At 39.7% G+C, this 143,611-nt stretch overlaps 1 protein-coding gene across 11 annotated transcripts; it reads left to right on the top strand.

Moving 5' to 3' along the window:
• The first annotated feature begins 28,760 nt into the window (after nt 1–28,760).
• WAC (WW domain containing adaptor with coiled-coil) lies at nt 28,761–118,126 on the top strand. 11 transcript variants are annotated; one of them, XM_086714665.1, is made up of 14 exons: nt 28,761–29,021; nt 30,440–30,476; nt 32,057–32,252; nt 79,350–79,456; nt 85,363–85,478; nt 86,044–86,156; nt 90,488–90,796; nt 103,399–103,668; nt 105,032–105,154; nt 106,078–106,226; nt 108,944–109,062; nt 110,555–110,741; nt 112,306–112,433; nt 114,945–118,126. In XM_086714665.1, the coding sequence occupies exons 3-14, from the start codon at nt 32,114–32,116 to the stop codon at nt 115,012–115,014; spliced, it is 1,830 nt and encodes a 609-aa protein (XP_086570791.1). In that variant the 5' UTR covers nt 28,761–29,021; nt 30,440–30,476; nt 32,057–32,113; the 3' UTR covers nt 115,015–118,126. The 11 variants fall into 11 exon arrangements, with proteins under 11 accessions (XP_086570791.1, XP_086570790.1, XP_086570793.1 ...); XM_086714664.1 differs by lacking the exon at nt 28,761–29,021 and adding an exon at nt 29,121–29,430; XM_086714667.1 differs by lacking the exon at nt 28,761–29,021 and adding an exon at nt 29,121–29,430 and having other exon boundaries at nt 30,440–30,477; nt 32,040–32,252.
• Nucleotides 118,127–143,611: the final 25,485 nt, after the last annotated feature.

Genomic DNA, 143,611 nt, shown 5'->3' with positions numbered 1-143,611 from the left:
ACATTCACGTTGTAGCTAGAGGAAGGGGAAACGAGTAACAGCCCTTTCCCTTTAAGGACATTTCCTGAAAGCTCCTTGTGCGGCATCTGCTTGTATCATATGGGACAGAATCTAGTCACATGACTACATCAAGCTACAGGAAAGTGGGGAAATACAGTCTTCTTCTGGACAGAGATAGGGCCCCTCAAAAACTAGGGATTCCGCTGAGAAAAAAAAGGAGAAAAATTATTAGAAGAAAACCTCTCTGTCATGGAGGGCTTTTAGATTTGTAATGTTCCATAGGTAAATTAAACACATTTTTTTTTTAATGTTTATTTATTTTGGGAAGAGAGAGACTCACAGAGTGCAAGTGGTGGGAAGGGCAGAGAGAAAGGGAGACACAGAATCTGAAGCAGGCTCCAGGCTCCAGGCTCCAAGCTGTCAGCACAGAGCCTGACATGGGGCTAGAACTCACGAGTTGTGAGATCATGACCTGAGCTGAAGTCAGACGCTCAACCGACCGAGCCACTCAGGCACCCCATGTTCCCATAGATACATTAATTTATTATGTAAACAGGTCAGTAGCTCTTCGAACAGCAAAATAACTCCCACAGAGTAAACATCAAAAATCTATTTTAGAATTTTGCAAACTAAATTTAACTTTCCAAATGATGATTTAAGATGGCCTTTTTTGATAGAACCGATGAATATTCCTTTTTCTAGAAGCATCCTTCATGATGAAGAAAGAATGAAAGCCAGTTGGAAAACAACATCTTTTTTTTTTTTTTTTTTTACTGTTTATGTATTTCTTTTGAGAGAGAAAGCATGAGCGGGGAGGGGCAGAGAGAGAGAGGAAGAAGGACAGAATCCCAAGCAGGCTGAACACCGTCAGTGCAGAGCCCAATGTGGGGCTCGAACGCATGAACCGTGAGATCGTGACGTGAGCTGAAATCAAGAGCCGGACACTCAACTCACTGAGCCACCCAGGCACCCTGGAAAACATCTTAAAAGGAAGGAATTTGGTGCCACCACCCAGTTGCGTTCCGCTTTGCAAGCAGACAACACTGATACAAGTTTGGAGCCCTGCTGATGGAGTCATATGTCCCTGCTAGGCTGGAAGGACCACATGGCCACACACCTGCTCGCATGGGCCAAGGGTGCTCCCTGTCGCAATGTGTTTATTGCAGTGGCCCAAAAGCGTATAACATGGGCCAATGGTGAGCTTAAAATAATGTCCCTACAGAAGTCATATCATCTCAATATGATAATGAAGCTTGATTAATTAGGAAGTATTGGGCATTTACATGAGCGAAATTATCATAGCATGTCCTGAAACACTGCAAGAAAAACTGGGTCCTAATTATTCAATCCTAAATTGGATTCAACTATACTCCTCATGACTCCTTTGATCTATCTCCCAGGAATTCAAGTTATGAATAAATACCTGAATATACATGTTAGAAAGGTTTTGCAGAAGTGGATCCTATGATGTTTTGCTGGAGCGTTAGAGTCTGTCAGGAGAGTGTTGACAGAGGTAACGATTGCTAGCTGCACAGCCCAGAGAAACCCTGCTTTTACGGGAAATAATTGTAGAACGAATCGGAAACCTCTAGTGTTCTACACCACACTGTACCTATAAGCAAATTTTGCTTTATCAAAGATCCCTCAGATGGGCTTAATTTCTCTAAATTTTCAGAGAATAAAAGGGTCTGAAAGAAACCACTTGTAGGATTTCCCTTTGCATTCATTCAAACACAGATAATAATAGCTAATGGATGATACAGAAGCCTTTGAAGGCAGTGATAAACTCTTTGGGGGGGGGAATGTTGCTAGAGGATGAACTTCCTACACTATAAAAAATAAAACCACTTATTCTTTTCATTCACAAAGTAGCTTGGTATAAGTAGATAAAATTATGAACATTTTTTGAAATAAAAATTGGCTTTCCTATTTTAAAAAAGTGCTTACCACTTTCTTCAGATTTTATACTGTTTTGCAAAAAGAGGTTTGCAAAGGGAAGTTTGCATTGCAAAACAATCTGGATAAACCAGGGATCTGAATAGTAAGACCTGAGCAACTGTTATTACAGCACTTGAACTCGCTGGCCAAGGGGAGTTGCCTCACAGTTGGATAACTGGTGCTTCTGTTTTGGGGTAACTTCCTGGCACAACTGAGTGCTTCCTTTTTGGACACAGCTGCTCTATTGTAATACTACCAATGTTACAAGAGAAAAGTAAGGCCTAAAATGGGGATCCGGAAGCAATGTCTCATCAGTTTAAAATTTTAATCTGTGAGTAAATGAGCATACGTACAAGTGGACAACACCGTGCAAATTACATTGAGTATTGTGGTTTTGTGAGCAGGGATCGGTTAGTATCTTGGGGTCATCTGTGCTATCTGTCTGATTAGCCATTTCGTATAAGACATGTGGTATCATTTTTTTATACATTTTTAAAAATTATTTTAGAGAGCGAGGGAGAGAGCACGTGAGTGGGGAGAGGGGCAGAGGGAGAAAGAGTCTTAAGCAGGTTCTGTGCTTAGTATGGACCCCGACATGGGGCTCAGTCCCATGACCCTGGGATCATGACCTGAACCAAAATCAAGAGTCAGATGCTCAACTGACTGAGGCACCCAGGCGCCCCGGGTTATGTAATGTTATCATTCAGATTGGACTCTAAGTTAAGTAGATAATAATTCCCCACACAGTGCTTTATTTTAATTGTGGTAACATTTTTTTTTAGTTTATTTATTTATTTATTTATTTATTTAGAGAGAAAAGTGTGAGTGGGGAGGGGCAGAGAGAGAAGGAGAAAGAATCCTAAGCAGGCACCGCACTGTCCGCACAGGCCCCAACTCGGGGCTCGATCTCATGATTGGGAGATCATGACCTGAACCGAAATCAAGAGCCACTTGCTTAACCGAGTCACCCAGGTGTCCCTAATTGTGGTAACACTTGTAAGTGTTCTGTGACATTAAGTACATTCACATTGTCGTGCCCCCATCACTACCATCCACATCCTGTTTTCCATCATATCATACTGAAACTCTGTACCAATTAAACACAGCTCTCAATTACTCCCTCCCTCAGCCCCTGCTAACCTCTATTCTACTTTCTGTTTCTATGAACTTGACTAAAATCGGTACCTCCTATAAATGGAATCATACAATATTTGTCCTTTTGTGACTGTTTATTTCACTTCGCATAATGACTTCAATATTCATTTGTGTTGTAGCATGTGTCAGAATTTCTTCCTTTTTTAAAAAAAATGTTTATTTATTTTTGAGAGAGAGAGACAGAGCTCGAGTAGGAGACGGGCAGAGAGAGGGGGAAACAGAATTCGAAGCAGCTCCAGGCTCTGAGCTGTCAGCACAGAGCCCGACATGGGGCTCGAATTCATAGACTATGAGATCATGACCTGAGCTGAAGTCAAACGCTCAACCGACTGAGCCATCCAGGTGCCCCAGAATTTCTTCGTTTTTAAAGCTGAATAATATTCCAGTGTATGCGTGTACCATATTTTATCCATTTATCTGTCAATAGACACTAGTTTGCTTCCATCTTTTGGCTATTGTGAATAATGCTTTTATGAATATTGGTGTATAAGTACCTGTTCATGGGACGCCTGGGTGGCTCATTCGGTTGAGCATCTGACTTGATTTCGGCTCACAGTTTGTGAGTTAGAGCCCCACGTCGGGCTCGTCGGGCTCTGTGCTAACAGCTCAGGGCCTGGAGCCTGTTTCAGATTCTGTGTCTCCCTCTCTCTGTCCCTTCCCCTCTCACGCTCTCTCCCTCTCTCTCTCTCTCTCTCTCTCTCCCTCTCAAAAATAAATTAACATTAAAAAAATTTAAATATCTGTTCAATTCCCTGCTTTCTTTTGGGTATATATCCAGAAGTGGAATTGCTGGATGATATGGTAATTCTGTTTTTAACTTAAAAATAATATATATGTATTTATTTTTGGGAAAGTGCAAGCAGGGGAGGGGCAGAGAGAGTGGGACAGAGGATTCGAAGAGGCCTTTTCACTGACAGGCTGACAGCAGTGAGCCTGATGTGGGGCTCGAACTCACGAACCATGAGATCACGGCCTGAGCCAAAGTCAGATGCTTAACCGACTGAGCCACCCAGGCGCTCCAACTATTTTTAACTTTTTGAGGAATCTCCAGACTGTTCTCCACAGTGGCTACACCATTTTACATTCCCATCAGCAGTGCACAAGTGTTGCAGTTTCTCATATCCTCATCTACGCTTATTATTTTCCGGTTTTTTTTTTTTAATAATAGACATTTTAATGGGTATGAGGTAGTATATCACTGTGGTTTTGGGTTTTTTTTTAACGTTTATTTATTTTTGAGACAGAGACAGAGCATGAACGGGGGAGGGGCAGAGAGAGAGGGAGACACAGAATCAGAAGCAGGCTCCAGGCTCTGAGCCATCAGCCCAGAGCCCGACGTGGGGCTTGAACTCACGGACCACGAGATTGTGACCTGAGCTGAAGTCGGGCGCTCAACTGACTGAGCCACCCAGGAGCCCCTCACTGTGGTTTTGATTTGCAATTCCTTAATGATTAATGATATTGAGCACTTTTCCATGTGCTTATTAGACATTTGTTTATCTTCCTTGGAGAAATGTCTATTCAAGTTCTTTGTCCATTTTTAATCAGGTTTGTTGTTGTTGTTGTTGTTGTTGTTGTTGCTGTTGTTGCTGCTGTTGCTCTTTAGATATCCTGGAAACCAATCCCTTATCAGATATATGATTTCACATAGTGTTTTAAGGAGTAATTAAGTCCACAGTTATGGCTAAGTAGTGGAGGACTCATGGGATGAACACAAGTTTTGTGTAAATGAATGAAACATACTGATAAGCAGGTCTCATGGGGGAAAGAAGAAGTAGTCCAGAAATCCCCCACAAATGCCAAAGTGAAAGAGTTTGATCTTTCAGTCTTAGGCAGAGTCTGTTTTTTATCCTCCTTGGTTGTGTGGGTGTGGCATTACCTGAAGTTTCTTCCTCCTTTTCTCAACCCCAACAACCCTATCAAAGACCCACCCCAGACAGATTTGCTTTAGGGCAGTGTTTCTGAAACTTTCCTCACTTAATAATTTTTTCCATATTCACATAATATGTAACATTTCTTCTAACACTTTTCTTTAAGTCAACTCAATTATTTATACATATATTTTATTTATTTATTATATTTATTCATATATATTATATGTGTGTGTATATATATATATATATATATATATTTTTTTTTTTTTTTTTTTTTAAGTAGGCTTCATACCCTGCGTGGACCCAACACAGGGCTTGAACTCATGACCCTGAGATCAAGACCTGAGCTGAGTTCAAGAGCTGGATGCTTAACTGACTGCGCCACCTAGGTGCCCCTAAATCAACTCAATTTTCAGAATTGAATTTATCTTAAAAGAAAACTTTAAAATCAATATTGTAAATGGAAAACCAGAATCAGGTGCCCTTCCAGCCGCAGCAGATTATAAACATCAGTTACTCCTTTGTCATCCAGGATATCCCTTGCTGCTGGCCCTAGAGAAGCATGGCTTCTCACTAACAGTGGGCCCAATTACATCTGCCAGCATTTTGGGGTGGGACTATTTATTGGACAGAAGGTGCCATTCAATGGACATTCTGTACTTGTGCACAGGTTTGTGCCTAGGGAGTAGAAATGGTCTGATGGTGGCATAGTACCATCACAAATGGTTTTCTTTTCCCTTTTTTTTTTTTTTTTTTTTTGAGAAAGAGAGAGGGCTCAAGTGAGTGAGGGGCAGAGAGAGAGAGAGAGAGAGAGAGAGAGGGAGATGGAGAGAGAAAGAGAGGCCGGGCTCACCTGAAGCAGGGCTTGTGCTCACCTGATATGGGACTCCAACTCATGAACCATGAGATCATGACCTGAGCCAAAGTCAGATGCATAACTGACTGAGCCACCCAGGCTCCCACAAATGGCTTGTATTTTTTTTTTACTTAAAAAAAATTTTTTTTAACTTTTATTTATTATTGAGAGACAGAGAGACACAGAGCATGAGCAGGCGAGGGGCGAGAGATGGAGAGACACAGAACCTGAAGCAGGCTACTGACTCTGAGCTATCAACGCAGAGCCTGGCTCTGGGCTTGAACTCACAAACCACAAGATCATGACCTGAGCCGAAGTTGGATGCTTAACCAACTGAGGCACACAGGTGCCCCAGAAATGTTTTTTTTTTTTTTTGTTTTGTTTTGTTTTTTTTTATAACCATACTACGTGAAACACTACTCTAGCTTAGAGAATAGTTCTTAAGATTTTCTTCTTGGTTGGGGAAAGCCACAGATTCCCACAGGGTATGATTTGTATACGTGAGAAAAATGTCAGTTGTCTGAAGGTAATTCTTTAATTTGGTGGTCCTCAAACTTAGTAGTCTCAAGACCTCTTTACATCCTTAAAATTAGTGAGCTTTTGTTTATGTAGGTTTTATCTACTGATATTTAACATATTAGAAATTAAACCTGAGAAAATATGAAAATTTTTACTAATTCATTTTCTTTTTTTTCTTTTTTTAACTTGTTTATTTTTTATTTTTTTAAATTTACATCCAAATTAGTTAGGATATAGTGCAACAATGATTTCAGGAGTAGATTCCTTAATGCCCCTTACCCATTTAGCCTATCCCCCCTCCCACAACCCCTCCCGTAACCCTCAGTTTGTTCTCCATATTTATGAGTCTCTTCTGTTTTGTCCCCCTCCCTGTTTTTATACTATTTTTGTTTCCCTTCCCTTATGTTCATCTGTTTTGTCTCTTAAAGTCCTCATATGAGTGAAGTCATATGATTTTTGTCTTTCTCTGACTAATTTCACTTAGCATAATACCTTCCAGTTCCATCCACGTAGTTGCAAATGGCAAGATTTCATTCTTTTTGATTGCAGAGTAATACTCCATTGTATATATATACCACATCTTCTTTATCCATTCATCCATCAATGGACAGTTGGGCTCTTTCCATACTTTGGTTATTGTCTATAGTGCTCCTATAGACATGGGGGTACACGTGTCCCTTCGAAACAGTATACCTGTCTGTATCCCTTGGATAAATGCCTAGTAGTGCAATTGTTGGGTCGTAGGGTAGTTCTATTTTTAGTTTTTGAGGAACCTCCACACTGTTTTCCAGAGTGGCTGCCCCAGCTTGCATTCCCATTTGCTAACTCATTTTAAATAATAATAAAGTACATGTTAACATTTTTATGAAACATCACCATATTTTTCAAAACAAAAGAGAGTAGCTTCGTTCACATTTTTTAAAATCACTTTAATATCTAGCTTAGTGGAACTCATGTCTCATATCTACTTCTGCATTCAGTCTTTTGCAACATCACACATCATGAAGCCTTAGTAAACACTGCACTGTACATTCATGAAAAAGAGTGAAAAAGTCAAAAAATGCTTTATTATTATGAAAAGTTTTGAGGTTCCTGGGTAGTTCGGTCGGTTGAGTGTGTGACTCTTGATTTCAGCTCAGGTCATGATCTCACAGCTTGTGAGTTCGAGCCCTGCATTGGGCTCTGCACTGACAGTGCTGAGCCTGCTTGATATTCTCTCTCTCTCCCTCTCTCTCTGCCCCTCCTGCAGTCTTTCTCAAAATAAGTAAATAAACTTGAAAAAAGAAGCTAAACTGTCCCAGGTTTGCCTGCCACTTTAAAAATTTCTTTTAATGTTTGTTTATTTTTGACAGAGAGAGAGAGAGACACACACACAGAGCATGAGCAGGGAAGGGGCAGAGAGAGAGGGAGACACAGAATCTGAAGCAGGCTCCAGGCTCTGAGCTCTCAGCACAGAGCCTGACACAGGGTTTGAACCCACGGACTGTGAGATCGTGACCTGAGCTGAAGTTGGACGCTTAACCGACTGAGCCACCCAGGCGCCCCTGCCTGCCACTTTTATTATCCATTTGACTTCGGTCAACTAATTTAACTACTTTGTGCCTTAAATAAAATAAAGATGATAATGAGGTGGTAAACATAAGGGTATATATCTATGACATTAGTAAAATAAAATAGAACCTTGAAAGGGAGGTGTATGCAGGTGCTCAGTTTAATCTTGAACTGGAAGTTCGTTTTTACTTGTATTTCCTAGTTTATATGTGAAGTTGGACATTTTTGGTATGTTTATCAGCCATTCGTATTTCTGTTTTTGACTCATTTATTAGTTTACTTTATCTCCCTTTTTGTAGAAGTAGTCTTTTTACTCTTTCATGACCTCTTTATACACCATATATATATTCTCAATTCTTATATGGATTGCAATTATTTTCTCCAAATCCATAATTTATTTTGTAACTTTATTTGTGGTGCATTTTTTATCATGAAGAAGTCTTAAATTTGTATGTCAGATCTATCAGTCTTTTTCTTCCTGGCTTCTGGTTTTCATATCTTGTTACACCTAGATCGAAAGTATTCCACATTTTATTTCAGTAGTTTATATTTTAATTTTCAATATTTGGAAATGTAATACACTAAGAATTGACTTTGGAGTATTATGTGAAGAGGGGATCTAATTTTTTTCTTCAGAATGGGTAGCCAATTGTTTCAACATCATTTCTTAAATATTCTATTAATTTGCTGCCGATTAGAATGTTTTCTTTATAATACACTGATTTGTTATAACCATGTGGACCTATTTTTGGATTCTCTGTTTTGTTCCATGTGGTATTAGTCTCATCAAATATCCATAACATACATTTTAAATTACTTTAGCTTTATAGTAAATTGTAACATATGGTATGAAAAGCTCCCCTTCATTATTCTGTCTCATAATTTTGAATTTTTTCTGAATTTTAGAATGAACTTGTCAAATACAACCCTAACTCCCCCCAAATTGTGACTGTGATTGGAACTGTATCACATTTATATGTTAATTTGGAAGCACCGTCCTCCTTTACAATATTAAGTTATCCCGGGTGCCTAGCTGGCTCAGAGAGTGGAGCATGAGACTTGGGGTTGTGACTTTAAGCCCCATGTTGGACTGTAGTTTAATTAAAAAACAAAACAAAACAAAACAAAACAAAAACCAGATTAAGTTATGCCATCCAGGATTTTAAATGGCTTTTAATTTAGTCCAATTGTTTTATGTCCTTCAGCAAATTCTTAAGATGTTCTCAACATAGGTCTTGCTACTTTTTAAAAAACTTATTCTTGGGTATCAAATGGGCTCTTCTGTAGAGATCTGTCTGTGATTATTACCCTCAATCAGGATAAAAACTGTAGATAAAAGTCTACAACTGTGAATTTTCTTATGCACCATATTTTTGTTTTGCCTCATCTTGAAAAATAGAAGTTAAGGCATTCAAAGTTTATAGGATGAACAAAATACATCAAGAATTAAAGATGATTTTTTACTGGCTAAGATGGGTGAACTGTTTGTCTACTAAACTTGTCTGATCCATTAAATTTGTCTCCTCAAGCAAGATAAAATGTTTGAGTTAAAAGTAGATTCCATGCCTCTCCCTGGGTCTTGAAAAGAGAAAAGTTAGGAGTAAAATCCTTACTTTTAATGTGTAGAATCTCAAACAATCATGTGCATCAGAATCACTTGAAGGGATTATTAAAACAGAATTTGCATTGTAGCAAGTTTCCAGGTGATGCTGATGGTGTTAGTCCAATGATTACACTTGACCTCCGCTGATGTAGTGAAATAATGCTGGGAGAGAAATTCCAGTAGCCTTGTTGAGATAGATGCAAAAGGAGATGGTAGAGAGAGCATTAAAAGTTAGATCTTGGGGCACCTGGGTGGCTCAGTCGGTTGAGCGTCCGACTTTGCCTCAGGTCATGATCTCACAGTTTGTGGGTTCGAGCCCCGCATCAGGCTCTGTGATGACCACTTGCTCAAAGCCTGGAGCCTGCTTCGGATTCTGTGTCTCCGTCTCTCTCTGCCCCTCCCCCATTCACCCTTTGTCTCACTCTGTTTCTCAAAAATAAATAAATGTAAAAAAAAAAAAAATTTTAAGTTAGATCTCTTTCCACAGTAAGGATTATTATGTTTGGCATTATACTCCTTTAAATTTATGATTTTTTCCTCTGGGTTTAGGTTTTATTCATATCTCATATATTTTTGTATGAAATGTTCTGGTTTTCTGGTTTTTCAATTTGCATACAATTGGTAATCTCAACTTTGAATTCTGCTGTGACCCAAACATTATGTGGTAGAGTGCTTTAAAAATTAGTAAGGTTTTAAGTCTTTTTGTCTCATTTGTTCATTCATCCATCAAATATTTATTGAGCATCATCTGAGTCACATGCTTGGGATATATCAATGAGTAAAAGAGACAAAGATTTCTACCTTGTGGAGCTTACATTAGTGGGCAGGAGATAAGCAATCCACAATAAACATAGTAAGTAAGTTATATAGCATGCCAGAAAGTGTTCAGTGTTATGGGTAAAACAAGCAAACAAATAAAAAAGAAAACACATACACACACAAAAATAGAAAAACAAAACAGAGACAGGGGAATCATGGATGCAGGTGGAGGGGGCTGCAATTTTAAATATGCTAATCAAATTAAGCCTCAGTGAGAAGGTGAAATTTGAGCAAGGACTTAAAGGAGATGAAGGAGTTAGCCAAGTGGACATGTAACAGAAGAATGCACAGTTTATAGCTTGTGCAAAAGCCCTCAAGTAGTAGCATGTCTAGAGTATCTGAAGAACAAGGAGGCCATGGGAACAAGCAAGGGTAGAGAACTGGAGATGGGTCAAAAACGTGGAAGGGTGAGTTCTTTATAGATTTTGGATACTAGCCCTTTGTCCGATATGTCATTTGCAAACATGTTTTCCAATTCTGTCGGTTGCCTTTTAGTTTTGTTGATTGTTTCCTTTCCAGTGCAGAAGCTTCTTATCTTCATGAGGTCCCAATAGTTTATTTTTGCTTTTAATTCCCTTGCCTTTGGAGATGTGTCAAGTAAGAAATTGCTGCGGCTGAGGTCAGAGAGGTTTTTTCCTGCTTTCTCCTCTAGGGGTTTGATGGCTTCCTGTCTCACATTCACATCCTTTATCCATTTTGAGTTTATTTTTGTGAATGGTGTAAGAAAGTGGTCTAGTTTCATTCTTCTGCATGTTGCTGTCCAGTTCTCCCAGCACCATTTGTTAAAGAGACTGTTTTTTTCCATTGGATATTCTTTCCTGCTTTGTTAAAGATTAGTTGGCCATACTTTTATGGGTCCAATTCTGGAGTGTCTATTCTATTCCATTAGTCTATGTGTCTGTTTTGTGCCACTACCATGCTGTTTTGATGATTACAGCTTTGTTGTAGAGGCTAAAGTCTGGAAAGCAAAATCTATAAAGAATTCACCAAACTCCACACCTGAAAAACAAATAATCCAGTGAAGAAATGGGCAGAAAGCATGAATAGACACTTCTCTAAAGAAGTCATCCAGATGGCCAACAGGCACATGAAAAGATGCTCTAAGTCACTCCTCATCAGGGAAATACAAATGAAAACCACACTGAGATACCACCTCATGCCAGTCAGAGTGGCTAAAATGAACAAATCAGGAGACTATAGATGATGGCGAGGATGTGGAGAAACGGGAACCCTCTTGCACTATTGGTGGGAATGGAAACTGGTGCAGCCACTCTGGAAAACAGTGTGGAGGTCCCCCCAAAATTAAAAATAGATCTACCCTATGACCCAGCAATAGCACTGCTAGGAATTTACTCAAGGAATACAGGAGTGCTGATGCATAGGGGCACTTGTACCCCAATGTTTATAGCAGCACTTTCAACAATAGCCAAATTATGGAAAGAGCCTAAATGTCCATCAACCGACAAATGGATAAGAAATTGTGGTTTATATACACAATGGAATACTACTTGGCCATGAGAATGAAATATGGCCTTTTGTAGCAATGTGGATGGAACTGGAGAGTGTTATGCTAAATGAAATAAGTCATACAGAGAAAGATACCATCTGTTTTCACTCTTCTGTGGATCCTGAGAAACTTAACAGAAGACCATGGGGGAGGGGAAGGAAAAAAAAGTTAGAGAGGGAGAGAGTCAAACCATAAGAGACTCAAAAACTGAGAATAAACTGAGGGTTAATGGGGGACGGGAGGGAGGGGAGGGTGGGTGATGGACATTGAGGAGAGCACCTGTTGGGATGAGCACTGGGTGTTGTATGGAAACCAATTTGACAATAATTTCATATTAAAAAAAAAAACACAAAAGGGGCCAATTCGTATATGGTTTTTGTAAGCCACTGTTATGACTTTAGGTTTTATTTTGAGTGAAATAGGGAGTGATTGAGGGATTCTGAGCAGATGAATGGCACAATATAATTTATATTTTAAAAGTATCACAGGCTGTTATGTTCTGCATAGACTATAGGGAGCAAAAGTAGAACCAGAGAGATCAACTAATAGGCAATGGAGCAGTAATCCAGATGAGGGATGATCGGTTCCTCAAAAAATTAAAAATAGATCTACCCTATGACTCAGCAATAGCTGGGTCAATAGTGGAATCAGAGTGCGGGCAGTGGAAGAACTGAGAAGTGGTCAGACTCTGGTTCCATTTCACAGAATTTCTTGATAAAATGAATGTGTGGTGTAAAAGAGGGAAATCAAGGATGACTCTAAAGTTCTTAGCCTCAGCAACATGAAAGATGGAGCTAACGACAGTGAAATGAGAATAACAACTTAACAGGTTCAGGGTTGAAGATCAGGAAATTAGTTTCAGATGTCCTCTTGACATCTAAATGGAGATATGGAGTAGACAGTTAGATATAAGAAATTGGGTATCAGGAGAAAAGTCAAGGTAAGATATACATTCAGGAATTATCAGCAAATGTTTTGAAAGCCATAAAACTAGATATCATCACTGAGACGTATAAAGGACAAAATCCTGGGACACTCCAATGTCAAGAGACCAGAAAGAAGCATCAGACCAGTGGAGGATACACCAGTACTATAGGGAGAAAACAGAATTTGGCATTCTGGAAATTAAGTGAAGAAAATATATCCAGAAGTAAGGAGTGACCCACTGTGTCAAATATTGCTGTTAGGTCAAATAAGATTAGGATTGAGGATCAGTCATTGGGAGATGGGGGGTATAAGTGACCTTAACAAGAGTGGTTTCAGTGATTGGGTGAAAGCCTGACTGAAATAGGCTAAGGTGAGAACTGGAAAGGAGGAATAGTATAGACAAATAAAGACTAGTATTTCAAGAAGCTGTGTTACAAAGGGGAGCAAAGAAATGGAACATAACTGTCAAGGGAGGTGGAGTCAAGAGTTTTGTACTTTTTTTTAATATAGAAGAAATAACAGAATGCTTGAATGATAGTGGAGATAATCTAATATGGAGGCAAAAATTTGTTAACAGAAGAGAGAGAAGGGAGAATTGTTGAATTAATTATCATTGAGCAGCTGAGCGGATACGATCTAGCAAACTTAAAGGGCCAAATAATGACTATTTTAGGCCTTGCGGGTCACAAATATTCTCTGTTGTATGTTCTCCTCTCATACCCAGCCATATATAAAAATGCAGAAATCATTCTTGGCTCATGGACTATGTGAAAACAAATAGTAGGATTTGGCCCACAGGTAGTTTGCCAATCCCCGAGCTAGTACACAGGCAGAAAGGCTGATTTTAATAAGAGCATGGAGAATATGCATAGCTTTTGTATAGTCATAGGCTGAAAAGCATAGTACACGAATTCAGCTACTGGTAGGTAGACACTTAGAGTAGCAGAAGCTCTCCTGATTTCTTCAATTTTCTCCAGGAAATGGGAAACGTTATCACTAAGGGTAAGATTGAGAGCAGAAAGTGCTGAATATCTGAGGAGGAGAACTGTATAAAATAGTTGTCTATGAAAAGGAGAACATGGATAAACTTGGAGCCAACATAATTGGATTGCCTGCCAGCATTGTGAGATCACTTGAGGATTGTGTTCATAAATTTAAAGTGAGACCTCTTCACACTGTCATTTTTCTTCCAGTCATGGTCAGCTTCCTGGGAGCAAGAGTGGAATAAACAAACACCGATTAGAGTTACAGTTTTGCCGGGTGAGTATGATGAATCAAGAGAGAATATTAAGGAAATGTCCAAAGGAGTGATCAATAATAGACCATGAAATTTAAACAGAGGGAAAAAAGGGTGAGAGGCAGTGAAACAGTGATAGGATCAAATATATTGGAATTCCCAATGAGTTGGAAGAATTGTTGGGAAGCAGGTATTTAGATGAGGTGAGCTGGAAAGATAGAAGAAGGTGGTCATAGAGGGGGATGCATGAAACTCGGATACTGGTGAGTTTGTAGTTACTGGTAATAAGTAGGGAATGACCAAGGGAGTGGCTTAAGTGCCATGGAAAGGAAAGCTAGTCAAGATGAAATCAAAACATTAGAAAAATCATTGAGGAGCGCCTGGGTGGCTCAGTCGGTTAAGCATCCGACTTCAGCTCAGGTCATAATCTCACAGTCCGTGAGTTTGAGCCCCAAGTCGGGCTCTGTGCTGACAGCTCAGAGCCTGGAGCCTGCTTCTGATTCTGTGTCTCCCTCTCTCTGCTCCTCCTCTGCTCATGCTCTGTCTCTCTCTCACTCTCTGTCTCAAAAATAAATAAAAACATTTAAAAAAAAACTTAAAAAAAAATCATTGATATGCATATTAAGATCACCCAGAATGGAGGCAAGAATGTTGGAGAGACTGACAAAGATAAATCATCAAGAAATAAAGGTAACTTTTGTTGACTTGAGGTTTTATTGTTTTGAGCTTAAGAGTAGGTTTTAAGATTTGTACCTTTGGAAGTTTCACTAAGGTTTTCTATGCAGCCAAACTTGATTAATAGTTGGAAATGCTCCATAGACATAAGACAATATGAATTTCCTACTTGTAAGATAGAAAATTATGTTCATAATTATTTTTCATTAGGTTTTTCTCAGTAAATATGGAGAGATGAGTTGGGAGGACATTGTATAGATAAAAGAATGATGGTTTAGATGAGGCTGGTGGTAGTAGTGATGAAAGGAAACAGATGGGGGGACAGAAATTAATGAAGTCAAATCATCAAGACCTAATGATGAATTGGATATGGCATATAAGGGATGGAAGCAACAAGGATGTCTTCTAGGTTTCTATAAAAAGGTGAATGATGGTCTAGCATTATCATTAAGAACAGAGATTCAGGATACCTTTGTTCAAAGTTAGCCTTACTTACAAGGTGTGTGATAGCAACAGGTTATTTTGCTCCTCAGTTTCCTCACTAGAGAGAGCAGGTAATAATATATGAGATTTTTGTGAGGATTAAATGAATTAATGGATGTAAAACACTTATTTCAGCCCTAACACATAGTGAGCCTTCAGTGAGTATGAGCTATTTTTAGCCTTTACTGAAACATTCAAAGGTCATCCATTTTGAAAGGCAAGGAATGATCTCAGCTTTGTATGTTTCAAAGCATATACTGGAAGCATACATGTGGAGGTGTTAAGTAAGCAGTTGGATAGTCAGGCCTGGAATGTAGAAAAAAAAAGAAAGATCTGGGCTGGAGATACAAATTAGTGTCATGTGTGTTCAGATGGTACCTATCCACAGAAACCGTTGGGGTGGGTAAGACTGCCTGGAAAAAAAAACAAAACAGTGAGGAGAAAGACTGATTTTTTAAAATTATTTTTTTAATGTTTATTTATTTGAGAGAAAGTGGGAGTGTAGGAAGGGCAGAGAAAGAGGGAGACAGAGAATCCCAAGCAGGCTCCACACTCAGTGTGGGGCTCAATCTCACAACCATGATATCATGACGGGAGCCAAAATCAAAAGTCACTTAACATACTGAGCCACCCAGGCACCCCTGATTTTTTTTTAATTGAGGTAAAACTCAATTTTAATATGACATAAAATTCACCATTTTAACCATTTTAGTACAGAATTCAGTGACTTCCTAGTACATTCACAATGTTTGCAACCACCACCACTGAATTTGAACATCATTCAACAAAGGCAGTATTACTACCATTAGGCAGTAACTCCCAATCCAACCTCTTGCTAGCCCCTTGCAAATACTAATACTGCTTTTTATATCTATGGATTTGGCTGCTCCTGATGTGTAAGTGGAATCATACCATATGTGGCTTTTTGTGCCCGGCTTCTTTCACTTAGCATGTTTTTCAAGGTTGATCCATACGCATTGGTACTTCATTTCTGTTTATGGCTGGATAAAATTCCATCACATCAATATACCACAGTTTGTTTATCCACTCATCAGTTGATGGACTTTGGGATTGTTTCTACTTTTTGGTTATTATTTGGCTATACGCATTCCTGTACAAGTTTTGAACACTTATTCTCAGTTCTCTTGAGTGTGTATTTAGTAGTATTGCTGGGTCATACAGTAATTCAATGTTTAAACTTTGAGGGCCCCAGAAACTGTTTTCCATAGTGGCTGCATGATTCTACATTCCCACCAGCAATTTATGAGGGTTCCAATTTCTCCACATCACTGCTAATACTTGTTTTCAAATTATAGCCATCCCAGTGGGTGTGAAGTGGTATTTTACTGTGGTTTTGATTTGTATTTTCTTAATGGCTTACATTGTTGGGCATCTTTTCATATACTTCTTGGCCATTAGAATATCTTCCTGAGAGGAATATAGTCAAATCCTTGCCTATTTTTAAATTGGGTTGTCTTTTTATTGATGACTCACAAGAGTTATTATATACTTCAGGTTACAGACCCTTAACAGATATATGACTTGCAAATATTTTCTCACATTCAGTGGGTTCTTTTTCTTGATAATGTCATTTGACGCATAGAAGTTTTAAATTTTGATAAAGTCCAATTTATCTATTTTTCATTTTGTCACTTGTGCTCTTGATGTCATATCTAAGAATCCACTGCTAAATCCAAAGTCATGAAGATTTACCCAAATATTTTCTGAGATTTGTACAGTTTTGCTATTACACTTAGGTCTGTAATTCATTTTGAGTTAATGTTTTTACATGGTGTGAGAAAAGGGTTCAAATTCAGTCCTTTCATGTTGATATCCAGTTTTCTCAGCAGCATTCATTGAAAATACTATTCTTCCCTCAGTGATCTGTCTTGGCATCTTTACCAAAAATCAGCTGATCATATGTGGTGCCTGGGGGGGCCAGTTGGTTAAGCATCTGACTCTTGATTTCAGCTCAGATCATGATTTCATGGTTTGTGAGATTGAGCCATGTTGGGCTTTTTGCTGACTGCACAGAGCCTGCTTGGGATTCTCACTCTCCCTCACTCTCTACCCCTCCCCTGCTCATCTGTCTCTCTCTGTCTCTCAAAATAAATCAATAAACCTAAAAAAAAATCAATTGACCATAGATGTATGGGTTTACTTTTGAGCTTTCAATTCTGTTACATTTACATATCTATTCTTCTGCCAGGACCACACTGTTTTCATTACTATAGATTTGTAGTAAGTTTTAAAATCAGGAAGTTGAGGTGCCTGGGTGGCTCAGTCAGTTAAGTGTCCAACTTGGTTTTGGCTCAGGTCATGATCTCATGGTTCATGGATTTGAGCCCCACATTGGGCTCCATGCTGGCAGCATGCTTAGGATTCTGTCTCCCTCTCTCACTGTCCCTCCTCTGATCTCTCTCTCTCAAAATAAATAGACATTTAAAAACACTACAAAAAATAAAAATGAAAAAAAAAAAGTCAGGAAGTATGAATACTTCAACTTTGTTCTTTTTCAAGATTATTTGGGGATCCTTTGTTATTCCATATGAATTTTAGGATCAACTTGTCAGTTTCTGCAAAAAAAAAAAAAAAGATGTTGGGATTTTGGTAAGTATTACAATGAATCTGCAGATCAATTTAGGGAGTATTGTCATTCTAACAATATTTGGTCTTCCAATATACAAACATAGAACTGTCTTTCCATTCATTAGGTCTTCTTGAATTTCTTTCAAAAATGTTTTGTAGTTTTCAGTGTACATTTTTTACACCTCACTTAGACTGAGTTCTTGGTATTTTATTCTTTTTGATGCTGTCAATGAAATTGTGTTCCTAATTTCATTTTTGTAATATTCATTGCAAATGTAGAAAGGCAACTGATTTTTATGGGTTGATCTTGTGATTTTGCCCAATTTGCTTATTAGCTCTAATAATATATTTTGTGGAAGGGCGCCTGGGTGGCTCAGTCGGTTAAGCGTCCAACTTTGGCTCAGGTCATGATCTTGTGGCTCGTGGATTCTAGCCCTGCATAGGGCTCTGTGTTGACAGCTCAGAGCCTGGAGCCTGCTGTGGATTCTGTGTCTCCCTCTCTCTCTGCCCCTCCCCCCACTTATGCTCTTTCTCTCTCTCTCTCAAAATTAAACCTTAAAAAAATTCTTTTTTTCAATTAAAAAATATTTTTTGTGGATTCCAGTTAGTCATGGAATAGAATCCTTTTACTATGCTGCTAAATTCACTCTTGTTGAGATCTTTGTATCTATATTCATTAGAGACATTGGTCTGTAGTTTTATTTTCTCATGGTGTCATTGTCTGGGTTCAGTATCAGGGTAATGCTGACCTCATAGAATGAGTTAGTGTCTCCTCTTCATCTGCTTTTTTTTTTTTTTTGGTAAGACTTTGAGTCTTCAAAGAAGACTTTGAGAAGGTGTTGTTTTTTTAAATGTTTGATAGAAGACACCAAGGAAGCCATATGGTTCTTGGCTTTTCTTGTTGAAAGTCTTTTTGATTACTGATTCAGTCTTGTTACTTGTGGTATTATAGGTCCATTCTATTTCTAACTGAGTCAGTTCTGGTAGTTTGTTTTCAGGAATTTGTTCCATTTACATCATCTAATTTGTTGGCATATAATTGTTAATTCCATTTATTTCAAGGTTGGTACTAGTAGTAGTAGTAATAGTAGTAATATCCCACGTTATTTCTAATTGCAGTAATTTGAATCTTCTTTTTTTCTGGTTTATTCTATTTAAAAGTTTGTTAATTTTATTGATCTTTTTAAAGAACCAACTTTTGGTTTGATTGATTCTTCTGTTTTCTATTGTTTATTTCATTTATGTCTGTTCTAATATTTATTATTTCTTTCCTTCTGCTTGCTTTGGATTTTATTTATTTTCCTTTTTCCAATTCCTTAAGGTGGAAGGTTAGGTTACGGATTCTAGATCTTCTTTTTAAATTTAGGCATTTACAACTATAAATTTCCTTCTTAGCTCTGGTTTTGCCGCATCCATGTTTTAGTGTGCTCTGTTTTCTTTTTCATTCCTCTTATTTTAAAATTTCTGTTGTAGTTTCATCCCATTGTGGTAAAAGAAGATAATTGATATGATTTCAATCTTTTTAAATTTATTGAGACTTGTTTTATGGACCAACCTATATTCTATACCGGAGACTGTTCTGCATGCATCTGAGGTATCTTGGAATATCTCCTTCCATCCTTTCAACTCATTGGTTCTTTGGTTCTAGAGTGAGTCCCTTGTAGAGAGGATATAATTAGAACATTAAAAACATCCATTCTAAAAAAAAAAAAATCCATTCTGCCTGTTAATTGGAGTTTAATGCATTTATATTCAATGTGATTAGTGATAAAGACTTACTTTGCCATTTGCTTTCTCATATGTTGTATGTCTTTTATGTTGCTCAGTGCCTCCACTACTGACTTCTTTTGTGCTAGCTATTTTCTAGAGTATCTTTTACTTCTCTCGTCATTTCTTTTACTACATAATTTTTAGTCTTAATAGTTGCCCTGGGGACTATAATTAGCAACTAATAACAATATTGTTCAAATAAAAATCAACTTAGCTTCAAGGGTATAAAAAAAATCTTTGCTCTTAGGCTTCATCCTATGTTATTGCCAATTACATCTTTATACACCATGTGCCCAATCATATAGATTTATAATTACTGTTTTTTTTTTGTTGTTGTTGTATTTTAAGTCATACAGAAAAAAAGCTACAAACCAAAAATACATTAACTCTGACTTTTACATTACCTATATAGTCACCTTCAACAGTGCTTACTCATGTGGATTCAAGTTATTGCCTAGTGTCCTTTCATTTCCGGTTGAAAAACTCCCTTTAATATTTCTTGTAGGGAAGGTCTACTAACGACAAATTCTCTCAGTGTTTGCTTTTCCGAGACTGTCTTAACTTCTCCTTCATTTTTGAAGGATAGTTTTGCTGGATATAGAATTCTTGACTGACAGTTGTTTTTTTTCTTTCAGCACTTTGGATGTCATTCCACTGCCCCCTGGTTTCCATAGTTTCTGTTGAGAAATCAACTGTTAATTTTATTGAGGATCCTTGTATGTGAGGACTTGCTTCTCTCTTGTTGCTTTCAGGATTCTCTCTTTGTCACTGGCTTGTGACAGTTTGATTACAATGTGTCTTGGTGTGAGTCTCTGAGTTTATCCTACTTGGAATTCATTGAGCTTCTTGGATATTTAAGTTCATGTCTTTCTTCAAATCTGTGAAGTTTTTGGCCATTATTTCTTCCCTTTCTCTCTCTCCTCTCCTTCTGGGATGCCCGTTATGCATATATTGGTATGCCTGATATTGTGCCACAGGTCTCCTATATTCATTTTTCTTCGTTCTTTTTCTTTTCTGCTCCTCACGTTAGGTAGTCTTAGCTGACCTATCTTGAAGTCTGCTGAGTTCCTTAACTGACAGCTCACATATATTGTTGAATTCCTCTAGTGAATTTTTAGTTTCAGTTATTATATTTTTCAACTCCAGAAGTTCTATTTAGTTCCTTTCTGTAATTTCAACCTCTTTATCAATATTCTCTATTTGGTGAGACTTCCACCTCTTTATCAATATTCTCTATTTGGTGAGACATTGCTGTCCTGGTTTCATTTAGTTCTTTGTTCATGGTTTCCTTTAGCTATTCCAGCATATTTAAAAGAGTTGGTGGAAGGTCTTTGTCCAGTAAGTCCAGTGTCTGTGCTTCCTTGGGGACAGTTTCTATTAGCTTCTTCTTTTTTTTTTTTTTTTCCTGTATATTGGTCACACTTTTTTTCTTTCTTTTCTTTCCTTTTTTTTTTTTTTTTTTTTTTTTTCTGCCTGGTTATTTTGTGTTGAAAACTGGACACTTTGATTTTTACAATGTGGCAAGTCCGGAAATCAGATTCTTCTTCCTCCCTGGAATGTTTTCGCTGCTTACTGTGGTTGCTTTTGTTTGTTTAATGAGTTTTCTGAACTAACTTTATGAAGTCTGTATTCCTTATTTGTGACCACTGAAATTTCTGTTCTGTTGGCTTAGTGGTCAGCTAGTGATTCAACAGAGATTTCCTTAAGTGCCTAGAGTCAAAAAATGAAGAAAACAATTTCCAGGCTTTATCAGAGGGCTCTTTGCGTGTGTTGGAGCATGACTTTATCACCCAAATGGGCAATTTATAAATCTATCTTAGATTTCATTAAGCAAATCTGAGCAGATCCTGAACATTAGCCAGAGGTGAGACTTTAGGAAATTTGCAGGGTTTTTTCTGACCATTTGCCCCAGGGAGTCTTTTAGATTCCAAGGAATATGTAGGAGCTTTTCAAAGATTTTATTCTCCAAAGTATTTCACTCTTCAGCCTTTCCTCCCAGGCCTTCTGTTGTGTCTATTGTTTGCCCCAACTGTTACTCCTTTCCCCAACTAGCAGCAGCTAATAAACTTGCCTTTAAATGTTGACAAACATCCCCTCGGTAGTCACCTTTGACTCAGGACAGTTCCACATCAGGCAAAATAAGGGCAAGCCCTTGCCCCAGTCCTTCAGGGAGCCACCAGACAGGTCAAAGTAAACTACTACAATTCTCCAATAACAAGGTCCATTTTGCTACCTCTGGCACCAGAAACCTACACCAGAAATGCAGGCTGTTGTCTTCAAAACTGCCACTGAACTGGGGATGAAGAAATGGGGCTAGGGTTAGTTTAAATAACACAAAACTCTCCTAATGCGATTCTACCACTTTGTTCTTGATTAAATGTTTGCCTGGTTACTGTAACCTTTTACTAATTTCCAGTTCACATAAACTTGCTTTTGACAATTACTGCCAAATTATTTGCTGTTTATGTGGAGGGACAGGTCCCTGGAGTTCCATAATGGACATTTTTGTTGACATAACCCACAAGAGACTGATTCACGGAGAACTTCAACATTTGGTAGTGGAGTAGAAGAGGATGAATCTGCAAAAAGGAATGAGAGGGGCTGTCAGAGAAGTAGAAAGAAAACAAAGAATGTGATGCATTATAGAAGCTAAGAGAGAATGTAATGCAAACAGTAGCTATTCCTGCCAAATATTCTAAGACCAAGTAGGAAAAAGATTGGAATATGTTCAGTGAAAACAGGTACATAGAAATCATTTGTGACCTTAAGACTGTTTTTCAAGAAGTCTTCTTCCTTACCCCCTTCCTTCCTTCCTTCCTTCCTTCCTTCCTTCCTTCCTTCCTTCCTTCCATCTCTATGCCCAATGTGGTGCTTGAACTTACGACTCCAAGATCAAGAGTTGCATGCTCTACCAACTGAGCCAGCCAGGCACCCAAGACTATTTTTCAACATGATACTGGTATTTTGAGAAGGGTAATTCTTTTTTTCTTTCTTTAAAAAAAATTTTTTTTTTTACATTAATTTATTTTTGAGACACAGAGCACAAATGGGGGAGGGGCAGAGAATGAGACACCGAATCCAAAGCAGGCTCCAGGCCCCAAGCTGTCAGCACAGAGCCCAATGTGGGGTTTGAACCCACAAACCGTGAGATCATGAGCTGAGCCGAAGTCAGATGCCCAACCGACTGAGCCACCCAGGTGCCCCTCTTTTTTTCTTTTAATAATTCTTTTAAAGTTTATTTATTTATTATTGAGAGCACAAGCTGGGGAGAGGCAGAGGGACAGAGAGCTATCAGCACAGAGCCCGAGGGGGGGCTTGAACCCACAGACTGTGAAATCATGACCTGAGCCAAAGTCAGATACTTAACTGACTGAGCCACCCAGGCACTCCAAGGAGGATAATGCTTAAAGGTGAGGGACTGTCCTACACATTGCAGTATGTTAGGTATACTTGATCCCTGATAACTAAACAGCAGTGGCATTCTTCAGCCTTAAGTCATAACCAAGAATATACAAATCAAAACCAAGAAGTACTGCCACATAGCTCCAAATGCCCCCTAGAGAATAATTAGCACTACCTCTTCAAGAACCACTGCATTAGAAAACTGTATTTTGGTGATATTATCGGGGCAGATGACAGTAACCTGGAATGAAACCAGTGAGGTGGAAGAGACAAGGCTTACTGGAAGTTTAGCTGAACTGAGGAATGGGACAGTGTAGCAACTGGGATCAAGGAGGGGATGGGGTTTTTTGACATAGGATTCAGGCATGTTTTTAAAAAAATGGATACAATCCAAATAAAAGGGAGAGTTTAAACACACAAAGAAAGGGGTAATTATTAGTGTAAAGTAACTTAAGAGGTGGAAGGAAAGCATGGGGGAAGGAAATAACCTTAGAGAAGCTTAATTCCTGTTTTGAAACAGGGACCTTGGGACGATGCAGTAGCATCCCAGCTAATTTCTCTGGCTTCTTCCTTGCCATATAGACAATTCTTAACACAGTAGGTAGCATTACTTTTCTTTTAACTCTCCAATGGCTTCCCATCTCACTCAATAAAAGCCAACCTTCTCACAATGGCCTGTTAGATCCTTCATGATCTGCCCCTTAATCCCCCTCCTTTAACCTATTTGACTGCATTTCCTAAAACTTTTCCCTTCTGCAAAAAGGAATGAGAGGAGCTGTCAGAAGTAGAAAGAAGTAATCACTCTCCCTCCACCACCACCGCCCCCCCCCCCCCCCCCCCCCCCGGCTTCCTTATTGTTCTTACACACCAAACTCCTGCCTCTAGACGTTTGCTTTTGCTCTTCCTCCTGCCAGGAATACTCCTCTCCAAACCGCCAAACAGCTTGCTCTCTCACCACCTTCGAGCCTTTGCTCAAATGTCATCTGCTCAATGACTACTCTGTTGATTACTTCTTAATCAAGTCCCTCTTATAACCTTCCGCTCTTCTCCATAGTACTTACTACTTTCTAAATTGCCATACCACGCATTTGTTTTATTCCCATCTTCCCCCACTAAAAGGTAAGCTGGTGAGGGGAAAGTACAGATTTTTCTTTGTATGGCTCATTGATGTATCCCCAGCACATAGTGGGTACTCAGTAAGTTGTTAAGTAGGGAGAATGAGTGTAGGTAGATTTGCAAATTTGGAAAGATAAAATTTCTATTTGATGGCTTCAGTTTGGGAGGAAAGTGATGATGTGATCTTCTGAGAGTGTCGGGGAGGTAGTAAAGTGAGGGGGGTAGATTTGAGGAGAGTGGAAGTTTGAAAACCTGGTTAAAAGTTGAAGAGATATATAAATAGAAGATTGTCTAGATGTACTTAGGGTTCATTTGATTTTAGTGATTATGAAATTTTAGTGGAATCAGACTGCTGTATTTTCCAATAGCCTTTGGCAGTGTGCAATTGCTCAGATGTTTGGTCTAATTCAGGCCGCAGTTCTGCCAGACAGAGTCAAAGGGTTTAGGGTACAGTTCTCAGTCTTGGCTGTATTTTACCATCTATCACTTGGAAGGACTTTAAAAAGTGGCTAGTTTGTAAATTCAGACCTCACGTGAGTAAATAAGGCCCTCTGGACCTGTTAACTATTTACACTATTATCTCTGCTTAAAAAGATACACCATTTACTAATATGGTGCTGTCCTGGAGATTTTTACTCCCCTTTTCTAAATACTGATTTTGGTTACAGCTTTCCTAGTTTTCCACATATTTGAATGAAAGCCTTACATCACAACTCTGAGAACTCAAACGGTTTCTTTTTAGTTACGTATTGCATTTAAAATACAAACTCTCTTGGGGGCACCTGGGTGGCTCAGTTGATTAAGCATCTGACTTCAGCTCAGGTCATGATCTTGCAGTCCGTGAGTTCGGGCCCCACATTGGGCTCTATGCAGACAGCTCAGAGCCTGGAGCCTGTTTCAGATTCTGTGTCTCCCTCTCTCTCTGCCCCTCCCCTGCTCATACTCTGTCTCTGAAAAATGACTGAAACCTTAAAAAAAATTAAAATATATATATATCTAAACTCTGTAAGATAAGAAACTAAGTTAATTTTCTTAATACTGTGTTCCCAAGACACGATACACAGGTCAATGTTTTCGTTTTTTTTTAATGAATGAATAACAACCACCAGCAGTAGGGCATGTATATGCCAGGTGCTGCTAAAGTATTTATGTAATTTCATTTACTTCTGACAAACAGCCTTATACCCTATCAAGCCAATTTTAGAGACAAGGAAGCATAATCACTGAAATTTTAGTAATTTACCTGACGTCACACTGCTTGCTAGTCAGTGAATAATGTAGCCAGAGCTTTACATTATGTCATTCTGATTCCAAAAGCCATGCTTTTAACCACTATACTATGCTGTATGACAGGAAGGCAAGGACAGAGAAAATAGGTAAAAATTTCAGGGAATACATTCTTATTTTGTGATCCTTTAGAAATTCTACCAAACTGGGGCACCTGGGTGGCTAAGTTGGTTGAGCACCTGACCGTTGATTTTGGCTCAGGTCATGGTCTCACAAGTTGTGAGACTGAACCCTGTGTCAGGCTCTGTGCTGGGTGTAGAGCCTGCTGAAGATTTTCTCTTCCTCTCCCTCTGCCCCTTCCCGGCTCTCTCCCTGTCTCTCTCAAATACTCCCGCCCCTTCAAAAAACAAAACTAAAAAAATAAATTCTAGCAAAACCTTTTTAAGTCACTTTTACAACTAGAGGCTTGACGACTTCACTTTTTGACTCTCCTCCATGAATAGGATCACATTAAAATCATGGTCACCTACAGCCTAATGGGCCAATAGTTCTTCCTCTCTATTGGCTGATACGTTAATCTGTTGGTTGAAATATGGATCTTTTGTGCACATACAAACTTGCAATCTCTCAATAGAGAGGAATGTAAATAGTTTAAGATTTGTTATACATGTAAATTTTCAAATGTTATCTAACACAATATTTTATCCGCATTAGGAATAAGCCAGCTTTTCTCTATTTTATTTGTGACAGCCAGACTGGATCTTATAGCCACATGTCTTTTCTTCTTAAGATTACAATACTTTGCTAGTTTCCTTTTTTAGTGTTTATTTATTTTGAGAAACAGTGAGCCCAAGCAGGGGAGGAGCAGAGAGAAAGGGAGAATCCCAAGCGGGCTCTATGCTGTCAGCACGGAGACCAATGTAGGGCTTGATTTCATGACCATGAGATCATGACCCGAGCCGGTATCAAGAGTCAGATGCTCAACCAACTGAGCCACCCAGGCACCCCTTCTATTTCTTTTAGCAATTTTGTAGGTAAATATCCTTTCATTCAACATATTTTTCTGATGTCACAGAGATATCATTATAGTGGGGGACAACCAATAAACAAAATATGTATTATATGGCAAATAGTTAAAAAAAAAAAAAAGAGGATGACAGAGAGAGAATGGTGGGGTGCCATAAACAGAGTCTTCAGAGGAAAGACCTTTCTAAAAGTGAAATAGTGTGAACCACTCAGGCGGCCCAAGTTTTTTTTTAATGATGGCAGCCATTAAAACATGTTTTTAAGTTGACAGGAATGAATCACTTAAGAGTGAAAAAATCGTAAAGTAGACGATTCCAAGAGTTAAACAGAATTCAAGGCAAAGGTGGCCAAGTTTGCTCTTAGTAATTTTGACAGTTTATCCATAGTTACTGGAGTATAGCAGCATATTCAGATATAGAAAGGTTGGTAGTTGCAATGGTGAGTAGCAGACAGCTGTTATTGATTTCTGTTTTTTTTTTTTTCTATTTCCTTGGAGAGATTAGAAGCATGATAAGGATCTACTCAGGAGGAGTGGGATTAAGAAGTTAAACACAGCTGTTTAAGAGAACGGGCGTAAACGTATTAGGGAAATTAGACTAAGGGTATGGGGAGAACACAAGGAGCTCAATCCGAAGTTAGCAGGGCTGTGTTTTTCTCCAGCCAAGTTCAACTGCTCCGCAGCAAGCATACAGTGAATTAACCAGGACTGTGGATTAGAAAGATAAAATGGAAGAGAGAAGGAAAGGATTGAAGGTATTCACAAAGGATTTATAACAATGGATAATGGAATCTACAAATAGGCAAGGAATTTTTTAAAACATGGGTATAACATTTAGATGTACCTTTTGGTAAATAACTGATTCTTATTTTGTGAGGTAGTTCTATGAAGTCACTGTGAACACTGATCTGTTCCTAGGGGAAAACAGGGTTAGGTTCCAGAAACACTCTGGTCACAACATTTTCATCAGTTTCTATTTAAACATCTTATATTCATTATTGATTCCTTAACACTGAACTCATCACAGTCAAGAGCACAAATAAGAAGCCTGAAAGTTTATCTAGAGCCTGTGTTTTCTCCACAAGGCACATCACATTTTGTGCTTAGGGGTACTAGACAGCACTTTAGCACTACGCTTGGAAGGGCATTTAAAACAGCAAAACCAATAAAAAGCATGAAAAGTGCAAAAACCACAAAAGTATATATATTATGAAAAGTACATTTATTTACAATATGAGAGCTGAATTAATAAGGGAGTGCTATCTTGTTCAACACAGCTGGGAATGTTACATTTTTTGCCACTGTGTGCATGCCCATGAATGCTATGCACACTGATTTGGTGGTCACAAATTTTTAGTGAGTAGGCAAATTTGCAAATATGGAATCTATGAATAATGAAAACTGTACATTGCCTTGTAGTTTCCTCCAGTTCGCGGCTTTTGATCAAACGGTGTATGTCAAAGTTTCAGCACATGATTACCATCAAGAAATTAGTAATAATTTTTGCTGCCGGTTTTCAAAAAGATTCTGCAAAGGATTTATATATTTGTGTGTACTCTGCTAACCTGTATCTTCAGTGCATCTGTTACAAACGTGTTAGAAATTGCACGTAAGACTCTAGGTTTTTAATTTTTTCCCCATTTCAGTCACTAGCAGTTTTGTTTTAGTTACCAATAGCTCACAAGGGGTATTAAGCTTTTACTGGTCCTCACAAAAAGCAATAATCTTAACATCTGGCAGGGGGACTTGACAAATGAGGGTATGTAAGCATTTTTTCTTCAATCAATTGTGATTTCAGGGCCTCTTCCCCACTTCATTCCTTCTCTTTATTAGGCCGAGCAATAAGGATAATTGTTGGAAACCAAGTCAGCTACTTTTGGATACTGGTTTTTGGTGGGGTCTTGTTTTTTTCTGGTTTCCCGTTTTACCTTTCTCTTTTACGCAAATAAGTATATGCTTCTTTTATGTTTATTACAATCTAGTCGTTAAGTTAATGCTGCCTTATAAGAAATTCAGCGCAGGGGAAAAAAAACCCCACCTGAATATCAGCCACTAACCACCCCACGCTTAATTTTGGGGGGTACACCTGACTTTTCCCCTCCCAATACGCCAATGTTGGCATTTCGCCGGTAGCGTTTATAAAATTCAATTTGTAGCAACTCCATTTAGCACCCCCTATGCCTTTATTCACATGCAGAACGTTCGAATGAATTTTCTTTCACCAAAGGACTTCAAGGACAAAGAGGAACTAGAAGAGAAAAATGGGAAATAAAGGTGAGGGTGGGGAGGACACTGCCGCGGACGGAAAATACTCCTCAAGATGAGGCGGGTCAACCCTTTTCCCCTGGAACCCATCCCGCTCCAGATCAGTTTCGGTTTTAATTCACTGCCCCGAGCCGCGCGCGCGCGCGCGCGCTCCCTCCTCGAACCGGGCACCTTCGCCTTACAGCCGCTGGGGCGCCCGGTCCTCCCGCATTCTGTACGACACCCCGTAACGCCTGCGTCTTTCCTCGCCCGACAAGCTCGCTTTCCTGCACGCCTCCGGGGGTGACACTTACTTCTAGCGCGTCGACGGGCGAGCTCCGCGCAGCCCCTGCCCACCGAAGGCCGGCCGCGCGCCCGGCTTCCGGTCTGAGGCAGGTGCCCAGGCCCGGGTTCCGGCTCCCGGGAGCGGGCCAAAGGGAGCAGCGGCACGCTCCCCACCTCCCCGAGGGCGGCTGCTGTCGTTGCCAACCGAGGAAGCTCCTTGGTAACCGTCCGCCCGCCGCCTAACCGGGGAGTGGGGGGGGGGGGGGGGCGTCCGACCACCCCGCCGGAGCCCGAAGGGGCGGGGGCCGGCGGCCGAAGAGCTCACTCAAGGGCACCCGCCCACCCCCGCGCCTCTGGGCGCACGCGCAGCAGCCGCAGACTCCTTTATTTAGTCCGCGATGGCTTCTCTCGCGCCCCACCGTCCTCCTCCCGAAGGCGGCTCCCTCCCCGCGCATCCCGGAGCCCCCGGGAACAGCCTCGAGCGGGTCCCCGAGCGGGACTATCCCTAAGCTGGAACGGCAACGGCCAGATTTGCGTGTGAGGAAAAGAAGCGGCAACCGGAAAGACCTGCCGGGTAGCGAGGAGGCGAGCCAGGCCTCAGAGGAAGAGGAAGGCCGGGGCGGGCCGAGGTTTGCCGAAGGCGGCGTTCCGGAGCCGCGCGGGGCGGGGAGGCAGGCAGAGGGTGGGAGAGGAGGGGCGCGGCGGAAACTGCCGAGGTTTTCCGAAGGCCGCGGCGTCCGAGTTGCCCGGATGTAGTTGGTGGAGCGGCAGCGGCGGCACCAGCGGCGGCGGCGGCGGCGGCAGCAGGAGGCGGAGGAGAAGGACCAGGCAGCGGCGGCGACGGGGGGAGGAGGGGAGGAGGCGGCGGAGCAGGAGGAGGAGAAGGCGGAGGAGGCGGTAGCTCTCCGCGGGGCTGAGCCGGACGCGTCTTCTTGCCCCCTCCCCCCGGTTCGCCGCTGCCGCCGTGTAGTTGGCGCCGCTGCCCGGGCTGAGAGTGAGCGTGGTGTCGGCGGAGGGAGATGGCCCGGGAACGCCGGCGCCACTAACGGGGAGGTGCTGAGAGTCGCCGAGGGCGCGCCGGGCCCTGGTGCCGGTGCTGCCGCCCGCCCGCCGCCTGCGCGCCCGCCCGCCCGCCTCTCGCGGCCGCTCTCCCCCTCCCCCGACACACACTCACAGGCCGGGCATTGATGGTAATGTATGCGAGGAAACAGCAGAGACTCAGTGATGGGTAAATTGTCTTTTCGTTTCGGGCCGGGCCGCAGCGCGGGCGGGGGGCGGTGGCGGCGGCGGCGGCGCGGGGAGGGGGGGGCTGTTCCTCCTTATCTGGTGCTGGCCGAGCCGCCATTTTTGTTGTTAACCCTGATCCGGATCGGGCTGGGGAGGAGGAGCAGCCGCGCGAGCAGGCGAGGACTGAGTGAGTGTGGAGGCAGCGGAGGGCCGGGTTCGCGGCGTTTCGCCCTCGTTACCGCCTTTGAGTCGTGTGTGTGTGTGTGTGTGTGTGTGTGTGTGTGTGTGTGTGTGTGTTCGTTGCCGGTACGTTTGGTAGGTCTCCCGCGGGGAGGGGCGCTGGGGGGGCACCCGTTTTCTTCCTCCCCGCCCGAGGTGTCTCATATCGCCGTCTCTCTTCCTGTTTTTCAGCTGTCACGACCGGAGGGGGGACTCGCAGCCTTACCAGGTACCAGCCGAGGCCGGGGTGGAGGGGTGGGTGGGGGGACGGAGGGGGAAGGGAGGAACTGCTACTCGAGCGCAGGCTTCAGAAGTCGCTACAGGCCCTTCGGTGCAACAAATCTGAAACTAGCACCGCGGGTCCCCTTAAAATTCGTGTTTGGTGCCATTAGCGCTCTCCAGCAACGTTGAGTGACTTATTTTGACAGGTGACTGGAGGAAGTTCAGGGTTTGTTTTTTCTTTTTCTTTCTTTTTTTCTTTTTTTTTTTTTTTTTGGAAAAATATTCCTAGCCAGGAAGGACCTGACTCGATTATTTCAGTGTGAAGGAATCGATGGGATGAGGTGATAGGTGACTTCTAAGCAGTATTTATTTATTGTATTTGGGCACTAAAAATAACGTAATGATATTTAAATTAGGAGGGCCTAGGAAGAAATGATTAATTGATCTGCAGCTCTTAGTATGTCCTAAACTATCTCCTCCCCGTTTGAATGGTTTTGGCGCAAGGAATTGCCTTACTAGTGAGAGATAGTGCTTTTCTCTTTGTATGAATTGAGATCTTTGGATACTTGGATAATTCATTCTAATATAGATGGCTGTAGGTATGTAAGGTTCCTTTTTGTTACTGCGGTTTCTGCATATCAAGTTTTTAAAAATTATAGAAGTGGGCCCTGTTTTGAGGGGGAAGACTCTCATAAACGGTAACTATCAGATGACACCAGAAGTAAATACATTCTACTTAGTACATTTAATCGCTTAAAGGGGTTTCTAAGCTGATAGTTCTGTTACTGGCTAGCCGGAGTTGTTAAAGCTCAAGTTAAAAGCCTTAGGTCCCTTGAAGTGTAAAATCGTTGTTCATTACCTTTGGATAGTCAAGAGATTAAACTCTCTTGAATCTGCTCCTCTGAAACATTGTAATTACACACTGTGAAAGACTGGTCTATTATGGTTGTCTTAAATGTGTGTTAGAATAAAACTGAACCATTTTTCTGAGGGCATTCCATTAAGTTATGTTAGGAAATAGGAAGTATTGACCAATGTTTTTATACCTTAAAATTATTTTTCCATACCTGCAAGAGTAGGTAAGTTAGGCCTGAAATGTTTTATTTGAATCAGAAAGCAGGAGAACCTGATGCTTTCTTTTTTTGTAGGTTTTCAGAAACCTGCTTCTGCTTATTTATGCCTATCAGTTGTAGAACACAAGATTACACTAGTATACAAGATCACAGACGATGGAACTAGTACATGAGTTTCTACTTTGGGCTAAACTTTGTAATTTGCAGAAAAACTTACTATGGAATTAATGTGCCAAGGTGTTTGGTTTCTGGTATTTACAGTATATTTAATGAAGTGTTTTTGTGTTTCCTTTATTGAACATGATTTGTATGAGGAGCCTTATCATAACTCTGGGGCATTTAAGTCTTGTCTGAATAACTTAGAGGCAGAATTGAAAATGGAAATTTTAATTTTATTGATAAAAGTTCATGAAACTGAAGTTAATACGCCGTATGCTAAAATTGATTTGGTTTATTGTTAAGTTTAAAGTTTCAATTCTTTCTCTCTTTTTTTGGGGGGGGTGATGTTTTACAGGCACTTAAGTATTCATCGAAGAGTCACCCCAGTAGTGGTGATCACAGACATGAAAAAATGCGAGACGCCGCAGATCCTTCACCACCAAATAAAATGTTGCGGAGATCTGATAGTCCTGAAAACAAATATAGTGACAGCACAGGTCACAGTAAGGCCAAAAATGTGCATATTCACAGAGTTAGAGAGAGGGATGGTGGTGAGTAGCTTTTTTAATGAAACTTCCACATATATTTAACAATAGCTCTGTGTAAAACAATAGGTAGCAGTGATATTTCCAGCCTGTGGACATGACCATATGGTTGTGTCATCAAAATATTTTATTTCCATCAATTAATCCCTAAACAAATCACTATAGAAGTAAGGTGCTGATCTGAGGAGCATCTTAAAATGGATACCAATGGCATGTAATAAGAGAATGCCTTTATGAATATAACCTATCAAATGCTTTATTAATGATGAGAGAAATGCAGAACATTTTTCCAAGGAAGGAATTTTCACCTTTTCAAGTAAAGATTTCAGTTTATTTGGCTCAGTTTAAAATTTTTATTGCTGCTTCATTTACTTTTATAAGGAGTTCAGATGTATTTCCTACTGATACATTATGAATTTAAAAGTTCAGTAGGGTTTTTGAGATAGTTTACAGGTTTAAAAAACCACTTGTGATTATAAAATTCTTATGGGTTTTTGTTGTAAGGATTTAAAATGTTACTTTCTGTATTCTCCAGGGTTTTATGAATGTAATTTCTATGCTGTGTTCATACAAATATTCAACTTCTTAAAAGTATGCCTCATTTCTTTTGTATAGTGCTGTTACCCTTAAGTTACTACCTTACCTCATCTTAAGTTCGTTGTGGTGGGAGGCTAAGAAAAAGTAAATTCAATAACTTCAGATTTAATTTGCCCAGAATTTATCAAAAAATGCAATTGCATGTCTAAAGCATGTATTGAGCAACAAACCGATTTCACTAAGGTGATTAAAACATGGTTTTTTCCCCACTATAAAATTTCTCAACAGGTAACATGTTTGATATACAAATATTCAACAGTGATTGTGCTTTTAGAAGCTACTAAGGAAACTCGAGTGCCATGTGGCTTTCTGCCTCTGACTGCCAACTACCTTCTCAATACTTCCTTTTAAAAAATATCCTGCATCTTCTGGTCTTTTTTGCCTCTTGGGATGGAGAACTGCTTTGTTCAGTGTGCTCAGATACTCGGAAACATGGGTCTCCTCTGTACATAGTTACTGGGTTGAGGAAATTAGCAATGGTCAGAAGATGGTCAGATTGTGTTGAGATGGAAGAATTTAGATGGTTATTGGATGGGAGGTGAATATAGTTCTGATGAACATAGCTGTAGTTCTGTGCTACTTACGCAGATAACTATATTTTTGTTTGTAAGTAACCAGTAGCAGGTGGGTTTGGTTATTAAGTGTTAGAAGTTCTTTGATGGCAAAATTACTTAAACTATTAATATTTTTAATTTTGTGGATAAAGTTTCCCTAGTGTTATGTACAGTCTGAGATGATACCATTCTCAATCACTCTTATGTAGTGGATTTCATCTTAAACGTTAGCTCTTGGAAGGCAGGTACTGTTTGCATTGTACTGTGCTTTATTTTTCAAGTTTTGGTGATTGTGACAAAATAGGATGTGGCACTTCATCTCCTTATGGATAAGTATCTTGTGTTCTCTTTTAGTGATTGTGATCTGGTTTAATGTATCATCAATTTCTAAATCCAGGAAGAAGTCAGTTTAGGTACTCTAGGAAAGTTCTGTAAATGCTTTCAAACATTTATAGTTAACTGTACCTGATAATTCCTTTATAGGTGAAATAATCCCAAGACCATTCTGTTACTTATTCAACAAACATGGGGCAACAATTGTGTTGTATTCCTGGAAGTAAAGATAAAATGTGATCCTGTCCTGGAAACAAGTTTGGAAGACTGACTCTTGTCAGCTAGTGGTGGTTTTAGCTTAACTGCTTACTTTCTCTGTACTCCTTTTTTCTTCATTTTTATTTTAATTTTATTTCTTATATGAATTCCAGATACCTTTTCTAGGCTTTTAGTTTTCTTTCTTTGCATCTGTTTGCTGATTCTTCCATTTGTAAGAAACTTCCTTGTTTTTCTGATAGTCATTTGCCGAGTTGGGCCCCACTTTCTGATTTGCTTTTTAGCTGCTTATCTGTCTTCCTCTGGAGACTTTAACTAATAGAAGCTCTGTTCTGAAGTTTGGAGTGCAGATTTGGTGTCCATTCTTTTAAAGATATGAAGTCATTTTCTCATTTTAATACTTATTTTGTCATTATACATTGACTCCAGGTGTTTGCCTTGATTGCTGATACGTGTTTGAAATGGAGTTTTTCAAAGTGTATAAGTATCATCTTATTACAAACATTTGTATCTTTTTAGATTTTAATTTTTAAATATACATTTATGTATAGATATCTGTACATAGATAGGTATTTGTCTATTGAAACACAAAGCCATTACCCAAAGTCAGATGGAAGTGAGTTGGGTTCTCTGCCCATGTGTTAAGAAACAACTTGATGTAAGAATGGGTTACCACATTGTTTATTGATTTAATATCAGATGTGTTTTCATTTTAGTGTTTTTAAAAGATCTAATGAGTTTAGTAAATACCTAATAACGTAAAAGCCTATGTGCTATGCTTTGTAACTTGCATCTTACAAAACAAACGGATGTGAAACTTACAAAATGTGTTTTTTTTTTCCGAGATTGGATTTTACTGGCATCTATCCACATCGCAACATATTTTTTACAGTAATTACTAGATGTCTTCTATAGCACCTTGGATTTCCTTGAAAAGTGCCAGTTCAGATGTATAAAATGACTTTAAGTAATTTACCATGAAAAGTAAAAAAGCAATTACTGAGAAGGATTGTCTATCGGATTGTTTGTCCTAGAAATCCTTAGCTAAAAGACTGATTGCAACATAATATGTGCAGTTAAGAGTTAAATTTTGTCCTTTAGGATTTATTAAAGGGAATGTGGTTTATTGTAAGTAAAGGGAAGTTCTGTGAGAGTATAATATTTTAACTTCGTGAATCAAGCTATTTTTTATGTATTCTGTGATTTATTTGCAGTCTTTTGTTTAAAATGTTTTGTTTAAAAATAACCAAAAACAAGAATCTTAAGGGTTTTTGTTTTTTTTTTATAGCTTAGACATGTTTTAAAAGTGCAGCTGACATCCAGACCTTAGAAGTATGAGCATACAATTCAGGTTGAATTTGTATTTTCGTGGAATTTTAAAAACACTTTCTGTTTGGTTATGAAAGTATTTTTTCTGGAGAACGAGTTTCAAATGATTATTTTACCAAGTAACTAAATTTAAGAATGATGATAGTACAGATGAGTTTAGGAGGGAAAGGTATCTTTACAAGGATTCTGGAAAGCTGTTCCACAAAACTTCAGCCTCGTGGGAGTTGTTCCATTTTTCATACTATTCCTCTCAGAATTAACTGTTAAGAAACTTACAAGATACATTTGGAATACTTTTTAGAAACCTCTTTTCTGGGGAGACAGCTCAATTGACTGATAGCAGAATAATCTTTATTGGTTTTCTGATTTGTTGGACTTCATTGAATTTGCATAGCTTTTTAGTTAGCATTCAAGTATCTTTTGAGTACAAAGTAAAGTACCCTTAGTGGTTTAGTAATTATTGTTCTAAAGATTTTAAAGTTTTTAGCTGCATAGTGAAAGCTTTTATCTTGTTTTGTCATTTAGCTATATATTTGGAGATATTCAGAAATGTATTTTCATCTAATTTTCAAATGAAGGATACTTTAACATTTGAAATTGTTCAGTAGAAACTATTTGGGGATAATGGGTACTTTTATAGTTTTTAAAATATACTTTAGTAACGTTTGAAGCTTTTCATGTTGGATGATAGACTGGTACTTGTGTAACATGGCCTTATAGTTACTCAGATAACTTTGTTTTGAATAGAAAGGAAGTATGCTTTGCATTTATAATGCTAGAAAGTATTATAAAAATAAACAGTTTAATTTGATCCTCATGTTGCTCTTGGGAGGTAGAACAGATAGCATCCCTGTTTTACAGTTCTACAAATGAGGGAAAATTTACTTGTATAAAATTGAATAGTGGACTCTAGAAATTGGTCCTCTATACTCTGGTAGATTGTTCACACTCTCAGATGAAACATTTAAGCATATTGAAAGCTTATTTGGTGGGTGTTTACTATAGCACAAATTAATTTAAAGTCAGTTTGCTTGTATCCTCTTAATGCTTTCACCCAGCATCCACTGTGGTTACATCATACCTAATTTAGTACATTATTAAAACCATGACATTGACATTGGTACAATATGTGTGTAGTTCTAGACCAAGTTATCAAGTCAGTGTTTTAGTTTTAGAAAGAGTTTTAATGTGAAAGTTGACCAGAGTTTTTGCTTTGATATTTAAAGGCTGTCTTGATTGAACAAAATGTTTTTTAGTTGTGTAAGATATATTTAAAGTTTTTGGTGTAACATATTTAGGATTTTTGGTCCATAATTCACAGGAAACTTATTCTAGATTGTCTCTGTTAAGCATCTGCTTCTTGTCTTCTGTTGTGCAGGATGGTTGTGGTGTATGTAGTTTATCATGTTATGCTTGAAAGAGTAAAGATAACAATGAGCTGGGGCATCTTTACAGGGTTTCTGTAAGTGGGACTCACATTCTATAAGTGGGACTACTCCGCTTCTGGGATTCTGTCCTAAGAACTGAAGATAACTCTTTGTTAATCATTTCAAAACCAGTTACTTAGGTCTTGCAAATGTATCCTAAGAAGAGTCTCCTTTCCATTTATGATTTATATGATAAATCATAATTTTGAAAGCTCTTTTACATTGTTTCTCATCTCATTCTTTAACAACTCTTTGTGAAACAGGCTGATGAGGATTATTCCTGTTTAAGTGGTTGTTCTTAGAAATATAATTTGAAGATCAAGCTAAGGTTTCATATAGTGCTAAAAACTTGCTTTCCAGTTTCAATAATTAATAGTAGCCTAAATACTTCACTTGGATTGCACTTATAACCACTTTTTAGTAGTTAAAATGCAACCATTATACTCCTAGCTACTATCTTCTCTTACCGGGACTGTGTAAGAGCCTGCTGAATGGTGTTCTTTTTGCTTCACACAATCATTTCCCCCCACAGTCCAGAGTGGTCCACTAAAATACTGGTCAGTTCACATCACTCTTGCTCAGAACCCCCCAGTGACTCTCTGTTACTTACAAGGCCTATATGAAAATACTCTGTGTAATCTGGTGTCTGAGTTTCTTCAGCCTCTTCACCTACCACTCTTTCCCCTTGTTTGTGCTTCTCCTTTCTGGCCTTACAGGAAGAAGTTCCTTCTTATCTCAAGGATACTGCATGTTATGCTCCTCCTCTCTGGGACGTTCATCTTTCTGTATGTCCTCCTGGTGCGCTTTCACTGAATAATGTGCTTAAATGGCACCCTCTCCCAGAGGCCTTCCCTAGTGTTTGTTCCTGGTCGCTCTGAAACAGCCATCCCCAGCAATGTTTATCCTTTTCATTGCTTTGTTCCTTGCTCGTATTTAACATGACTTGATGTTATTTATTTATAGTCATTCTGCTATAACATGACATGTGTTCCTGAAAGGTTTCATGCTATGCAAAATAGCACCACAGGACCTATGGGAAAAATGTGGTTAGGGGCGCATTAAAAAGATAGAAATCTAACAAATTTCCCTCAGATAATAACGTTAAATGGTTAAGGAGTCCATTAATAGTGCAGTACATGTGGTACTTTGACAAAGACCTGGAGTTAGCTTGTGGAAGTGGGCATCTTTTGAAAGGGTTGCAGATTGTGAGTTATTGTGAATTGATGGGAAGAGGGTTACCTGAAATAACCCTCGTAAAGTTGTAACACAAATTGTGGATGGATAAGAAAGACTCCTACTGGCAGGATGAACCGAGGTAGCTGGCAGATGTTTGGGGTGTGCTTGTGAATTCCTGTGTAGCTTGGTTCAGCTGGATGCAGTTAGTGTTTTTCATAGGTGAAACCACTCAGAAGTGGTAAATTTGTTATGCTCAAATAATTTCCTGATTTATCAATAGTGCTGGGACAAATTTGTGTTTTCAAAATAAGTGTTAATAGCAGAACTAACTGTATTTTAGTTTATTTTTGCTTATCTTCTGTGGAATACGCTCCAGAACAGAGAGTGAGTTTGTTTTGTTAACTTGTATTCCTATTGCTTAGAACAGTGCCTGACACCTTATAACATTTCAGTAAATGGGTAGATAGAATAGTAGTGGGATTGTCAGTATAATTTAAGGGAAATGAATTTTCCAGTTTTCTGAAACAGTGCTTCTCAAACTTCAATGTGTATAGTAATCACCTTGGGATCTTGCTAAAATGCATATTCTAGTTAAGTAGTGCTGGGGTTGGTTCCAAGGCTCTGTCTTTTTAACAAGATCCCACATGGTGCCCCTGTTGCTGGCTGCGTGTGAGTAATGGATCTACAGCAGCTCTGTCCAGTGGAAGAAGATTGTGAGCCACAAATGCAAATTCCACGTATAGTTTTCTAATAGTCATAATGAAGTAAAAGTAAAGTACGATTAATTTTAGTATATTTTATAAACTAATTTGTCCAGAATATTACTATTTCAACATGTACTTGATATTTTAAAAACACTTAAGATTCTTTACATTCCTATTTTTGTGTGAAGTCTTTGAAATCCAGTATTTTACACCTGTAGCACATTTCAGTCTGGACTAGCCACATTTCATGTGCTTACTTGCCACATGTGATTATTGGCTACTGAATTGGACAACACATATTCTCCATATTCTGCGGAGTATGATCATTCTGTTGAATGATATAGCTTCACACATACTCCTATTTCTCTAAAGAAATTTTTCTTTTTTCTTAATTTTTTTTTTTTAACGTTTATTTATTTTTGAGACCGAGAGAGACAGCATGAACAGGGGAGGGGCAGAGAGAGAGGGAGACACAGAATCTGAAACAGGCTCCAGGCTCTGAGCTGTCAGCACAGAGCCCGACGCGGGGCTCAAACTCACGGACCGTGAGATCATGACCTGAGCCGAAGTCGGCCGCTTAACCGACCAAGCCACCCAGGTGCCCCACTAAAGAAATTTTTCATATGCCTGATGATTGAAATACCATGTAAAATGCAAGGTATGGTTAGAGTTGATGAATCCTTGAGCCATAGAGTGCTCCTGTACTAAAATTTTTCTCTGTTAGGACCCGTTTGTGATAGAAGAATTAGGAAATATGGAGAATGGGGGAAAATAAAATTACCTTAAATGCTGTCACTTGGAGTTAATCAGTTTTCACAGTATACATTTTTATGTCGTAAAATATCAGTAGGGTTCCACAGGTAGCTTTTCCAGAATTTTTATGAAAATGGTTTCATATTCCGTATTCTGTTATGCCCTTTTTGGGGGCTTGTATTTAAGATTTGTGTAGTGGATTCAGTGGACACTTGGTGTTGATGGTATCAGTCTCAGAGGACTGATCAGGAATACTTTTAGTTCTTAGAGAATATGCATATTTATCTTTTATTCTTACCTAATAGATTGAAGTCTTCTTTCAGTTAGATTAGTGTTTTAAGTCTAGGCTCTGATACTTGTAGCTAGGTGATGTTAGGCACACTACATACTCTGAATTTTTGTGTCCTGTTCCCCTAGGATTGTTGTGCCTATTAGGTATCTAAAACACTTCCAAGCAGTTAGGTGAGTGCCTTGACTGTGGCACCCTAAATGATTAGGTTTACTCGTATTCCTGTCACTAAGTTAGTGGTAGATCAGCAGGTGTAGGTCTCAGGCTACTGCTTTCTTTAGAGTCAGGAAGGAAAATACTAGATATTTTAGTTGCCGACTGAGGAGCCTGGCAAGTGAGAGCCGTGTCGGGGGCGGGGCGACACGACACGGCAATTCTAACTTGGTACCTGCTCCTACCCAGGACTTCGCAGTTTAAGGTTTTTAGGATAGATGTAAGGATAATTTCCCTCAGATGTGGCTGCTTATTAGAATCACCTGAGAAACTTAAAGCTACAAGTTCCTTGACTGCCTCTGAATTACTATAAATCAGCAGTTTCTAGGATGTAGCCTAGAAAACTGAATTTTTAAATAAACATGAATTTAATTTATTTATAAAATGCAGGTCTAGAGAGAGTACATGTAAGAGGAGGAGGAACTCTGAGCGAGATTCAGGAATCTAGAAGTTAGAGTGGTTATTTGCCAAATCATAACGTTAACGTGTTACCTTGAGTTTTATTTTTTTAAATTTTTTTTTTTTCAACGTTTATTTATTTTTGGGACAGAGAGAGACAGAGCATGAACGGGGGAGGGGCAGAGAGAGAGGGAGACACAGAATCGGAAACAGGCTCCAGGCTCTGAGCCATCAGCCCAGAGCCTGACACGGGGCTCGAAGTCACGGACCGCGAGATCGTGACCTGGCTTAAGTCGGACGCTTAACCGACTGCGCCACCCAGGCGCCCCATTGAGTTTTAAAGAATTTTCTTCTCTTTAATCTTTCCTAATTTATAAATAGTACAATTTCTTTGTAGTTATACGTTAAATACCTAACCTAGTGTTCTGTGGCACATACATTTGATGCCCTATTGTAGAATTCGTGCTGGACGATAGACAAGTTTCTAACCAGTATCAGTGACTGGGCAGGCTGCTAAGCTACTGGGGTGGTACCAGGAGCCACTATCACTGCGTGAGGTAAAACTGTCCTTGATGCTCCATGTCCTCTGCTGCCACCCACCCACACCGTCCCTGTGCGTTCACATTGTCGTGAGACTGTTGAATGGTGAACTTCGTTTAGTTTTTGAGAAACAGGTTTCGCCTGTTGGCGTACTCTGGCTGACTTCAGGTGTTCATAAACCGTTTTCTTAAAATTGACTTTTGGGAATAAGTGCATTTTAAAAGAAACTTAGGATCTGAGTGTGGCTGGTATATTTACTTAGTGTTAGTCTTTTGTTTAATCTTTCGTTACTTTTGAATCGTGTGACAGTATACCAGAAGAGCGTGACATATGTTGGCTTCTTCTGAAAGATTCTGACCTGTGCTGTCTGAATAGAGTTAGTTGTTTTTGGTAGCCAAAACGCAATGCTAGCAAAATGCGGTATTTTGAAATATTTTGGCTCATATGAGGGAGAGGATCATGGTAAAGTTTCTTCACCTAATATACTGCCTGTTGCCTTTTCTGTGGTGGTTTGGTCCAATTTCTTTTATGCCGTTTTTTTGGTTTCCTCTCAGGGTTTTAAAGCATTTGTATATATAGTATTGTATGCATAAATATCCGAGTCTCATTTATCATGGGACGTTTAAACTATTAAAAATGTTAAAGTCACAAAGCAGAGCTATACTTTGTAAACCTTAATTTTATATTTTTGTATAATTATGATAGTTCCTCTTTTATATAACTGCTAAATGTCAATGTTGATTATTTTGGAGTAAGAGGAAAAAGTGCTTAGCCCCTCAGAGTCTCCCCTTTGATTTGGGCCAGTTTTATTACTACCTTGAAAAGGAGTGGGTGAGTCCCTGACACTGACTCATAATTTTGGGATGTTCTTGATGTCTTGGGAAGAACAGGTTTCAGAATGCAGCAGTCATTTTAGTATTTCTGTGTTTAAATCCATTAGTTGATTTTCATTTCCATAGTTCGTGGAAAGACTTAAGTATGGTCAGTCTAGAGCAGAACTACTGGAGCTGTGACTCCTAACTGTTCAAAACTTGACTTTGTCAGCACATGTTATTAGCACAGTGAGGGGATTATATACCGTTCACTAGTTTGTCCCCCCCATGCCCTTGTACATTTGGCACATTATACATTTAGGATTTGAAATTGTCCTTTGCTGAGTTGGGGGCACATTAGCTAAGTTTTGGTTATATAAAGCCTTATGTTACTAGCATTGCTTGTCGTACTGTAGATTTGAGGTAATTAGGATTTGGGTTAAGATAGTGGAAGTAGAATTTAAAGAGAATTGCGGTCCCTATGAACACTTTTGACATCAAAATGGTTAGAAATGCTAAAGAACAGCTCAAGCTTGAACCTGATAGTCTGGGTGAATCCAAGAAACAACTAGTTTTATTCATATAGGAGTGAGGCCTAGAAAGTTAGATTTTGGACATGTGTTATTGGGTTACTTTGGTTGCTTTTATGGCCTTTCTGGAATTTTACTAATATGGGAAACATCAAAATGTCAGTCACGTGGACACTTCTCATTTCTCTTTTGATAATGTAGAATGGGTTGAGTTAAAAACATCTTAAATTTCCTAATTTATTTTTTAAATGTTTGTTTGAGAGAGAGCATGTGTGCACGAGTTGGGGAGGGGCAGAGCAGGAGAGCCAGAATTCCAAGTAGTACAGAGCCTGTCTTGGACCCACGGACTGTGAGATCATGAGCAGAGCCGTGATCAAGAAGAGTTGGCGCTTAAGTGAGCCACCCAGGTCCCCCCACATTTTCTATTTTAAAACAGGTTTACTTAATTTTTACAAAATCAGTAGGACTGTATCCAAAGAGAAAGGCCTGTGCAAGGTAGCCATTATATGTAGTTTGTGCTAATTATATGTGTTTCTTCATTAAAATTAGTAGAACAGCAGTGTTGATGAAATGATGTACATTTCAGCTGCTTCCCCTCACTGTAGTTTTATATTAGGTTAATTTGTATGATGTTGCTATTTCTGTAAGTAAAAAAAAGAATCCTCAATTTCATGTGGTTCCACTTAAGTTATTATAGATTTATAGCATATTTTACTGCTTATTAGGGCAGTCCTCATGTTTTCAAAAATATCTAGGATATACTTAAATATGTTTTCCTGCCTGGATAATCTTTTTATTTTTTGTTTTTATTTTTTAATTTTATATTTATTGCCAAAGATGGGTATCCAGATAATACTCATTGTGTTGATACAGCATCTGGGTGGCTCTGTTGGTTAAGCATCTGACTCTTGATTTTGGTTCAGATCATGATCTCACAGTTCTGAGGTCGAGCCCTGCATCTGGCTGCATGCTGATCATGGAGCCTGCTTGGGATTCTCTTTCTCTCTCTCTCTCTCTCTCTCTCTCTCTCTCTCTCTCTCTCTGCCCTTTTCCCACCCACCCACCCCCCAAATAAATAAATGAACTTAAAGACCAAAAAAACCCAAAAAACAAATAATGTTTATTGAGTTGACAATGAACATCTTTGTTCATGACTTTAATGGGCATACTTCTATAGTTTCACCTGTAAGAGTACTTTTAGTTTTTTTGTGGGTATTTTACCAAATAAGATGGTTTCTTTTTCCTAGTTTGCCAAAGTATTTGTCAGGAATGGACCTTGAATCTCGTGCTTTTCTACAGCCGTTAAGAGAGATGATTTTGTTTTTTTCTTCAGTTCATTAATATAATAAACTACAGTATGTTTCTTCATGTTGAAGCACCTTTTCTTGGTCATGGTGTTCATGGTTTTGACGTGCTGGTGTTTTTTTCCCCCCCCTAATGTTTGTTTATTTTTGAGAGAGAGAGAGAGAGACAGAGCACAAGCAGGGGAGGGGCAGAGAGAGAGGGAGACACAGAATCTGAAGCAGGCTCCAGGCTCCCAGGTGTCAGCACAGAACCTGACACGGAGCTCGAACTCTGGAACTGTGAGATCGTGACCTGAGCAGAAGTCAGATGTGTAACCAACTGAGCCACCCAGCCGCCCTGACGTGCTAGTTTTTATTTTATTTTTTAATTTTGTGTCCCATTTCTTTATGTCCAGAAGTGAGAGGAGAAGCACTGTTTAAAATAGGTGAGAAATATTTTTTTTCTGTGTCTTGAAGCAGCTTAAATAATAATTGGAATTACCTGTTTATGAAAGTTGTAGTTGAATTCTGCTATAAAATTCTGCTCTTAATGCCTTAATGAGTGGTAGAACTTTGGCTCTTCTCACGTTTTTTGTGCGGTTATTGATTTCCTTTTCCCTGCTTCCTTTAATATTTTATTAGAAAATGTATTGATACAAAGTTTAAAATTTATATCTAACAACAGTTTCTCTTTTTTTTGTATTAACATTGTATCCTGTACTTTTCAAGAATCAGACTTAACCAAAGACTCTTTTCTTATATTGGTATTTTTAAACAAGCTACAGAGAAAGAACTCTTGTTTTCTATTTTTATTTCGTTTTTTATTGGATTCTTCTTTGGCCTTAATTTCTTCAGTTGAATCAGTTGGATAGTTTATTTTGATGTTTTGTTTATTGAAAACATTTAAACTTGTAAATTTTCTAAACTTGACTGCTTTGTTCATACTGCATAGGTTTTGATGCAGAGTGATTGCATTTTTATTCATATCTTGATGTGATTCCAGTTTTGTCTTTTTTCTGTTTTTTAGCCTGAGTATTTGGGAGTGTGTTTTAAAAACGTTTAATGCTGGGGCACCTGGACGGCTCAGTTGGTTGAGTTTTTGGCTCAGGTCATGATCCTGGAGTCGTAGGATGGAACCCTGTGTCATGCTCTGGGCTGAGCATGGAGCCTGCTTGAGATTCTCTCTCCCCCTCTCTCCCTTGGCCCTTCTCCTGAGGGCATGTTTGCCCTTGCTCTCTCTCCCTCTCTCTCTTCCTCTCTCTCTCTCAAATCAAATGTTTAATGAATTTTATAAACCAGTATTTTAAAAATTACTATTTAACTTTCTGCTAAATTCTAATTTTCTTGGCCTGTTAGAATTATTTTTTCCTTACCTCAGGATAATTATTTTAAGTATTTTGTGGATGTTTGAAAATAATCTTCTTTTTGGTAGAAAGAACTGTCAGATCAAGTTCTTTAGTTGTGTAACCCCTAACTATGTAATATCAGTCCTTAGTAATTTTAATTTTGATCTGTTTTCTGACTGATGAGAAAGTTTTCTATTATGATAGTTGATTTCACTTCTCATTTTTTAAAAACATTTTTTGCCTTACATGTTCTATATGTTTGCATGGAGATTTATAACTGATATTTTTTATGAGTGGTAATGTGAAGCTTTGCATGTCTTCATTTTGTCTTTATACAAGAAGAATGATCTTTTGGCTAGATTAAATACAAATCTTTTTTTTTTTTTTCTTTTCTGAAGATACTTCTAAATTGGCGATTACCATTCATTGTTGCAGGTGAGAAGTCTGATCTCAAATCTGGTTGTTATCTATAGGTAGTTTTCCATTATGATGTGTGTCTTTTACTTTAATTCTCCTACCCCCCAGCTTGGGAGCCTTTAAGATTTTTCTTTTTCTTCATCCTGAAATGTAAAACTTCACCAGTCTTCTCTTGTAAGTGGGGTCTTTTTTCATACTTCTGCTTATGGCTCTTTTAGTCTAAAGAGAGCCCTTAGAGTTGTTCCTTACTCCTACTGCTACTTTCCCCCTCTTTTAAAATTGTTTCTGACTCCTCACCTTTCGGAATTCTTGTTATATGTTTTTTGGTTATATTCTACTTCCCTCTTTTCTGATAAACAGTATACATTTGGATACTTTTTTTTTCAAATGTCTATTTTTACTTTTTTGAGAGAGAGTGAGTGGGGCCGTAGCAGAGAGAGAGGGAGACAAAGAATCAGAAGTGGGCTCCAGGCTTCAAGGTGTCAGCACAGAGTCTGACCCAGGACTCGAGCTTACAAACCACAAGATCATGACCTGGGCCGAAGCTGGATGCTTAACCAGCTAAGCCACCCAGGCATGCCAATTATTCAGATGCTTTTTGAGTGAGAATACATTGCACTCCCGTGGCATATTTCAGCACACTAATTATATTTAAAGATGTGTTCATATCATCTACCTATTGAAAGTTCTATTTTGCACAATCTACTTTTTTTTATAGCTTTTAATTTTATGAATCTGATTCAATAGAAATAGTCTGGGAATTTAAATTATATTTTCGTTTTTTTTCCATGTCAAATGTTTCCTCATAAGGTTTTCTGTTTGAGTTTAGTGCGTCTCTTCCACATTATTGGGCTCCATGAATTTTTTTTTTCTTTTTTTAATTTTTTTTTTTTTTAATGTTTATACTTGAGAGAGAGAGAGAGAGAGACAGACAGAGCATAAGCGGGGGAAGGGCAGAGAGAGATAGGCAGACAACAGAATCTGAAGCTGGCTCCAGGCTCCAAGCTGTCAGCACAGAGCCTGATGCGGGGCTTGAACTCATGGACCACAAGACCATGACCTGAGCCGAAGTCAGACTAAGCTTAACTGACTGAGCCACCCAGGCGTGCCCCGAATTCCATGGATGTTTGCTGTTTATAGTTGAGTGTTCACATTTGGAAATGAGAATCTAGGTTAGCCACTGTTCAATAGAATATATGGTTGAAATGTTTGATGTTTGAGCTATCTGTATGGTAGCCACTAGCCACATGTGCTCGTGGAACATTTGAAATGTGACTAGTGCCACTGTGAACTTCAGGTTTTAGTGTTACTTAAATTTAGATTTAGCCCATTGCCCTTATGCTGTTTCTCTCTCACTTGAGGTTTTTTAAAAAATTTTTTTGCAACTGCTTATGATCTCTTTGTTTAACAAGTCCACCGAAAACCTTTCAGTCCATTAGTTTTTTGAAGTTTTCTCTTTCTTTATAATATTTCTTACGGTGTTGGTTTTCCTTTCTCTGTTGCTGTTTTCATCTTATTGCCTGCACTGAAGTTATTATTCCCTGACATGTTCTGTCCTTGCTGCTTCTCATTCTGTAAATCCTACCCTTTGGTGTCCAGGCCCACATGTCTTTTTTGCTTATTAGGCATGTTTCAATATTTTCCGTAGTTACTTTCCTAAAATCTCTTCTTAAATTGATTATTCCCCGGTTAATGCTTAGGAATGCATCCTTGATTTCCTTTTCCTTTTTTTTCCTCCTGTGGGGAATTCTAGACCTCATTATCCTCTTTAAGTATTGCAGCATCCTTTTAACAGATCTTTTGTCTCATTCCTATGCATTGCTATCTGAGTAAAAATTTTAGACTATAATTTTAAACATATTCCCTTCATTAACCCTTAGAAGTCTTCATTAATATTGTATTGCCAACACGATTGCCTGTGTATATGGCTTTCCTCCTTTGTCATGTACTTATCTGGGAAATCTGTCTGGTGTACATAGGGGACACTGAAACGAAAAGGGAACAGTTATGTTCATGCCAGAAATCTAACTAGCATCTCAGAGTAGATGTTTTGCTTGTAAATATAGCTTGAAAATTTGAAGAATTTAAAATCTAAGTCATCCTTGCCAAGAGTCCAAATTTCTGTCTCTTCTCAACCTACTGCCTCTCTCTGTACTACTGTCATGTAAATTTATTTAGCCAGTCCTAGAACATCAAATGCTGTTGTCTTTCTGTACATTTTCACAGCTAAAACTGTCCTCTCCTATCCCATTTTTTTTTTCTCTTGGTAATCCTTCAAGATTCCAGCTCTTTATTGTATGGAGACTTGCCTGAACCTTTTTATATTACAGTTGTTTTTTTTTTTATGGGGAGGTTAATTGTTTGCATATGTGGTTTGCCTGCTATACCGTAAGCTCCTAGAAGGCAGAAACCGTTTTAATTTTTATTGTATCAAGGCCTGGCATATAAATGTATATGCTCAGTAATGTTAAATCAATGTCTGGTATGACATTTGACATGTCTAACACATGTCAGAAATAGGTAAGTGGTAGTAATCTTCAGGGAATTACTTGGGTTCAAGTGAGTTAATTTTTCAAGTGCAGTTGAGTAAAATAGTAAGAATTTACTATTTTAGAATTCCTAAAGTGGTTGAACTTGCTTTTGTACTATTCGTGAAGAAAGCAAATAGTTTATTCAGATCTTGAGGAAAATATATAAAGTTTTAGTTACAAATTTAAAAACAAATTGTAATTGATGTGCTAATTCCATCACAGTACTACCAGTCCCTTAAGTAGCCCTGATTTTTAGACTGGTACCAGTAGCTTTATTATAATTCTATAAATACATATATATAATTAGAATAAAATGACATTTAAAGCACTTTTTAAGTTTATTTTTTTTAACTTTTTAAAAAGTTATTTTGAGAGAGAGAGCGTGCACGTGTGCAAGTGAGCAGGGAGGGTCAGGGAGCGAGGGAGAGAGAATCCCAAGCAGGTTCTACACTGTCAACACAGAGCCCGATGCAGGGATCGATGCCATGAACTGTGAGATCATGATCTGAGCTGAAATCAAGAGTCAGATGCTTAACGTACTGAGCCACCAATGTGCCCTGACATTTTAAATGCTACAGACTTTTTACTAATTTTTAACTGTTCTTTTCCTAAAGCATAGTGTCTTTTCCAAATATAACCCTATATTTGAATATTCAGTTTTACGAGCTTTATTGAAATTAAGAATTTCCCCAGAAATTCTCATATGTGGTGCTCCATTTCTCAAGGGTAAACCCATGAGAATTACTGCTCTAGTTATTTTTAATTAGTGATTCATTGTGTTGTGATTTTTATTCCTAAAATGATTAAAATGTTAAGATCATTTTGGATCAGGAAAAAAAGAGTGCAGCTATAATGTGGCATATTTGGGTTCATGAATTTGTGCCTCTTGACAATAAAACTATGACTTTTAAAAAGTAAACTCTTTGAAAGAATATAAGCTATTCTAGTCCAGCAGTGGCTCAGTTGAAGTCTTTTGGGGTTGAATACATATTTTGTTGAAAATCCAAGAGCCACAGTAGCAGATCATTCTTAATATCTCTTTAATAACTCATTTTGTTTTTGATATGAAACATTAGCCAGTATTCCTTCTACCATATTTACCAGTATTTTAATTGAATTACTCACTATTTTTTTAAATTTTTTTTTATTAAATTTTTTTTTAACGTTTATTTATTTTTGAGACAGAGAGAGACACAGCATGAACGGGGGAGGGGCAGAGAGAGAGGGAGACACAGAATCGGAAGCAGGCTCCAGGCTCTGAGCCATCAGCCCAGAGTCCGACGTGGGGCTCGAACCCGCGGACCGCGAGATCTTGACCTGAGCTGAAGTTGGACGCTTAACCAACTGAGCCACCCAGGCGCCCCATATTACTCACTATTTTTAACCCATCTCCAATGTTTGAAGAATTAGCTTAAGATATTTGAGTGAATATATTATAGGCTTTGAAATGGTTTCTCGAGGAGGAGTGATAAATGGTTTGAGAAGTGACACTGGAGAGTCTTAAGGTGAATACTTTGAAGGTTTCTACTTTTTTTGTGAGTATTCTAATTTTTTTTTTAATCACATATTTGTCCCTTTTCCAATTTTTTCTTTGTCTTTAGTCTTAAGGATGTGTGTGGTTTTTAAAAGCTGTCTTGCTTTGAGGAGCACCTGGGTTACTCAGTGGATTCAGTGTCCAACTTGGGCTCAGGTCATGCATGATCTCACGGTTCATGAGTTCAAGCCCCGTTTCAGGGTCTGTACTGATGCCTCAGAGCCTGGAGCCTGCTTCAGATTCTGTGTTTCCCTCTCTCTCTTTGCCCCTCCCCTGCTCATGCTCTGTCTCTGTCTCTCAAAAATAAATAATCATTAAAAAATATAAAAGCTATTTTGCTTTGAAAAGCGCTGATTTATTTTTGTAGATGTTGGAATGGTGTATCATAAGATTTTTCCTCTAGGCTCAGAATTGATCAAATTAAGTGGAGAAACTCCATTTGTTGGGCAGAGTGGTACTTAAGTTTTGGTTTGTTAGCCCTGTTTTGTTTTATTTTGTTTTTTTGTAAACATTGTAATGCTTTCAGTATCACTAAGATTAGTATCAATGGAGGAAGGCAGGGAGGCATATAGAGAACTTGCATTATGTGCAGTGTTATTTCCAAAGACTCTTTATTGGTTAGCCTTTGAATATACATGTCAAAAGCATCATGTTAAGGAATTACTACCAAATAAAATTTACAACGTAAAGTTGTCGGATCACAGAGCCAGAACTCTGAATATTGACTGGATTCTAATTGTCTTATAAGAAAAGTACCTTTTAGGGACACCTGGGTGGTTCAGTCAGCTAAGCGTTCAACTGTGGCTCAAGTCATGATCTCGTGGTCTGTGAGTTCGAACTCTGCATAGGGCTCTGTGCTGACAGCTCAGAGCCTAGAACCTGCTTTGATTCTTTGTGTCTCTCTCTCTGTACCTCCTGCGCACTTTATCTCTCTCACTCTCTCAAAAATGTTTAAAAAAATTTTTTTTAAAGAAAAGTTCCTCTTGGGGTTTGGATATATTTTCGGAATGCTGTGCTGCTAGAGATAGATCATTGTTAACTTGATAACAAGAATTAAGGTGGAAACGTGTAAAGCGGAAGGAGATATCCATATCTTGAGATATGGGTTGTAGTTGTGTTTTTTGTTTTTTTTGTTTTTTACTGGTTATTAGCTTTTTTAACCATGGGCAAATCATGTTCATATAACTTCTTGGCTACTGCTTTTTTTTTTTTTCCTTCCCCTTTTTATAACAAGGTTGGATTGATAATCTCCAAGGTCCTTTCCAAATAAGTGGCTTGAGATGTGTGCATGAGAATTTTCTGATTTTTGTGCTTTAATTTGTTTATTTATTTATTTATTTTGAGAGAGAACTCAGGTGCACACACACACAGGAGAGGGGCAGAGAGAGAGAAGCCCAAGCAGGCTCTGCACTTTTAGTGCAGAGGCTGATGCAGGGTGCAAACTCAAGAACCATGAGATTATGACCTGAGTTGAAGTCAGGTGCTTAACTGACTGAGCTACCCAGGTGCCCCTGCATTTACTAAGTTTAAATTGAGAAACAAGATTGACATTTTTGCAGACTAGTATAAACAGAAGTCCTAGAGTTTTTACTGTATATGCTATATATAATATAGAAATAGATTTTGTTTATATAAAAAGTGGTTTAGTTTTTAACCTTGTCAATATAAGCTTCTAGTTTATTAAGTCTTAAGTTGCCCACCAAATTCAGAATTCATTTTTTACTTTATTTACTTATTTTGACTTTCCAGAGTATTAAACATTTTAAACTTAATCTACTGGTCTAACACCAGTTTCTTGTGGGTTTACTTTTAAAAAAAAGTGAAAGATATTATTTGCATATTCTAGAAGTTCTTTTGTAGTCTTTGTATTTTAAAAGTGGAGCCTTTCTGGTTTTTATTTAATGGGTGAGAAATGGGTATTATAAAACAGGCATTATATAGTTATATAATGCCATTTAACATTGTGGGAAGAGTCCTTACAGATTTAAAATATAAAATTTAAATTTTTACATTTAAAATTTTACATTTAAAATCTGTAAGTGATGGGCCCCCGAGTGGCTCAGTTGGTTAAGTATCTGACTCCCGATCTCAGCTCAGGTCTTCATCTCAAGGTTTTGAGTTCAGGCCCCTGTTCTGGGCTCTTTACTGGTCCTGAAGCCTACTTAAAAATATATAAAGTTTGTAAGTGAAGCGTAAATGTTAATTCCTAAATTTGGCAATTTATTTCCAGTGAAAATTGAGAGTCAATATTCATAATGTTGTGTATGTTTCTGTAGCTGGGGAATGGAATGAGCACTGAGGCTTGGGTGAAACATCCTGGATGTGCATTTATATGGTTGTATGAGCTTCAGTTCTCTTTGCATCTTGGTTTCCTTTCCTTTCCTTTCCTTTCCTTTCCTTTCCTTTCCTTTCCTTTCCTTTCCTTTCCTTAGCCCTTGATTTTCTGAATGCCCTTATCCTCCCTTATCCCCAATATCCAGTTTTTGAGTCTCTTAGATCGTGCCTCTGAGATAGCTTTTGAATCTATTCATTTTTTTCTCGGACCCTGATCCTCTTTTGCCTGAACTAAAGACGTGGGATACTGCCCCTTCCTTCCCTGCTAGTTCATTCTCCCCAGCACAGCCAGAATCCCCTTTTAAGGAAAGTACATTTGCTCTTTCTTGATGTAAAAAATCTTTCAGTGTCTTCCACCCCCTTAAGATAAGGTACAAATGTTTCACTGAACAGCTTGCTATATCTCTTTCTCATTTTCTTGCTTTCTTACATGCTTCAGTTCTTTGAGGATAATGAGTTCTGTCACACATGGGTACTTCACACATGCCGTTTCCTTCTAGGATATTGTCTCTCCTCCACCTCCTTTAGCCTAGTTAATTCCTTCCTGTTTTTTAGGGTTCAACTTAGCAGTTACTTCCTCTAACCTTCAGTCCTCAGTCTCGGTTAGTTAGCACATCTGTTACCACACGTAACACCTTATTTCTGGTGATTGTATGGTAGTGTCCAAAACTTGGCCTCTCATTTTCCCCTCCCAAGCCTGCTTTTCCCACAGTCTGCTGTATATTGTTAAATAGAAAATACAGCCTCTCAGTTGCTCAGGCCAATAATCTTGAGCCTCCTAAACCAGTCTTTCTGCTTTCCTACTTTCTAGCTCTTCAGTTTATTCTCCACGCAGCAATCATATCAAGTTACCCCTTTGCTCAAAACCTTCTCACATGTCCTTACAATGGCCTACAGGCCCGGTGTGATTTGTTACTCTCTCCATTGTTACCTCTGATTTTATATGTCTCTAGATTTTACTTTTCATTTGTTTGGCTTTAACCACAATGACCTTGTAGTTCCTTGAGCGTTCTATGCACATTCCTGCCTCACAGTCTGTCTTTGCTTTCTTTTTTATTGGATATCTCAGATGTCTTCTGTCATTTAGGTAGTTTGAAAATGACATACAAAATGTGGATTAAGAATACGTATCCGAGTAATAACACTGAATTGAATGGAATTATCAAAAGGATTACAGTGACATCTGTGGTACCATGGTTCTTACCCAGGCCAGCAACAGACTGTTCAAATGCTGGGTTTCTCATGAATCTTTTTTTCTCCTGCCAGAGGAGTAAATCTCTAATCTTAAAGACTAAATTCAGTGTGGTAATTTAGAGTCTATAGTTTTTTTTCTTTTTAACAAAAAGTGAACATACACTATCAAATATATTCCCAGTAACCTTAACAAGCCTTTGGTATTCTTCAGAATACTTCAGTGTGTTTTGGAGAAACCTATATTCATTATATTTTTAGAGCAACATTATGGCTTTTTTTCCCTTCCAAAGAATCACTTGGAGTGTTTAAAAATGCCACTCATTCCCACTCAACGACTACCTGAATCAGAACTTCTAGGTGATGAAACCTGGATGTCTGCATGTTGGGGCACGTAAAAAATTGACAACCAGTACTTCGTGCTATAGGAATGGTAGAGTTATAATGGAATAGAGGAATCAAGGATTCCAGGGCATGATCAGTGGCAGAAAGTTTGGGGTAGACTTTTAATTTACAACTTGTCGGTGTTCCTGTGCCTTCTGATTCTGAATGACATTTTGTTACTTGAGGGTTACACTAGAGAACCTTGAGGAATACTCTTTGATTCAAATCATAGAAACATCATGAACAGTTTGGTAAAGAGAGTTTATACAACTCCTTCTTTCTAGGAAAATGCCTGTTTCGTCTTAGTGCTTTGGTTGCATCAACAAATTTTAGGTGTGTGTTATAGGAATTGGGAACTTTTTATATTGGCACTCAGTTTTTAGCCTGAATGTGAATGGGTTATTTTGGGTTGAGGATGGCTATTTTTTCCTATGTGCTAGCAGTAGTTTTGTTATGTGAAAACTTTGTTGCTTTAATCCTTTTAGTGTATAACAGTGTTAAGTTGGAGATTCTCCTAAACATTTGGGACTGGCAGTTGCATACTTTGGTTATATTTCTGTGAATGCTGCTTAAGTCAAAATTATTTAACTTGAAACAGTCTTTTTCTAGTAAAAACAGGTGGTTATACCCTAAGGTGTTTGGAAATTAGCTTTGAGTATCTGCGTAATTGACTTATAGGCATAATTTAAAGCATTTTCAATGCTGGTGTAAATCCTATTGAGGCAATATAACAACAGCATTATAAAATTGTATTAATGTCATTTAGTATTATTGTTACCTATATGAAGGATACGAAATTTAGAAAGCTCAGTCTTTAGAGAGAAAACTTTACCTCTGTGAAATTACTCATTTTTTTCCCTGCTGCCACTTTAACTTTCTTCTCCAATGTTATGTGCAGCAGTCTACTTTTATAAAAATAAATTGTAAAAAATTTTTTGTGAGTGGACCAACCTATGTAAGTTAGGAATTTTTATTTTTCTTGGTCTTCATTATTGCACTCCATTGTGTTAAAGACTGTAGTTATATTAATGAAAGCACATAAAAAATAAGTGAATTTGCTTCAGAATCGATAAAACCTGGCAAATTCAAGAACTTCACGGAATCCCAAGGTAGGACCGTCCCAAGGATTAAAAGGACGCTGCCAAGAGTGGAGCATAATATTTATACATTGCAGGCTTCTTAGTTGATGAAATTGGTAGGCACCTAGAAGTCAAAGGTTGACCAGAAAAGAAGTTAGAAGATTTCAGGGAATTGTAGATTGAATCTGTAGTAGTGCTTGGTACATATCAACGAACATGAATTTGTTACTGTAACAAATGGAATATGTAATTGTAAGAAATTACTGGGGAAAGTGATATTTTCTATAAGATACTGATATAGCAGGTAGAAATAAATTGGACGTCTACCATATTAGAGAGTTCGAGAAAAGTGCTGCCTCATAGAAAAAGCTGAAGAAGAGGAAATAAAAATAATCTAGGGAAGTGTAGGGGTTGTTAATAAAGAAATGTTGAAAGTAAGGGTTGCTGTATAGAAATGAGGAAGGTAGGATGCCTGGGTGGCTGAGTAGGTTAAATGTCCGTCTTCAGCTCAGGTCACAATCTCGCAGTTCAGGAGTTCGAGCCCTGCTTTGGGCTCTGCTTACAGCCTGGAGCCTGCTTCGGATTCTGTGTCTCCCTCTTCTGCGCGTCTCCATTCATGCTCTGCCTCTCTCCTTTAAAAACAAATATTAAAGGGACGCCTGGGTGGCTCAGTTGGTTAAGCCTCTGACTTCAGCTCAGGTCATGATCTTGCAGTTTGTGAATTCGAGCCCCACGTCCGGGCTCTGTGCTGACAGCTCAGAGCCTGGAGCCTGCTTCAGATTCTGTGTCTCCCTCTCTCTCTGCCCCTTCCCCGTTCATGCTCTGTCTTTCTCTGTCTCAAAAATAAGTAAACGTTAAAAAAATACATATATTTTACATATATAGGCATATGACTGTGAGGGGAAGAAGTAGGTTCCAGGCAGAGAATAGTAAATGGCAAGGGCTTCACATGAGAATGTGTGTTGGAATATTTGTTTGAACAAGATAGCTACAGATGTTTTTAGGGTGAGGGTGATAGAAGCTCAAGAGAGGTGAGGCAAGGGCCAGATCAAGCAGGGTCTTGTAGGCTTTTGAAAGGATTTGGGGTTTTACTCAGATGAACCATTGGAGGATATTGAGTGACTTAAATCTGTAGGAACAAGACAGGTAGGTCACTTAGGACACTTGCATTAGTGGAAAGAGACCATAGTGGCTTTGGATTCGGATGAAACAGTAAAAGTGGTGTGATTCTGGATGTATTTTGAAAGAATCAACAGATAAACTAGAAGTTAAGAATGACTCCCAAGAGTTTTCGCCTAAGCATTTGGAAGCTGGAATTGTCCTTTATTGCGCTGAAGAAGACTATAGAACAAAAGGTTTGGGGTTGGATAGAATTGCGAGTTTTGTGGTTTTGGGTTGTCTTAAATCGGAGAATCTTGTTCAGACATCAAAGGAGTAGGCAGATGGCTGGGTCGGAATTTAAGGAGGAGTTTGGGTTTGAGTCCTCTGCATATAGAGTGAATTTAAAAACTAGGAGACTAGATTTCACCCAGACTAGAAAATGAGTAATGATGAGGGTTCTGCAGCCTTTCTTTTCCGTAAAGGACCTAGATAAGTAAATATTTTTGACTTTGCAACCATATGGTCTCTTACAAATACTCTGCTCTACCAGTGTAGTGCAGTGGAACTATGATATTGTACAAAGGAATGAGTGTGGTCAGATGGCCAGATTTGATTAGCAAAAAGTTTGCACACCTCTGCCATCAACAAATTAAGATATAGCTGCAAATTTATCTGGTGGTGCCACCGTGTTTAGAAGTCCGGGACTTCTCCATGTTTAGAAATCAGAGAGTGACTAGGAAAGGAGGTGGGGAAGGAACAGCCAGTGGAGTAAAAGAGAACCTTAGAGTATCTCCTGGAAGCCAAGTGAAGAAAGTGTTACATGATGTTTGTGATGACTTCTGTCTAGGTCTGTCAGTAGGTTGGGTAATGTGAGAACTGGTGTCCTAGAGGGTATTGACCTTCAGCAGTTTCAGTGGGCTTGGGGGAATAAAGACCTGATTGGAGTGTGTTTAAGAGCATAGAAGAGGTGAAGACATTGATGAACACAGGAGTTTTGCTATAAAAGAGTAGAGAACAGAGGTATGGCTAGAGTAGGATGTGTGGGTTAAAGGAAAGGGTTTTCCTTCCTTCTTCCTCCCACCGCCCCCCCCCCACTTCCTGCCTCCTCCTCTTCTCTGCTCCGTCCCTCTCTCTTTTTTTGAAGAGTCATTAAAATATACTGATAGGCTGATGGAACCGATCTAGTAGTGGAAGAACTTGCAGAGGGACTATTGCTGGAGCAGTGTTGAGATTTAGTTTACAAAATAAATGTTTGACCTGAGATAGGAGCATTAACAATTCATTGATAATAAGTAAAGAGGACAGCCTATTAGTATTTGAGTGTATATACTGATTGTTCTTTGTCATTTAATTATAGCTGGAGAGATCACTATAGCACCATTTTTTAAGTAAATCATAGGAAGATTTATTTGAAACTATAGTTGCTAAATTGGTGTTCTTAATGCTTTCAAACTGCATCCTTTGGTGCCATTGGTGTTCTGCAAAAGTACCTTGCCAGGTCACTGTTAGCAAGGGAAGAGAGACCAATTCTATTTGTATCTGTTTTATATATCTCTTCTGGGTAAGATTTGTTTTTGGAAAAAGATTCTTCTTTAAAGGTTTTGAAAACCATTTGTCAAAATATTTTATATTTTGTTCATATGAAGTGATAAATGTCAGAGTTAAAAGAGGGCCGCCTGGGTGGCTCAGTCGGTTAAGCGTCCGACTTCAGCTCAGGTCCATTATCTCAGGGTTCGAGCCCTGTGTCAGACTCTGTGCTGACGGCTCGGAGCCTGGAGGCTGCTTCAGATTGTGTCTTCCCCCACCCCTCTCTCTGCCCCTCCTCCACTCACAATCTGTCTCTCTCAAAACTAAATAAATGTTTAAAAATATTTTTAAAAAAGTAATGGAAGGTGATCATCTACTGCACCTCTTCATAACTCTATGCTCCCCACTTAATTGAAGAAATACATCATTAAAAATAAAGGAAGCCTCTTGTGTAACTGCCCTTTTTCAATCATAGTATCCTCTGGATGTCACACTCTCAACCTTGTCCTGCTCCTTTCCTAGAATTACCCTGATTTTGGTATTTGTTGTTCCAAGAATTTGTCTTCTTTTGATTTTGTGTCACCTAAAATGTATTTTTACAAATTTTCTTTTGACAGAAATGAAGAGTTTACCTTTATCTTATTTTTTAAATTAAAAAAAATTTTTTAATGTTTATTTTTGAGAGAGAGGACAGATAGTGCAAGCAGGGAACAGGCAGAGAAGGAGACCGAATCCGAAGCAGGCTGCAGGCTCCAGGTTCTGAGCTCAGCACAGATCCTGATGCAGGGCTCAAACTCTGGAGTTGTGAGATCAGAACCTGAGCTGAAGTTGGATGCTTAAAGGACTGAGCCCCCCAGGCGCCACTAAACTACTGTTTTTAAAAACACTTATTTAAAAGTAAACTTTTTGGGGCTTTGTGCTGACAGCTTGGATCCTGGAGTCTGCTTCAGATTCTGTGTCTCCCTCTCTACCCCTCCCCCACTCATGCTGGATTGTTCTCTCTCTCTCAAATATAAATAAACATTAAAAAAACTGAAAAAACAGTAGTTCAAAACAGTCTGTATTAGGTAGGGTATGTGGATGTATGTGTGTTTTAATGAGATTTGACCCTAGATTGCAAAACTTAAATTTTTTCGTTGGGGGGGATGGTGAGTGAAATACTTTCTGGCTTTCTCTGCTAGACTATTGCATCAGAATCTTTTGTCGGTGGGGTGGTTGGGGAAGGGTTAACATTGAGACGACAGGAGAACAGAGAACAAGAACTGATCATGATACACGATATATTGCAGACATTTGAGATGCGTTCTGTTTTCTTTTTTTTTTTTTTTTTAAGTGTATTTATTTATTTTGAGAGTGTGAGTGGGGGAGGGCAGAGAGAATCCCAAGCAGATGCCACTCTCAGTGCTGAGCCCAACCCTGGGCTCAGTCTCCCCATTGTGAGATCATGACCTGAGCCAAAATCGAGTCAGACACTTAACCCACTGAGCCATCTAGGCAGTCCGAGTTCTGTTTTCTAGTAGATTTTCTAGATGTTTTCCCCCCAAGCTCAAAGACAATGACATTAGTTGAAAATCTGATTCAAATAGAGTGATCTCACCTTTTATAGCATGCTCTTTGGTCTGGTACGTGTTGTCCTTGCATATAATAGATGCTGAATAATATGATTTAATGAGAAAATAATGTTACGGTTAATAGTAGTTTTTGAATTTGAATATAACTTAAGAATATACTTTTAGGAGATAAAGGTAACAAAAGTTAATAAAATTGACAATATTTAGGCATTTTCTGTTCCTTATTTGAAGGGGTCAGACTAATTGAATATTGGTTTTCCTATACCATAGGATAGGAAAAAGTTTAGTGGGGATAGTCAATTATGTTAATACCAGTGAATTAGTGACATTGTGGTACAAGGAAAAGAAAGAAAATTTAACATTAGGGCAAAGGATTCTAACCTATGTTTGTCTTCCGCTTATTAACTCTGTAGCCTTGGGCTCATTATTTAAAATTTTTCTCTGGATTTTGAACTGTAAAGTAGGTATTTTTACTACCCCTCTCAAAGACTTGTTTGAGGATTAAATGGAATAATGTACCTGACATCTGTAACAGTCCCTAATGTGTACAAGGTAATCAAAATATGTTACCTTTTTTTTTTTTCTGTTTTGTGATACTTTCTGTTTTGAGTAAAAATCTATTTGATTTAGGCACAAAAAGCCATATTCTTTCAGCATTACCCTTTTTAAGTAATCTCTTATTCCTCTCTACTTGTACCTAACATTTCTGTCTTTATTTTTGGCTTCTGCCCAAGCTTAGTGATTGTGTTCTAGAAGGTAGAACACATGAGATTTTGGATTTCAACAAAAAAAGGGAATGTTTAATGTGGCACTGTTTTTTATTGAAAATATTTCTTAAAATTTAGTTCTTAAAATGCTGTATTTTATAGCTTTAATCAATTAGGTTTCAGCATTTTACAGCGAGCTTGAGCTGAACTGTCTGAAGTCTTTTTGATTACCTTCTACTTTTAAAAGTTTATCGCAATATAATGATAGCAACACAAGAGACTTCTCTATTTTTAAGAATTACAGTAAAACCTTATTTGACTAAAATAAAGTCTTTCTGAAATGACATCAAATATAGAAGTGTAAAAAAGGAAAGGATGGTGTGAAGTTCATTGATGTGATTGGCTGGTGTCGGTGTTGTCTCTGCAAGGCAAGATGATTTATGTGAAGGTGATAGAATGAGAACATGGAGGTTAGACAAGTGAACAGGGTGATTAAATATGAAACAGACTTTGTGGAGAGGAGGAAGTATAGTGGGGATAGTGAGGAGCAATGATGAAAGTCACCTTCCAACAAGAATGGCTTTATGATTAGGGACTGTGAGAGAAGAAAGCCACAAGGTCCCCTCTACTTGTCATCAACAAGCAGGATATAGAAGGAGCTGTCACACTTGGGTTTAAATCCCAGCTGTTTGTTTTTAGCTGGTTTCCTTTTAAAAAAAAAATCTTTTAATTATGAGGTAATTGTAGATTTGCTTGCAACTGTAAAAAATACTACAGAGAGGCTCAGTGTACTTTTTGTCTAGTTTGCATGCAGGCAGATAATATCTTCTGTAACTATAGTATACTATCATAAGCAGGAATTTGACATTGTTACAGTTGTAGGTGTGGAAAACTTTTCCTTTCCCTTCTGAGGTTCTTTGGCTGGTCTAACAATTAAATTGGCATCAAACCGATAAATAGGAGAAGACAATTTGATTTCCTATCTACAAGAGCCCCAAACAGGGACTCATGAGTCCATCAGTTGAGGCACATACGATGTCTTGAGTCAAGGAATGGGATGGGGCCTGGGGGCTTCATAGGGGCGGAAGGTAATTCACAGGATGATAAAAGCAGATGTTTGTAGTTAGAAGTTTGCCCTGCCATACAAATAGGTCTTTTAGTTTAAAAAGTTATCTCAGGTAATTAGGAAGCTCGTACCAGAAAAAGACTATCTAAATCCTTTTAGGTAGTTATGGGAGAGGGAGAACTTTTTCCTGAGTCTGTAGCGTCTTAATTTTCTTTAGCTCAAAAATATCCACATGCTGAAGTGGCATATTTTTGGGTGACGTATTCTGCTCTCCTTCACAGTCTCCTGTGGCCGTATTCAGATTTTTTACCAATTTTACATGCATTGCATATGTGTGTTTCATGCAATTTTATCACATGAGTAGATTAACATGACTGCTGTCACAGTCAAGATACAGAACAGCTCATCACAGTAATTTCTTGTGCTTTTTATAGCCACATCCACTTCCCTCCTTCCACTCAACCTCTAGCAAGCTAACTGCTCTCAATCATTACGATTTTGCTGTTTGAAGAGTATTATATAAATGGAATCACAGTATGTATGTAACCTTTTAAGATTAAATGTTTTAACTCCTCATAATTCCCTTCAGAATCAAGGGTCTGTGTATCAGTGATGCATTTCTTTTGTATTGCTGAGTAGTATTCTATGGTATGGTGAACCTCAGTTTGTTTAACCATTCACTTGGGTGGTTTGCAGTTTTGGGCTCTTACCAACATAGCTGTGCGTTCACGTACAGACTTTTGTGTGAAATAACTTTTCTTTGTTACAGATAGCTAAGGTACAATTGCTGGATCATATGGTAGGTTAGCTATTTATTTAACTCTTATTTTTTTTAACGTTTGTTTATTTTTGAGAGAGACAGACACCGTGAGCAGGGGAGGGGCAGAGAGAGAGGGAGACACAGAATTCGAAGCAGGCTCCAGGCTCTGAGCTGTCAGCACGGAGCCTGACATGGTCTCAAACTCACGAACTGTGAGATATGACCTGAGCTGCAGTTGGAAGCTTAACCGACTGAGCCACCCAGGTTGCCTTAGCTGCTTAGTTTTTAAATGACAACTATAAGTAGAAAAATTTTCACTTAATGGTCATCAGTCATCAAACTGTATTATTATAATTAGTTGCCAGAACTCAATCCTCGTGTATTGTCCTCTCTGTAATTATATTCTTCTGTAAGTCATGATACAAATACCTGCATGTTTTTTAGGAAAGCCTTTAATCACTGGATGCTAATTTAATGTTTCAATATTTATATCTAATGTAGAGTGATATTAAATGTATCAGATTTGCTTTCTTCTGTTTTACTTAGAATGTAATATAAGCAACTCTGCTCGGTAACTTGTACTTTCATATTTGGTCATTATACTTATTGGAACAAATAACACTATTCATTTAATAGATTTAAGGCAATTTTTAACCTGTCAAACTCTCGAGCTGTTATATTTTCACAGAGGTACATATTGCTGCTACTCTCTTTTTAAGACATTTAAAAATTGTGTTCAAAAAGCAGTCACCTACTCTAGAGTCCGACGTAGCACGGTGCCAATACCTACTAAACTGCAGTTGTCAAAAAAACTCACCATAATATAAAATACAGTCAGCAGTAAAATTACTGGATGTTATTTAATCTGCCTTTGAAGATTTAGGAGACTTAAAAGAGGTTGTAGTATATGTTGTAGCCTTTGGCACGTGTCTATCAATCACCTGGGTAGCTCAAACAAACTTGAAAATTCTCGTTATTGAAAGTGGTGGTATGGGACTAGAAATCCCATAGTTTCTTTTGATACATAGTTAAGTCTGTGAAACTAAACAGAACTCCAGGGAAGAATGATTTCTGGTTTATTCTGTTAGTGTCTTGTACCATCTTTGGTATTTGCTCTTCAGTATTTGTCAAATGTGAGTACTGTGTGCAGCGGGGCGAGGGGTGTAGCCGAGTGCTTTTATGAAATAAAATTACAACAAAGGAAACATTTAAAGTCTATTTTGAGTAAATTAATATTTGCTGTATAATGTCATTTGGCATAAAAGTTTTCAAAATAATCAGTAATCATAAGTGGCTGTTGATTCCAGATGTTAAGCAGGTGAGTTTAGCTGCATGTAGTGCACCCTGTATCTTAGCAGTACAGCTTCTCTCCGTTTGAGATTTGTTATTTCGATTTTTCTTACGATTGTTAGTCTGTGTTAATCTACTAACCCCGTCTTTCCCCAGGTTATGAGTACTTTAATTTTTGAATTCTTAAATATTTGATAATGTCCTACTATTGTTCATTATAAATGGCGTCTTGGTTAGAAAAGTAATTTTCTGGGTCACATCCATTTTCTTCTTTTAGCACAAGACATTATTACTTTGTATTCTAGCATTTAAGGTTTCTGTGGAGAAGTATGAGGTCAGCCCTTTTTTGTTTGTTTTATAAGTGACCTGCTTCTGCTGCCTGGATGCTTTAAGAATTCTTTCTTCATGCTTAAAATTCAACAGCTTTACCAGACTGTGAAGGAAGATACGCGTCAGTTTTATCAGTTTTTAATTTTTCCTCCTATATGGTGACCCCCTTCAATCTCCAGAATGAGATCTTCCTGTATTTCAAGAAAGCTTTTTTTTTTTTTTTTAATACTTTAGTGTCCTGTTTTCTGTTCTCTTCTTCAGGACCTCCAGTTTTATGTATGTTGGCTTCATTTTTCATCTGTGGCATTTTATCTCTAAGTTCTAGCATCTCTGTTGTTTTGTCTTCTGTGCTTTGTGTTATTTTTCAGGTCTCTGTACCTCCTTATGGATGACATCACTTTCAGCAATGTTGATTCTTTCATTACCTCAAATGTTGTATTTGTTTCTTTGATGATTGCATCCTTAAGTTTTTCCTCTTATTTCTTCCAGCTCCCCCACCCCTTTATTGTATCCTTTTGTTTCTTGTTTTGCTTTTGTTTCATAAAATTCCTGTTCTTTGTACTCTGAGATAGAACACAATTTGTCTAAAAGTTAACTTTTTTCAAAGTTTTCTCTTCACCCTACTAATGGTATATACCATTACTTTGGTCTGTGCATAGGTTCTGTGTAGGGTGGTTTCTGTGTACTTGAGTGAATTTGAGTATCTGTGTGTGTGTGTAAATTGTGATTCATTTCTCTTCGATTCTGTTTCTTATTCTCCTGGACACTACATTAATTGTATCCTTAGAAATTGGTTTTTTATAAAATGCTTGGCGATTAGGGAAAGGGGTATGGGAAGTGTCTTTTGGGAGGAGAGTCATGGAAAGGAGTGGCATGAGAAGGCAGTTCATTTGTTTTTTTCTCAACCCACACTGTATGTGATTAACTCTCTCTTCAGAGCTCACTTTTGGGGTCAGTGCAAAGGTTTAGCGTGGCAGGGCCCTCCTTCCTGTTTCAGGTAGTTCTGTACTTAATTGGGCCAAAAAGTCAACAAATGGGCCAAGTGACCTTTCTCTCCCAGCTCTTCTGCCTGCTGTAGTTTTCAGAATATATCCTAACAGACTTTAGAGGAACTGGGTATTGGTCTTTAGCACTTTTCTGTACTGAATATGGATTTGATTTTAATTTTCTCTTGAAACCATCTGTCAGTGCCAGTTTGTTGGGTTGTGACCATTCCATTGTTGGATTTGATTAAATTTTCTGTTCCCCCCCTCCGCCCACCCCCCGATTTTGATAGGTTTTATAGAGGGCAAATATAGAAACTTGTTCATGTGGTCATCCTTCTGAAAGTCTGCCTTCAATGTAATTTTCATTACCAAGTTTTTGTGCTACGTAAATCATTTCATTGTTGAAATATATTTATCATTTGAATCATTGAATTACAGGCTTTTAAAATCAATTTGGAAGTAGTCTCTTAAGATGACTCTTCATGGTTCTTTTCAGTGTTAAGGTATTGCTAACTCCATTTTTGTATGGGTTGGGAATTCTGACACCTAGGTAAGTGGTCACTAGAAGACACAAATATTTCTCTGATTGGGTATTAGGATATTTGCATGCTATGTGGAGTATAATGTTGTCATTAGAAACAGTGATGTAGAACCACTTTTTTATTGAGTGAAAGTGTTTCTGGATATTTAGGGGAAAATCCACACATTAAATAAGTAGTATGCTTCTGTGTTTGGGTATTGTATGTACATGTAGGAAAAAAATCTAAGAGGATAGAGTTATTTTTCCTGATTTTTTTTTTTTTTAAGATTATGAGTATAGTTAGTATTAATACCTGTTTCAGATAAGTTATTGCAATTTTAAAAAAAGTAAAAAAAAAAAAAGGCTTGATTGGGAGTGTTCTTGGTATTAAAACGTATTACTTGGTGATAAATGATCATTATGTATAAAGATCATCCCTTCTTGAAGTTTATCTTCTTCATACTAAGGAAACTACCTATTCCTACAGTTGGTAATTTGTTGTTAAAAGTCTGTTTGAAATTTATCAAATGCTCTCTCAATCTTTTTTTTTTTCTTTTTTAACGTTTATTTATTTTTGAGAGAGACAGAGCATGAACGGGGGAGAGTCAGAGAGAGAGGGAGACACAGAATCCCAAGCAGGCTCCAGGCTCTGAGCCATCAGCCTAGAGCCCGACATGGGGCTTGAACTCACAGACTGCGAGATCGTGACCTGAGTTGAAGTCGGACGCTTAACCGACTGAGCCACCCAGGTGCCCCTCTCAATCTGTTTTTAAAAATCGGCATTCAAGATTTATATTCATGCAAGTTCGATATTCAGATATTGTGCTTTCCTGGCCTGAGGTGCATATATAGTTGTGAATTCTAACTTCTGTAACGCCCTATGGTTCTTGTTGTCTTTGTTAGAATTCTGTAATGGGTTTCTTTTATGATTGAGTCTGTTTCTGGAACACATGATACATTATAGGAATTCTTTTTCCTTGAAAGCTTGAAACAGTTCCTAAATCAACCTCTGTAATCTAAGTCTGGCTAGAGCTGTTATTGGACAGGGAGGGGGGTGAGAGATGGAACGATGAGACTGAAGGGAGAGTGAAGAGATCTGTAATACTTATCCAAAAAATGTTGTCATAAAATGGATACATCGGTTAAACATTATCAGCAAATGTGATCTGTTGAGCTTCTCCTCTTCTAATTATTGAGCTTCTGTTTTTATTTTTAAAATACCTCATAGTAAGCAGCATTTGCATCTATATTTATAAAACTGGTTTAGGCAATGTGTCAGTGTTTACTTTTCCCTTTAATAGACACCCATTTCACAGTTGGAGAACACCTAGACACAGTGTCCAATGTTACATTACTAGTAGCTGTATGTAAAACTTCAGCCCTGTCTCAACGCAAAAGCAGGATGGCTTAGCAGCAGAAACCGATGGGAGTTTTGGAATAAATGCTGTCTGTTTATGCGTCTCCACTAGGAGCCATGGAAGAGCAATATTAAAAATGTCTTACCTGGGCTCCTGGGTGGCTCAGTCGGTTAAGCCATGACTCTTGGTCTTGGCCCAGGTCATCTACCGGTTCGTGAGTTTGTACCCTGCATCGGGCTCTGCGCAGACAGTCTCGAGCCTGCTTGGGATTCTCTCTCTCCCTGCCCCTCCCCTGTGCAACATGCTCTTTCACTCTGTCTCAAAATAAATAATAAACTTTTAAAAGAGAGATATCCTAACTTAAAAAAAAAGTTCTACCTGTAAGGGAAAACCCAATGTTTTCTTTGAGGTTACTCTTCTGTAACGTGCTGCCTTTTTCTTTTAATACCTCATAATTTTGGGAAAGCACTTTTCCAGTTAATATAATGGTGTACAGGGAGGAGGGTAGAATAATTTTTTTACTAATATGTACTAATTATACAGTTTTAGTGGGTGTTGGCGGGTAGTGAAGGTCATCTTAACACTTTTTTGCTGCGTCATATTAGTTACATTTAACAAGTGAAGTTTATATACTTCTATATAACCCACAGGATTTGTTACTACTACCTAGCTTTTTGATAGCTAATATAATTTATCTGTATCATTCCTTTTGTTTGTTTTATTTATTTTTAAGAGCGAGAGAGAGAGAGAGATAAAGTGTGAGCCGGGAAGGGGCAGAGAGTGAGGGAGACACAGAATCCGAAGCAGGCTCCAGGCTCTGAGCTGTCAGCCAGATCCTGTCGCGGGGCTTGAACTCATGAACTGTGAGATCATGACCTGGGCCGAAGTTGGATGCTTAACTGACTGAGCCGTTCAGGATTCTGTGTCATTACTTTTTTAAATGGTACTGTACGGAGGCTAGAGGTTCCAAGGATGGGACTGAGCATGTCTTCAACCCCTCATACTCCCATCACAATAAGAGGGTATCCTGCTGTACATATCGGGCTTCCATTTGTGCATTTGTTTTATTTTAGTCTACTGACAGACCCAAGCGCTGTTACAGGTATTCTAGCTGTGACATGACAGGCGAAGTCCCTGTGTTCAGGGAGCTTTTCTCTCCTAGTAGAAGAGACCGACAATATGAAATAGACAAACAGGATAATTTCGTATTGTGGTCTGTGCTATAAAGGAAATAGTGATTTGACATGGTAATGGAATGTGACAGGAGGTGGTCAGGTAAAGGCTCTTTTAGGGGGTAACTTGTGAATTGACATTTGCAGGAAGAGCAGCAAGCCATGTAAGGAAAGAATTTGGTGGCTTAAAGTTGGGAAAATACTAGGCAACTATTTCTTTCAAAGAATTTTCTTCTTTAATCTTTTGTGTTATTCTTAAAGATAAATACTCTTGGGGCGCCTGGGTGGCGCAGTCTGTTAAGCGTCCGACTTCAGCCAGGTCACGATCTCGCGGTCCGTGAGTTCGAGCCCCGCGTCGGGCTCTGGGCTGATGGCTCAGAGCCTGGAGCCTGTTTCCGATTCTGTGTCTCCCTCTCTTTCTGCCCCTCCCCCGTTCATGCTCTGTCTCTCTCTGTCCCAAAAATAAATAAACGTTGAAAAAAAAAAATGAAAAAAAAAAAAAGATAAATACTGTTATGTCTCCTTTTTTCATGGTGTACCTAGTACTGTTCAAAAGCATTGGGGGGAAAAAAACAAAATACTCAAAAGCAAGTAACAGTTCTTAATATTTTGAGAGTTCCTTGTCTGAGAGATAAACTCTGTTTTTCCCTTATTGGCTTCCAAGGTCCTTCAGTAGTTTTTTCTTAATTTAGCTTTACACCCCTTTTAGCTCATCTATAGAAAGTTTATGTTCCTATCCCACTAATTTTAGTGGGAATCGTTATTGCTCTCTGAACCCTTGTCATCCTGTGCTTTCCTTACGCCATTTCTCATATTGTTTTTCTTGACTGAAGTTTATTCTTCATTTCATTTTATCCAGTTAAATCTTTTGTTAGATGATCTTTGTAATTTCCTTTACTATCTTAATATAAACTGAGAGTTACCAGTGTGTGAAACATATGAGAGCGTAGCACATACTTGAGGATTCCTTTGTTTTCATTTTGCAACCATTTCTAGATTGAAGAATACCATGAGGCTTCCAAAGTTGAAACTGATTACTTTGCTCAATTGATTATAGTCAGGAGGTAAAATTACTTGGAGACACATAGGCATGACAGGACCTGCCTCTCTTTCGCCTTGTTTGCTGTACTCTCTCTAAAGGCATCAGCTTGGGAAAGGATAGTTTCCAACTACATTGTCTCCTACCCACCTATTCAGAATCTTAGGATAATTTGGTAAGTTTCCTAAAACTCAATTTTTTTCATGCTAACTTATGCTATATTCTTTGCTCTTTCAAAGGAATGCGTTCCTTACTTTGGTGAGCCACATAGTTAATATAAATACAAGAAAACAGAACAATGTGAGTTGTAATCTAATTATCCTCCATACAAATAGCTGTTAAGGAGAGATATGTGCTATGAGAGGGGGCTTGTTTTAGGTTGGAGGATTAGGAAGGGCATTTCTAAGGATGTGGCTTTTAAGCGGAGACCGAAGAAATGGATGACCAAGAGATAGGCAGATAAAGAATGGGAGATAGAAGTGAGATAGAATGTATGAAGGATCTAGGGTAGGAAAGAACTGGGCATGTATTCAGAAACTTGAAAGTGGCCAGGATAGCTCAGGTGTAGAGAGCAAGGTGTGGTTAGTGCTGCAGAATAAGGCTGGAAGGGTAAGTAGGGCCAGAGAAGTTGAATGGCTTCCCACTGTAACCATTAAAATTCAAGACACCTGTCATGATTGAAGATACAGGCTTGAAAGATTACTTCAGCTGCTCTGTAGAGACTGTTTTCAAATGGAGACCAGAATGAAAGTGGGAGAGCAGTTTGAATATTACAGTGAACCGAGTGAATTTCTACTGGAATTCATAAGAATGAAGAGATCCTTACTTCAAGATTAGTTCTACATCAGCCCTGTCTTGCTGTTTGCTCTGTGTCGTACTGAATTAAGTGCTTGAGATCATTGAAGAGTCCAGAGTCCTGTGTTGATAGTTTTTCTAAACAAGTAGAAGTAATTCTGCACTGTCCAGCCAGTATCTTATTTGACAAGTGAAGATAATTGTAGATAATTGTAGAAGGTGGGTGACCTCCTCACTTTTATTTAGTAAGGCAGAGGCAAAGTCTGGACTGAAGCCCATATTTACCTGCTTGAGTGCTGTTTTCCCCACGTGGTTCTCAATTTTAAATGTCTTTTTAAAAAATTGAGGTATAGGGGCGCCTGGGTGGCTGAGTCGGTTGAGCATCCAACTTCAGCTCAGGTCATGATCTCATGGTCCATGACTTTGAGCCCCGTGTCAGGCTCTGTGCTGTCAGTTCAGAGCCTGGAGCTTGCTTCGGATTCTGTGTCTCCTCTCTCTCTGCCCCTCCCCGACTCACGCTCTGTCTCTTTATCAAAAGATGAATAAACGTTAAAAAAAATTTGAGGTATAATTCGCATACCACACAATCGCCACCACCACCACCACCCCACCAGTAGCAGTCACTCCCCATTTCTTCCCCTCCCTGCCCACTCCCCAACCACTGATCTGCTTTCTGTCTGGAGAGATTTTTCTGTTGTGGACGTTTCATATAAATGGATTACATGTGGTCTTTTGTGACTGGCCTCTTTCACTTAACATAGTGTTTTCACGGATCACGTATGATGTGTCATGTGTCAGTACTTAATTCCCTCCCCCCCACCTACCCAGCTTAAAGTTTCTTTACTTCAGTAATTCTTAGATCCTTTAAAGTACATTTAAGTTTTCTATGAGAGAATATCATATACAACTTTTTCCAGATGTACATGACCATGTGACATTTTGTATTCAAAGCATCTCATAGAATTAGAGTTTAAGAAATGATGAATTAAGGGTTTCTGTCTAAGCTAGACAAGTCAAAGTCACATTTAAGTTATGGCAGGTTTTTTGTTTTTGTTTTTGTTTTTTTTTGGTAAGTTTTATTGGTGTGTAATCCACCTCCTGTACAGTTGACTAATTTAAAGGGTGCAGTTCAGTGGTTTTTAGTATACTTCCAGTTGTGCAACCATCACCACCACCCATTTTAGAACAATGTTATTACCCAAAAAGAAACCCTATAGCTTTCACCTTGCCCCCAGTCTTAGGCAGCCTTTATGTCTCTATATAGATGTGCCGATTGTGGATGTTTCATCCTAGTGGAATCCTACAAGGTACAGTCTTTTGTGACTGGCTTCTTGGATTTAGCATAACATTTTCAGTTCATCCATGTTACACGTTATGGCAGACTTGTTCATTTTTATTGTCGGATAATATTCTGTATCTTATTTATCTGTCAATCAAGTAAACATCTTGTTTGTTCGTATCTTTTTTTGTTTTATTTTTGAGAGAGACAGACAGTGCACAAGCATGGGAGGGGCAGAGAGAGAGGGAGACACAGAATCTGAAGCAGGCTCCAGGCTCTGAGCTGTCAGCACTGAGCCCGATACGGGGCTTGAACTCAAGAACTATGAGAGCGTCATGACCTGACTGAAATTGGAGGCTTAACCAACTGAGCCACCCAGGCGCCCTGGGTTTGTTCCTATCTTTTGGCTGTTATGGACTGTGAACATTTGTGGACACGTGTTTTCATTTCTCTTGGATATATACCTAGAAGTAGAATTACTGGGTCATATAGTTCTGTGTTTAACCTTTTAAGGAAATGCCAGACTGTTTTCCAAAGCAACTTAGTATTTTTTTTTTTTAATGTTTTTTATTTATTTTTGAGACAGAGAGAGACAGAGCATGAACGGGGGAGGGGCAGAGAGAGAGGGAGACACAGAATCGGAAGCAGGCTCCAGGCTGTCAGCCATCAGCCCAGACCCCGACGCGGGGCTCGAACTCACGGACCGCGCGATCGTGACCTGAGCCGAAGTCGGACGCTTAACCGACTGAGCCACCCAGGCACCCCCAAAGCAACTTAGTATTTTATATTTTCAACACCAGTGTGTATGAGGATTTTGGTTTCTCTACATCCTCCTCAACACTTGTCCATCTTTTTTGACTATAGCTATCCTCATGGATGTGAAGTGGTGTTTCATTGCAGCTTTGCTTTGCATTTCCCTAATAGCTAATGTTGGTGAGCATCTTTTCATGTGCTTTTTGGTCATTTGTATGTCTTTGGAGAAATGTTTGTTATCTTTTAGTCATTTAAAAAGTACTGTTTGGGGACGCCTGGGTGGCTCAGTCGGTTAAGCGTCCGACTTCGGCTCAGGTCATGATCTCGTGGTTGGTGGGTTTGAGCCCCGCCTGCGTCGGGCTCTGTGCTGACAGCTCAGAGCCTGGAGCCTGCTTCAGATTCTGTGTCTCCCTCTCTCTCCGCCCCTCCCATGCTCATGCTCTGTCTCTCTCTCTCAATAATAAATGTTTAAAAAAATTTTTAAATAAAGTACTGTTTGTCTTTTATTGAGTTGTAAGAGTTCCTACTAGTAGATCTAGGTAAATGTCCTTTGCATATATATGATTTGCAAATATGTTCTCCCATTCTGTGGATTGACTTTTCACTTCCTTGATGGTGTCCTTTGAAGCACAAAAGCTTTCAATTTTGGCAGAGTTTAATTTATATTTTTTCTTTTTTCACTTGTACTTTTGGTGATGATTTGAGCTTATATTTACTTATAACAGTTTTAGTTTCATCTCTTACATTTAGGTCTGTGATTCATTTTGTATTATACGTATGTATAGTGTATAATGTATGTATGGGGTGAGGAAGGAGTCCAACTCAACTTTATTCTTTTGCATGTACACCTTCCCTTAAAATATGTTGTAAAATTCCATTTCTAGTCTGTAGGTAAATATAAATATGTTACCTACACGTTAGAGTAAGAAAGATGTGGGTAGTTCTTTTTTTTTTAATATGAAATTTATTGTCAGATTGGTTTCCATACAACACCCAGTGCTCATCCCAACAGGTGCCCTCCTCAACACCCATCACTCACCCTTCCCTCCCTCCCTCCCACCCCCATCAACCCTCAGTTTGTTCTCAGTTTTTAAGAGTCTCTTATGTTTTGGCTCCCTCCCTGTCTAACTTTTTTTTTTTCTTCCCCTCCCCCATGGTCTTCTGGTAAGTTTCTCAGGATCCACATAAGAGTGAAAACATATGGTATCTGTCTTTCTCTGTATGACTTACTTCACTTAGCATAATACTCTCCAGTCCATCCACGTTGCTACAAAAGGCCATATCTCATTCTTTTCTCATTGCCACGTAGTAATTCATTGTGTATATAAACCACAATTTCTTTATCCATTCATCAGTTGATGGACATTTAGGCTCTTTCCATAATTTGGCTATTGTTGAAAGTGCTGCTATAAACATTGGGGTACAACGCAACTTTGTTCTTTTGCATGTACACCTTCCCTTAAAATATGTTGTAAAATTCCATTTCTAGACTGTAGGTAAATATAAATAATATGTTACCTACACATGTTAGAGTAGAAAGATGTGGGTAGTTCTAAAGGAAGTATGTAATACATACTTTTCACAAAGTAGTTTGTATCACTGTGCAGAAAAATAGGTAGCATATTCATTTGGGATAAACATAAAGGATAGCAGTACTGCTTTTAAAACAAGCTTTATTAATGAAATTCAGTGAAAGCTGCATCTTTCATTTATCTCTGCTAGTTTAATTTTTGGTCCTTACTCTTAACAAAGGAATCTCTTTGATATCATTTGTTTGTGATAGATACAACAGCAGGTATATTGTATGACATTGTTGGTGATGAAGTTTTTCAAAGTGGTGAGCATCTTGGTAAGAGTTTGAAACAGAACTAAGTACAGTACAATCTAAATTTCTAGAAAAATTTGCATATTGTGTTAAGCAGAATTAGGTTCTAGGCTTAGCTAATTATAAGCTAATTTTTTAGATGGGACAGATCTTTGAGAAATGGCCTCTGTACACTAGGCATCTCTGGCCCTCTTTCACTAATTGTCAGTGGGTACCTTCATCTAGAACGGTGCTGTCCAGTGAGCCATGTATGCAGTCTTATTCTACCAGCCAACATCTGACGTTAATTTTAATCATATATACTATTTAACCCAACATATCAAAAACAGGTCATGTAATCCATATGAAAATATTAATTGTGCTATTTTATATTCTTTTTGTATTGAGTCTTTGAATCCAGTGTGTTTTGTACATACAGCGGATTTCATTTTAGAGTAGCCACATTTCAAGTGCTCAACAGCTGTGTGTGGCCTAGTGAACTATCACTTGTATAACACAGATCTCGAAGGAGTAACTCAACTACAGGGGACTGTCCAGTGCAAGCCTGTTGTCGACACATTATCTTATTCATTTCCATCCTCACCGAGAAAGAAATGTAGTCTGATTAGCTACATTTTGCTTTTCCACCACCATTGAGCTCGTGTACAAGTAGTAAATTGGAGAATGACACCAGTATAAACTGTGTTCGTTCATATGTGAAATTTTTTTTTCTAGGCAGGGAGAATCAGAATAGCAGGAGTAGGTTATTACCTTCAAATAGAAAGGATAAAGCCCTCAACCAGCTGCTGCACAGGCAAGACCCCTAAAGTCAAGTCTACTCCCCCAGCCTTCATGGCTCCCTGTCTGTGGCAAGTTGCACTTTCTTCTATGTCCATTTTAACTGTAGCCTCAATGCTCAGAACTTCACTTCTCTGTTCTCAGCCTCAGCAAGCTGCATTTCTTTCCTAATTTTTTTTGCATTTTTAATATCCCCTGAAACAATCTACAACCGTGCTGAGCTGCTTGCCTGTGCTATTCAAGTTTTTGTTTATGCTCTGGTTGTAAGAAAATTGCATAATTTTGAGTGATTTGCTCTTATTCTATTTTTCCCATAAGACTTATTTTTAGTGTGAGTTTGCAGAATTTAAGGCTTTTCAGGAAAATATTTGTCATGTTATGGTAAAATTACTCATTATAGGTGTGGCTTTCCTTGTAAAAATCTCCTTATTTTTAACTGTTTGTAGCCTCTTTCTTTGAACTGTTCAAAGGAAGACTGAAGACAGTGGAAGGCAGTAGAGCATTTAAAATAAAAGTGTGGCCCAGATACTGACCATATTAAAACCCTCTTATGAAAAATTTATGTTTTGGGAGTCTCATCCCATATACCATGAATCAGAATCTTTGTGACATTCAACCTTGAAATCTATACTTTTTTAATATACTATAGTTTGAGATCTGCTGAACCTTATTCAGGCATACTTACTATCTGCTTTTATTAGTTTGAATAGCAGTTTAGGGTGGTTGAAATCTTGCATTTAGCATTCTAGGTATACCTTACCCATTCCAGTTATTTGTTGAAGGCATTAAGACTTAATTTCTAAGTCTGAGGATCTGATAACGGTTGTTCTGAATAAGGATACAAATGCTGTGATATTTACCCCTGAGTAGAATGAAAACTTTTGTTTCACTTTTTGAAAAGCTGGTTGCATTTCCCAGCCTTGTTTGATCATATAGAAGTTTATACCTGCTGTTTTTCCTCTACGCAGGCGCCCCTACTTTATCTTAGATTAACGCCCAATCTAGCAATATTTTAGTATTGTAGGTCTCACAGTCATTGTTACAATTAAAAGAGAAACAGTGGCCATAGGTAATACTTAAATGGTTGGCTCTCACTGTGTTCTGATAAAACTATTGATGAAAACTTACATCCAGCAAGTTGTATTTTGCTGATACCTGGATTCTAGTCTGACATTAGCATCTAATCATGTTAGTACATCTCTGTTTCATTTCTGCCTTTGGTTAAGCATAGACCTATAACCCCTTTATTCCACTCCCCACCCTACCTTTAAACCTAAATCTAAGTAATATCCTTTTCTTAGAGGTCTTTAAGACTTGCTTCACCAGTCCGCACTTTTAATTTTTTACGCTATCATTTAAAGTTGATTTTATCCCACTTATCCATAAATACTACCTTTCTCAGATTTTTTAAGTAGTGATCCCTTTTTTGGTAATACACAGAGAGCATTGGGGAGCCTGGGTAGCTCAGTTGGTTAAGCATCTGACTTCAGCTCAGGTCATGATCTCACTGATGGTGAGTTTGAGCCCCTCATCGGGCTCTGTGCTGTCAGTTCAGAGCCTGGAGCCTGCTTCAGATTCTGTGTCTCCCCCTCTCTCTCTGCCCCTCCTCCATTCACACTCTGTCTCTCTCAAAAATAAATAAACATTAAAAAAAAATTTGTTTTTAAATATACAGAGACCATAAAGGGTACCAGATCATATAAACAGCTTTTGCTTCTATTATTTTCCTGGTCCAGACAGCATCCATGAGACTGTCTTTAACTGGCTTTATATATATATTTATATATTATATTAATTATTATATATATAAGTGTGTGTATGTGTATATGCATTTTTTTCCTCACCAGCATATAATCTTCCTTTGTGCGCTTGAATAGTCACTGGATATAGTATTAAAATTCTGAGTTCAAGTTTTATGCATCTTTGGATATATTGCCATCCACAAATCACTTATTTTTTCTCTCAGTCTTAGACTCTGCAACCTACTAATAAAAATTTGTGTTCTGGGGAACGTAGGTGGCTCTGTCGGTTGAGTGTCCGACTTCAGCTTGGTTCATGCGTTCAAACCCTGCATTGGGCTCTCTGCTGTCAGTGTGGAGCCGACATCGCATCCTCTGTCCCCCTTTCTGTGTACCTTCCCTGCTTGCTTGCTTGCTCACTCTCTTTCAAAAACAAATACACATTAAAAAACAACGGAAAACTCGTGTTCTTACTCTGAAACACACAAACTCATTGTAGGGCAGTATACAAAAACTCATGTGAATTTTTAAGATAAAAGATTTAGAAGAAATTTTGTGATGTAGCACTTTTTGTATAGGTATGGCAAATGTAGCTCTGAAAATCATAACCACCATCACCATTAACTCTGATGCTGGGTGTGTATCATCACTATACTTTTCTACTTGGGCGTTACTTCAGTTTGGAAAGAACTACATGGAGAAATGAAGACTCAAATGGCATACCCCCCAAAACTGCATTAGAAGATAATATAAATTGTAGCTTTTATTATAGAGAGTTAGTTTTAACTTAATATAATCATGTTATTCAGAAGCAAATCTGCCCTGCCTTAAGTTCTTAAGCACACCCTTCTGGCTAGAACGTACGGATTTATTGCCTACCATATCATATCATGCTTTTTATAAAAACCTCTTTTACTTAGTTTTGAATTCTGTTTAAGAATGTCAGTTTATTTTTAGTCTCTTACTAAAATATCTGTGTCTTAATCTTGCTTCTCACTTCTAAGTTTCAGTTGTTTTGCTAAGTGGTCTAGATAAATCTGTTTCACAGGATGTAGACTCTAATCCCTATTGAAAAAGCTCCTGTCTCTGAAAGTGCCTTCTCTCTTAACAGCTGATTCAGTTTTCTCTTCTCTCTAAAGTCTTAGACTGGTGTGCCTCTGTACTTGGCGTTTTTGACGATTATGTTATGCCCTCTGAAAACACATACACCAGGCCGGAAAGCTCTCTGATACCATCTGTGTCAGACTTGTGGAAAGTACACTGTTTCTTCAGAGGCGAGAGCTTAGCTAATTGGGTGGTTGTCAATTTTTGAATTTTTGTTGATAGTAAGAATAACATTAAAGTGGAGTAGATTCGTGGATCTTAACCTCATGGGAGGCTCAGTCAGTAGACCTCATTCCTAATATACCTTATGTTTATTTGTTTTGAAGTTTGTTTATTTTGAGAGAGACTGAGATAGCACAGGTGGGGGAGGGACAGAGACAGGGTGAGAGAGAGCATCCCAAGCAGGCTCAGCGCTGTTACCGTGGAGACAGACAGGGCCCGCATTCACAAAACCCATGAAACTGTGAGATCCTGACCTGAGCTGAAACCAAGTCAGATGCTTAACCAGCTGAGCCACTCAGGCACTCCAAATATACCTTACGTTTATAGAGTACTTCACTTATCATGTCTTCTCAACAAATCTTTAATTTGGGTCTTTTATTTCATAGATTTAAGCATAGATTGTCTTGCTTAAGAATATATACAAGTAAATGTCAGGGCATCTAACACAGGCTTCTTAAAGGATTATTCTAGGATTCTTTTCAGTCTTTAAAATTGGCCTTGATTTTCTTTATTTTCAACATATCTTTGGAAATTTCAATGGGAATCTCAACTCTACTAGGGATGTATAAATATGACATTCCAAGTGTGTATTATTCTGCTTTTTTGTAAACCTGACTTTAAAATAAGAGTTCTAAAGAGTGCAAATTTTGGCATAGATCTGATTTTCTTAAAAACCTGGGAATATTGCCTTTTCTTTGTAACTGAGTGTGTTGGGACTTGGTGATTGTCTAAGAGGCTCACAGGACCCAGTGTGTAATTACTACCCTGGCTATGACCTATTATTGTGAAAAGATACAAAGCATAGTAGTCAGCTAAGGGAAAAGGTATGCAGAGTAAAGCCTGGAGGAGACCAGGTGTGGGCCTCCAAGAGTCTTCTTCCAGTAGAGTCAGATAAGACATACTTCTTCGTTCCTTCAGCAGTGAATTGTGACAGTACATGTGAAATGTTGACTACACGGGAGGCTTATTAGAGAATTAGTACCCAAGATTTTTACTGGATTTGGCTTGTCGTTACATAGGCACCTCTGCCTAGCACGTACCAAAAATCTGGATTCCCAATAGGAAAGCATATGTTAAGCATAAACCATATTGCATGCATAAACAGCTTAGAGCCAGTGAGCAACTGTCAGCTGTTGTGGGAACTCTCCAGAAATCTAGGTTCCCACATGTGAGCCAAAGGCCAACTGTGTAAGCGGGCTTTTCTAAGGATAGCAGTCTTAGCCCGGCTCTGATAACTTTTCTGCACACTGAATTAATCTTGACTGATTTCGTCTTGATTGTGTTTTACGTTGTTTATTGAAGAATGTTTAGCCAACTGTATTAAAGTTTAGGGTGTCTTATATAAACACATGCCATACAGCAAGAAAAAAATTAAAAACAAGTAGATGAAGAAGTCATCAAGCAGTAGCCTTGTTGAGAAATTTCCTGTTATACCACCTCCGTTTTGCCAGGTTCTTAAGTAACCCTCTTTTGTCACTTGACTAGCTTTTTTGGGTCTTTGGATCTGCTTCTGGCATCCCTTGCAAACTGGCCCTTATCCAAGGTTAAGTGTTGGTCATTGCCTTTACTCTTGCCATATTCTTACTTCATTCCAAGCTCATAGTGCTTGTTTATATTATCATGCAAGGTAAAGTTAGAGTCTCCTACCTTTCACTTCTAATGGAGGAGACTTCCAGATCCCCTTCTGAATTCCTGGTTCTGTGTAGATCTGCTGACCACTTCCACTTGGGTATCTTAAAACTTTATAGTCCCCTTCTGTCCCCAGTTCACTTTCTTATCCACCTAGTTTCCTCTGCTGATATAGTTAATTCTTAATTATTTCTACTAATAACAACTCTGGTTCTAAGTGCTAATTCCTAGACCAGTCATCCATTTAAATTACTCTTCCCACTTTTTTGTTCATTATAGGGTACCCTCCATACCATTGACAGCATAGTTGTTTTTCTTTTTTTTTTTTTTAACAAAAGTTGAATTATGGTACCTTGTTGCTGAAAAATAAACATGTGGAATGAAATTTGAAATACTAGCAATTAGACTTTTATGATGAACCTTTTCATATCCTTACCAGCGTTTTTACAAGTCTATGTTTTTATACCTTGGCTTTAAAATTTGTTTTTGTTTTTTTTTTACTATTTATTTATTTTTGAGAGTGAGAGAGAGGGGGGAGACACAGAATCCGAAGCACTTCCAGGCTCTGAGCTGTCAGCACAGAGCCCAACGCAGGGCTAGAACTCATGACTCGTGAGATCATAACCTGAGCTGAAGTTGGACGCTTAACCGACTGAGCCACCCCGGTGCCCCCTCTTTTTTTTTTTTTTTTTTAAAGACCGTGAACACGTGAACCATCTCTGATGGTCTCTGAGATGTGTGGTTTATTCATAAAACTTATGAATTACTTTAAAAACCATTCTTAGGTAGAGTTGGTCCTGTTATTAGGAGACTTGATAACATTTCACCATCTTGAAAAGGAAGTACTTTCCCTAAGATTTAGTTTTCTTGATATTGTTTTAGTTAAAAAATTGGCAGAACTCTTTAAAGTTGTAGGAGCTATTTAAGAAATTGAAAAATAGGGGCGCCTGGATGGCTTGTCAGTTAAGCATCTGACTCTTGATTTCGGCTCAGGTCCTGATCTTGCGGTTCTTGAATTTGAGCCCTACATCCCCACATCGGGCTCTGTGCTCACAGTGTGAAGCCTGCTTCTCCCTCTCTCTGCCCCTCCCTCCACTTGTGTGTGTACTCTCTCTCTCTCAGTAATACGTAAATGTTCAAAAATATTTTTAAAAAGAAATTTAAAAATAATTGCAAAAACATATTGGATTATTTGTGACTTTTAGTTGTGTATCGCTTGAAATTTTGTGACTTTTTTCTTTATGTGTGGTTGTGTTTCTGTCTTTCCCTAATATAACTTATTTAAAAAAAAAAAAAACAAAAAAACAAGTTGCCAGAAATGATATAGATTAGGTTTTGCTCATCTAAATATAGTTAACATTTTTCCATAGGCTGTCAGCCATGTAAGATACATGCTCTTCAAGCCACATCTTTAGTTGGCTCACAAATGCTTAATATTGCAAGAAGTATGAATATGTATATATTCCTGATGCTTATGTAAAATGATTTAGGGTTACATGGTGATCTGTAGTATGGTAGAAACCAGTTGAAATTAAACATGAAATACGATTTATAATTCACTTTGCTCTTTATTTCTTTTAAGGGACCAGTTACTCTCCACAAGAAAATTCACACAACCACAGTGCTCTTCATAGTTCAAATTCACATTCTTCTAATCCAAGCAATAATCCAAGCAAAACTTCAGACACAGTAAGTATATAAACATGCTCACTTTTGGTTTTTGGGTTTTTTCTGTTTGTTTCATTTATTGCCCTGCCCACCTCCACTCTCCACCCCTTCAACCAAGTCTGTTGTTGTTGTTGTTGTTGTTGTTGTTGTTGTTGTTAAATCTAATGTCTTTTTTTTTTTTTAAGTAAATGTTGACCTTTTTAAAAATGTGTTTGAAGTAATGAGCTTACCTTTTAGTAGAATTGAGAATACTTGGGAGACACCACTTTGATATTTCTTCACTTTTTTACTGTACAGAGCAAAATCTACCATTGCAATATCTGAGATATAAAGATCTGTAGATTATGAAACTTCTATAGTTACCTAAAGTGGTTTAACTTGAGCTTGTTCTCCTTCTATAATATGTACACATCTTACAACATCTGTTAAGAGCATCTCCTGTGTTACACACTGTACTAAACACTAGTGATGCAAAGATTCCTGTCCTCAAGGGAATTTAAGTCAGGAATTTTAGATATTTCTAAACTGAAGTAATAACTCAGCTTGCATTTTTTAAAGTCAGGGTTCAAATGAAAGTTGTAACAAGTCCATTTTACAAAAGTTGCCAAGCATATGCTAGGTTGTAGCCATATAGTACTAAGAAAATGTGGCCCATCCTAAAGGAACTTTTGGACCTGTGGTGAAAACTGAAGAGTGAACAGTTAAAACAGTGTGCGTTAGGGGTGCCTGGGTGGCTCAGTCGGTTGGGCGTCCGACTTCGGCTCAGGTCGTGATCTCGCAGTCTGTGAGTTCGGGCCCCGCATCAGGCTCTGTGTGGACAGCTCAGAGCCTGGAGCCTGCTTTGGATTCTGTGTCTCCCTCTCTCTCTGCCCCTCCCCTGCTCACAGTCTGTCTCTCTCTGTCTCTGAGAAATGAATAAACCTTAAAAAAAAATTTTTTTTTAAACAGTGTGAGTTAAAGTTGCTTTGGGAGCACTCAGAAGGAGAACTCCCAGCTTGGATGAGAGTAAGATCTTAAAGTACAAGTAACACTACTGAGCAGATTGAATAGAACTTAGCCAGTTGAAGAGGTCTGGAATTTGTGTGCTATGCAAAGGGAACAGCATCTACAAAGACAGTGAAGTGTGAGATAGCCCAGTGTATTTGGAGAACGTCAAGGATTTGGTAGTGTGAAAGAATGGTAAGAGTTCAGGTTACAGACGTGAGTGGGAGCCAGATCACAAAAAAATAATATATCTTACCAAGGAATATGAATTTTATAGAAAGGCAGTGGAGAGCTATTGAAGCATAGAATTGGTGAAGTAACCTCATACTTGCAATTTAAAAAATTCTATCCGGTAGTACCTTGGAAAATCTAGGAAGGAAAGAACAACTAGAAGACTATAGAAGTGGAGGTTGAATCCAACAGATTTTGCTTTGGTGATCATCATGACTTAATCAGCATTGAAAGGTGCTTGGGATTGATTATTTCTTGTCCCTTGTTGAAGCAGTGTGGATAGTACATTTCTGCAGAAACTCGAAACATAAATGGTAGTATTTTCATAAAGGTAGATTTAGAGTGGTTTTAAATATTGTATTAGTCAGGGTCCAGGTAGGAGAACAAAACAATACTGGATATTTCAGCACAGAAAATTTAATAGTGCAAAGAATTTTATATATAGGATTAAGCAGATACTGCATGCTTTTGAGGACTGAAGAAACAAAAAGGAACATTCAGCTATTGCATCTATAGTAATCACCATTAGGGCCAGAGTACAGTAGGAAGACGTTGTGGTAGGGGCGCCTGGGTGGCGCAGTCGGTTGGGCGTCCGACTTCAGCCAGGTCACGATCTCGCGGTCCGGGAGTTCGAGCCCCGCGTCGGGCTCTGGGCTGATGGCTCGGAGCCTGGAGCCTGTTTCCGATTCTGTGTCTCCCTCTCTCTGTGCCCCTCCCCCGTTCATGCTCTGTCTCTCTCTGTCCCAAAAATAAATAAACGTTGAAAAAAAAAATTTAAAAAAAAATAAATAAAAAAAAAAAGAAGACGTTGTGGTTATTAGAACCTAGTAGTTTAGAGGAGGAGTCCTGCAGAGATCTGGTTAGAACCTCAGTGGTATGAAGCTAGTTCTGGTTTCAGACAGCAGAGAGCCAGAAACTGGAGCCAGCTGTGGCTGCTAGGCTTCTCCTTTCTCCTGCCTTTCAGTCCTGTTCCAGTGCCTACTGTTGGCAGAATCTAACGGGAAGCCAGGTGACTAAATAGAATGTAATTTGCAGTATCACAGAACAGCACAGAAGTGTTGGTGTTGGGGTGCCTGGGTGGCTCAGTCGGTTGAGCATCCGACTTCAGCTCAGGTCATGATCTCACAGCTCGTGAGTTCGAGCCCTGCGTCAGGCTCTGTGCTGACAGCTCGGAGCCTGGAGCCTGCTTCGGATTCTGTGTGTCTCTCTCTCTCTGCCCCTCGCCCGCTCATGCTCTGTCTCTGTCAAAAATAAATAAACGTTAAAAAAAAAATTTAGTAGGAGTGTGGTGTCGAGACTGAGACAACAGCTTGGTAAACCTTAACCGGTGTTTACCAAACTACTTGTGAGGAGTCATTTCCATTAAGGTGTATAGTCAGGATTTTAGGATGAATCTTTTTTGTGGAAAATGGCTCCATTAATTTACAAAGTAACAAGCAATAACTTAAAGTTCCATTTATCACTCACAATTCTGATTTGGTATTTGCTGACAGTTAACAGTGGCAGGCCATGTGGACATTAGTTTAAACAGAATCTTTATTCAAGGAAAACTAATTCTGGTTATTTTGATTTCCAAGATGACAATGAGCAATCAGAGAAGTTTCATCAACCCAAATCATGTTAGGGGATTTCATTATGTGGGTGGATGCTGAAGACTGTACTGAAATGGAATGAATTAAGTGTTACATGTTTTCAGAATCAGGATTTCCCTTTTGGTAAATTTCAACTATAGGTATATAATTAATCTCCAAGCAGGTGTCTTTTTTATTATAATGTACCCAGTGGGCATGACACATGTTTTATAAAGTATAAATTTAATCTTACCTGAGAAGTTAGCTTTTGAAACTTCTGCATGTTACTTAGTTGTAAACTGACTTTCTCTTCAAATCACTTCTAATGGAAGTTTTTGAGTAGAAAATAAAACATAAAATTAGTCTTTAATATTTTCATAATGGAAGAAAAGATGAATATTAGGTAACTTAGGTCAACACAATATGGAATAACTTTTTAAAAAAGTAGTTCTTTTTTCTCTTCGAAGTTTTCACGTTTTAAATCTGTCTTTGAAAATCTTATTTAGTTATCTACAAAGACATTTTATTGTTGGGTGATTTATATTTATAAACTGTTGAAAATCAAATTGAAGTTGTCTTATTTTTTCAGTATTCGATTAAGATGAACATTTATTGTGGTTTAACACAGAACCGAGCCCATGGTAACTAGGAAAAGCTTTTTGAATGCATCCTCCTCCCTAATCTAAATCATAATAGGATTTACCTCATGGAGATTATTTTAGGTTAGTTATGCATATTTGTGATTTTTAAGAGGCCTCTAAATTGCTTCATTTAGAAAAAAAAATTATTCCCATTTAAATACATAATTGGTATCTTCCCTTCTGCCTGTCCACCAATTTTGATTTGCTAGGGATTCAGTCCTAGTTTGAAGTCAGTCCTAGATGACTTGGCATTTATATATCAGCTCTACTGTTATGGCTTAAGTATCTTCTGCATATTTTGGAGCTTTTCAGTTCGAGGCCCTCAAGATCTAGTTTCTGTAATCAGCCTTGCCCAAAGATACTCAGCTTAATTTAAAAAAAAAATTTTTTTTTTTTTTAAAACGTTTTTATTTATTTTTGAGACAGAGACAGAGCATGAACAGAGGAGGGGCAGAGAGAGAGGGAGACACAGAATCCGAAACAGGCTCCAGGCTCTGAGCTGTCCGCACAGAGCCCAACGCGGGGCTCGAACTCACGGACCGTGAGATCATGACCTGAGCCGAGGTCGGATGCTTAACCGACCGAGCCACCCACGCGCCCCACAGCTTAATTTTTTAAAAATTAGAAATTTATCAGAGAATTCTTAGGACTCCATGAAATTCTTTTGTTACAGTAAATGCCGTCTTCGATGTTGTTGTTCAGTGAACTGTTCCTTAATAACCATTCGTAGGTTAATTCCAAGATTAACCATTTCTTTCCCATGATCTCACTTGGGGAAGAAGTAGTGGGATTCTGTATTCCAAGAAAGACAGTAGAAAGGGATATGCTTTTTTAAAAAGAGAAAAGCAGTGTTTGCATAAGACGTAAAAGACATTTTGAATTGGAAAACAGATGGTGCCTATGGAGTACTGTTTAGTACTATTCGTTAAGTGCAGTTGTTTTCATTCTTTCTCAAGATCTTTCTACATTCATGAGTTTTGAGAGCCTTTGTTTATCTTCTATCAGTATTTGCCATATTAAAAATTAAAACTTGATAAATAAGAAAAATAATTTTTAAATTGGTCAATTGTAAACCCTTTATATGTTAGCGTATGTAATGTTTTTATGAAAAACAACTATAAAACAAAAAAATAGAACCGAATTATCTCTTTAACGCTTGTCTTAATAGAAGATACCTAGAACTTCACATCTGCTCTGCATTCAATCTCCCATGGTTGGGTTCCTGCAGCTTGGTACTTGTAGGCTACTTCTGGAAACTAGAAGGATTGAGAGTTAACTTTCCACTGGTATCAGAAGCTTGGAGGCACATGGGTGATTTCCAGTAGCTTCATTTTTGGGGAGCATACTCCCAAGAGCATAAATGTGGCAGAATCTGCAATATTTTTTCATCTACCCTCAAAATTATTGTGACCTATTTAGAATTGGAGTTGATTTGGTGGAAATAATGGGCATCCAGAAACAGGTGTTGACCCTTTTTTCTGTCACAATTAGTTTTGTGACCTATGGACAACTTGTAAGTTCTCTAGGCTTATTTCCTACTTGGTGAAATTAAAGCAGGGCATGAGAGTTTGTTCCTCAAGCTTTAAAATTGTTCAGTTTACACCGGTGAGCCCAGAAGAAGTGTGGACTACCAAAGTATGACATTGTTTCATTTTGATCTCAAAGCTCCTTTGAGAAAATAGTCAACTTCATGTAGAAGTACACTTGGAAACCTATCCGATTTCCCGGGGCCAGTGCAGGCACTTAGACTTCATACTTTTTGAGATCAGTTCCATGGAAATGGGGCCTCCTTTCAGACTTTTCTAATTTCTTTATAATTTAACAGTATCTATAAAATACCTAGAGAATGTGAGAATTTTTGAAAGGCTGGTTTTTGTTACAGGGAAATGAGTGATGCTGCTGACCCTGTGTATTAGACAAGGTTTAGCTAACACTTGGCCCATCTCATGGATTTTGAAGGTGAAACAAATTTATAGCACAAAGCTGTGTTTACATTTTTTTTTTAATTTTGTGCCTTTTTTTTCCACTAAGTAAGTTAATATAGGCAGGATGTTCTCTCTTACATTGTATGTGAGTACTGTTGTGCCATAATGAGTTTAGAACTGCTGCACTGTCCTGTCATCAAATCAGTCAGTTGAGTGGGTTTTCTAAAACACTCTCCCTCCCGCTGCCGTATGACTGGATTTCAGCAATTAAAATTACAATAATGGGGAACTTTTTGTAATGCTTTTCTACAGTCAAGATGTGTTAATTTTGCATTTCTTATTCTGTGCCTAATCTAATGTAATCTGTTTAATTTTATAGGATTTTCTATTGTTATTTTTGATGGTTTTCAGTAGACCAAGGTCTCCTAAGATATATATACAGAGAATTACATTCTAGATCAAGATCCCTTTGTTTCATAGTCTTTTTCCATATATATGCTTTGAAAACCTTTGGCATTCTTGATATTGATTGATTAGCATTAACATTTTCTAACTTGTAAAAATGTATTTTTAAGCCTTATGATTCTGCAGATGACTGGTCTGAGCATATTAGCTCTTCTGGGAAAAAATACTACTACAATTGTCGAACAGAAGTTTCACAATGGGAAAAACCAAAAGAGTGGCTTGAAAGGTATTTGCTCTTATTGAAAAATATTTCTTCTTGATTCTACAAGTTAATATCTTAGAACATTCTGAGTTTAGATTTCTTATAGTGAAACTCCTCGTTCTCCTCTTTAGTTCTAGGAGTTGGCCCATTGTGTTTTCTATAATTTCTCTTAAAATAAAAAAAATAACTTGGACAGATAAGCAGCTGTCCCCAAGGACTTTGTAAACAGTATATTTAATTATAATTTTATATCATCCTATATTTATGTGTCTTATAATTTGTAATAGAGATCTTTATAATTCTTAAAGGATAATATGTTTCCTTCATACATGTAGAATTAATATTGGAGAGTTTTGGTTGTAGGGTTAATGGCATATAAATAATTGCTATAATATTGCCATCACTGAGAAACATTAATGTTCTGTTAGCTATGTCTCTCTCATCTTCCACACCACTTGATAGTATGGCTGTGTTCAGTTCTTTTATTTTCCATATACCATTTTGTTTTGACCATTTGTTGAGAAGTGGCACATGTAAACTCATTGTACTTGATATTATTTTTATGGGTTTATCCATGTTTTATTTTTAGAGAACAGAGACAAAAAGAAGCAAACAAGATGGCAGTTAATAGCTTCCCAAAAGATAGGGATTACAGAAGGGAGGTGATGCAAGCAACAGCCACTAGTGGGTTTGCCAGTGGAAGTAAGTATTAATTATTGTCTTTGCAACAGTATAATGTTTGATTCACTCCTATAGATCATGTATTTATCTCTGTATGCATAACTGTTTACATATGTAAACTAAAATAATAGTAACATACAGGGTTTCTTTTATGTCAGATCTGTCCCCTTAACCTCCACCATTTTGATTGCTGAAAAGAAAAAGGGTGCACAGAGGAATAGTACATCTATGTATTCATCACTACTCATAATGGCTATAATGCAGCTGAATTGGTGAGAAATAAAATTTCATAATGTGGACTGACTGCTTTTTAAGGCAGGAGTTTTGTGTTTTTTCACCTTTCCTGAATTGTGTCCTATTAAACTGGACAGTGAAATCCCTTCCAAAACTCAGTGTTTCCATCTAATTATTGATTTGTGGCCACACACAGATTGTGACATCCAAATATCGGTGCTTTGTGTTTATCAGGGAGTAACTTTTTTATCCTCATAGCTGGATACTGATTTTGTCATAATCCTAGATCTGTATAATGTCTCCATAATGTGGGCATACCTTAATATTTTTTGAGGTCAGATTATGTCTAAGTGGGACAGTATGAGTCCTATACTTTTATTTCTTAATTCAAATTGAGTTTGAATTTGAAGCTTTTTACTAGTGGTAGTCTATTCCCAGTGGCTTCTCTTGCCTGGAATAGAATTTAAATGCCACTGTAGAATTTTTAGGCTCTTTGTCAAATTTGAAATTTTGAGAAGAATCTTAAAAAGATGTGTTCTGGAAATTCTTGGACTTAAGCATTTGAATCTTCCTCCTGTAACTTATGTAGGGGATGTGTTTGGTCTCAGCAGAGGATGCTGATTTTTTGATGGGAAAAACTTTAAGGTGAAACAGATAGTTAACAGTTCTTCAGCACTGAATGTTTAATTTACATTCCTTGGAACATTTAATTTTTTTATATTCGTGAAATTGTACTTAATTCTCAGAAAACAATGACTTAAAGTACTGAAGTAAAATTAAAACTATTGTATTTTGAGACAGAAGGCTTGGGTTCTAGGTCCATTTCACTTACTACCTTAAGTAACTGACTTCTGGCAAACAATCAAAAATGAGATAAAGGTTTTTCTTTCCAGGTTAAAAAAAAATAGCACCCTGCTTATGGGCCTCCCGAACAAACTGCAGAAAAAGGGAGATTAGGAGGTATGGAGAAGGAGTGGCAAATGGGTGTAAAAATAATAACTTTATTAAGATATTGGGGCAGGCCTCTCAGTGGCTCATGGTTCCCGGATAGGAAAACAGAGCGTAGTGTGTCTGCTTTATTCTTTCCAAAATACTCTTATCAGTTAAGTCTCTTTTCCTCCCTTGAGGTAGAGTACATGAGAGAAGTAAAGATCTGATGCAAATAATGATAGAAGTGAAAATGTTATTTTTTTGTCTTTTTAATAAACCACCTTTAAGGAAATAAAATCAGTTTTTAAATTGTGTGCATCTTTTTCTTTCAAAGATGAAATAGTTTTTTCCTTTTTTTCCATAACTTCACAAGTGAGGCATGTTTATTGTTAAAAAATTAGAGGGGTCAGTTTTAAATTCCGTCAGCCAGGAACATTTGGGGTTATACTTTTTTTCTGTATGCTTACAAATGTTTATAAAAACTACATATATATATGTGTGTGTGTGTGTGTATATATATATATATATATACATATATATATATGTGTGTGTGTATATATATATATATATATACGGGATGATATGTTACTGCTTTTAATCTTTTCTTTTGTTCAGTAGTATTTCAAGGAAATGTTTCTATGTCAGTTTATAAATCCATATGTGTTAAATTGGCTGCATGGGTTTCCATTTTTGGTTGTGCCCTCATATATAAATAAGATACTTAGGTGGTTTTTTGCCTTTTCCTAATGTCAACAGTGCTGCGATTCCTATTATTACTTCCTCAGCCAAATTCCTCGAAGTGCAAATGATGAGTCAGTAGGTCTGACTTTGTGTTGAAATACAGTCATGAGTCACACCTTTTTAGTTTTAAGTAATGTTTGAGAAAAACCTTGACTTTCTCCTTTTATTTTTCCTTAATTGATCAACTGATTTGTACTTAAGTGTGGTAGTAATGAAGTCATTATGCCATTTCAGTGCTTAACTTGGTCTATCCAAAAAATGTTGGCAACTTTCCCATATGTCCAGTGCATTGGTGTTCATATAGGATAAGGCCTAAAGCTTTGTAGTTCATAAATGCCGATAAAATGTGTGGGGCGAGGCAGGGCAAGATGGAAAGGTTTTATATGTAAAGACATCAAGGTAGAAAATAGATTTGTTTTTTGCACTATAGCAAATAATGTTATCCAGAACTTGACGTTGAAAACTTTCTGGATAAAATTTTTAATTTGACATTACTGCTGCTAGGTTTTCATTGTCTTTAATCTGTGCCTCATAGAATGATTGCTCTGTGCTTAGAGAAACCTTAATTTGGGGTTTCTCAACAGTAGCACCGATGACATTTTGGCTTGGGAGATTCTTTGTTGTGGGACGCCGTCCTCCATACCTGTATACTGTGCCTGGCCTCTACTTGCCGGATACCAGTAGCACACCTCCTCTCTCCCCAGTCGTGACAACCAAAAATGTCTGCAGACATTTGCCAAATGTCTTTGTTGTGGGGGGTGTGCAAGCAGAGTCATTGAGTTAACTGTTTTGTCTAGAGTTGTGAATAATAGAAAGTTGTTGCAGCTGCTACTTCCTTAGCTCCTGTAATCCTGCTGCCATTTTTTTCCCTAAAGCTTACAAGTGAAGAAGTATCAGCTTTAATTTTCATCTGAATGCATTTACTTGTTGTACTTTGACTCCAGTCATACAGAACTGAAAGGGACTTTTGTTGGTGTCCAGGAAAAAAAAGTTCTTGGTAATCAAGTGACATGATTAGGGGGAATTGGGCATGGTGTTATTTGTTTTATCTGTCCCGAAAAGTTTCTATTGTAGTGGTATTCTTCCCAGGAAGACATTCTAGAACAAAATTTCTTAAGTTTCGTGTGCTGCATGCAAGTTGACGGTTTAATAATGAGTTAATATCATGCAACAGACGTTTGTATTCTACTCTGATAGCTCAATCTGTGTGTTCATTTTTTTTTTTTTTTTTTTGCTAAGGTTAATGTGTAACTTACAACATTGAATTTCATTTATTAAGTCAAAAGACTTTGTGTTTTCGTACAACTGAAGGTTTTTTTGGCAGTACCCAGTACATTTTGTTTAGTGTAACATGTGGGAGTTGTGCACTGAAGATTTGGAAACTGACTTGTAGTTTCAGTATACTTCCTTCTTTGCACTGTCTTGATCTCTAGACTCAGAGGAACCACGAATTGGAAAAAAAACTAAAATATTCAACAGGGAGGGCATCCTTTGGTAATATTGCATATGTGCTTGAATCTTAAGATATTTCTCTACTTGAAAGTTGCTTAATTTTTTAGTTATAAATTAGAGTATTAGAATTTTGGCTATAGAATTTTTGATAAATCCAAATTTTGTTATCATGATTGTTGAAATTTTCCTTGTACTCTTTTTTGGAAGTAGAATATTTCTGAGGTTTAAATATTTTTGTGACTTTAAATCGGAAGGAGATATTTTTAATAGAACTGGTAAATAGCGAGTAGAATTTTCTGACTGTGCTGCCAGATATAGGCTTTGTATTTTCAGATAGCATTATCTATAACTTGAGTTTATAACTAAATGGTATTATTAGCATTATTAAAAATATGAACTGATTTATGTTTTGAAAGCACAGTACATCATAAATTCAGCCATCCCAAAATAAGGTCATTTAAGCCCTAGCACAAACTACTTTAGAGACCACTAGTTAGCTACTTTACTATTCAGAACAATCAGGCTAATAAAGCTAATATTCCTTTGCAGTTGAACCACTGTGGATAATTCAATTATTAGAACCTGTGGTCCATATTTTAAAGGAATGGACCGTTTCCCTTTTCTATTTTAAAATATTTAAAAAGGTTTTCATTTGAGTAAAATGTTATAACTCCATATATTTATTTTTTTCCATGTTTTGTGTGAACTGTGGTGTGGTTCTAAAGAATCGCCCGAAACTAGTAGCCCACTTGAAATCTGAGTATAGATTAATGCTTAATTACAATAGAGCTAAAATTTCTCTCTTTCAGTATTTGGATTTTTATATATGCTAGTGGTAAAACTGCAGATACTAACTGGGCTTGCAGTTTTATATCAAGATACAAGTACAGGTATGTTGCTAAATTAGCTGATGTTAAAGACAGGATTCTAACGTAATCTTTTTTCTTCCCCCTTCCGTCATTCCAACATCTCTTTTTTCGAACTGTGAACTAAAGTGGAAGACAAGCATTCCAGTGATGCCAGTAGTTTGCTCCCACAGAATATTTTGTCTCAAACAAGCAGACACAATGACAGAGACTACAGACTGCCAAGAGCAGAGACTCACAGTAGTTCTACGCCAGTACAGCACCCCATCAAACCAGTGGTTCATCCAACTGCTACCCCAAGCACTCTTCCTTCTAGTCCATTTACGCTACAGTCTGATCACCAGCCAAAGAAATCATTTGATGCTAATGGAGCATCTACTTTATCAAAACTGCCTACACCCACATCTTCTGTCCCTGCACAGAAAACAGAAAGAAAAGGTATGCCATTATTACTAGATGATGCACGTTGAACTATAGTTTCTGAGTTTTTGATTATATTACATTATCTCCATTAGCTTGAATAAGACTCTTTAAAAGTCTTTTAGAATGTTACTGCATAGATTTAGGTCTAGAGTTAGCCATATTTAGCTTTTTCTTTTAATTTTTAATTATGAAGCTTTTGCACTGTTTTTTGCCTTCGACACTTTGAAGTCAAGTGCTTAATTTATAACAGTAATGGTTTAAATAACTTCTCAAAGTCAAAGGACTGTCCCTTCATATTTGTATAATTTTCAGGTTTTGTAATAATTGTCATGATGGTTTAGTTCAGATATGGTCTCAATTTTCTGTTAATTAAAATTTAATATGAATATAATATGAATAGACATTTTAAAGCTTGTTATTTCTGCATACCGTGCAACTATTGGTTTTAATTTGTGAATTAGAAAACTGTGTCATGGGCCATAAGATAGAGTCTTAATGTCTGAATTAGAACTTTAATCTGAAGAGTAGAAGTTAAACTTTGCAACCCAAATTGTGTTTTTATACAACTCAGTGCTGATAACCGTAGCTTGTTAAAAGAGTTAAGAGAAAAATTGTGGCAACAACTACTTGGGAGGTAACACACAACAGAAGCAGAGCGCTGAGATAATTATATCTGCATGGACCACAGTTCTACTAAACTTCACACGTAATAACGCGTTTTAAGAAATAAAGGCAATTAAAAGGCATTAAGGAGGTAAATTATGGGCAAGACCCATTAGCAGACTAATTGGCAGATTAGCATCAGTAACAATTGAGAAACTTTTAAACGTCCTATGAGTTTGGGAGATGCTACATGGATCTGATGAGTCTTTAAGCTTTTAATCTATTACCCGATTCGTTATTTCACATTAATTTGTTGACAAAGGGTTCTCATAGTTCGGTTTCTTTTGCTTCTTGTTTCCTTTTATGCATGTTACTTGAATTTCTCTTGTAGTAGTGGTTACATATTAAGCCACAGACTTTTATCGTATAGTCTTTTTAATACATTAAACCTTAAGCAGGTTGTTCCAAATGTCAGATTCCCCTAAGATGGTTTGTACCAGCATTCATACGTGTAAGTCCTATTTACCTTGATGCAGAATTAAGTTGGTGAAGAGAATTCTTGAGAGATGAAATCTGAATTAATGCAGTAATTGTTAATGTGATAGAACTTTCTAAAGGATGTTAATGGTTTATAATTTTGATTATTTGGTCACAGAAATTTTATTTTAAAATCCTGTCAGTTAAAATCCTGTGGCCTTTAAAAAGTCTTTGTCTCATTTCCTCTCTTGTTCATTTATTTAACACTTCTTAGCTCTTACCTCCCTTTTGAAATTCTTTCTTTCCTTAGCTTCTGGGATACTGCCACTCTTCAATTTACTAATTCTCTTTGCCCTCCTTAAATATCGGTATCGTTCAGCCTTTTCCTGTGGTTTGTTCTTTTTTTTCTTGCTCAGCATGTTCTCTTTTGCTGAACAGTTGTTCTTGTGGCTGCTTTGTCTACAAAGGTGACTCCCAAATCTTTATTTCTAACTCCTACTGCATATATGTGTCCCAGATTCCTCCCTTTCCCCACAATTTATTCTTAGGTTCTCAGTAACTACACTATTCTCCCAGCTATTCCTTGTTCTTCAACAAGGTTCATCTGCACCTACCCTTACCTGTCTATTGACAAATCCTGGATTCTGCCTTCTGTATCTTATGTGTGTGTATATATATATATCCTCTCTCTGGTTATTGTTACTACCGTTACTGAAACTCAGGGCATCTCTTTTGAAATAACTATCTGATAACTGCTCTGCTTCCTTCTACCCAGACTTATGGTGGCATCATCATAAAATTTAGGTTGGATTGTGTTAACTTCTTTGTTTAAAATTTTCTAATAGTTTTCCATTATCCACAGGATAAAGTCCATACTTTTTAGTAAGATGATCATAGCAAGTACTTGATAGTCTGGTTGCCGCCTGTCTGACTGGCTTGATCTCCACCATTCCCCATAATTCATCTTTTGCAAACTTGTACATTTCTTAGGGCATGTTACATTCTTTCATGTTTTGAGCCTTTGCTTAAAAGAAGGACATGTTTGTTCTTCCGTTCCATCCTGTTGAACTCCGTACTCTTTCTTTAAGAGCCAGCTCTAATGTCGTTGGGTTCTCAATGTCCGTTAACCTTTCCCAGTCTCTGTGTTTCCCAAACATCGGGTGCTTTTATTTATTACAACACTTACACATTTTAATTTTAGTTCCTTTAATTAAACTGTTTAGGGTTAGATGTTAATTGCATGTTGAACTTGTTTCACCTTCTGCCCTCTCCCTCCATGCTATAAGCACCATTCCTGACAAACTTTTTAAACATCATTAAAAATTAACTGTGTACCAGGTTTGGGGCTAAGTGTTTATCATACAATTTAGTTTATTCCTTAAAACATAATTGCATGGGAAGGTGGTGTATATCTCTTAGCTAAGAGGAGCCGGAATGCTGCCACCTGGTGTTAGAGGCAGCTTCGCCATTGTTTCCGTTAAAACTGTAGGTAATGAAAGACACAAATCTATATTAATTTGGACTCCAGTAACTCAAAATTCCTGACAAATCGTAGATATTATAGGAAGAACCTTGATTACTTTGGAATTGACTATTGATAGAGGGAAAATCGTATAATCTTTGCAGGTACTCCTTGCCTCCGAATTGAAGACAATATTCTTATATGACTATTTGGATCTTTTCAGATTGTTTAGCACTTAGTCTAAATTTGTGAACTGCTCATTAATTTGAAATCTATTTTTTTCCTTAATGGAGACATCCATGTTATTTAAGTTAAGCTTCCTATTGACTCTTCTCATCAATACAGTGATTTCCTTGTTTGGATTTGCCCTAACCAATAAATTTATATTGAGAGGTTGATGGTTCTGGTAAGATCAGACTCTTTGGACTCTTGGTAATAAGTGCTGATAGTATAGCTAAGCTCTATCTAGGGATATCAGTGGTAGGGTGCTGTATTAAGTAATACAAGAGCAAGGTCTTTGTTTTGTTTACCACTGCTCTGTCTCTAGTTCTTGACAAAATAATAGGCAGTCAGTAAATATTTGTTGTAGAAGGATAAATACCTGAAAGAAGGGTAATGAGTGTGTTAAAGGTTGGGGAAACACCTGCAGTGGTCATGTTTTAAAAAATGTATTTACAGAAATAAAGTATTCTGTATTTGTTGTGAATCTAATTAAAAGATACCAACAATAGATTTAGATGCCAAAATGCCAGTGTGCCTTTTGAGAAAAAGAGCCCAAGATAAATTCAAATGCTTGCTTGAGAAGCCAGAGTGTGGAGAATCTGAAGCTCCCGTTTTATAGGGAACAATCCTGGTGTTCAGTAGGGTGAAACAAGGTCGTGTATCTTCTTTTAGATCTGTATCTGTTGCTAGGGTAACATTTGATCATCTACTGGCAAGATTACTCTCCTGAACAACCGTATAACAAAGTAACAGAGATAGTGATGTGCTTAAAAACCTAAAATTTGATTTTTACCGGTTGGTACCCCATTGACCATTCTAAATCGGTCCTAACTCTGCCCTCCCTTCTGGATTTGTGACATGACAAAATGGGCAAGAGACCTTTGCTTTGGCCAAATAACTGCCAGTCCAGAGGAGTTTAATGACCTTAATTATGAAGTTTCTTATTTAGTAATTTAGAGTTTTGATTTATTAGCATAGATAAGCTTGAAAAGTAAAGCAAAATGGCCACAGAAGCAGATCTATTCAGTGATTTACAAGATAGCTTTTAGGAGATTAGCATATCTAACCATTTACTTGGTTCCACACTCTTAATCTAATGGGAGGGGAGATTAGTCCTTCATTAACATGAGGTGTGAGTTAGTCACTTGGAATAAATTTCCCTTTTGTGTTTTGATGGTATCTGTAGTCAGTGTGAAACCTGAATGAACCTGAAGACTTCAGTTGGTCATTAACCAGCTGTAGTGGGCCACCTTCAGCCCTGAGTTGCTTTGCTTTATAATAATTTTTAGGATTAATAACTATTCATGAAAATTAATAAGACTGGCCATAGAGTTACTCAAATTTTGTTGAATAACTGAATACATTAGTGGAAGAATTTAGTCTGTTCTAATCAATAAGTTTAAAATGATGTTAGTCAACCTAAGATGGCACTTTGAACAGTGGGGCAGCAGAAATGCAGTACCTGTGATGAAAGAATATTAGAAAATACAGTTTTAATTTGAGAGGTAGGGGAGGACTTTTTAAATCAAGACCCAAAATGCATTTGCCTTTGAAAAAAATGTTGATAGATTTGAACACGTAAGACAAATGAGCAATGGATATGAACAGGCAATTATAGAAGAGGAATTTAAAATTGCCAGCCTTGGCTTACAGTTATAAAAAATTAACTTGATGGATCAGAGACCTTAAACCTAGGAGCTAAAACTATAAAACTCTCAGAAGAAAACAGGTGAAAATCTTTAGGACATTGGATTTGGTGGTGATTTCTTAACTATGACACAAAAAGCACAGGCAACAAAATAAAATAAATTGGACTTCATCAAAATGAAAAACTTGTGCATCAGAGGACACTCTAGAGTGAAAAGACAACCCACAGGATGAGAGGAAGTAAATTGTAAATCATATGTCTGATACAGAATTAATGTCCAGAATATATGAAATCCTGTAACTGAACAATTAAATGAAACAACTTGGTTCAAATATGGGCAAAGGATTTGAATAGACGTTTCTCCAAGGAAGATGTTCTAGTGGCTAGTCAGTAAGCTGAAAAGGCATTCAGCACAGTGAAATACATAGTTCACACCCATAGGATGACTACTATAAAAACAGCAATGAAAATAAGTGTTTTTGAGGATGTGGAAAAAATTAGACCCCATGTACATTTCCTGTAAGATTGTAAAATGATGCAGCTCCTTTGGGATACAGTGTTTCCTCAAAAAAACAAAACCTGGAATTACCGTAGGATCAGCCAATTCTGTGCTTAGGTACATAGCCAAGAGAAGTGAAAGGGAATCAAACAGGGATTAATACATGGACGTTGTTCTTACCAGTATTCTTTACAGTAGCCAAAAGGTGGAAACAGTCCAAGTGTCCATCAGCTGAAACAGGATAAACAAAACGTGTGACACATGCAGTGTTACCCTGAAAAAGGAAGGAATTTATGACACATGCTGCAACATGGATGAACCTTGAAGACCTTACGCTAAATGAAATAAGCCAGACCCAAAAGGACAAATACTTGTGATTCCGCTTCTATGTGGTACTCAGAGTGAGCAAATTCAGAGACAGAAAGTAGAATAGTGACTTCTAGGGAGCAGGATGGTGAGGAATCCTTGTTTAATTGGTTACAGAATTTCTGTTTGGAGAGATGGAAAAGTTCTAGAGATGAATAGTGGTGATGTTTACATTGCACAACAATGTATATACTTAATGCCACTGAATTGTAAACCTAGAAATGGTTAAAGTGGTAAATTTTATATTGTATGTATTTTAACAGCATAAAAATTTTCAAGAGAAAGCTTTGTCAATACAAATTGGAGAGTAAAATGAGATTTTGCATCCTTAAGATTAGTGACAGTTAACAGTTGAATGTGGGGAAGCACAATCGGTGGGAATATATAAGTTGGTTATTTCAGGAGTCATTTTAATAAAATTTGTTAAAAGTTTTAAAATGTTTATCCTTCATATCTGTTAGCCTAAAGATTTTCTCAGTTGAATAAAAAAGCAAGTTGCAAAAATATATCCTAATATATTTGACATCAACACCATACTTAAGTACCTTAGTGGATGGATAGATGATTTAAAGTATTCATGAGTTATCAAAGTAAAAATAAATGAAAGTCACAGATTATATTGCTGTCAACAAGCTACTTTACAGTTTTGTTTTGTTTTCTTACTCTACTGCGCTTGAATACTTTGTTTCCTTTGCAACTTCTCCATGTTGTAATTTTCAGTGTCACACCACTACTACAAAATAGGACAAAACAGACTGCCCTTGTTGCATCGGTGGTTTGTGCTTGTTCGCATGTCCTGGTGGAGTGGCATTACAGCAACTGTCCAGACATCATAGGAGATTAATGTTTAGAAATGCAATATAGTACCTTTTACTCTTCAAGTGCTGTATCTGTTTAGATCTTACTGTGTAGTTCAAAAAGGAATTACTTGGCATACCAGAAAAATGTAGGTCAGAAATAGATTTTGACTTTGGTTTATGCTCTTGGATATTTTGAATGGGTGCCTAGAATTAGAAGAGGTGAATGTTACTTTTAACCTTAACAACTCAGAGTGTAGTAACAGATTTCTGTGTGATTTGTATGTGCAGTTTAGTCTTTAGTAGGTTTCGCCCCCTACTGGTAAGCGTTGGAAATATAAATGAATAATTCATAGTTACAGGCATAAAGGGAAAGAAAAAGGTTTTGTCAATGCATATATATATACAGAAGTTAAAATCAGAGGATAACATACTTATTTTAAGGCTCATATTAAAGTGAATAATTGGTTAGAGATCTGTAAATCATAGAAATATCAGATGGGAAAGTGACTTAATTTATTTAAGTTTAAAACAGCTTTGGGAAGACTAAAAAAACGCTCAAAGGAACCTAGGTTGGTTTGAATGCTTGGGAAAGTTTGCTTTTATTTATTTATTTATTTTTTTCAACGTTTATTTATTTTTGGGATAGAGAGAGACAGAGCATGAACGGGGGAGGGGCAGAGAGAGAGGGAGACACAGAATCGGAAACAGGCTCCAGGCTCTGAGCCATCAGCCCAGAGCCTGACGCGGGGCTCGAACTCCCGGACCGCGAGATCGTGACCTGGCTGAAGTCGGACGCTTAACCGACTGCGCCATCCAGGCGCCCCGAAAGTTTGCTTTTAAAGGAATGAGACTAGAGGCTGATATTCTTTAAAAGTGAAAGCCTATAGGAATGGCTTTGTAATGCAAAATAGTTTTTATTTATGTTTGATACACACTTGTAATGAGCATGTTATTAAGTATATCAGCCTTACTTCCTAACAGATTAGATTCTAGATCAAAAGGTCTCATAGAAATGTTAATTACAATTAAATACCTGAGGGCACCTGGCTGGCTCAGTTGGAAGAGCTTGCAATTCTTGATCTCAGGGTTGTAAGTTCAAGCCCTAAATGAGGTGTAGAGATTACTTAAATAAAACTTAAGAAAATTAAACGTCTATATAGAAAAAACTATATTTGATGACTGTTCCAAATAGTTTTGTTTCCTTTCTTATATTTTTTTTTAAAAAGGGATTGAGTATAAGATATTTTTGAGAGACACAGAGAGAGTGCGCACAAGAGAGAGAGAATCCCAGGAGGGGCAGAGGGAGACAGAGAGAGAAAGAGAAGTGGGGCTTGTGTTCCTTCTACCTGAAGGGGAACATGTGCTCACACCATGTGGGACTCAAACTCATGAACTGTGAGATCATGACCTGAACCGAAGTCCGATGCTTAACGACTGAGCCAGCCTGGTGCCCGAATGTGAGATTATTTAAAATAAGTTTAAATAAGTTAAATTTATCTCTAAGACTGTATACTGTTAATCCCTGTTTTGAAAATAGCATAAAGTAAGCCGTTAATTGGCTGTTTGGAGACCTTAGGCTTTCCACCCCATTATCATAAGTTCTACACCTAGAGGTTAAGAGGGAGAGGGAGAGCACATGTATGTGGACCTGGGCCTTAATGACAGAATCAGGCACCCATTCAACAAATACTTGTTGATGCCATCTTGTTGCCAAGTCCTATTTTTGTACCAGGGCTACAGAAGTAAATACAACAAAATTCCTCTCTTGAAGGAGTTCAAGTTCTAATAGGAGGGAAACATAAAGATAATAAACTATATAATAGAAGATGCTGAGTAATATGATAGATCTGTGTTAGGACAGTCAGAACTCAGAGGAAAGGTACCCAACCAGTACCTTTTGTGATATTTAAAAAAAAATTTTTTTAATGTTTATTTTAGAGAGAGAGACAGAGCACGAGTGGGGGAGGAGCAGAGAGAGAGGGAGACACACAGTCAGAAGCAGGCTCCAGGCTCTGAGCTGTTAGCACAGAGCCCGACGTGGGGCCCAAACTCACGAACCACAAGATCATGACCTGAGATGAAGTCGGACGCTCAACCGACTGAGCCACCCAGGCGCCCCACCTTTTGTGATTTTTTTTTTTCAACGTTTATTTATTTTTGGGACAGAGAGAGACAGAGCATGAACGGGGGAGGGGCAGAGAGAGAGGGAGACACAGAATCGGAAGCAGGCTGCAGGCTCCGAGCCATCAGCCCAGAGCCTGACGCGGGGCTCGAACTCACGGACCGCGAGATCGTGACCTGGCTGAAGTTGGACGCTTAACCGACTGCGCCACCCAGGCGCCCCTGTGATATTTTAATGATAAAACTAAGACTGCCTTTTGGGGTAGCATATTTATATTAATAAGCTCCATTATTTTCAGTTATACATGTAGATTGAGGCAACTAATATTTTAAATGTATAACGTAACATGCTTTGGAAGGGCGTTTGTATGGGTATGTGTCTTAGGGTGGAGCTATTATTTAAAATAGCATGGAAATATTTGTATGAGGAATCTAAAAATATAAAACCAAGCTTATAGATACAGAGACCAGATTGGTGGTTGCCAGGGGGGAAATGAGTAAAGGAAGTCAAAAGGTATAAACTTCCAGTTATAAAATGGAAGCATGGGGACAATAATGTGTAGCATGGCAACTATAGTTATTAATACAGTTAATATTTGAAAGTTGTGCATATTTGAAAGTTGCCAAGACAATCAATCTTGAAAGTTGTCAGCACAAGAAAAATAATTTCGTAATTGGTGATCATTTCACAATATATATGGATAAAGATTGTTGAACACCTGAAACTAATACAGTATTGTATGTCAATTTTACTTCAATTAAAAAAAACAATCGTATACTGAAGACCTGCCTTGAAAAAAAAGATTTAGTTTCCCTGTCTTGCATCTTATCCTTACTCTATTCACTCCTATATGTTTGTGGTATGCTTTTTTTATTTTGTTTTGCTTTTGTTTCCTTTGGTTTTTAAAGTTAAAAGGAACCTCGGAAGTTCTCTATTTTTTCAAAATCAGCAAGGATGTCAGAATCACCCATAGAATTCTCACAAGTTCAACATATGCTCAGGCCTCCCCAGGTTCAGTAGGAGTGGAGTCCAAGTATCTAGGTTTTTGTTTTGTTTTAATTTTGTTTCAGCTTTATAGATGATTCTGATCAGCATTTTGTTGAAAACTAATATTCAAAATCAAACCTTTTAATAGAAAAATCCTGGCCTTTTCGATCGAGATGTTACTTAAGGGTCTCATAGGTATTTAGTAGTACCAGCTAGTTTTATACTGCTCATCAGTAATCTTCCACAAAACTTCAAAAGAAATTTATTCTTCTGGTAAATAAACATTAAAACTAGGAGGTAAGGATATTTAGGTTTTGTTACTTTATTTCTTTATAGTGATGTGTATTAGTTTTCTATCTTGGGAGTGTTCCCTTTTCTTGGATTAAAGGGTAACACTGAAAAGTTTTTAAGTTGTGTTGGTTTTTTAAAGTCTGGATAGATTTAACAGCATCAAAATACAGTTGGAGACCGTTTTTACCTTCTTTAGTCATAATATCAGTGTTCACGAGTTCGAGCCCCACCTTAGGCTCTGTGCTGACAGCTCAGAGCCTGGAGCCTGCTTCGGATTCTGTGTCTGCCTCTCCTTGTGTCTCTCTCTCTCTCTCAAAAACAAATAAACATTAAAAACATTCTTTAAACATTAACCAGGAATGGCCCTAAGGGGGGTGTACCTGGGTGGCTTAGTTGGTTTAAGATCCTACTCTAGATTTCAGCTCAGGTCATGATCTCAGGGTTGTGAGATCCTGCCCCTTGTTGGGCTCCCTAATGACCTGGAGTCTGCTTGGGATTCTCTCTCCCCTTTCTGTGCCTCCCACGCTCTCACATGTGCTTGTTCATGGGCCCTCTCTCTCAAACTTAAAAAAAAAAAAAAATATGTCAGCAATATGTTGACTAAGCTGACCCTTGTGGAATATGATCTGGAGAAAACTGTTACTATAGTCTTTACCCCAGAAAATGTAATAACTGACAGCATGTTTTCACAGAGAAAACCTTACTTCATTCAAGTTTCTGTATATTTGTGAATCCAGAACAGCAGGGTTAGACATAATAAGCGGTCTGCTAGGCTTAATAACCCTCCTTTAGAATGTGTGCCTTACAAAAATTAAGATGTCTTGGGGCGCCTGGGTGGCGCAGTCGGTTAAGCGTCCGACTTCAGCCAGGTCACGATCTCGCGGTCCGTGAGTTCAAGCCCCGCATCGGGCTCTGTGCTGACAGCTCAGAGCCTGGAGCCTGTTTCTGATTCTGTGTCTCCCTCTCTCTCTGCCCCTCCCCCGTTCATGCTCTGTCTCTCTCTGTCCCAAAAATAAATAAACGTTGGAAAAAAAAAAAATTTAATAAAAAATAAAAAAAAAATAAAAAAAAAAATTAAGATGTCTTATACTTTATGAATTGGTCGTAGTTGATCAGCATAGCCTTGAAATGTATTTATAGCAGCTATGAGGTCCATACTTGAGAGCGCTATTGCCCCTGGTTGTGTTTTACTATTACAGTGGTGGTGTAAAAAGGCTGATAGAGGAGTCCCTTTTCAGTAAGTTTGCTAGTAATTCCCAGCTTCTTTGGGGACGTGAAGATTAAAGAATGTTTAGTTCTAAGAATTGGAAATGAGGATTTACAGTTACTAGGTAGCAGTGTAATATTCCTGAAACTTTTATGCCTCGTAATAGTCTTAATTTGGGTTGTACAATGTATATATGAGCTTGAAAATCATCTTCAAGAAATGGGTGTGTATGGGAAACTAAAGATACTTAAGCAAATCTTCATATTTAGTCTTTTTGTAAGAGCGTGTATGAATATCTTGAATAGTTGAGTCTTAATGTTTTTTACCCAGATGTCCTCTAACTCATTTTTTCGTCCATTAAAGTTACTGTATTAGTAAAATTCCATGATATGAAAATAGTTTATGTTCATCTTTCTGTTGGTAGACATTTAGTTTGTTTCTAGTTTTGTGCTAAAATGAAAACAAGCATAGTACTATTATAAATATTGTTGAATATTTCTCCCAATTTACATACATCAGTTTCTCTTAAGGGTATTCTACCTAAAGGGAATTACTGAGTCATCAAGTGTGTGCATCTCCACATTTCCTGGATAATTCCCAATTATTCTGCAGTGTGGGTACATCAATTTAGTGTCCATCAGAAATGTTCCTGTTACTCCTTTTCAACATTTGATATTGTCAGATTTTCAAATTTTTGTCAATCTGGTAAGCATAAAAGGATATCCTGTTGATTTGCATTTTCCTGAATATCAGTGAAGTTGATTACCCCGTGTTTTCTAAAGTCATTCAAGTTCCTTCTGTGAAATGTCTTTTTATTTCAGGTCTTCTGTTCATTTTTCTATCATGTGGTTTCTTTCTTGATTTCTAGGTAAAGTACTTCGGTTATCAATACTTTGAATGTAATTGGTTTGTTTTTTGTAATTTTCTGTATCTAGATCTCAAAGATACTTTCCTGTTTTCCTTTACTAGTTCTAAAGACTTAAATATGTATACAGAAGCTTGATCTTCCTTAAATTGGTTTTGTTTTAAATGTAAGTTTTTATACTGGCAAGACACATCTCACTAGCTGTGTTCTTTTTCTTCACGAATTTTGTGGCTGTACCAGCCCTTGTCTTTTTTAAGTAAGTTAATAGAATCAGCTTGTCAAATGCTGCTAAAAATGCTGTTGGGGTTTTGACTACAATTACGTTGAATCTATATACATAATTTGCATGGACTGCTTTCAAATGATAATTTTCCATGAATGTTTTATATTTTTTGTGTGTGTTTATTTTTAAATACTGAATATAGTGTACTGGGATCCTTTTTATTGCCCACAGTTTAAATGCTACAAATAGAAATAGCTAGTTGCCTTATATATTATGAAAGTATGTAATCGTAAAACTCAATTGTTAAGTATAAAAGTTCAAAGTAGGGAGTCTCCTCATTCATCTGTCCTTCCCCTATTCTAGAGGTGCTCATCATGGTGCCAGTCTTGATTTGTATTCAGGCCATTGTGTTTATTAGGAGGGTTGTTACTGTGGTCATAAACATTTTCATCTTAAATTAAGTTCAGGAGAATTACATTGTCCGTTTATGCTAATGGAAGCTTATTTAACGGTGTAGTTAATTCATAACTCTTTGAAACAGCATTACCAGTAAACAGAGCATGGTACTTTCAGAATCAGACATGAATGTGGTTGAATCACTGCTTTATACCAGGTGTTGTGATTTCAAGCAAGTTCCATAATCTCTCTTTTTTAGTTTTCTCACCTATGAAGTTGGGATATAAAAATGCCCTCCCTCATTATTCTAATCAGTCAAATATTTACTGAGCCCCCTCTGTGCTACCTTGGAAAGATTAAATGAGGTTACTTGAGTTAGGTGTTTGACGCAGGAAAGTTGTTTTTTTGCTGTCGGTTCCAGTTTTCTCTATTCAAGTAACTTTTTTCAGCCTTGTTATCTCCTTTTTACCCAGAGTCTACGCCAGGAGACAAAGCTGTATCACATTCTTGCACAACTCCTTCCACATCTTCTGCCTCTGGACTGAATCCCACGTCTGCACCTCCAACATCAGCTTCAGCAATCCCGGTTTCTCCTGTTCCACAGTCCCCAATACCTCCATTACTCCAGGACCCAAACCTTCTTAGACAGTTGCTTCCTGCTTTGCAAGCCACACTGCAACTTAATAATTCTAATGTGGACATATCCAAAATAAATGAAGGTAAATTTTCATTGTCAAAACTTTTTAAAAATTCATTTGCATTGGTCTTTGTTTCATTTTGAAATTCACATTTGAACTTCATTTGCTAGGATTTATATACCCCCCATAATCCAAGACCTTTGGTATTGTAATTGCATTAGCAATATTTGGATTTTTTCTGTATATTATTTAAGACTTGCTGTGTAGCTGGTAGTTGGTGGAGATGAGCTGTTCTGTGTTTGCGTAATGTGTATGGTGAGGTGTTTTTTTTTTTTTTTTTTTTTAAGTAAAAACAGCATTTCCAAAAGCTGACATGAAAATACTTGAATTCTAGAATTTCAAAAAAACCTCTTGTATAGGAGTACATTATTTGGGATATTAAGCTAATTAATAAAAGTAGGAATTCAGGTAGTTCCTTATAATACTTGAAAAAAATTTGAGGTGAGAAATAACATTTTTCTTGTTTTTCTAGTTAATTGCAGTATTCCAACTTTGCTTGTCAGCATGCTACTTAAAGTATTTAGGTAGTCACCTCAAAGAAGTCTGAATAAAAATGGATGTAGTGTTAATTCACAAACCATTCAAACAGTCCTAAAGGCATTGCAAAATTTTCTGTTTAGAATAGTCAGTTTTGACTTGTGTCCATTGTGGTCCCAGAATATATTTAATAGTAGTGTTAAGTGGTTATTTTCTTCCTTTATCTTAAACATGTAGCTATTTCAGGCTAGTTGGTCAATAATCTTCTGTCTTTATTGTACTTTTCTGTATTTTGATTTTATTGTGTGATAGGTAACTGTGTTATTAGGGATTGTGGGGCTTTTCAACAGTCTGAAGAAATGATAGCGTAAACAAATGCCAACAATAAAAAATCTTGTATGTCGAAAATACATGGTATTCCTAAATTACCTAGCTTTTTAATGTCTGCCTTTAAAAGATTGTTGGAGGGCGTATCAGTGCAGGATTTGAATGGTCAGCTTGTCTAATAAAGCATTTGCATGAAATAGCTACCATTTATTTATCCAGTTAATTCCAAGTAACATACTGAGCACTTTAGCAGTGGATGAATAGGTTTCTGGTTATATAATCAAATTCCCGGGAACATGCTTTACTGTTTTTATCAAGTCTTGGAGGAGTTTCTTTAACTGAACACCTAAATTTTAGTGTGAAGGAAACTACTGTTTTCCTTTGCTATAAACTGATTAAGTTTCTTTTCCTCTGTCTTGTCATTTCCAATTTCTAGATCCATTTTATTACTCCTATCTTCTAGAGTTCTAAGTTTGAAACACTGTAGTTTTCTGTGGGTTCTTTTGAGTTTTCAAGTTACTACTAATGCCATAAATGCTTCTGTGTTTTTATTTTAATTTAAGGTATAATATGTTTTTAGTTCTTACAGCAGCTGTGACACAAGCCTCATTGCAGTCTATAATTCATAAGTTTCTCACTGCTGGACCATCTGCTTTCAACATAACTTCTTTGATTTCTCAAGCTGCTCAGCTCTCTACACAAGGTATTCATATTCTTAGGTATCACGAGAATTGCATATTAACTTGGAGGAGGGTTTCATAGCAAATTTTTCTTTAGTCTTTGAAGAAGTTAGCTATAATAATGATTTGGGTTTTTTTTAACACCAGTATATACAGTATTTTTACTTACTGATTCTTTTTGAGATGAGGCAAGCCTTGACATTTGTTTTGCAGTATTGCCATTAAACCTGTAATATGTATTTAATTCAGAATTTAAGTTGCCAGTGAAATATTTTACTCCAAAGCTAAATGTAAACTGATGCCCTCAATCTTTGTGAGACATTGAATGTATTTTAAGAGTTGACGTTTGGTTTCAGCTTTGATGGTAGATGGTTTTTGACCAGAGGATACAGAAATGCTCAAGTCTTGTCTTGAATCAGCCATTTCTCTTCTCTGTGGAGGTATTCAATGGAGAGGGACATACATAGGAAAAAAGAGAAGTGAAAGGGTCACTTTGACTTGTCCCCCGGCCCCAGTTCAAAAAATTGATAAACTGAGCAGGAATACTTGTTCTGAAATTGAAATGTAATAGTGAAAAGACTTCTATTCCTCTGGTTAGCCTCATGAAGCAGGAGATACAGGGGGATAACCAGGCTTACGTGTAGAATAAGAAAGGGGAAATAAGGATGGTGAGGGTGCCTTCCCATGTAAGAACAGGTTCAGATTTACCTTCTTGCTCCAGCTTAAGAAAGGGGTTAGGGGAGGCACACATTAGGTGTGCCTGTCTAATCCACGGCTAATGTAGTCCATGTGGCCCTTGTGAGTACTTCAGGTTCTTGACTTTCTCGGATAAGTGTTACGTGTTCTCTTTGGGGGGCAGAGGGCCTGTGAAGAGATGGAAAGACCTCTTCACATACATTACAGAGGTTTTGGTTTCTTTGAAATTAATTGCTTCACTTTTTTACAGCCCAGCCATCTAATCAGTCTCCAATGTCTTTAACTTCTGATGCATCATCCCCAAGATCGTATGTGTCTCCAAGAATAAGCACACCTCAAACTAACACAGTCCCTATCAAACCTTTGATTAGTACTCCTCCTGTTTCATCACAGCCAAAGGTATGTTGCTTTTGAGGGAAACTTGGAAAAGAAACCACTCACTTTGAGAAAAACCAACTTAATGTCTTAGAATCTGTAGGGCCGAAAAAGCTCTCTTTGAGAATGTAGGCAGTGGTGGAATGAATGAGGGGTGAGGATAGATGCAGGTTAGACTTGGTAAACTGAGGGCTAGATAAGGGAATTTCATATGTGCTTCCTCTTTACACACTGATTCTGTTCTCTTACTCGCTTTGGGATTTCTGACCTGGAGAGTGGGATAAAGAAGCATATGCTAATTGTCTTAATGTTTGTAGAATTGTTTAACTCTAAAAGGTAGGAGAGAACATGTTTTCCAGTGTCTCCTCCTACCCCATACTTTTATTTCAGAGATGAGTCTGTTTCTGTGCTGATGCCTTTAACGTATATATTTAACGTCACATGAGAATCAACGACTGTTTGCTTCATTTAATAGATAAGAAAACTAAGCCTTCAGTTAAATCTAGTTTTTTGTGATGGACTCAGAATTTGAGACCTAGGTCTTTCTGAACACAGAACCCATTTTACTAAGCTATACTGCCTGTGTTTGTCCAGGAGAAATCTTCTCTAGATGGCTCCTCAGGGCACAGTTAGAAAGTTGCTGGTCTGTTCCTTTTGGAATATATTTAACAACAACAGTGCTGCACCCCAATTTTGTACTACATCATTTGAGTCTTGCCTACAGAATCATAAGTAAATCCCAGTCCATGCTCATTCTTGGCTCTGTAGTCCTACTACCAGCAACACATTAAGAGATTTGGAAGTTGGTATGTACAAATTGCATTTGTTTTTTCTTAATGGTAAATTTAGGAAATTCTTTTTAGTTGTTGTAAAAAGTGGGCTGTTTCAGTCCTTGATGCCAAGGAATTTTTTACTGAAATAAAATCATAAGCAGAAGCCTAAAAATAAAAGTGCCTTGATCCATAACTTGAAATTGATGGTAGGCCAGCTTAGGTCTTCCTGTTGGCTTATCCCTTCCTTTTTCAGTCCTTTGTGCATGTTTTAAGGTCAATCTGGATTGAGTTTTTAAAATTCTGACTTAAACTTGTTAGTTTATTGTGCAGTTTCTTATTGTTTGCCTGTATTTTGATGGGAGAATTGTGAGTTTCAGCTAAAGAGACCTTATTCTTAGGCCTTATCCTTAGAGCTTAAAACTTAACTTCAGGGTGGTGTCTTAAGAGTGTAATAAATGATGACTGAAAGGGAAGTATGTGGTAGTGTTAGTTTTATAGTCAGTTATAAAATTAGCATTTCAAATCCCTTAAGCATATGGCTATCAATTTTTTGCATTCAAAAACTTTTTCGGGGTGCCTGGGTGGCTCAGTTGGTTAAGCGGTCGACTTCAGCTCGGGTCATGATCTCCCGGTTCGTGAGTTCAGATTCTGTGTGTCCCTTTCTCTCTGACCCTCCCGCGTGCACGCGCGCGCTCGCTCTCTCTCTCTCTCTCTCTCTCTCTCAAAAATAAACATTAAAACAAAATTAAAAAAAAAAAAAAACTTTCAAGTTTTTTTTTTTTTTTTAAGTGGACATTTGGTATTCTATAGATCTTCTAAAAATGGTCTTTATAAAAGGACATGTTCTTTTACATTCAGAAGTTTACCAGGCTATCCACAGATTTGGAGAAAATTAATCAAAAAAAGAAAAGAAAAAAATAACTGCTATCGGAGGATGTGACTTAATCACAAATGGCTGTTGTTGCCTTTGCGCCTTAATTTGGGGCTCATGTTTAAAACTACTTGTTTTCCCTCTCAGTGGCATCCGAACCTGCCTAGTATATGTATCGCCACTGACAATGATGGACCTCTTCTTGTTCCGCCTCTACAGGGTAACATCTCTTTGAAGACCACTCCAGTTGAATTTTGCATGGGCCATACCTATACCAATATATAGGCCAATCTATACATTCTCTGCACATGTCGTTGAAATTTGAGCCAGCTGTATTTATGTGATGTGTTAACATTAATTTTTCTTGATCTATAAGTAACAGTAAATCAGAAAAGCTATTTTAGCATATTGGAAAGAAAACTTTCCACAACAGTAGGCACAACATTAGGAGAACTAGTTTTCTTAGACTGTTGTGCTAAGAAAGTAGTCTTTTTTTAAATAATTTTTTTAAATGTTTGTTTATTTTTGAGAGAGAGGAGGGGGAAGGAGCAGAGAGAGAGAGCGGGGGAGACAGAATCCAAAGGAGGCTCCAGGCTCCGAGCTGTCAGCACAGAGCCCGATGCGGGACTCGAACTGACGAACTACAAGATCATGACCTGAGCCGAAGTTGGACACTAAACCAAATGAACCCCCAGGCACCCAGAAAGTAGTCTTAACGGCCTTGGGCCGTTTTATGAAGAAATTAGATCCTAGTCTCAAAACTTGACTGTCTTCTAACTACATGAACTTGGGGAACTTACTTGATTTCACTTCTTTAAATCTCTAGATTTTTCACAGTTCAAGATTTTTCAGCCAGATTTGGAGGGGTGTGTGGATTTGGGGGCCTTAAATTACCATGATTTATACTATTAAATATGTCTGTATCGCTAATACTAATTTTATTATGAAACAGAATTAGGACAGTTTGTGTTATCTTAAATTACTAAAGAATAGAAATAATAGGTACTTTTCATTGATAGTACTTTTGCTTTTATTTAGTTTCCATGGTATTTGTCTTATGTGATAGAAGGATATCTCACCAGATTTTGACATTTCAGGTTAGTACTCCAGTAGTTAAGCAAGGACCGGTTTCACAATCGGCCACACAGCAGCCTGTAACTGCTGACAAGCAGCAAGGTCATGAACCTGTCTCTCCTCGAAGTCTTCAGCGCTCAAAGTAAGTTGATAGGTGTTGAAACATTTTTTCCTTAATATTGCATGCTGCATTGTTTGAATATTATAAATATATATGTGTAAATAGAACTTGATCTTGGAAGAATCCATGGATAGCCTTTGTTTTGTGCATTATAAGATTTATAAAGGGAAATCTTATTACAACTAGGTGATTTATCTCTAGTAGTGAAGCTGGGTTATTCTTGAAGAAAGTGATTCCTTTCTTTAGAATTTTACTTAGTGGAATATGATGGGATTAACAATATGTGATACTTGTATAAAGAGGGCACATGAGTGTATAATACTTTACTTGTTGGAAATGACAGCATTTTTAACCTCATAGCAGTTTTAGATTTTGAGTGTATTGACGAAGCCAAAAATGTTACATCTAAGACTTGGGCCAGTATTTATTTCCCAACTGGTCTGTGTCAGGTTTTCCTGATAGCTTTAACTCTGACCCCTATGTGGATTGCTTGTCAGATAGGGCTGTGTTGTGTTGTCACTTTCTTTGTTAATTAACAAATACGACTTTAAATGATTTTCATTTGATTGATTTTCCTATTTTTATTTCTTGCTATGAGGTGGCAAAATAATTCAACTGTTGTTTTTATTGTTGTTTTCTAAACAAGCATTTCAGAACTTATACATCCAAATGAGAGTTGTTCCCTTCAAAATAATCACCTTGGGAAGCTGTCTTCTTACTCCAGCAATGTTGCCATTGCTCAGAACATTTTTGGGAAACTCTTCTTTTAAATTGTCTTTAGAGGCGGCAGTATTATTTTAAATATCCTCAGTGATGAAAACTCTTCATCCTTTGGGAGATTTAGTTTTTGGAAATAACTGAAATTCATTCAGAGCCAAGTCTGGTGAAGCAGGTAGGAAATCAACTTGGGTGATTAAATTTTTGGTTCTCACCACCATATCCCCAAACCCTAGCCCAAACCATACAGTTTTAAAAGAAGATAACCAATCTCAGAGTGTTAACTTTTTTGGTCTTATTTTGCCACTAAACTCCTTCATTGCTCTCCAATAAAATGCCTGTATTTTGCTTCACGTTATCTACCCTCTGATTCAGTATTTCGTTCTGATGTTAAGCAAAGGCAATAGATTTTTTCCCCTCCATATCTACATGTATGTAAAATAGAATACTCAGTTGTTCCTTGTATCTACAGCGGTTAAAACTGGACCGTTTCTAACATTCTTATTAGTGTCTCTGGTATACGAAATCAACAGTTTCTGTTGTCAAATTTAGAGAGCAGTGGTAGTTTAAATTTAACTGACATTAGTGTTAAAAGGGCTCTTTTTCCCCCCTAAAGTGTGGAGAGGAATACACGATATAAATACAGTTTGGATTTTAAATTCTATTTATTTGATGTTCAAATAACAAATTTTTCTTAGGAATTTGGATATCTTTAAATTAATAGAAGGTATTGACACTTTCTAGGATACCTACTTTTTTAAACATACTACACACTCAACTTTGTTTTCTCTTCCAGTAGCCAGAGAAGTCCATCACCTGGTCCAAATCATACTTCTAGTAGTAATGCATCAAATGCAACAGTTGTACCACAGAATTCATCTGCTCGACCTACATGTTCATTAACACCTACGCTAGCAGCACACTTCAATGAAAATCTCATAAAACATGTTCAAGGATGGCCTGCAGATCATGCAGAGAAGCAGGTATGTTACATGATTCACAGAAGATGTTTTACCTTTGGGTGAGTGACAAAAATACAACTTCTACTTTTAGAAAATCTAATCCAAATCACTGAATGTAAGCTACATTTTAAAATAACTAATTTCTAATTAGATTGTCTGTAGTCATTTTATAAAATATTTGATAAATAACTATAGGGTATTTATGAGGTGACTTTTTATCCTATTAAAATAATTACTGTTACAGCTACCGTTATCAAATACTCAGCAGTTAGCACCTGTGCTGAGTCCTTTATTTTCTCCACTTCTCAAAACTGTTAACCATTGCAGGTAATGAGTTTTCCCATTTTACCAATGAGTCCCTTACGACCAAATAAATTCTATATCAAGGTCATCCAGTTAAATCATGATGGAGCTCACATCAAAGCCATAGTGTTTTTTCCACTCAACTGGCCACTCTGATATTTAGAACCCGTTCGTATAGTTAGTCTTAACGTCGTTCTCTCCACTAGACTAGCAACTAGAAGTGAGGCAACAGTTTTGCTTTGTAGTGAGGGACCTTTGGACAGTGCAGTTAACTGCCACTGGCTTCTCCCTTTGAGCAGATTACTGACTGTCTGAAATTTTCTCTCAGTTCACAGAGATAATGTTGTGTGTCTTATGACACAAGAAAACAGTGAGGCCCTTTTATCAGCGTTACACCTGAACTTTACTCTAGCTGACTCAGCATCTTTTATTAACCACAAATCATGAGATCTGTCCTAGTGCTGTGCATTACTGAAATTGGAAAGACTGTTTTCTCAAGCAGTTGAAGGGGAAATCTTTGAAAAGTACTTTCCACCATTAGCGATGGGTTTTCTTTTTTTAATTCAATTCAATTTTATTTATTTATTTATTTTTTTTTTTTTAAATAAGACTGATGCCTTGCATAAGGTCTTCAGTTTTTTTTTTTTTTTTTTTTTTTTAATTTTTTTTCAACGTTTTTTATTTATTTTTGGGACAGAGAGAGGCAGAGCATGAACAGGGGAGGGGCAGAGAGAGAGGGAGACACAGAATCGGAAACAGGCTCCAGGCTCCGAGCCATCAGCCCAGAGCCTGACGCGGGGCTCGAACTCACGGACCGCGAGATCGTGACCTGGCTGAAGTCGGACGCTTAACCGACTGCGCCACCCAGGCGCCCCTCAATTTTATTTTTTATTATTATTTTTTAAATGTTTATTTTCAAGAGAGAGAGCACAAGTGGGGGAGGGGCAGAGAGAGAGGTGTGGATTTAAAGGAAAAGAATTAGGGGCGGCTGGGTAGCTCAGTCAGTTAAGCGTTCCACTCTTGATTTTGGCTCAGGTCATGATCTCCTGGTTTTGTGAGATCAAGGCCTGTGGCAGCACGACATGGAGAGCCTGCTTGGGATTCTCTCTGCCCGTGCCCTGCTTGCACACGCACCCTTTCTCTCTCAATAAGTAAAATAAACTTTTAAAAAAATAAAAGGATTATTTTGTAATCTTGGTTTAAAGTTCTACTCAGCAGTTTGATGTTTTTTTGGTATGTGATCGTGACATATTTTCCACGATTTGTGTTTCTTTAACTATAGGCATCAAGATTGCGAGAAGAAGCCCATAATATGGGAAGTGTTCACATGTCAGAAATTTGTACTGAATTAAAAAATTTAAGATCTTTAGTCCGAGTATGTGAAATTCAAGCAACTTTGCGAGAGCAAAGGTAAGTTTTTCACTGAAATCCATTTTTGTGTGAGCGTTGTATATCTTCATGTGAAGAATATAAACCACATCTCACTTCTGATATTTAAAGTTCCTTCTGCTATATCATGTTCCATACTACTGTAACTGCATTTTTTTTTTTAATTTTTTTTTTTTTTTCCAACGTTTATTTATTTTTGGGACAGAGAGAGACAGAGCATGAACGGGGGAGGGGCAGAGAGAGAGGGAGACACAGAATCGGAAACAGGCTCCAGGCTCTGAGCCATCAGCCCAGAGCCCGATGCGGGGCTCGAACTCACGGACCGTGAGATCGTGACCTGGCTGAAGTCGGACGCTTAACCGACTGCGCCACCCAGGCGCCCCTGTAACTGCATTTTTATAGTTTAATAGTACTCCTGGTGAATGGTAATGGCATCTAGATTTTAATTCTCTAACCCATGGTAAATGCTGCGATAGACTTCTTTTCCCCTTATGTTAGAACTCTGTAAGGTACAGTAAGTTTTAAAAAAAATAAAATGTTTGTGTGCCTGGGTGGCTCAGTTGGCTAAGCGTTCGACTCTTGATTTCGGCTCAGGTCATGATCCCCATGGTTGTGAGATGAAGCTTCACAATGGGGCTCCCCATTGAGCATGGACCTCGCTTAAGATTCTCCCTCTCCTCTTTCTGTCCCTCCCCGACTTGTGCTTGCATGCTTTTTCTCTTTCTCAAAAAAGAAAAAAGAAGTGAAATGTTGCAACACTGCATGTTAAGTATACAGGAATTTTTAAAAAATAAAACTATTTTTTAAAAGTGAAATGTTGGCAGCAGCTGATTACAAAGGGTCTCTTCTTTAATTGAGCATGGGATTCTGAGGATGCTTGTTTCAGCTGAAATTTCAAATCGTTATTTACATGGTGTTTGGATCATCTGTGGATCCCTTGGGAATTACAGTAAGACTATAGTTGTCCCAACAAGTATATCTATTTTCTGAATTGTTTTCACTTAAATTCTTCCTGTCTCCTATTTCTTAATCTAGTATCATACTCCAGTAATGATACCTACATCCCAATAAATAGTATAGATATTTTTTAAATGCTGATTACAGAATGAAGGACAAACTTTTAATGGCTTCACATCCTGTCTGTGTAAGTCACTGGTTTATAGGTAGAGTTACTCTTAACATGAAACCACAGATATTTAGTAAACACTAAGTTGGAGTTTATCCTTAGCTTGGAAAAGTAACGCATCTTGCAGTCACTAAAGCATCTGGAGGTACATTTTGAGTATCACTTGAGAGTTGTGTACTCTAGGATTGCTCTGAAAGTACTTCTAATAGACACAAAGCTTGACTTCATTTTGGCTTGGTAAGATAGACGGTTTGACTTGTAGGAACTTGCAGCCTCAACTGTTGACACAAGTGTACACGGGTAAATACCAGCCCGTCCCTCTTAGGATCGTGCCTAATCCACTGCTACAGGCGGTAAATGGCCCACTTCACAGAAGAGAGGGCCAGAAGGGGAACAGTTTCACGAAGCTCCTGGAAATCTAGTTGCCTGTGGAGTTGGTGTTTTACTAACATTTATTTTATTTTATTTATTTTTTTTTTTTAATTTTTTTTTCAACATTTATTTTTTTTATTTATTTTTGGGACAGAGAGAGACAGAGCATGAACGGGGGAGGGGCAGAGAGAGGGGGAGACACAGAATCAGAAACAGGCTCCAGGCTCTGAGCCATCAGTCCAGAGCCTGACGCGGGGCTCGAACTCAGGACCGCGAGATCGTGACCTGGCTGAAGTCGGACGCTTAACCGACTGCGCCACCCAGGCGCCCCACTAACATTTATTTTAAATATATGTGTCACTTGGACTGTGACATGGCTCCGTTTTTATGGGTCTGTATTTATGTTGGGAATTGTTCTTCAAAACGATTAGCCTCCTGCACCTAGTTAATTCTAGGCTTACTGGATTGTGGCCCAGAAGTCATGCAGTCTAAGTTTATCTCCTATTTAATCTCCGCTGCCTTTTGTGTGTGGGTCTCTGATGATACAGTAAACAAATACATTTTATAAGTCGGTCTTAATATCGGGGCACCTGGCTGGCTCAGTCAGTTAAGCACCCGACTCTTGGTTTCCGCTCAGGTTGTGAGTACAAGCCCCGCATCAGGCTCTGTGCTGACAGTGCAGAGCCTGCTTGGGATTCTCTTTCTGCCTTCTGCCCACCCCCCACTCATGCACACACGCTCGCACTCTCGCTCTCAAACTTAAAAAAAAAAAAAAATGTTGTTAATCTTGATATTCAAATTAATTGGAATTTTTAGGAAACTAGGAACATTCTAACTTTTGTCATCGTAATACTTTAATACGTATCATATACTCACTGGTCATTTTGTGTTAACAAACCCATATTTAATTACTTAGTCTGAACTGCAGTTACTCCTTTTGTCTTTTTTTAAGATAATATCTGTAGTTAAAAATTTGGTTTTTGGTAACATTTATATGAATTACATGAGTTCTAATGCCTTCTTTTATTTTTCAGGATACTATTTTTGAGACAACAAATTAAGGAACTCGAAAAGCTAAAAAATCAGAATTCCTTCATGGTGTGAAGATGTGAATAATTGCACATGGTTTTGCGTACAGGAACTGTAAATCTCTATTGCCCGATCTTAACATTTTTGAGCTGCATTTAAGTAGACTTTGGACCGTTAAGCTGGGCAAAGGAAATGACAAGGGGATGGGGTCTGTGAGAGTCAATTCAGGGGAAAGATACAAGATTGATTTGTAAAACCCTTGAAATGTAGATTTCTTGTAGATGTATTCTTCACGTTGTAAATATGTTTTGTAGAGTGAAGCCATGGGAAGCCATGTGTAACAGAGCTTAGACATCCAAAACTAATCAATGCTGAGGTGGCTAAATACCTAGCCTTTTACATGTAAACCTGTCTGCAAAATTAGCTTTTTTAAAAAAAATTTGGGGGGTTAATTTATCATTCAGAAATCTTGCATTTTCAAAAATTCAGTGCAAGCGCCAGGCGATCTGTGTCTAAGGATACGATTTTGAACCATATGGGCAGTGTACAAAATATCATGAAACAACTGTTTCCACACTTGCACCTGATCAAGAGCAGTGCTTCTCCATTTGTTTTGCAGAGAAATGTTTTTCATTTCCTCAGTGTGTTCCATTTCCCTCTGAAATCCTCGATCTGATTTTATCCATTTTTTTTAAGGCTCCTCTTTTTCTCCTTTCTTAAGGCACTGTTGCTATGGCACTTTTCTATAACCTTTTCATTCCCGTGTACAGTAGCTTAAAATTGCAGTGATTGAGCATAACCCACTTGTTTGTATAAATTATTGAAATCCATTTGCACCCTGTAAGAATGGACTTAAAAGTACTGCTGGGCATGTGTGCTGAAAGTACATTGATTGCTCAACTAGAAAGAAATGGCCCAATGAACATGGTTGTGGGAGGGGAAAGAGGAAACAGAGCTAGTCAGATGTGAATTGTATCTGTTGTAATAAACATGTTAAAACAAACAAAAATTGTTATTTTTCTTTTCCTTCGGTCAATGCATATTAGAAATTGAACTACCTGGGGATTCTTTATCAGAACTATTCTTGTTGAATATTTATACTTAATTGAAATAATTCCTTAAGGGAGGTTTTGTTTAAAGCATATTAACAGGAAATTGTGTATAAGATATTTAATGAACTAAGAAATTCAACAAGAATGATTAAGTCACTTCCCAAGTGGTTGTCATTTGTTATAAACCCTGGTTTAACCTGTCTTGCTATTATGACATTTCATTTTGAAGGATGTTTGTGTTGTAGCTAACTGTTCAAGTCTGGTGCTGACTGCTGTTCTTAGCCATCACAAAACGCTAAATTTGTGTCATTGGAGCTTCCTTCTGTTACCTGGAAATGGTGGGAAAGCTCAGCTTTGTATATTGTTTCCTAAAGTATATTAAAATAAAAAAAGAAACTATTGCTACTATAAAATTACCTTGGCTTTTTTTTTTTTTTTCTTTTCTAAAATATTGGTCACATGGCCTTAGCATGACACTGCCAGTATTCTATCAAATCACAAGGGTTTCTTTATGCAGAAAATTTAATTTCAATTTCAAAAATCTTAACCGATTTAGAGACTTTTTTCCTATTGAGGCAGATGTATTTATGTGCTTTCAGAACTGCCAGCACCAAGGGCTTATTTTGTGATGTTAGACATGTTGCATTCTGGGATACGAAAATTCCAAAATTGCTCTTGTGCTTTAAGCATATTTAAAGTATAGAAGATAATGCTCAAACCTTTCAGTAAACTTTAAAAAAGTAAACTGTAAGTGATAGTATGGATGATACTTTCTAAAATACATAAATGTTCCGGTGTAATTAAGAGGAATCACAGTCTTCTACTGGAAACTGATTTTTTTTTTGTTGTTGTTGTAACTTGAGCTTCCTTTTAAAAATGTAAGAAAAGACGACTGTCAAATTCTATCCTCATGGAATGTTCATACCTGTAAGATTGTTAACATTTGCTGGGCTTGATTAGTGCATGTAAATGAAACTCCAAAGGGCAATGTTAAGCGAGAACTCTTAACTGATGGAGTCCTGTATCTTTCCTGGAAAGAAGTGAGCAGTTTGTGATGTAGTAGGCGAATGTTTCCTGGTCAGATGGCAACTTGACTTGTGGTTTAAGGTAAATTGGAATTTTATTTGCTAATAGTTTATGGATCTATGTCACCTTATTCATTTGCTTTGAAAAAATGTTTACATCCCTAAATGAATTGCTCACATATATATATATAGGAGAAGATGCCTAATATGAAATTTCCTGGTGAATTTTTAAACAATTAAAATTTTTGTGGAAATATTTTTACAATATTTGATTCACTTATTATTCTGTAGTAAATTATCTCAATCATTGTGTTTAATACATTGTGTCCAGCTACAAACCTTCTTGAGATAACCAGGGAGTATTTCTTAAGATAGGCATGATACCCAAGAAGATTCTTCATACAGTCGGCCTGTTGCCATGGCTTGGAACACGTATCTCATTTTGATGGGCACCTTGGCTCAGATAATTTGAAAATAAGAATGCAAAGAGTCCCTAGGAAACCTCAGGGTTTTTATTTTAAAAGGACATTAGCAGTCTTCTATTCAAACCTTAAAAACTGGTGTCGTAATAAAACGTATTTTGTGAAGGTGAGTCTGTTAGGAAGTCTTTACCCTGAAGAACCAGATTTCCTACTTTTACATTGTTTTCTGTTTAACTAGTTTGACTAATTTTTCATTTCAAACCTTGGACTATGACTCCAGATTTTAAGCACACTGAAAACTCCATTCTTCAGCTCTTTTTAAAGACCTGATGCTTCTTTTAATAACCCAAACGAATGGTTTTATCTTCTCAATTTTATATACATTTCACACTTCTGAAACCTTGGAAAGGAGGTGCTTAAAACTTTGCAAAGTGAATTGTTATCCCATTTCCAACAATCTATTGTTTAAACATAACTAGCTTTAAGGGATTATTTCAAAGGGGGGGGCACAAAGTAATTTATTCTGCAAACCGGAACTATTGTAGTTGAGGACTTAAAGCTACTGTATTTAGATGTGGGTTTTGAATATACGGATTTCTTTTCAATACCTGTATATATGGCTATATTCTTGTATTTGTACTGAAGTGTACAAAATGACACTTAAAGTAATAAATATGTTTTGACTATATTGTGCAGTTATTTCAGAACAGTCTTTTGAAAGTCTTAGTCTTAGAGTGCATAATTTGCATTTGAGTAAGAAAATACCAAATTACTGCAAAAGTTTTACTACGATTCAGTAGTTTCCATATAATTTAATTGCACTCTTTTGATGAAAAATTTAGCTTAATCTTTTGAGGTCTTGAGATCCTCTTCTAATTTGCTGTACCCTTTTTTCCTGACCTCTGAGTTTTGGGAGTGCCCTGAAAGTACAGTCTGCCTAGGTGATCTCATCTTGGCCCTTGGCTCTGAGAATCCCAATCTTCGGTCAGTTTCATCCACATTAACCTCCAGTCTTGAACCCTTCAGCTCCAAACAGCAGTCAGTGTAGATACTTGCCTTAACGTGGCGAATTCTCAAAAAAAACAAAACAAAACAAAAAGCCTTGTGCCTCAGACTTCATTCCCTAGTGTCCCCATTTTCAGTAATTGATCCTGTCATTCCCCATTGCTTGAGACCCAAACGGAGGAAGCATCCTTTGTCTAGCGCCCTGTATTTAATCCATCAAACCTGGTCTCCAAAATATATTTTGGATCTGAGCGCTCATTACCTCCATGTTTACAACTCTATTCTAACCCACGATCATCTATGAACCAACCAGACTGCTGGCATGATTGCCTAGTCCGCTTACCGCCACCACCACCACCACACGTACCCAGTCTGTTCTCTATGCCAGAGAGAAATGAGAAGCATGTATCATTCTGGTCGATGAGTTCACATACAACAAAGTCCAAACCTCTCCCTGTAGCTTGTGCTCAAGGCCCTGAATACCCACTAGATTCTCCCTCTCACTGCAGTCTCACCTCAGGGTTTTTAAAATATCTGGCTGGAAAGCTCTGTTCTTGGAGACTTGTACAGCTTGCTGCCCATTCAGTCTCTTCTCGAAGGACACACAGAAGCCTGTTCTGACCTCCCATCTAAAAACCCCGTCACTGTTTGTTCATTTTCTTCGAGAGAACAGTGTCTGATACGTAGGAAGTACCCCAGAAATACTTGCTGAAAGGGATTAAGAAAAAGGGCTATGGAAAAAAATCAACTTACAATTTGTAAAGAAACTTTTTCTTCAAGGGTTTTGATTTTGGTCCTTACACCCTGGGAGATAGGCATGAAACAGCAACTAGCTTTTTTTTTTTTTCTTTTCTCTTTCTTCCTTTATTTCTTTTCTTCTTCCCTTCCCTACCTTCCTTTCTTTCCTTTACTGCAACTTACTACTGGTTACCAAAACCTAACTCCGTACCTGTTTTTATTGTGAAATGTGCTCTCTAGACACGTTTAATCAACGGAACCAGTAATCATTAGAGGCCCCTCAAGGTAGGGATGCTTTCACAGGCCTGTTTGGTTCGGATGACGCCTTTACATCCAAGGAAACCATTCCGACTTTTTAGGACAAGGGTGTAGGCAGAAAACATTTGACAACACTCTAAGATGTGTCACAGAACATCTGTACTGCGTGTATATATCCTACAGGAAAATGGCTGGGGTGTGGGAATGGCCTGCCTTTATGACAGGTGGGAAGATTTAAGATTCACAGGCCCTTGACACCATTGTATGCACTTTATAAACAGGATCTTTTTCCTTTTTTAAGGTGGGTACCATCGCTTAGTTTGATCATCCTATGTGGCTGTGTTAGCATCACAATACGTTTTCTTATCCCTTTTAGGTAGTTACAGGATTATTACCTTGGATGTGAAAGGCAGAATGCAAGCACAAAATTGGGTCTTTTGCATTTTGTCTACCTCCCAAACCTAGAAAGGTCAGCACATAGTGGCTGCTCAGAATTTTTGTATGAGTGAGTGAAATACACATTTTAAATATTTTCTCTGTTAAGTTTGCTCAAATTTGTATTTAATTTTTAGGCATAATGTTTTCAAAAATATTTTTTAAATTAAAAGTTTGTTACTAGAGGGGGCTCCTAGGTGGCTCAGTCGGTTGAGCGCCGAACCCTTGATTTCAGCTCAGGTCATGATCTCACGGTTCATGAACTCAAGCCCCACATCAGGCTCTGCATTAACAATGCGGAGCCTGCTTGCGATACTCTCTGCCCCTCCCCCACTCACACTTTCTCTCTCTCTCTCCCTCTCTCTCTCTCTCCCTCTCTCTCTCTCTCTCCCTCTCTCTCTCTCTCTCAAAAATACATAAACTTAAAAAAACTATTAGGGGCGCCTGCCTGGCTCAGTCAGTGGAGCATGTGATTCTTGATCTTGGGGGTAAATTCAAGCCCCATGTTGGTTGTAGAGATTAGTTAAAAATAAAGTCTTGAAATTATTGACTAGAGCTTTGAATAGAGAGTCAGTCACTCTGAAGCTTCGACAAGCCTCTTGCCTAATGTTTTTTTTTCATTGATGCCATGAATATCATCTTAATAACTAAAACTGTTAAAATGATAACATTTTACCATGGTTGGACATGAGCTCTAATTTTTAAAACACCAGTGAGGTCTCGGGCTACATCTCTCTATACCAGTTTCAGAAGCCCAAAACTTCCAAAGATACCATGTAAAAACACTGACAACGGAATTGGAGGATAAGATAGCTGATGAAATTTCACCCAACGCTTAACAAAAGTATTTAAAGAGGCAAAATATTTCTCCACAAACATCAAAACAATGAAAGAAACAAAACTTCTATGATCTTTGAAAGGTGATGGAGAGAACGGAAAATAGAAAATTTTGGTATAATTTACCACGTTAAATGATCCCCAAATTAGTGAGGGTTCAGTCAGAAAATAGAGGTCACCTTGGTTATTTCAAAAGAGAGTTTGAAACTAATGGCGAATGAAAACAAGGCAGCCTTATTGGAGGAAATGTCAGGAGAGACCTGGGAAGGTAGAGGGAAGGGAGGGAGGGAGCAGGATCCAAGGAAAAGACAAAACTTCTGACCAAATGCCATGTGAAGCAGAGGGAGGGAGAAACCCAGACTTTCCCTCTTTTTGTCCTCTAGTTCTGCCTACGTTGGCAGAACTTACTCAGAAGCAAGAGGACGAGAGAGCTTGGGACAGTCCCTGCAATGCTGAGAAGGGTAGAGAATGAAGGGAGAAAAATGAATCTGAGGGCAAACCCCCAGCATAACCTCTGACCCTACCAGCAGACAAAGGGAAGAAAGAATGTCTATTCAAGCCACCTTTCCTGACAATAATGGAGGCACGTCTATGAAGTTCTAAGAAATGTGTAAGAAAATGTATTGGGACCCAAATATTGTATTTAGTAAGCTGTTCAAATACAAAAGCAACAGTGACTCCCAAACATGAACGGGTCAAAGACTGTTACTGAACTCTTGAGTTCTTGAAGAAAACAACTGACAAAAGCTAAGAGATGAGTGGTGAATGGTGATAAAAGCATTACCGGTGATACAGAAGCAATTTACATATGCAACCTCAGAATAATGGGAAAAGTACATGAATTCAGTAAAATGTGGCAGTGTTGAAATAAAACGGGAAATGGTCACAAGATGTGAGGAAATATAAGTGCCTTCATTTTTGTTAACAGAAAGTCCGAAGTTGATCAAGAAATAAAGTGGTACAAAGGTACACCAGGTTCTCACTCTAGTGACATTCCATTGAAGTGAAGGCAGAACAATAATAAGTTGAAAAAGCAAATGCATGCAAAAAAAAAAAAAAATCGGAATTCAATACATAATGCATGATAAATGCAGAAATAATTGTGAAGAATATAAAACAAGGTACTAAATTAGAGACACACAAGGGAGTGGATTGTTAGCGATTTTAGATCATGTGTTTAGGAAAACCCTTAAAGACTTCTTAAGGCATGACTTTTGAGTTAAGATCTGAGGAGTGAGAACAAGACAGCCATGTGAAGCTTATTGTGTTGTGCTTAATAAGTGTCAACGGATGAAGGGACCAAAAAAAAAAAATGTATTTATAAAATGGAATATTATCCAGCCATAAAAAAGAAAGAAATCCTACCATTTGCAACAACATGGGTGAACTTTGAGGGCATTATGCTGAGTGAAATAGGTCAGAGAAAGACAAATACTGTATGGTATCGTTTTTATGTAGAATCTAAAAAAGCTGAACCCATAGAAATAGATGAGACTGGTGGTTGCCAGGGACTGAGGGGTGAGGAAATTTGGGAGATGTTGATCAGAGTTGCAATTATAAGATGAATAAGGTCCAGGCATCTAGTGTGTAATATAGTGACCGTAGTTAATATTGTAGTGAATACTTGGATGTTTCTAAGAAATTAAATATTCTAACTACCAAAAAACAAAACACACACACACACACACACACACAAACTAAACCCAAAATCATGTGAGACGAATCTTATTATGGTAGTGGAATATATACATGTATCAAATCATCATATTGTGCACCTGAAACTTGCACAATATTATACATCAACTATTTCTCAGTAAAACTGGGAGGGGGAAGATATGTGTAAGCCTGTGTGAAAAAACTTTAGGGGTGCCTGGTTGGCTCAGTCAGTTAAGGATCTGACTCTTGATTTTGGCTCAGGTCATGATCTCAAGGTCATGAGATTGAGCCCCACGTCAGGCTCTGTGCTGGGCTGGAGGCTGCTTGAGATTCTCTCTCCCTATCTCTATGCCCTCTCCCTACCAATCAATCAATCAATCAATAAAATTTTAGAATGTCAAAATCCTCAATATATTCAATGTAATTTCAATAAAGTACCAACTTTTTTTTGGTGGGAATTTGATAGAATGATACCTATGTTCACCTGGAAAAATCAACGTACAAATTATTGGAAATAATTTTTTTCTTTCTTTTTTTCCTTTTTTAATTTATTTTTGAGAGAGACAGAGTGTGAGTGGGGAGGGGCAGAGAGAGAGGGAGACACAGAATCCGAAGCAGGCTCCAGGCTCCGAGCTGTCAGCACAGAGCCCGACGCAGGGCTCGAACTCACGAACCGCGAGATCATGACCCGAGCCGAAGTTGGACGCTTCATCGACGCAGCCACCCAGATGCCCCAAAGCTTTTCCAGTTTTGAACACAATATGAATTCCCTGAGAGAAGTCTCGTGACAAAAAAGTGCAGGTGAGGGTAGAGAGAAGCTTGCTTACAAAATCCTCTTTCCCTGCCTTTGTGCCCTTTGGTTGTTTATCCAGTTATGTATAGAAGTTGCCAAGATGTGCGAACATTTGCTTTAGCTAAAATTATGGTCACAACAAGAATTTTTCAAGTGACCGGAGTGATTAGCTTCAGTATGGATGGCCAACTCTGGGTGCCATCGGCTTGGTCAGGCCCTTTGAATCTGCCTTCCGCCTGCACCCTTCCCCCTCCTCCACACCCTACAGAAAAAGACACCAACTTACACTTTCGGGGCCTTCATTCAGCCCCTTCGTTTGTTGTTCTTTTCCACTTTGTTTTTGATTCCTTTTGCTAGGCTCTAACGTTTCCTGGTTGAGCATAAAAATGGAAAAGAAAGGGTGGCTCAGTTGGCTCAGTCTGGCTCTCGATTTCGGCTCAGGTTGTGATCTCACTTCTTGGGATTGAGCCCCGCGTCCGTCTCTGTGCTGACCGAGCAGAGCCTGCTTGGGGTTCTCTCCTTCTCTCTCTCTCTCTCTCTCTCTCTCTCCCTCTCTCTCTGTCCCTCTCCCACTTGCACTCTCTCTCTCTCTCAAAAATAAATAAGGTTAAAAAAAAAAGATTCAGGCAACAACAGATGCTGGCGAGGATGTGGAGAAAGAGGATCTCTTTTGCAGTGTTGGTGGGAATGCAAGCTGGTGCAGCCACTCTGGAAAACAGTGTGGAGGTTCCCCAAAAAATTAACAATAGAACTACCCTGCAACCCAGCAATTGCACTACTAGGCATCCACGGGATACAGGTGTGCTGTTTCGAAGGGACACATGCACCCCCATGTTTATAGCAGCACTACCAACAATAGCCAAAGTATGGAAAGAGCCCAAATGTCCATCGAGGGATGAATGGATAAAGAAGATGCGGTATATATATATACAATGGAGTATTACTCGGCAGTCAAAAAGAATGAAATCTTGCCATTTGCAACTACATGGATGGAACTGGAGGGTATTATGCTAAGTGAAATTAGTCAGAGAAAGACAAAAATCATATGAGAACTTTAAGAGACAAAACAGATGAACATAAGGGAAGGGAAACAAAAATAATATAACAACAGGGAGGGGGACAAAACAGAAGAGACTCATAAATACGGAGAACAAAGTGAGGGTTACTGGAGGGGGTGTGAGAGGGGGAATGGGCTAAATGGGTAAGGGGCACTAAGGAATCTACTGAAATCATTGTTGCACTATCTGCTGACTAATTTGGATGTAAATTAAAAAAAAATGATTAACAGGAGAAAACCAAATTTTAATTTTGTAAGTATGGGAGCCCTGTAAAGACGGGAGATTCCGAAGGCAGTCTGGTAATTGAGGCTTATCTAACATCCGGAATTAAGGCAAAGGGTGGGGGTCTGCGGATACGGAGGGAAGGTGACATGTTTGGAAAGCAAAATTTGCCCTGTGGGGCAGGTAAGTTTATTAAGAAAAAGACATCTCTCTGGTAAGACCATCTTCCAGGTCTAGGTCTCCTTTCTCATGTAAATTTACGTCGTTGAGCGACGCTAAAAGGCTTTCCCTGGATCTGCTGGGTTTCGATTCCCTTCCCTTTAGCTCCAACTAACCCTCAGGCCCAAGCGACGTATTCTGGGGTAGCAAATTTCGCTCCACTTAATTGACCACAGTATGCAACTCTTCTGTCGCACGCTGTGTCAGGTCAACTTGGGTTGGGTTGGGCTGGAACCACTGAGGTTTATCAAGTAGAGGAAAATTCCTTATGTCCAAGAAGGTTTGATGCTACCCCCGGGGGGTGTAGGCTGGAATCCAGTCCCACAAGATTCAGTTTGCCCGTGAGCCCTCCCCAGCCTCTAGAAATTCTACTCACTACTCACCTGGAAGGGCGCGCATGCGCGTGGGCCACATTCCTAGACTTGGACATTAACCCGTGAACCCTGCCTAATCTGTCTCCTCCCACTCCCAGTGAAGCTTGTGACTTTGTATTGGAAGACTGTCACACATACAAAAAGTTACCACCGTCTGGATTCAATACCTGGGCTCTCTTTTGTCCCCCGGATCCGTTTCAAAGCCAGACGCAGACGCTGCGGCACTTACCCCTATGCCCTTCAGTGTGAGTCTCCTAAGAGCGAGCCTGTTATCCTACATAACCAGGACACCGTTGTCACAAGGACAGGTACAATTTCAGGGAACTGGGGGTTAAGGAAAATTAGGGGAATAGAGGTCAAAGCAGGGCCGACTTGGCTTCCCAGTGTAGAAGCGAGCTTTTAGAATCATTCTTCCCAAGCAGACTCGCAAGTGTTACAAGGAGCGTGTTTCTTTTGCAGTCCGAAAAGCAAACCGAAACAAAGACAAGGGGGAATCAGGGCCGGTAGGTTCTGTGTCTGGTGGCCGGTCTGGGTGCTTCTCGGGCCTGGGCACGCCTGCTGCCGCCACCAGGTGGCGGTGTTGGGCTGCCGTCAGCCAGCTCACCCCAACTGGTGAGCCAGCCCCCCAAGAAACTTTAGGTAGGGAGCAAGAGAACGGTTACGTTTTCAAAGTCAATGTTAGAACCGCAGGCAGAGGGGCGCCTGGGTGGCGCAGTCGGTTAAGTGTCCGACTTCAGCCAGGTCACGATCTCGCGGTCCGTGGGTTCGAGCCCCGTCAGGCTCTGGGCTGATGGCTCAGAGCCTGGAGCCTGTTTCCGATTCTGTGTCTCCCTCTCTCTCTGCCCCTCGCCCGTTCGTGCTCTGTCTCTCTCTGTCCCAAAAATAAATAAACGTTGAAAAAAAAAATTAAAAAAAAAAAAAGAACCGCAGGCAGACCCTGAAGAGGCAGGAAGGGGGGAAATGACAGAGAACTTATTTTCATGAACGCACTTCGGGGCTCAGTCGTTAGGCATCAGACTTCGGCTCCAGTCATGATCTCAGGGTTCGTGGGATCGAGCCCCGCGTCAGGCTCTGTGCCGAAAGCTCAGAGCCTAGAGCCTGCTTCAGATTCTGCGTCTCGCTCTCTCTCTCTGCTTCTCCCCTGCTTGTGCTCTCTCTCTGTCTCCCTAAGTATAATACCTGGCATAAAGCAGGCGACTTTATAAATAAGTGAACATTTAGTGAATACATAAACGAAACAAGCAAACGTATTTTTTTTTTGTAAGTATTTTGTGGGCATTCAGCACTGTGTTAGCCACAAGCAATTGGTAAGTTTCTCGACTGAGAAAGGGAAAAAAAAAGGAAAGGAAAGGAAAAAAAAAAAAATCTTCCCCTAAAACTAAGGATGTTCCAGGAGTGACCCCAGAAGCTGCCTCATCTGTGCCTCTGGGCCCGTGAGAACTGAGAGCATTCGTGGTATGAGGGGGCAGCTGGGTTCTTCTGTCCTGATGTGCCAAAGGCTGCTCTGGACAGGGGTCCCCAGTACCTGCCGAGCCGCAAAGCAAGGCTTGTGAAATAAGAGAAAATAAAAAAGCAGGGCACCTGGGTGGCTCAGTTGGTTAAGCGTCCCACTGTAGATTTCGGCTCAGGTCATGATCTCCCGGTCCATGAGTTCAAGCCCCGCGTTGGGCTCTGTGCTAACAGCTCAGAGCCTGGAGCCTGTTTCAGATTCTGTGTCTCCCCCTCTCTCTCTCTCGGCCCCTCCCCCACTCACACTCTGTCTCTCTCTCTCTGTCTCTCTCTCAAAAATAAACAAACTTGAAAAAAACTTTTAAAAAAAAGAGAGAGAGAGAGGCAGAGAGAGAATCCCAAGCAGGCTCCTCACTGTCAGCGTGGAGCCAGACATGGGGCTCGAACGCACGAACCGTGAGATCATGCCCGGAGCCGAAATCAAGCGTCGGACGCTTAACCGACTGAGCCACTCAGGCGCCCCTCGATGACATTTTTATAACCCGAAATTACAGGCTTTTGGGGGAACTATTTTGAACTCAGGGCTTTGTGCTGCTTTTCCATAGGATGCAGACCTTTCCAGCAACTTCCCTCTGGCTGTCCTGCTGAAGAGCTAAATAAGTGTTTGGGAGCAGCACCTCTTCTCCTGGGGAAGGGCACCCCTCCAGTGGTCCTGGGGTACTCCCTGACGGAGGTGGGGTGCTGGAATGTGGGAGGGAGGCCTCCCTTGGGTCTTCCCGGCTCTGGGGGCCGAGCTCTGCCCTGGCTTCACTTGCTGCAAACGTTGGTGGGTGGAGTCGCCTTGGCGGTGGGCTGGGGGTGCCAGGCCGGTGGGTCCTCTGTGTGCAGCATGGCCAGGGACCAGTGGACGTGGATGAAACCGGCAGAGGCAGTCCTAGCCGCCCCTCCTGCCTCGGGCCGCCTCGCCCCTGCCCATCGCTCTGGAGATTCTACCTGAAACCTGAGATGGTGGACCCCAAATTACCTCTGCAGCTGGGGACCTGCCTTCCCACCTGTGCTTTGAGGAGAAGAGGCCGTTTCTGGGGCAGATACGATGCAGGGTTTTCCACACGAAAGTTAAGGTCTGGTCAAGTAAAACAGATGGGGTTCGTGTTGTGCAGGACACGTACGACTTCCCTCTTCCCTTACTTCCCGTCTCCCAACCTCTGCCAACGGTTCTGCCCCTCACAGCTCCGAAAAACCAGAGTCCTCAAGGCAGGTGGCACAGGGGGAAAGAACAGTAGCCCCGGACGCCAGGAGCTCAGAACGGCTAAGGGGAAGGCAGGGCGGACCAGTTAGCTGCAGGGTCTCCAGTTTTCTGTGCTGGTCAGACCCTTCCCAGACCGGACGGCACGCAGCATTGAACTCTGCAAGACGGGAGAGATCCCCGGAGCTAGAAGAGAGGTCAAGGGACAGCCACAGTGGTGATTAACGTGGTAGCAAAGGAATTGGAACGATTAATGCAATGAAAAGGGTCAGACCACATCCCACGGTGGTCCTCTGATACCTGAAGGGGTGTCACCGGCCGTGCTCCACTGTTCTTTGTCCTAAGGATGATCGGACAGGAAACGGAGTTCAAAAATTCTGTAAAATGTGTAGGTCCGATGAGAGGGAGACCTTCTGGGTTGTGAAGGTCATTAGGCCCAAGAAGGGATGTAGAGGGAGGTAGCACCTCCTTGGGGTCAGCCCAAGGGCCAGGCCCGGTGTCCTGTTGAATGGAGGGCCTGTCTCTCGCTCTATTTGAGTTAACAATGAAATGGGTTTCGGGGGCTGGGGGGTTGGGGGGGGGGGAGAAGAGCGTGTGGAAACTGACAGGCAGGTGAGAAATGTGTGTGAAATGGCAAAACGAGTCAACCCTGACACCTGTCACTTGGAGGAGAAGTCAGAAATATTACCTTTTGGGGCACCTGGGTTGTTCAGTCGGTTAAGTGTCCGAGTTCGGCTCAGGTGTTGATCTCACGGTTCGAGGGTTCGAGCCCCGTGTCGGGCTCTGTGCTGACAGCTCAGAGCCTGGAGCCTGCTTCGGATTCTGTGTCTCCCTCTCTCTCTGCTCCTCCCTGACTTTCACACACTCTCTCTCTCTCAAAAATAAATAGACATTAAAAAACTTAAAAAAAAAAACTATGACTCAAAAAAGTTTTTTTAACCTTTTTTTCATTTTCAAGAGACAGAGAGAGACAGAGCATGAGCAGGGGAGGGACAGAGAGAGGGGGGAGACACAGAATCCAAAGCAGGCTCCAGGTTCTGAGCTGTCAGCACAGAACACGACACGGGGCTCGAACCCACGAACCGTGAGATCGTGACCTGAGCCGAAGTCCGACACTCAACCGACTGAGCCACCCAAGCACCCCAGAAATACTACTTTTGTGATGATACTGTAGTTAGAAACTACTTGTGCCTTGGCAAATAATTATCACCGGTGACCCTTGAGCAGCATAGTTGTTGAGGCCCTATCTTCCTTCCAGAAGCATAGGCCCATCCCCGAAGCCTGTATGCGCCTGACGAATACTAGCTCAGGCCTCATTTGTGGAGTCCTCACTCTGGCAGACCTTCTGCTGACGTCAGACGAGGAGGTCTGCTCAAGCAAAGCTACACGATCGGGTCTTGGGAGAGTTTATTTATCTAGAAAACCGAATCAGGCTTGGACCTAAAGCCAAAAAATTGTGACGTACCTAGACCGGAGCTGGGGAAAACACATCCTTCTAGTTTTCAGAACCTTATTGTCACATCTCCTCATTTAGAGTTTATTTAGGATGGTGACCGCCACTCCAGCCTTCTCATACTTACTGTTTGCATAGCGTATCTTTTTTCATCCATTTGCTTTCTGTTCATATGTGCTTGTATATTTAAATTGCACGTCTAAGTAGTTAACACAGATATATACATAATATGTAAAATCTTTATCTGACAAAGCTTGCCCTTTATTTTTTTTAAGTTTATTTATTTAAGAGTTCAAGTGGAAAAGAGGCAGAGAGAGGAGAGAGAGAATCCCAAGCAGGCTCTGTGTTGAGAGAGCTGACTCCGGGCTCGCTCGATCTCACGAACCATGAGATCGTGACCTGAGCTGAAACCAAGAGCCGGCCGCTTAACCGACGGAGCCACCCAGGCACCCCAGAGCTTGCCTTTCAATCGGAGTGTTGAATTCATTAATGCCTAATGTAATTATTGATACATTTGGGTTTGGATCTATTGTTGTATGACTTTCTCTTGGTCTACTCTGTTCTCTTTATTTGTCTCTTTTACCTCCCCACTCCCTTTTCTTTTTTTAAAGGTTTTTTTGTTTGTTTGTTTGTTTGTTTGTTTGTTTTAAGCAATCTCTACACCCAGCATGGGGCTCGAACCTACAACCCGGAGACCAAGAGTCACACGCCCCACTGACTGAGGCAGCCAGGCACCTCCTCTCCTCACTCTCTTTTTAATATCACCGCCATGTCTCACGTATGCAGCCTGGGTCTCTCTCTCTTGAACTCCAGACTCTGAAATTCAATTCCCTACTCAACACCTGTGTTTGCATATACAACAGGCATCTCAAACTTAACATACCACACCCAAGCTCCTGACAGTCCCCTCCCTAACTCTCCCGGGGGTCCCCCTCTAGGACAATGGCAACTCTCTCCAGTTCTTCCAGCCAAACTTTGGGGTCTTACTTGGCCCTTCTCCTTCTCTCACACCCCACATTCAACACATGCACATCCTGTCAGTCTTGTCGTTAAAGTGTCTCCAGAATCCACTACATTCCACAGCCACTCCGGCTCCCAGCCTCTACCATCCCAGACCAAGTGCCATTACCTGCGCCATAACAATGGTCTCCAACCGGTCTCCCTGAAGTCCATTTTCAACATGGCAGCCGGAAGGATTCTTTTTAAAGCCACGTTAAAGGGCGCCTGGGTGGCGCAGTCGGTTAAGCGTCCGACTTCAGCCAGGTCACGATCTCGCGGTCCGTGACTTCGAGCCCCGCGTCGGGCTCTGGGCTGATGGCTCAGAGCCTGGAGCCTGTTTCCAATTCTGTGTCTCCCTTTCTCTCTGCCCCTCCCCCGTTCATGCTCTGTCTCTCTCTGTCCCAAAAATAAATAAACGTTGAAAAAAAAAAAAAGCCACGTTAAGTCACTTCACTCCTCTGTTAAAAGCCTGCAATGCCCTTCATTTTCTTAGAGGAAAAAGGGAAGGGTTTATGATGACCTATAAGACTGCTCCCCATTATTTTTCTGTTCTTCTCTCTTTTTCACTCTTTCCCTTGTTCCCTCCATTCTAGCCGCCTTCACTGTTCCTGTACCTCGGCGTATTGCAACTTTTTTTCATTATTGCCCCCACCAGGGGCAAAAGGGAAATGTCTTTTTTTTTAGACATTTTTCCTAATCAACCCTACCCTCACCCCATGACATTTTAATACCACGGACATACAGGCACATCTTGTTTTCTTGTGTTTCGCAGCTACCGCAGCTGTTACACGTCGGAGGTTTGTGGCAGCCCTGTGTCGAGCTTCTACAGCATTTGCTCGCTTCGTGCCTCTGTGTCGCATTTTGGGAATTCTCACAATACTGCAAACTTTTTCATTGCTACGATATTTGTTGTGACGACCTGTGATCAGTGATCACGGCTCGCTGAAAGTTCAGATGATGGCTAGCATTTTTTAGCAATGAAGTGATTTTGAATAAACCCATACACGTTGTTTTTTAGACGCAATGCTGTTGCACTCTTAACAGATGACACGGTAGTGTAAACACAACTTTTATGTGCTCTGGGAAGCAAAAAATTCATTTGACTAGCTTTATTGAGGTAAATATTCCCTTTATTGTGGTTGGTCTGGAACCGAACCCACAATCTCTCTGAGGTATGACTGTACTATATACATGTTTACTTACCGTCTCCGTTTCTGTGCTTGCCTGCCTGCCTTCTTTCCTTCCTTCCTATTTTCTTTTTCTTTTTCTTTTTCTTTTTCTTTCTCTTTCTTTCTTTCTTTCTTTCTTTCTTTCTTTCTTTCTTTCTTTCTTTCTTCCTTTCTTTCAGATTTTGTTTTTTTTAGTAATCTCTACACCCAACGTGGGACTCAAACTTACAACCCCAAGATCAAGAGTCACGTACTCTATGGATGGATGGCTGGAGCCAGCCAGGCACCCCTGTATCTGTGCTTTATACATTAAAAGAGTAAGATTTTCAGGGTGCCTGAGGGGCTCAGTCGGTTGGATGACTAACTTTGGCTCAGGTCACGACCTCACGGTTCATGGGTTTGAGACCAGCATCAGGCTCTGTGCTAACAGCTCAGAGCCTGGAGCTTGCTTTGGATTCTGTGTCTTCCTCTCTCTAGGCCCCTCCCCCTCCCCCGCTCACATTTTGTCTCAAAAGTAAATAAACATTAAAAAAAAATTTTTTTTTAAAGAATTAGATTTTCATCATCCTCCCAAGAATGACTTTTCACCCCCTTAGGAGGATGTCTCCCCTGTAGGGAATGCATACTTTCACTATTTGCATATAATTCTACCTCAGGACCTTTGTACTTACTACCATCTGGCACCTTTATATGTTCCTTGGCTGTTTTTTGTTGTCTGTCTGCCTTCATGAGAATGTAAGTCCCAGGAGATATTTGTGTTCCTTGAGGCATCCCAGATGCCTGGTTCCCGGCACACAGCCCGTGACCATTCATATCTGTTGAGGGCCCACACGCCGAGCTCACTTGTGCACACCTGCCTCGCTTTTGTGTGACTTCGTCTGCCGCCATGTCATCTTTTCTCCCTTTTATCAACCAGGTCCTGTCCTTGCTTTAAAACGCAAATCAGCCTGTTTCCGATTCTGTGTCTCCCTCTCTCTCTGCCCCTCCCTCGTTCATGCTCTGTCTCTCTCTGTCCCCCAAAAAATAAATAAACGTTGAAAAAAAAAAAAAAGGGGCGCCTGGGTGGCGCAGTCGGTTAAGCGTCCGACTTCAGCCAGGTCACGATCTCGCGGTCCGTGAGTTCGAGCCCCGCGTCAGGCTCTGGGCTGATGGCTCGGAGCCTGGAGCCTGTTTCCGATTCTGTGTCTCCCTCTCTCTCTGCCCCTCCCCCGTTCATGCTCTGTCTCTCTCTGTCCCCCAAAAAATAAATAAACGTTGAAAAAAAATAAAATAAAATAAAACGCGAATCAACGGGCGCCTGGGTGTTTCAGTAAGTTGAGTGAGCGTCCGACTTCAGCTCAGGTCATGATCGTACTGTTTGTGAGTTCAAGCCCCGCGTTGGGCTCTGTGCTGACAGCTCAGAGCCTGGACCCTGCTTCGGAGGCTGTGTCTCCCTCTCTCTGCGCCCCTCCCCCACTTGCACTCTCTCTCTCTCAAAAATAAATAAACATTAAAAAAAATAAAACAATCAAATAAATAAATGAAACTCAAATCAAGCAGCTACTCCTTCTTGGCTGCTTTTCTGGCTTGATGTCCTCAAGAGTATTATAAAGTTCTTTATACCCCACACTCCTGGCAGGAGATATAGAATCAGAATTAATTACTGAACTTTTTTCTCTTTGGTCTCATCTGCCTCAAAACGATTCGGGCACCTCCTTGGGCACTCACTATGAACACTACCTTTTAGCCTCCAGAGGCGCTTGGTTATTCCTAAAATCACGTGTGTTCGTGTGCCATCGGAAGACTGTGTGTGTGGACGTGGGGGGGTGCTTCTGAGTTGGGCGCGTGGACACGAAGGAAGGAGAGAAAACCATTTAGTCTTTAGGCTGATTTACACTGTCTAAGTACGCTTTGGGTACATTCAATTGGCCTTGTGCTGCTACTGGAAATAAAGAATATATTTTTTTGTTGTTGCTGGTTTTCATTGCATTAGATCATGTGGTTTTAACCCAGGGGCCTCAGGAAGTGCAGAGTAAATTCGAGCCCTCGATCAAATAAAACGAGTGCGCTTAAACTGCGTTATGGTTGTGCCACAAATGCTAAAAGTTCAAGTTGACATTCCAGCCCGAGCTCCTAATGTTATTAGCGAGGAGCCCGGGGCGGGGGATGGGTGGGGGGGGGGGGGTAGGGGCGGGCGGGGTGGGGGGTGGGGGCTGGGAGCAGAGAGGGTATCCGACTTCAACACACGCGGTGACGTTTGTGGCTCCACAAGAAATTGAACTTGGTGATAACCTCACTCCTTTGTGTTTATCCATTTTCTCGTGTGTTCAGAGGTCAGGTCTGGGCAGGACAGTGAGTGTCCGTATGTTTTGCCAAGTAGATCTTTTGTTGGGTGGGCATCTGAGAGGAGGGACAGGCTTTAGGGAAAATCACTATCCGGCCCTCCAGCTCCCCCCCCCCCCCCCCCCAGCTCGGCTCTCCAGTGCTGACGGACTGAGGGTGGGGAGGGGCTGTCCTATAGCAGGAGTGGGGCCTGCAGCCCGCTACCCTTGCCCACCCCCCCCACCACAGGCTGGCAGCGTTTGGCCTTGCCTGTGTTCTGTTTGTCAGCAACCCGGGGAACGTGAGCAGTGAGCATGCAGCATCTCAATTCAAAGAGCAAGCACCATCAGGGACGCCTGGCTGGCTCAGTTCATGCAGGTGACTCTTGATCTTGGGGCCATGAGTGTGAGCCCCCCGTTGGGCCTGGAGATTACTTGTATTTTTTAAAATTTGTTCATTTTTTTAGAGAGAGCGAGAGAAAGCAGAGAAGGGGCAGAGAGAGGAGAGAGAGAGAGGATCCAAAGCAGGCACCACGCTGTCAGTACAGAGCCTGACGTGTGCCCTACTCACCAACCCCGAGATCATGACTCGAGCCGAAATCAAGAGTCAGACGCTCAACTGACTGAACCACCCAGGTGCCCTGTGGAGATTACTTAAAAAAAAAAAAAAAAAAAAAAAAAAAGGCAAATAGGGGCACCTGGGTGGCTCAGCCGGTTAAGCACCCAGCTTCGGCTCAGGTCACGATCTCACGGTTCGTGAGTTCAAGCCTGTCTGTGCTGACAGCTCAGAGCCTGGAGCCTGCTTCCGATTCTCTGTTTCCCTCTCTCTGCCCCTCCCCCGCTCGTACTCTGTCTCTCCCTTTCAAAAATAAACGTCAAAAACATTAAAAAAAGAGTAAATAATATTAAAATGTTGCCTATGGAACATACCAAGCCCCAGCACACAAGCCCCAGATGGAAGCACATCTGGAGAGCCAGACTTTTCGGGCAGCCGTGGCAGCCTTTGGGTGTAATTACAAGAAGGAGAAGTCTGTGTTCAGGGTCTTCTCCGGTATCCTTCTTTGGATCTCATTCTCCCGTCCACGGTCTGTCCTCAGGTTTCAGTCCCTTAGCCTTCTGGGAATTAATCTTCACAGCTCACCAAACAGAGTCTCCGGTGATGTTTTAGTTTTAATCCTTGCAACATTCCTAGGAGGTGGGAATTATCGTGACCTCCGTTTCATCGGTGAGAAAGCAGGAGCAGAGGAGACGCTGAGTCAGGTGACATATTTTGGCATCAAAATCATAGATCATGTAACTTCCTAGATCATATAACCCAGGCAACGTGTAGATTCTGGCCAAGAACCTCAAATCCTAAGATTTTCCCTTATCAGGTAACCAAAGTAGTAAGGATAGCCAAATGCATTGAGGGCTCACTCTGGATAGTCGTTTATGCCATGTGCCTTACATATAATGTCTCATTTTTTCCTCCCAATAACCTCGTGAAATGGTTATTTAATTGCCATCTTTATTTATTTTTATTTATTTTGAGAGAGAGGGAGAGAGAGAGTGAGCACAAGCAGGAGAGGAGCAGAGAGAGAATCCCAAGCAGGCTCCTCACTGGCCGCGCAGAGCCTGATGCAGGGCTCGAACTCACAAATTGCGAGATCATGACCTGCGCTGAAACCGAGAGTCGAATGCTTAGCCGGCTGAGCCACCCGGGTGCCCCTTTATTCCCATCCATAAAATGAGAAAATGGAGACTTAGGAAGATTTAAAGACTTCAACCAAGTGTCTTCTGAACAAATCGATCCATTAAATCTACTGTAATTTAAAAAGAAGTAGCAGGGTAAAAGGGCACCTGGGTGGCTCAGTCAGTTGAGCATCGGACTTTGGCTCAGGTCACGATCTCGTGGTTTGTGGGTTCGAGCCCCGCCTCGGGCTCGGTGCGGACAGCTCGGAGCCTGGAGCCTGTTTCGGATTCTGCGTCTCCTTCTCTCTCTGCCCCTCCCCCATTCACACTGTGTCTCACTGTCTCTCAAAAATGAATAAACATTAAAAAAACTTCAAGAAAAGTAGTGGGGAGAAGGAAGTGGGGGGAAAGGATAAAGGGGAGGGGGGGTGGGAGAGGGAGGATGGTGAAAGAGACAGAGGAGGAGGGGTCTACAAGAGCCACAGACCCAGTCCTGGCTTGGCCAGCGTACCAGTGGGTGTTTGAGTCCAGAGCGTGCCCACGGCCACCCGCCGCCTCCCCAGGCCACGGCCTCCATCGGCCCCGGAGGGAAAAAGTGTTAGGTGGATGTGGGGCAGCAGGTTTGTGGGCGGAAAAGCATTACTGAGCCATTACCTCAGAAGCCAGTAGTTTGTATCTCGGACCAATGTAATAGTGGAGGAAGGGGCATGACTCCCACCTAGTTTAGCTGGAAAGGTAGTCGCTTGCGTGGGGCAAGTCCAAGCCGGGAAGATCCCAAGGGAGAGACCAGCTGACCACTCTGGGTGGCTCTCAGTTTGCTAAAAACCCTTCTGCCAACTTAGGAAAGTTGGCAAAGCTCTCTTAAGTTTTTTTTGTTTTTTTTTTTTTTAAAGGTTTATTTATTTCTGAGACAGAGAGAGACAGAGCATGAGCGGAGGAGGGGCAGAGAGAAAGGGAGACACAGCATCCGAAGCAGGCTCCAGGCTCTGAGCTGTCAGCGCAGAGCCCGACGCGGGGCTCGAGCTCACGGACCGCGAGATCATGACCTGAGCCGAAGTCGGTCACCTAACCGACTGAGCCACCCAGGCGCCCCAAGACTCTCTTAAGTTTTTATTAAAAACTTTGTAATGCATGTTTTGCCCCTCCCCCTATTGCCAGCACTGCTCACCTCCAAGTGCAGACAAATCCGGCCTTTGTCCTTGCTCTGCACAGCCATTGCCGCTCTCCCAGGCCCATCTCCTTCCAGCCGGTGCTGGGAGACTCGTCATCCAACTTTCATGGAGGCCAGCAGGCCAACAATATTTTTCCATGCCTCTGTCCTTAGACACCTGTCTCAAGGGATCTGGTTTTGGTGGACCAGGTTTTGGGTGTAAGGGCAGAAAGCCCAACTCGGTGCCCTGCGGCTTGGGAGCTCCCCACTGGGCAGCACCTACTCCCCGTGTCCCCCCCCCCCCAACCTCCCAGTATCACTGACGAGGGGAGCAGGCCCCTGCTCTGGGCTGAGGCTCTCGGGGTAGATGAGCAAGGTTTTTAATCTCTCTTGCAAAAGCTCTGTTCCAAGAGTCACTGTTCGACAAAACGATAAGCACAGTTGAATCAGATCTAAGAGTCCGTGTGTCCTCCAGGGGAAGCATTTAACAGGATACGCGGGGGTTTTCGTTCCTTTACCCTAAGAAGGAGGTCGGACTTCCCTAGAGCTGCACTGGAGTGTTCGGCAGGAAAGACTCTTCTCGGGCAGCGCTCCCAGGACGGGCGATGGAGAATGAGCCTGATGAACCACTTCAGTCACGTTGTTCGGGAAGCTCATCATTGTTGACGGTGAAGGGGTGCGACCTCGTTCTGTCCGCTTGCAGCCATCACTGTATACTACCAGACTGCCAACTCTCTCCGAGGACTTGCTGTGAACTGCATTAAATGACGACAGAAAGGAATCCAGCAAGTGATCAGACATTCTAAAATCAAAACCGAGAGAGAGCTAAGTGCTGAAAGCGGCCTTGTGTCCATCTTATCCGGGGAGTCCTCGTCTAGGACGCTGGGTTGTGCAGAAAAATTATCTGGTACAACTAATGGCGGTGACTGAAATACGATGCAAATTCATTCACCGTTTCCCTTAGACTGTTGGAAAGCCACACTGAGCGAGAGTCGGGGCCTTCGGCTCAGGTTTCTGCTGCGTTATGGCAACGGAGCAGGAGAAAACAGCTTTCTGAATCATCTGGCTTTGCGTGTGTTAAAGCGATACCTAATTAGCACTTCAAGGAAATGATTATTTGGGTAGAAACAGTGCCCCAATTACCCAAAAGAGTACACTCATGGGCAGCTTGGTGAAGCATGAAGAACAGAGAAGACTCGAAAGCTTTCGATGAACCGTCCTGAGTCCCCCTTCCGCTGCTCTTGGGCTGTGTGATACTGATCAAACACGTGACCACTTGGAACTGCGGGTTCAGCCTCTGAAACTGAGGATGGTAACGTCTTCCTTATCCGGACCATGGGGTTGCCAGGAGGAACAAAAGAAGTAAAGCCAAACCTCTCCGCAGATTGTAGAGCACTATATTCGTATCGGTTACCGTTACATCCTTCTCCGTGAGGTTAACTCTAGGAAACAGGTTGTAGGTTATTTAGGGACCTGTCAACAGGGGTCGGTTTGGGTGTCTGTCTGAAAGAGTCTCCCTCTTGGCTGGCAGGGCAGGTCAAGCTCTCTGAGCCGTACGTCAGTCTGTCATTTGGAGCCTCGGTACTTTGGTGCTTCCGTTACAGTGCTCAGCCAGAGGTTCCCGAAGTGTGGTCTCCTATCAGCAGCCACCTAGGAACTTAGTAGAAATGCAAATTCTCAGGCCCAACCTCAGAGTTTCTGAATCAGGAACTCTGGGGAAGGAACCCACGCATCTGTTTTAACAAGCCTTCCAGATGATTCTTCTGCTTGCTCAAGTTTGAGAACCATTGAACTAGGTCTTGGAGCCTCTGCAGAAACCAAGAACAAGGGCCCCTTTAACAGCCTGTTACTCATCCTTCACAATGTGAGCGGGCAGGACAAAGGAGGCTTAGAATTCCAGACCCAGGAGGGACGTGAGAAGCCATTTGTCCGGTTGGCTCATTCCATAGCTGAGGATTCTGCAGCCCCGAGGGGTCAAGTGAGATCTGACCCCAAACCAGGCCGAGAGGTGATGTCAAGACGACTCAGTCCGGTGCTCTTCTCCTCCGTCCCATTTCCCTCTTGTGTCCAGATCACAAATGCCATGCAGTTGCTACACAAAGAAGGGGGTCCAGCACAGAGAAGCAAAGTCAGGTGGAGAAGCTTGGCTTGGTTAGACCCACTTACCTCCAGCCCAGAGGGCAGGACTCCAGGGGAAGTCATGGCTGCCTTCCTTGCTCCTGGTCTGGAAGATGAAGTTATCTGCAGGTTCTTCGTAATTGGTGGCTCTCCCGTCCATTGTCCTCAAAACACAAATGAGGTATGGACTTCGGAGGCCCTGAGGTGTCTCTTCCAATGGAAGCCACTTCCCTGATTGGTGTGAAAATTCTGGCTGGTAGGAAGGCTGGGATTCCTAGATGTTTCTGCTTATGCACTTAACGAGCACTGAGGGTGAAGGTCAGGGATCCCATAGAAGATTTCTGCAGAGGAAGGCCAAGTTCTGAGCAGAAGGGGCCTGCAGATACAATCAAGCCATCGGGGAAAGCAATCACTGACAGCTGCCTAGGCAGGTTGGTTCCTGCAGCAAAGACTGACGCCCAAGAATGACCCCAAAGCTCATTCCCAGAAATCCTCTCTTCAGGCTCACAGGACCTGAGAGAGGTTTGGGAGCGGCAGTGATTCAACCCACTTATAAACAGCCTTTGTTCTCAGCAGTCAAATGCCTCCCTTTCTCTCTCTCTTTCTCTCCTCCTTTTCTCAGTCTCCTTCAAATTACTCCATTTGGCAAGAGGTGATTTTACCTTATAATATGGCCGAAATGTTTCTATGGAATCTCAGCTCAGAACCCTAACAAATTTCCTTCTGTATCTTTGTTCAAGGAGAAACTGACCCCGATTTACCAGTGAATGCAATGGCCCCTCACACCTTCCCACCTTTTGGATGGGCCAGAAGGTCGTGCCCTGAGCCCTGAGTCTCAGTGCAGCTGGTGTGACCTTGGAGAGCCACGTAGCCTTCTCTTGGTAAAATCAGAGATGGAAGTGATCATTTTCATGATTTAATATAAACAGTGGCTGGCGTGGCCTCATGCAGCTCTTAGTACCCAGAGGAACTGTGTGGTTAATTTCAGCAGTCGAGACTGGCAACTCGTGTATAGTTGGAGACTGAATTATCCTGTTAGACCCTTGGCTTTGATCTTGACCCAAATGAGAGTCAGATTTTCATGCCCCATGGCGGGAAGAGTCAGGTAGCTCCAGACTTTGATACAATACTGCCATGCTTGGTTCTGGGGGAAACGTCCATCACCCATCTTTTGGTGGAATACAGATCAGGAGGGGAGGGGATTTTCGTTGAACTCATCTGCGCGGAGGGTTTCTGTCTGTTTGCTTTTTAAAGCTGGAGCTGGCCAAAAAAAGTCTGTGGATTTGTAGAAACAATGCACACATTTAGACTTTAGAGATTAGGAGTCATGCTCTGTGGTGGTTCTGTTCAGTTAACACAGTTCCACTGGAAAATGTTAGAAACCAAGGAATGAACCAAAGTCTTTGAGAGTATGGACTCCTCTGCGGGGAGAGTCCTGGCTTGCCGGTGGGTGACACAGGCAAGGGTGTTTTGTTTAGAACAATGGTCACTGTTGTTGTCCACGTCTTACCTGGAGTTGCAACCACCACCTTCTCCTGGCCTTACACACAGAGAGAAGCCTGTTCATTGTTGTCCAAAGCCCTAAGAAGATTCTGGAAATAGGGCTCACAGCCCTCTTACTGAGGTCACCACATGACACTGAGACATGGTTATTAAAATATTGACTCGGAATCTTCCCCTCGGTGACCTCGCTACTTGCCCCGACAGCAAATCACAGCTCCTGTCTTCCCAGCTGGGCGCTCCTTCCCTCTCACCACAAGGGGGCGAGAAAGACATGCCACCGGCCAGCTCCTTTCCGCCCCCCGGGGGGATGTCCACCCGACAGGGGAACCGACTCTGGGCTGCAAAGACCAATGCAATACACTCTCCGAAAAATAAAAGTGACCACAGATGTGCATAATCTAGTGCTGGCTTGGGGAAAAAGGGTTACCCTGGTGGGAGTTTCTTTTTTTAACCCATTTTTTTTTCTCCAGAAAAGAACACATTAGTTTAGGTCACTTTAAGGATACATGGGTAAGAATTCAAATGTGTGATAAAAGAGAGGGTCTGGTGATGGGGAACAGAGGCCCTGTTCCCAGAGCTGTTACTCTTGCTTCAGGACCATGTGATGTGCAGGACATCTGGGAAGGATACTGGGAAGGACAATGCTTTCAAGAGAAGCGAGCCACTAGGCTAAGTTATGGTGAATCTATTCCTGGTTTCGGAGTCCAGTTCCAGGCACACCTCGAGGGGTACTTACCAAGGAACTTAAAATACTGTGCTAGCAAAAGCTGAGAAAATAAATCCACAATTACATCATGAAGAAAGACAGGAGACCTACGTGGGTTCTTTCTCTCTTTCTCCTTCCTCTTTTTTTTTTTTTTTGGTCTGGAATGAGGATATGATATGAAATCACTTACGAGGAAGGTTGCAAAGGCCTGGCGAGCACAATTTGTCTTTATTCCCATTGAAAGTCAAATCTGTCCAGCAGTCAACTGAAAGAAGATGGGCAGAAGGCATTGTTTAGACACTTGTCAGGAAAGGGATATAGAATGCCTTTTGGTGACACAGGCAGTACAGGGTGGGGAGAATCTGAATCAGTTGAAAGTGGTTTTTGAGATTTTCTCCTTGGTCTTGTACGGATCCCAGCCTTGAATTAAGACCATCTATATTTACGTAGCTGTCTTCACGTGGGCCATCTGCCCTTTGGAGGCTATCATTTCCTGCCTGTGAACCAGTCTTGTTAACGTTAGTTAAGGGCTGTGACTAGCTCATACTAGGCTCATTTTGTACATTAGAAAGAGGCACCCCCTCAAGCAGGCACAGCCAGCTTCGGAGTACACAGCCAAGTCTGAGAGTCACAGCTGAGCCTCAGCCCTCTCTCCCCCCCAACCCCCCCCCCCCCCATCAGGGGGACAGCTTCAGTCTTGAACAGCTCTGGGCAGCCCAAGTTCACTCTAAGGTCCTTACTCCTTAGATGAGTTCCAGCTCCCCGCATTTTTCCTACTTTTGGAAAATGACACAGCGTCGTCGTCTTTAATATTTGAGCTGTAGCTGTAATTAGAGCATCTCAGTGTTGCAAGGGACGTCAAAGTGTCATCTGCTCCAACAATTACTTCACACCCCCATCCCGGGACTTCATCTCCATACTTGGGAACCACACGGTCTCTTCAGGATGCCTCGTCCGCCTCCGGGTGGCATTATTGCTAGGAAGTTCTTCCTTATTTGAACTCTCCCTGGCGACTTCTGGCGGGTGTAGCTGGCACCCCCTGGTCCTTGTTATGCCCTCTGCGATTATACAAGCAAGTCTCTCTCTCTTTTCAATCACTGAAAGTCTTCCCTTCACATTTACCGTTCGATGTGGTATTACGTGCTATTACTTACGTGATTGCTCTCCTTCATCAAAGGCCTTTTAAGGTGCTACACTGTGCCTTGAGCTCAGGCGTTTCGAAATGGTCGGATCAGTGCAGCCTCCAGTACAACAGTCATCCCTTGGAGCTGGACTTTTAAACATGTATTGGCACCAAGTTGCCCTGCCGGAACCTTGTGTTATTATTCACATCTGTTTTGAAGAAACAACGCTTCTAAAGGACCGATGGGTCACCTGGCTGCCTTGTGAAGGCCTCCTCAAAGCATTTCTTGAAAAGCAGTAATTTTTATTTGACTTGCTGGAGGAGGTAATGTCACTTGCTGTGTCCCACCCTGATTTCATTTTTGAAGCTTTCACCGAACCTCGAAATGGTCTGCGAGACCATTCTCCTGGTCGGTGTCTGATCAGTGACAAAACAGCTCTAGCGAGATGTAACGATGTTTGGCCCCAACCACACCCTATGTTCATGTGCTTTGTTTCCCACGTGGCTTATCTTCAAGACCCCACTTAAGTTCCGGGGTGATGCTGGTGGTAATGGTGGGATCAAAGCGAGATGATGCGGACAGAGTTGTTTCCGGCCCTACCGACCCTAGCCTGGGGGGAATCTGCCCAGACCAGAAGGGTTTGCGCCCCCCCCCACACAAACACACACAGCCCCCCTTTTACTATTGGGACAAGTCCGTGTCGCTGGACTAGTCACAAGTGAGAGAGGCGGCGGGGCGAGGCCGAGGACCCGGCGGGTGAGTCAGGCAGGGGAGCGCGGCCGGGCGGCGCGCACCTGAACTTGAGCGCGGCCCCGGGTGGGGCAGCTGCAGAGCCACCAGGGCGGGCGGGCGGGGAAGGGCCCGGAGAGCCCCGCGGGCGTGGACTCGGCGCGGGAGGAGCCGAGCGCCGGTGCGGGTGCGTCCGGGTCGGGGCTGGGTGATGTAAAACAGAGCGGAGCTGCTTGGCGCCTCGGCCCCATTACCTCCAATTATAATAATTGGTGCCTCTCTGCCGCGTTTGCTTTCCCCCCAGGGAGCTCGGCTGCGTCTCCCGGTTTCTCCGCCTCGCTCTCCCGCTCCCGGCCCCGTCCGTCTGGCTTGGTCCGCCACCCCCAGTCTCGCCCTCCCCTCTATCCATCTGCCCCTCCTGGACAGTGTCCCCGCGGGGCCGGGGGTGGGGGTGCTCCCTGGAGCCGACACTGAGTCCCGTTGATTGGCCCGAAATGGAGCTGCTGCTGCTGTGCTCTTGCTTCTTTCTACCGAAGCTTCAGAGGGCCTCGTAGGCCCAGGTACCTCTGGTTCCATCCCAAGAAACTGGGAACCAGGGCAAATGGGCGGAGCCTGGAGGTAACCGCCCCCTCCCCCCCCCCCCCCCCCCCCGCCCCAACCCCCTGGATCTGTCAATGTGGAAGATTCCCCCTTGGCCACCGCCCATCCCCATCACCCTCTGCCTTTTATCTCCTGACTCTTGCCGGACTTGGGCTGAGTGTTGGAAACAAGAAGATTTTAGACCTGACGGGGCTTTTGTTTGTACATTACCTCTGACAAAATAAATAAATAAATACATAAATAAGTAAATAAATAAAATAAAAACACGGATTCTTTTCTCTGCATGACCTACATCAATCAGGGGCCGGAACTCACCTATGTCCAGGAAAACTGTGCTGGTCTCCACGGGATGATTTCAAGG

The sequence above is a fragment of the Puma concolor genome, chromosome B4 (genome assembly GCF_028749965.1).
Source record: "Puma concolor isolate L17-30 chromosome B4, mPumCon1.1.hap2, whole genome shotgun sequence".
NCBI lineage: Eukaryota > Metazoa > Chordata > Mammalia > Carnivora > Felidae > Puma > Puma concolor.
This window is presented reverse-complemented; position numbering and strand designations above follow the sequence as displayed.

Excerpts from the sequence above, each read along its gene's own strand:
- WAC (XM_086714660.1), top strand. The coding sequence starts at position 29,989 with ATGGTAATGTATGCGAGGAAACAGCAGAGACTCAGTGATGG. Across the intron at positions 30,478-32,039 it reads GGACTCGCAGCCTTACCAGG|GGGGTGATGTTTTACAGGCA; the intron begins TACCAGCCGAGG and ends CTTTTTTTGGGG. Across the intron at positions 110,742-112,305 it reads CAGATCATGCAGAGAAGCAG|GCATCAAGATTGCGAGAAGA; the intron begins GTATGTTACATG and ends CTTTAACTATAG.